Here is a 143,403-nt window from a genome sequence, read left to right as displayed (position 1 = left end):
CCAAAAAGATAAACACCCCCTTATATTTTTTGGCATCTGAATAGTCAGGTTAGTGGGTCAGTAGCAAGGTTCAAAATATTGATACATCCGATACGCCGGTAGGGGCGTATCGGGTGAATCGATACTGCTTTTTATTGTTTTTTTCGTAACCGGTTCAGGGGGGCTGGTTCAGGGCTCCTCCACCCCCTGAACCGGCCAGATCCCTGATACACCTACTGTAGAGGCATATAGGAGGGGGCCTGGAACGATACGTATTGGCCGATACGAGCTGATACATGTTGATACTTTGAACCTTGGTGAATAAAGAAAACTGGATGGGGATAGAGGAGGGTATCTAGAACCTCTGCTGTTGCAAACATTACCTCGTGCATTTTATTGTCTTGAGATGTACACTGAGCATTGTAATGAGCAATTTGAGAGGGAACAAGGTGCCACTCAGAACTCAGAAGAGCCCAGGATTTCAAAAGAACTCAAATTGCAATTGCTTGCTTGTTTAATTTCCTTGTGACGAAGAAGTTTCCTGCGAACGTAGTAGTTGCATGCGACCACGAATAAATCAAATGTTAACAGCCAATTTTTTAAACCAAACACCATTCAAATACTTGCATATTCGCATCTCCTGCGACCACTGTTACAGGAAATATGACTTGTAATATCTTATTGTATACCTGGATAGGAATGATCCAAATAATTTTTAGGTTTATTATTGGGTCAATTTGTCACTCCAACTTAGCTTCTGCGATGTTTGGATTTTTATTTCTGGGCCTTGGGCCTGAAAACTTGGATTAAGCTTCGATTGAGGGGTGGGCCTGGGCCGAAACGTTCCAATTTTTAATCTGTACTGGGCTTAGGCCTAGCTCCGAAACAAGCCCAACTCAATCTTATCCCAATTCGAGCCCAGTTCGACCCAATTATATACATGTATATACGTTTATAGAGATGTATATTTGTACGTATATATATATGCATAATTTTTTAATAAATTATATATACATATATACATATATATACGTATACATATATATCAATTTTTAGGGTGGACTGATCGATTAACCTGAGCCCAAACCCAACCCAGGTGCACCATGGACTGGGCTCTGATTAGATAGTTAAAGCTTGACCTCAGGCTAGGGCATTAGGCCCAAATCTTATGATTGGACATTTGGACCTCGGTTGAGCTAAAACCCAGCTCAGTCTGCTCAACTTGCACTTGAAGCCCTAAATACATTTTTCTAACAATAAAATATAATATCTACAATGATTTTTGAATCACTGTTGATCCGGATAGTTGGACTGTTTGGCCTAGGAATCATTCAGGCAATCGGTTCCGTTTTACCCCAAAACCAGTCCCTGGTCAAAAACTGTTGAATCAGTTAACGATCTATTGACTCGGATGGTTAAACCGTCGACTCATTCAACGGTTTTTGGCCGTTTTTTATTTTTAATTATTTTTAAAATTTTTTATCAGAATAGGCCACCCGTTTGAAACCATGATATCTACTGACCATTGATAAAAACGAGTATGGTAAACGAAACACCATAATTTTTGTTTCCAATATTACCCGTCATCTCAAACACCTGAGGTGAACATTACCCGAAATAGACCAAACCCATTACCCAAACAAGTAGTCGAAAGCTAATGCAATCCTAACCTGATCATTAAGAGCCTAACTTGTATACAACAATTTCATTTTGGCAACAAGCCTGTAGCATTTTTTTCTCTGTCAGTTAATGGTGTTATGCCTGTAGAATACTTTTTTTTTGTCAATCAACGGCGTCTAGCCTGTAATATCTTTGATTTAGCAACCAATTTGTAGTTCTTTGATTCAAGAATAGAGCTTGTAATTTGTCTTTGAGCAGAGCCAGTTAAATGTTTGCTTGTTGCACATCAACTGTTTGATGAAAGCTAATGGTTCATTCTAATTCGACACAGGGTTGCTGACTTCCAGAAAGTGGTGTAAGAACATCAAATCTGAGTTCTACATTGGCTGAAATCGGGGCAAGCAGTGAGTTAACCAAGAGTTAAAACATCTCACACAACTCATCCAGCCAGAAGATGAATAGTATCTACCTGCAGCATTTGCTACATGCATCATCCCACATAACACATGGCTGGTTTGCTCCACAAATTAGGCATGCAAAGCTTCTTATAACAGGTGGTATTTTCACATATATGCCATATTATCGGTTTTTCTTGACTCAGTATTCTTTGGTGCTTTGCTATTTACTATTTTATTCAAGGTTTTTAAAATTGAATAGGACAACAAACCGGTCATAGTCCGGTTCCCGGGTTGAACGGTTCGACCATTTGAATTGAACAAATGGCTCATTCTGATAAAAAATAAAAAATAAAAAAAAAAGAACCACTAAAACCGTTGGATGGTTTGACCGCCTGGATCAGCGATTTGCTGACCAAATCAACAGTTTTTGGCGAAATAACAGTTTTGGGATAAAACAAAACCGACCACCTAACCAGTTCCTGGTTTTTCAAGTCTGACTGTTTGATCCAATCCGGTTTTGAAAACCATGATTTTATTCTATATTATTATAAATGAAATTGCTAGCATGGAATACCAGAGGGTGTAACAACCCCAAAACTGTTCAGACAGCTCTCCTATAATGCAAAAACAGAAAAACCTGACATTCTTTTCCTCTCTGAAACTAAATTGACCTCTAGCAATAGTCTGGCTCTTGTAAGGAATCTAAAATTCGATCAGTATGTGTATTTTGAAGCTGAAGGTCATCAATCAGGAGGCCTCCTTTTCTGCTGGTACAACAACCTTCTAATCTCGGTTCTCCAAACCAATGCTAACCTAATCCATCTTGAGATCAACAATTCCCCTCCAGACCGTCCTTGACAATTACTCCTTTTCTATGGTCCTCAAATACATCAGAGGAAAGAAATATGGAGATATCTTTTGGACTCACAGGCCAATACTTTCCCTTCCTTGGATTTTGCTTGGTGTAATGAATGACATCTATTTATGATCATAGTTTAAAATGCCTCTAATTTTCATAATATTTTCATGTCATATTTCCGTTTTCTTGTGTAGCGATACAAAATTTTATCAGAATCAACAATTCCCCAATAAATACTACCGACACTATATGGAGTACAACAGATAGTTTCCATGACATATTTCTATTTCCACTTCCATGTGTAGTGACATGAAATTCTATTGGAATTGACATATTCCGCAGTAAATACTACCAATACTATGTGTAGTCTAAGAGATGGTATTATTAATATAAGTTGGTGACAATGTTATAGATATGTGAAGTACCAATTGAAGTTGAAATTTTGCTTTAACTCATTCTATCATGAAGCTATGAATCTTAGGGTTTATAGGGAAACTTTAAAACATATTCTTTTGTCTATAACCTTAGTTTCATAGCTTTGTTTAATGATTTGGAACAAGATAATAATTTAAAAAGGTGTGTCTATGCTTCTTTTATCATTTCATGAAATATCATTATATGTTTTGCATATTTTACAATTTTTCCATCATGTCTATAATTTTTACAATATTTCCATACGATATTTTTTGACATTTCCACATGTTTCTTATATTTAGATGACCGACATATCTACCGACGTCTACATTTTAAACCTTGCTTATAACATGACCAAAAGAATTATAGAAATAGTAATTCAAAGCTATCCAAATCCATGAGGAACTTTATACAATACTTTCATCTTATAGATTTAGATTTTGGCGATCCTCCTTTTACTTGGGCAAATGGACAAAAAGGAACTTCAAAAGTCCTAGAAATACTTGATCAATCCCTAGCAACCCAAAGTTGGCTTGTAATTTTTCTAGACTCTCTAATCCATCATGGGCCAATCAAACTGAAAACCACCATACATCAGTCCACTGCAAATCTCAATTTCACTTTTTTTCAATTTTGGACTAATAATCCAAAATGTCAAGAAATAATCACAGCCAACTATGATGATATGATCCTTGGAACTCCGGCTTTTCAATTCATATTGATGGTGCGCGATCTGATCGCTCCTAGCTGGATGGCAGCCCAGACGTCAGTTGCCTAACTGACGAGTTGAACTACAAGACAGGAAGGATCAGAGAACCTGAGGTGGCTAACCTTGCGTGGTCACTCCAATGCTTAAGTCAGTAACTGGCTATAGGCGAGCTAAAAGCTTGTAAGTATGAGAGCTAGCGAGCAAATAATCGCACGTACCTGGGTCTCAGGGGTTGATGCCCTTATATAGATGGGCTACCGTGGGTTTTACGGAACACCTTCGAGATCCTCGGCCCGTGCCATTAGGAGTCCATTCTGCCCCGGGAGGTGGATAATCGTTCTAGCCGATAAGGCCTATCGTTTTTGTTCGATCCGAGCAGGATGAGGATAAGACCTACGGTCGTGTGGCATATCCCAAAGAGCTTAGAGATGGCTGCCTCTTCTAGATGTCTGGTACGTGTCACCTCGATAGGTTGGGAAATCCCGAGTTACTCAGACCTCAATCATTGCCGAGGTGCCCGAGACACCCGAGGTTGCTGGTGGTGCTGAGATGGCAGCGAGAGTAGAATCGTAGTCTAGTTAAGAGGTCACGTCCACGTGTCATCTATTTACTAGGTCAGGCCAAATCACTCCTCATCACACATCAAAGCTCAAAGCTTGCAAAAGATCCTGAATGATTTGGAATAAACAGAATTTTGGTAACATACAGGATCATCTTATCAGGCTATCTATTCAGATTTCATCACTTACGATGCATTATTCTTCTATTGTAGTTGTTGATCAAATAGAACCTCTACAACAATAGTATCATTTTTGGTTGCTGAAGGAAGAGCAAATATAAAGATTTAAGTTTCGTGAGTTATATTACAAGATGGTGACAAGAACACCAAGTTCATTCATCATATAGCGCATCTTGGAAATAGGGGAGTAGTTGAATCTTTTGATCCTTTTACTCTCCCAACCTCCCCCAAATATTAGAGGCACAAATAGAGAATTTTCTTCCACCCCCACCTTTGATGAATTTACTCAAACAATACAATAGATGCATCCACACAAAGCACTAGGTCAAGATGGATATCTAACTTTCTTTTATCAACACTTCTGGAATCTGATTGGTTAAGATACCTTCAACATGGTGCTTCATTTTTTCAATTCTGAACATATGCCAAGAGAGATAAACAATACTAATATTGTATTCATCCCCAAAAATCAAACTCTAGTAGAACCTATCAACCATAGACCAATCAGCCTTTGCAATGTAGTTTACAATATCATTTCCAAGTGGATGATTTTGTAGCTGCAACCAATCCTTCATGAGGTCATTTCTCCTTTTCAATATGGTTTTCTAAAGAATAGACAAATAACGAACGATGTTCTATTAGTGAAAGAAATATTTCACTTGATGAGATCTCCAAGAAAAGGAAAGGGTTGGCTATCTCTTAAGTTGGGCATGTCCAAAGACTTTAGTAGAATGGGCTGAAATTTTCTCAAAAATGTCCTTCAAATGATGAGTTTTCTTAAAAAATAGTGTTAAATGATCTATCACCATATTTTCACTCCTACATTTTCAATTAAATTAAGGGGAGAAGCTCATGATCATTTTCATTTGCAAAGAGGCCTTAAACAAGGAGATCTAATATCACCATATTTGTTTACCATAGGGATGAAAGTTCTTACTCAAGTCTTAAAACAAGTAGTTAATGAGAATCAAATTGAAAGTGCTAAGATACATTGGCAAGATACACCTATATCTCATCTTTATTTGATGATGACTACACATTATTTTGTAGAGTTGATATTAATATGCATGCAAGATCTCTTTGCCAAATCCTAGAAACTATGGGAAGTCAAGAATCTAGGCTCTAAAGTTCTACAAAAAAGAAATGTACCAAGTATTTTGTAGAGTAGAAATGTACCAAGGCACTATCAAGAATTTTTCTCACAATAAGTTCTATAAAAAAGAAAGCCTTTGAAGGGCACAAAGTATCTAGGCTCTAAAGTGGGTCTTAAAACAAGTAGTTAATGAAAATCAAATTGAAGGTGTTAATATACCTATATCTCATCTGTATTTGATGATGACTGCACATTATTTTGTATAGCTGATATCAATATGCATGCAAGAGATCTTTGCCAAATTCTAGAAACTATGGGAAGTCAAGTATCATGTATAGTAGAAATGTACCAAGGCACTGTCAAGAATTTTTCTCACAAGTTCTACAAAAAAGAAGGCCTTTGGAGGGAACAAAGTATCTAGGCTCTAAAGTGGGTATGAAGATAAAAAATATGCTCTTGCACAAGGAACTAGGTTGAATCTTATCTAGAATCAATACATGGAGTTCTAAACTACTTTCCTAAGCGGGAAAGACCACTTGTCAAATCAGTCATACAATCTACCCCCATTTACTTTATGAGTACAGAAAAGTGATAAACATAATTCCAAGCATACAATTTCTTGGAACAACTTTTGTCTTCCAAAAGCTACCGGTGGCTTGGGATTTAGGAGGATTTTGTCAATGAATTAAGTCATGTTTGGTAAAGAATTATGAAGAATGCTTTCTCATACTAATTGCTTGTGAAGCAAAATTATAAAACGGAAATATTTCCCCAGCTATGGCCCTTTCTTGGCCAAGGTGTCTCGGATAAGTTCTCTATGGTGGAAGCAAGCTCACAAGCTAATATCATAACTAAAACCTAATCTCTTATGGTTGGTTAAAGATTGTACTTTTATTCATTCCTCCCATGACCCTTAGATTCCATCAATTAGTGGTATCCTTCGTCAACTAAACCATCATCTACCCAACAACTTCAAGCAATTAAAAATTGTAGATCTGTTTCACAATGGCTCATGGAAACTAGATCTTTTGCACCAGTATTTTCAAGCATAATCTCAATGAGTCATATTTAAGTAATTACTCCACATACAAAGTTGGCCTTAGATAAGTTGTTGTGGAAATGTAACAACATAGGGGTACACATAGTAAAGTCATCCAACAAAAAATTTCTTAATTCCTTTCCATCATCATTTCAACCACATTTCAATTGAAACCAATTTTGAAAGCTCAAGATACCTTACAAATTTCAGATCCTAACATGGAAGGCTTTAGGAGATGGACTTCTAACAAAAGATAAATGCATCAAGTCGCTGACCACACCAAATCATTATTGTTGACTATGTGAAAAGAAACAAAAGAATTTCTTTCATCTATTTTTTAAGTGTCATTTTTCTAGGGTAGTTTGGTGTAGGCCTTAACCCATACTTGTTGCAGCCCAAGACCCTACATCATCAAACAATATAGGACTAGCTCAATCACCTCAAAATATCATTCAACAAACAATAAATAAATAGTCTGTTTAATAGGTTTTGCATCCTTTTGTACCTTATTCGGGAGGAGAAATAAGAAAATCTTTGAGGGCATCCAAGAATCACCTTCAAATGTTATTCAAAAAGCTACAATATATTTCCCTGATGAACGCATGCAAGTATATTCAAATCATCCAACACACTTGAACCTTATGCAGATTTTGCCAGGTCATGTTTTAATTACATTGATGGTTTGGTTCATATGGTCCTTCTTCAGGTCTTGCAAAACGAGCTTTCATTTACAGACACCCCAACAATAGTCACACCTATAAGGAAATGCTTGTTGAGCATGTGGAAGTTATGATATTGAGATTAAGGCCTTGATTGGCGCCTTGGAAGCGGCTTCAGAAGCACAACTTACAAGCATAGTAATACTGTCGTACTCCATGAAATTAATTAACTTCTATTAAATGACTCTATTCATACCCATTGGACTGAGCAACTATACTGGAGTGACATTAGAAGACTAACTCCAACTCTTTCTTCTATACATTTTGTAGATGTAAATAGACACTTTAACCACTTTGCTAATCTTTTTGCTTTATTTGCTTGTAAGGCCAAGTGACAATTAGTTGTAACTCAGCCTCAGAACCTTATGTAAAGTTCTGCTATAAGTAATAAATTTTCTTTTTATCTTTGCCAAAAAAAAAACCCAAACATAAAAACATTGAATTCTTTGAGGATTAGGCTCTCTTCTCCAATAGTTTTGTTGAGATCAAGTTTCTTCTTCTTCTTATATAATATAGGTCCAAAAACAGGAGCACTAGTTATAGCTTATTTGAGGTAGTATATGGGGCCAATCCCCATAGCATCCTTGGTCTTTCTACTAGTACTGGGCTAGGCCAAATTCATGACAAGGTTGACGATATGGTGTAGAGGCTTAAGAACCTCCAGAAAGAAGTCACAAGGAGGTAGCAAATGCTAAGTACAAACATGATGATGGAAAGAGAATGAGAGTAGTATTTGATGCGGGAGACTATGTTTGGGCCATTTTAATAGAGGATTGTCTACCAGTTAGGCAACATGGAAAGTTAGCACCAAGGAAGGTTGGACCGTGTGAGATAATTGAAGTTATCAATAAGAATGCTTACAGACTAAAACTACCTATCCATATACACACCTATTATGTCTTCAACGTCAAACATTTGATACCATATGTTGGCGATCATTTAGAGGATGATTTGAATCCAAGGACATATTATCTCCAACCCAGAGAGGATGATACAGTATAGGAGAAGGCCAATAAGTTTTATGCAAGTTGGGACCACTCCAAGATACATAAGAAGTTGGGATGACATTACTAATCCAACCAAGTAATCAATTACCAAGCCAATGCCAACATGAAATTTCTATTTTAGTTAGAATTTACTAAGATAACGTCAACATAGAACTTTTATCTTAGTTTATAATTACCAAGTTATCATTAGATCGTGATTTTCAAATTTTTGCTGAATTAGGACTTTCTTTTTGAGTTTTAGTAGGATTCTATTATGGAGTATTTTTTTAGATTATGATTGCTCAATTAAGACTTTCTTTTTGAGGAGTTTTAGTAGAAGTCTATTATGGAGTGTTTTCATATATTATGAAACTCTCTTGTAGAAGCCATAAGGGTGTAAGTCTATATAAAGACTAGGTAGGACAAAGCTATGACGATTTTATATTGATTTTCTCTTAAGTATTTAGTGAAGAGTTCTTCTTCTTGTTTATTTTGGCTTTTGCTCTTTTCTTTAAAGCTTTTCTAAACGTGGATTGTTTCTGTGCTACGCCACAAAGCCACTTTTCACCCCACCCTTAGTCACGTGGGTGGGTCTAAAATCATGGTGCCAAGCAAAGCAACAACACTTTCTCCTCCAATAATCCCCATTGATGAATCACACTTTTCCAAATTAGGAGTATTACAAGCAACCCCTTTCCATAGCAGTAGTCAGGAGGAGGTGTACGAATATGTCCAGACATTGGTGAAGGCGACCCAAAGTAAGCCACAATTTGTCCCATTTTAGAAGCCTTATTTAGCAAGGATAGCTTGCAAACCTTACCCCACTGGTTATAATCCTTCACAATGGTGGCACCTTGTGGTTACTGACTAGTTTAGCTTATAGGAAGAACTGATCAAGAAGTTTGTGAGGAAATAGGGTGTAGACATGGTCACGTAACGAGCTAGAAGAGCTGATCACAAGGCACTAGAGCACCTTTTAAGAAATCCAAGGCCCATCTTAACAATGTCATTTACTATACAAGGACTACCAATAACATGTCAACATAGATTGCAAAGTTGGAAGGTTTGAGATTAGCGGTGGAGAGGAACAATTGTGTTACTACTATTGCTATCCTATTGAAGAAGAAGAGGCATCAATGATGCATTTAAATGACTAATCCATCGGGGATTTCATACTATACGTTGGTGGAAGGACAATGCAAACGAGAACCTTGTCCCCAAAAGGAATAAGCAGAATGGAGAGGTAAGTGGGACTAACTAAAGGCCGATTGCAATATGTTATTATTGTCTTTGGAAGAGTTTATGAATGTGTGATAGATGTAATGTCATTCTTGTATTTCTATAAGATGTGGGGAATGTAATTTTGTTTCTTTTATCTCGCCTTATGCTCTATTTGATTGAAAAATATTCACTATTTTGGATAACATTCATTTGGAATATAAAACTATTATCAGCTGAACACAAACTCAAGTAATGCAGTGTGTAGAAATGAACCCCAAGGAGCAACAAACAATGGCCACAATTGGCCCGTTACAAACACAAGAAAAGTAATATGAAGCATATTTAATTGTTAGGTGTTAAAACATAAGGAGTGAGACTAATAAATAATAATATAGGTGGATAAATTAGTCGAATATGTGGATGAGGCACAACCCCGACATTTGTAGGAAACTAGCTCTACCGTAGAAGAGTCATTGGATGAAATTGGCCTAAGAGAAGATGGAAAGCCCAAAATGCCCTTGTTCATATCTACCAAACTACAAGGGGAATCTAGGAGATAACCTTATTGCACTATTAAGGGGTAGGATAACAAAACCTAGTAGGACACCTAACAGTCTTATGTACCATCTGCTTATGAAAGCCCCACCATTTCTCATTCATAGAATTCCAAAATGTCTTTGCCTAGTTGTATCACTAGATTCTAGGCTGGATTAGAATCTTGTAAAGCATTCTTTGTGCATAGACTCAGTAATGAGGCATGTCAAGCAGCCACAATAGGTTTTCAAGCCCAATGTTGCTTTGAAAAATTAAAGAAGAGATAGAGAAATTATTGCAAATAGGTTGTGTTAAGCCAATTGCACATCCAAAGTGGTTGGCGAACATAGTCCCAATCAAGAAGAAAAATGGACAACTAAGGTTAAGACCTTAGATGCCCTTTAGTTTGCTTTTAGACACTACAGTTTGTTATGACTTATTCCCCATCTCCAATGCATAGGTGTTGCATGGATTTCAAAGACCTCAATAAAATATGCCTATGGATAAGTTTCCTTTACCAAACATAGAGATTCCGATTAATACTTCTATTAAAAATGAATTATTTTTTCTTTCTTGGATGCATATAGTGGATATAATTACATCCTAATGTACCCCTAGATGTGCAACACATGGCCTTTAAGACACCCATTAGGAACTTTTATTAAAGAGTCATGCCCTTTAGCTTTAAGAATGCAAGGGCAACTTATTAAAGTGTGATGACCTACATTTTCCATGACATGACGGATAAGGAAATAGAGTGCTATGTGGATGACATCATAGTGAAATTCAAGCAAAGAGTTTACCACATAAAGGCATGTAGAAGGTTTTTGGATGATGTATACGATATAACCCCAAGTTGAATGCCTTGAAATGTACCTTTAGGATAAGGCCGGGGAAGTATCTAGGCTATTAAGTTGATAAAAAGGGAATACACCAAGAAGATGTGAAGGTCAAGATAGTACTAGAGCTACCTCACCCAAGGAATGAATTACATTTGAAAACATTCTTTGGCAAAGTCTCTTACCTTAAGAGGTTCATCCTAAGCCTAGCCTCGATAGTCACCCCATTGTTCAAGTTAACTAAGAAAGCAATCATGTTCGAATGGACTATCAGCATGAGAAGTCTTTTGAATAGATTAAGTAGGCCTTAACAAAGGTAACCTACCATGTTCCCACTGGTAGAAGGAAATGAGTTCAGGTTGTACATCTCAACTAATGAGAAAGCCATATATCTCATAGCACAAGAAGGCCCAAATAGGCGTGAACATCTCATTTATTATGCTACCCGGACACCAAAGGAAATAGAAAAGAATTATTCACTCATGGAACAATAGCATTTAGCATTAGTGTTTTTCATTCAGAAAATCAAGCACTATATCTTTCAATAGAGGGTTATTCTTATCACGAAGAATGGTCGTGCCAAATACTTCATTAACAAGCCACCCCTCTTAGGGAGATTGGTGAAATGATTGATGCAACCTAGCGAGTAAACAATAGATATGCCAAACCTAAAGCTATTAAATGCTAGACAGTCAACTTATCATTCATCATAGAGGTAGAAAGCAAAGAATGGGAACTTTCCTTCGATTGTAGTTGTACTTATTATGCAGTAACAATTGGGGTCACCCTAACCTCCCCATCTGACAATACTACGACTTATTTCTTTAAACTACAATTCCCTTGCTCATATAATATAGTGGAGCATGAAGCTTTGGTGTTGGGACTTTCCAAAACAAGACAATTATGAGTCAAGAAAATCATAATAGTCTAGGATTCATAGTTTGTCATAGGATAATTAGATGGCAATGTTACGATAAAGGAAACATCCTTTCTACCCTACAAAACTCTCATCCAACAACTCACCAAGGACCTTGAGATTACATATAAACATCTCAATAATGACAAAAACATGTATGTATATATGCTGGCCACACTAGGTTCTAAGATTCAATACCAAGATGAGGACACAACCATAATTGTCAGAATGGTATGACAACCTTCCATTTAGAAGATTTCAAGCTAGGTAGAAACCAATGATAAAATAGTAGAGGGTGATTAGAGGTACCCTATGATTTAGAAGCTAAAGAACCCCACTGCATCACCTCAAGACAGTAAGGTCTGACTGTGATATCACATAGTGAACGGGGTCTTTTATTATAAAATGACGGATGGAGTCAATGGTAGGTGCCAAGGGTAGTGGAGGCAGTTTTAGTCCTACAAGAACTTTACAATGCCCATGTGGCAACACAATTTTAAGCCTATATAGGCAACTCCAAAGGTTGGGCTATCACTAGTTACATATGAAACATGATGCCACAAGGCTCTAGGGGACCTACAAGAGATGTTTGTCAAAAGTGGACAAGGGGGAGGTCCTGAATGTTGATATTGCATATTGGGGAGAGGCCTATGTTGTATATCTAAAGTTGAGGAGGTTACTGAAAGACAAACTTTATAGAAAATGAATTCAATATACAACGAAATGGTATTTTCATAAGGATGTTTACTTTATCACTAATTGTACAAAGGAAATCCCTTGTGATGCTTGGCAAGAGAATAAATAGAAACATTGTAGAAGCTATACATGACTAGGAGCTAGTGACCCATGAGGGGCATCTTATTACGTGACCATATACTCCACCTAGGATTTTACTTACCCCACAATGATAAAGGATACTACTAGTCATGTGAATAGATGTCATGCTTATTAGTTGCATGCTACAAAGATACATTATCCTGTACACAAATAACAACCTATTATCACACATTGGCCTTTACACACGTGGGGAATAGATCTCATTGGGAAAATTACTCCCCATCTAGGGGGTATTGTTTCATCTTGGTAGCAACCAATTACTTCACCTAGTGGGTAAAGGCCATACCATTAAAAAAGTTTATCGCTGCTAATATCTCTAGCTTCATCCAGTAGTACATCATTTATCACTTTGGGGCTCCTATGAGAAAATTAAAAAATAATGGCCTATTCGTGAATACCAATGAAGAACAAAGAGGTCAAATATCTCTTAGGACAAAGTCTCCAAAGGCAGATCAAATACAAACAACCATTGGCCTCCAACTTCAACAAGTTTGTTAAGCCTAGAATCTTTAAACAAGGTGATAAAGTCCTCAAGATGGCACTTCATGTTTGAAAATGAAGATCCACTAGTATCAGCACCCGATTTTTGCTTGGTTCCCTCTTTAACCCACTCCTATCACTCCAAATGCCCAACCAGACCCAACAAGTCTCCTCAAAACACGTTGAAACCCTAAAAGGCCAAATTTTGACCCAAGCACCTTTAAATCCACTGTTAAAACTACAATATTCCCTTATGACGACCACAATTATGTCCCATCACCACACCTATCACATGATTAGAGCCCACCATATGAAATAAAACCTATAAACATCCAATCACAACAAGTTTCCGCCATAAATTCCTTAATTTCACCATCCACCTATCAAATATTCCATTTTGACGAACCAAACGCTGTGACTAAAACCCCCAATCCAAAACTCAACCTCAAATTCCTTAATTTCACCATCCACCCATCGAAGATTCTATTTTTACGAACCGGACACTATGACTAAAACCCACAATCCAAGTCTCAACCTTAAATTCCTTGATTTCACCATCCACCCATCGAAGATTCCATTTTGACGAACCAAATACTACGACCAAAACCCACAATCCAAATACCCTAGACATGATCAAAACTTTCATCAACCTCTTGATCGACCATCTATCAAATTTGAAATCTCAAAATGACCATTTCGCCCTTCATTTAAAAAGATTCCAAATAAATTATTCTTATTGGTGACCACTCTCTAAATTCAAGATATCCATTGTAACATAAAATCCAACACCTCCAAACCTTTCAAAACCTCTATCAACCCCCCGATCACCTAGCTGTTGAATTTTGGGCATAAAATCCCCATTTTACCTCTTTCATAAAAAAGATTCCAATTCGAGCCCTCTCATTACTCGCTACTCACAAAATCAAAGATCTACATCATGACACTTCTTCCAAGGCCCCCAAACCTTACCAAAAGATTCCTTAACCTTCCAATCACCCATCCACCGAATTTCAGACCTAAAACTCCCATTCTGCCCCTCCTACAAAAAAAGATTATGGTTTGAGCCTTTTCATTAGTCGGACCACCCGTACTTCAAATTCCCTTGATCCGAACACATTTGAATCGATCAAATCTTATAAATTAATCCAAGACATTCATAAATCCAATCCTACAAAATTTTAACTCAAAATTCCTTGATTTGCCCATCTATCGAACAAAGATTATATTTTAGGCTTTCTTATACGTCGGATTGCTCATACCGTAAATTCCCTCAATTAGAACACATTTGAACCGATCAAATGCCAATTTGTCCAAGCCCATTAGAAACACCATCATGTCAAATTTCAGCTCAAAATTCATCAATCCAGTAAAGATTCCATTTCAAACGACCTTATTAGTAAGATCACCCGTACCTCTGATTCCCCTAATCTGAGCACTTCTGAGCCGAGCAAACTCCGCAAATTCATCCAGTCCCCTCAGGAATCTCATACTATTAAATTTCAACTTAAAATTCCTCAGTTTACCCTCCATCGAATAAAGATTCCATTTTGAGCTTTTTCGTCGATCAGAATGCTTGTACCTTAATTCCCTTAATCTAAGCACCACCAATTGGTCTGGAATGCCCAAACCACCTACCCCGTCAAATTTCATCCAAAAATATCCCCATTTACCCCCTTTCCTTATCGAATCGACCAAAATGTCCTTAAATTTCACAAAATTACGAAATTACCATTACGTCCTAATATAAAACCAAACTAGCTATTTTACCAAGGGGATCGGCCCGGGGGGCCGTTTTTTGGTGGATCTTCTTCAACCTCTCGACAGCGGCAGCTCCCTCTCTCTCTCTCTCTCTCTTTCCGCCAACACGGGGGTTTTCTGTTGATCTTCTTCAACCTCTCGACACTCGACACAGAGAACTTAGCGGCGGCAAGCCTCTACACCTCCGTCCAACTTGGTCCCCTACTCTCTCTCTCATCTTCTCTCTTCCTCGTTCTCTCCCTTTCCCTTTCTCTGTTCTATCACCGCTGCTTGTAGCAGCAGATTCAAACGTTCCCCTCTTCCCTAATTTTAGTATGAGATTTCACCGCCATCACCGCTACTGGAAGTAGCGATAGTGTCTCTCCCCCTTCTTTCTCCTTTTCCTTTTCCCCGTTCTTCCTTGTATTTCCGTTTCTCCCCCGTCACCGCCGCTGCAACTCTTGGCAACGGCGGTTTGGTCCGACCTCTCTCTCATTCTCTATTTCCTCCTCTCTCTTCCTGGTTTCTCTCCCCTAATGAGCTGATATCCGAGAATATACACTGTTCACCTCCTTTCACCTCTTGACACAGTGGCGTTACCCAGTTTTACTATTCATTGTCTTCCCCATCGTGACACCGAGCAAGGCGGCGGCAACCTTTACTCCCTCCAGTTTCTCCTCCCTTCTCCTCTGATCTCTCTCTATCTTCTTCTCTCCCTCTCCACGATCGGTCACCCTCTATCTTTCATTTCTCACTCCCTCTCTCTCTCTCCGCCAACACGAGCAGCTACTGTTCATCTCCTTCAACCTCTCGACAGCCACGGCATCTTTTTCTCCCCGACCTCTTCTCAACCGAGCAACCTCCTCTCACTCTCCTATTCTCTCATTTCTTTTTTCTTTTTCTCTCTCATTTGATCTATTCTTCTCCACCATCATCTTGTTCCTCTTCCTCTCTTCTCTGCAACCACCTCCCCTGTTCCTCTCCTCACGGCTGCGACAGACTTCCAGTTCACTGTCTTCGCCCGTCACCTCTATCGCTTCCGAAGCCAACCTTTTTCATCCCCCTATCTCTGTCTCTCCATCGTCCCTGACAGAGAATTTGTCGTAAGAGTCCCATCAGTGAGGTCGAATAAAGGGGGTTTGGGGACTGTTCATCTTCTTCTTGACATCACCAACCAGCTGTAGTCATCATTCTTAGTTCGAAACTCATTAAGAGGGGCTGGATAAATAGGCACCAGAAGTTTCTTCTTCGTTTCACTGAGCATCATTGAAACCCGTTGGGAACTCCTTCCATTCAGAGGGTGTTTTGATAGAATCCGGAGAGGACCAGCGTCACCAAAACAGAGCCTTCCCACAATGCTCCTATTCAATGCTGAGAGATCATTTTAACGTGGCTTCAAGTTTGTCTTCAATCCCTTACAAATCCAGTTCGGTTGTGGGGCATCACCTGCGCACCTGCAGGCTACATCAAGAGTTTTCACTTTTAGCATTAGAGTCCCCCGGCTTCTCCACCAAACACCGACAGGACCCCTGCTGAATTTGTCGTTACTGAGATCAAAACCACCATTATCTCTCGTGGGGATTAGACCTTTGTTCGAGCTGACGTTGAAACTTCTCCATTTGTAACCAGCGTGTCAAGATAAGTCCTCGGTTCTCCTGTCTGAATCATCCCAGTAATTTCAGGTTTAAGTTCCCTTTGCAGCATCAAGCACCAGTTATTAATTGGAGGTAACAAATGATTCGCCTATAGAATACCCCTGGTTTCTCTCTTTGGTCGTTCATCACCAAAGATTGTGAACTATGCCCCCCCAAGTCCAGCAAGCTTCTCGGATCCCCAGTAGGTATCGGTTGAATCGCAAGTCTGAAGGCACATTTCCTCAATTTTCATCCTTCACCATGCATCACGGCTAAACATGTGGCATTTCCATTTCTTCTTTCCTTTTTTTCTGCAGATTTCATTTTATTAGCCTTGCATAATTGTTCGATTACTGGTTCTTACTACGATTGAGTAGTTAAATTTCAATTTATGTTTGACACTCCTGGAATATGGTTAGTTAGAACCAATAAGGTCTTTAGTTTAGATTGTTGCATTTACTATTAATTGGTGTCCACTGTAGCTAATACAAATAGTTAATATCCATGCGATTTGAATAAGAATAGCTCAAATAAATGACACTTGGTTTGCATAAATCATCGCTGTCAACAAAATCACATCACCCAAGCAATCGAAAGCCTTAGTAACCAATCCCAATTACGTTTATGTCACCCAAGCAATCGAAAGCCCTGGTAATCAGTCGTAGGCAGGATCATGTCACCTAAGCAATCAAAAGCCTTAGATAACCAGTCTCAAGTAAGATCATATAATCCAAGTCATTGTAATGGACTGAAATATCAGGGTATCCAATCACAAACATTAAAGCCTTGGGTAATCGGTCTAAGGTGCACAAATATCAAACACTCATCCGATGAGATTGTTAAAATCGAGCACAAATAGGTAGACATTTAAGTAAAGTAAGAAGCAAACAAAAGATTAGCAACTGGCATAAAATCATTAATCTATTAAGACATGTGAAACATATACAAAATATTTCTTTGTTCCAATCCTTTAGTTTTACAAGGCAAAAAGAAGAGAGAGACAGAGAGAGAGAGAGGAGCATATTCAAAGAGAAAGATGAAGGGGGATAAGACAAGTTCCAAATGAAATTAAGCACATCAGTGCAACCTTCGCCATTAGTCACAAAACTTAGATACTCAAGCTAAGGATGGCTTCTTCCTTTGAATTTCCTCTAGTTGTGTCTCAAGTCCATTTCTCTTGCCTGTACTCAAGTTGTGATTGAACTTGACCTAGTTGAGCTTTTAGCTTATCTATCTTCGCTTGGCGTCGTGCTTTCCCTGTGTTCAATTCCTATAAACATCCCCAAACAACACCTTCATATATTTCCTTGGCATCGTGAGCTTCCATGCGTCATAGATAGTGTGTGATGAGTATTATACGCTTCAATGGGTAGAGTGTCAATCATATAAGTTAGCCCAACTAGTATGTTTAGGCCAATGCTCATCATTGCCTCAAGAAACTCAGCTATAGGAAGGTAGTCGAACCTCACCAAGGTTGAGATGTAGTCAACTAAACTTTGAGACATAGTATATCTCTCATGACGGAGAATCCCTTGACTTCCACAAGGTCCACCATCAATATAGATAGATAGGGATATCATCCTTCATTTCTAATATTTATCGTGTAGTTAGCAAGTGACAATGGCAAGTTTTGACTCCTAGTAGTACTCAGTCTTAAGCTTGGAGGATAAGATCACCTCCTCTTGCACTGTCATGTATGTCTTTTTAGTAGGATCATGCACCTCTAATTGAGATGCAACTACATTAGCGACAACATCGACAAGAGCATTCCTCAACTCAGCTTGTGCCATAGAGACCCTTACGACGTCCATGGTAACTATCTCACCCGGTGGCTATGACTCTAGTAGTATCATACTCATCGCTCAGTTGCTTAAATGAAGATTTACGTGATGTCATTACAATGTTGATTAATCACCCTAGCTCGGATAGGAGGGCAGATCGCACACTGGTAGGTATCACAATTGAAGGTAGAGTGTGTGACTCAGATTGTACTAGGACCTATAAACACCATGAACTGTAAGGAACATGTTACATATTGAAAGAAAAAGGAAAGAGAAATATGATGCACATTACCTGTATATGATGGACTATAGGTTCTACCCCAATAGCACTCTATGATCACCCATAGAGGGCTCCATGAATCTTGTAATGTCATCGTTCCACTAGAAAAACTTGACACCCAACAACGAATAATGAATCTTGATAATACAAAAATCAAGTATAACTCAAAAGTTTTCAATCACAACATGAGAGTGATTGGCGTGTTTTTTCAACTGATGCACAAGAATGACCATGCCAAAGTTACTACCCTTCCCTACTACGGAGGCAGCAACCTATGATATGTGGCTTGATGTGAAAGCCAACCCAAATTATATGTGTTGGGGGGATTCTCCACTGATGACCCCAACGTACTCATCACCTCCCTCCACATTTCCAACATTCTCACATAAAACATAAACTTTAATGATCCCAATCATGGACATTGTCAGTGTTGGGGCGGGCCATTATGCTTCTTGAAGGGCTTATGCCTACAATGTCTTGGACAATTGATGGGACACAAATAGTCATCCACCGTTCTTTATCATCCTCAACTCAATTTGGGCTGCCCTACGCGGCTACGCCTTAAAGACCTTCTCATTGTATTTGGATTAAGTTCCTTGTTGTTAATGATTTTAGATTAAACATCAATCTTCATAGTTCTACCATAGACTTCGTTGGTGCTAGGGCCACTCAATAAAGTCTAATCCTACTAAAGGGTGGTGATCATAGTTTGCCAAAGGGAATTTTACAACACCAGGGAAAACATACCCCTCATTGGGGAAGGGGGAAGGCATCATCAATATGAAATCTTGGTAGGGGTGCAAATGGATCGGATCATGATCTGACCCAATCTGATATATATTATATATTTATAAATATATATATATATATATATATGTTATATATTTATTTGTAAATATATTGTTATATATTTGTTATATTATTTATTTTTTTATAAAAACATGTATATATATGATGAAAATAATTAAAAGATACTTGTATTTTTTGTTTTTACTTTATTTAAATTAGTATACTCTATTTTTCTTTTAATAATTTATTAATTTTTAAAGAAAAGAAGTTGGATCAGATCAGATATGAAGATCCGACTTATTGATAAGATTCAAATTCAAATTGAGTCCTATTAGATCTGATCATATTCGAATATCCTTGATTCAAATCCGATCCGATTCGTTTGCATCCCTAAATCCTGATCCGATCTATTTGCATCCCTAAATCTTGGTATTGTAACATCATATTCAAACTACTGTTATACCCTTTCTGGTCTATACATGATCACCTACACATCTTTGTAGTCAAGAAATGAAATAGGGCCCAACTAGAAAATATATCACACAAATTACAAATTTGTATCTCCATGTGATATGATGTTTTCATTACTCTCTACTTCACACCCTACATAGGAGAACTTAACGTTTTTTTATGCCCTCGATGTATGGGTGCTTTACCAAATAGCCTACATTTTTTAAACATCCCTCCACTTCCTTAAAGGATGGAGCTATGCCAACATGTAGACTCAACTATCTCCATCTCCGACAATGATATATTGTTCTCAATATAACTTCATCTCCATTACTCGTGGCAATGTTCATTGTTAATGTTCCTTGAAGATGATCTTTAAGCCCTAATCGTAGACATTCACAATAAAACATATACATAAAAGGAATAAAAGCATATGAAATAATCTCACTACAAATCAAATCCACGAGTTACCAAACAATTCCATCCAATTGATAAAAAAAATGCCCAAAGAATATCAAAGCAAATGGTAGGTCATACCCCAAGGCCACCAACACAACACAACTCAGCTAACTCTTTTTTGACTATTAGAGTCCTAGAAAATGAATTCTTCATTTGAGTGAGAATATTTTAGTGAAATCAAATTTCAAATGAAGGAGATGAACAATATTAGAGGGATAAACATGGAATTATAAAAAAAATTAATGTAAAAATGAAATAGCTCTAAACGTTTCCTATACAGATGGCCTATTGTGTTATGTGGGGCCAACTTACAAGGTATATACAAGTAGGTTTTGGAAGTTTAGGATATATATATAAGTAGTTTCTTAAATATACATGGTATATATAAGTAATTAACCCTAAAAGAGTGAAGAAACAAAGAAACGTTACTTATAGACAATAACCCACACAATTAGGGATGTCAGCGGGTCAGGTTAAATGGTAAACACGGCTTAACCCAACCCTATAGGGTCGAGTTAGGGTCTGGCATATTCAGCTTTTAGGTTTAGGTGAGGGCTTTGATTCTTTGACCCGAATTGGATTCAGGTTTTGGTTAACCCACCCCGTTAGGTCATGATACCATGTATACATAGGATCCTTGTAATTTTTTAACTTCTTACTCCATAGCCTTAAAGTTTAGGATTTTTCTATATGTTTATTTTGGTTTTCCTTTTTTTAAATGGAAAAAGTGACACCACCTTAGAATCTATGAAACAAACTCCAAATTTAAATTAATGGATTTTAAATTTTCAAAACATGTTAAAAAATACAATTGAAATGCTATGGTTGGGTTGAGTTGGTATCGAGCTGAACCCTATAGTGTCAAATCAGGTTCATAAATTATGTATTTATAAGTTGAGTTTGGGTTCAAGTCGAGGCACTGGAGGGTTAGGCTAGGGTTGAGGAAAACCCATGTCAAACCTGACCCATTGAGATCCCTACCCACAATTCAGCCCTCTACTACAAACTCCAAGTGAATGTTAAAAGAAGATGAATAGAGAGAGGGATTTGAATATGAACTCATAAATCATTGGTCTCTTGTGGGAATTAGGAGTTGAAAACATATTGAAAAGCATTGTTTTTTAATTTTTATTTCTTGTTTTTGTTTAAGTTTTAAATTTTTAAATGCTTACTTCTACTCTCAGATCCCCTTCTCTAATTTTTTACTACCATAAAATTATTGGACTTGCCAAACTCAATAAAAGAACCACTACAAACTCGATGAATGAGAGTTGTGATGACAAAACCACTAGAACATCTGCGATAAACATTATACTGGTTGTCGAACTTGATAATTAAACACAATTGCAAACCTTTATGATGAATGAGAACCACTACAAAATGACATACATGATCACCTACTCTTGAGATGCCCTATGTGCAATGCTCACAGCCATTTGAAGCTTCAACAAATGGAGTTTGTCTCATGATCAACTGTGATAAGCAACGGCGACTTGCCTCATCATGGCAGCCATGTCACCAAGACACATCACTATGTTAAAAGGCCTTATTCCTAACACAAGACCGCGAGCAAACTTGAAAAGGATCGTAGCCAAGACGTACTACGTAAGAATTTTAAGGGAAAAGGGGAATCCTTATCCCAAAAGATCCTTACTAGACATGTAGTGAAACCCAGTAAAGCTTACCCTTTAAAGACCTACACACGAGACCAATCTCGAAAATCCTTGCCTTCTAGAATTCTAAGCTCCCATACTTACAACTATACTACAATTTCCCCTCATCTGAAATCCCCTTTTACGCCCTTCTTCCCAATAGATCTCTGGTCATCCTTTGTCTTTCAAGGAGACCATTCCTAATGTAAGTGCCATGGACTTCAATCAATGGTTGGTCAAGTCTCCAAAGGTCTAGAGAGAACGACGATGATAGAGAGAAAAGGGGGGGGGGGTGAGAGAAGGTTGTAGAGAAACCCTAGGGTTAGGGCTGTAGAGTGGTGTCTTATGTGGGAGGAGAGAAGGTTGCATTCAGTCATGGTGTGTGCAAGAGCCACTGTCGATTGAGCATGGGCCAAGCATTTATGGCCCATGTACGTAGTACATCATACATCCATACATCTCATGCAAGGATAAATTGATCCAATCAATTAATCATCTGTAAGGCTCATTTGAAGCCCATTTTAAATCCATAATATTAACTATTAATATTGTCTAGGTATATGGGCCGAATGGTTCAGCCCATATAGCTTTATGTGTTAAGTGGGTTTTTAGCAGTTTTAACTATTTAAAACTGGGCCTTTACAGGTTGGGCCGAATTAACCATTTAGGGCTGACTTTCAGCCTTGATTAAACCCTAGATTCGGTCCAAACAGTTTGAACCAATCTTGGTTCGAATGGGTCTAGGGTTTGATCTTTAATTCAAGAAAATAATTTGAAATTAAATACTGATAAAAGAAAATCAAGAATCAGTCAAACAGGGCTGTTCGCACAATCCATCCTGCAAAACAGAGGTTAGATCACAGTTTGCAGTTTCATAAACTGCAAATCGTAGATTGCAATTCTCCCATCTGCGAAATCTCCTTTTCTGCGCTGCCATCTTTGATCCAAAAATAAAATAAATAGAAATCCTAATTTCTATTAATAATTACATCAGATCGAATACCTATACATTCAGTCTAAAAAATAAAAAAAAAATATTTTACAGACCAAATGTAATAAAGCAATCCAAAAATTGCAAAAACGCAGGTTCCCTGCGCAAATCAAGATTTTGATCTCCACTTGTACGAACAGCCCATAAATCAAGAAAATCATAAAGAACAGTTCTAAATAATAAATAGATTTATATAAAATTAATTTCAGATTATTCGCCCATTAATTTTGGGAACAAATTTACCAAAAACCCATATTTGTGCAAATCGGGTAGAACGCCTTCTGCCCATTTGTGCAGGTTCAGATCTGAAACAAATTGGTTCAAGATTTGAACCTGGCTCTGATACCACTGAGGGGATAAGAGATCCATCGTATGGACACCCAAATCTTGTGGAATTAGGGGGCGAATTTCAAAATTTTTTTTCTCTCCCTTCAACTGGGAATCGCATTCCCTATTTAGAAAATCATATTTTCAATGATCAATGTTGAACCATAAACTGAACCAGATCTGAACCAAAAGGAGTAGGAGAGGATTATACCTGATATGGAGAAATAGTATCCCCCAATGAAGGTGTTCATGCCCAAGGAAGGATCCAAAGACTGCTCCCACTGAAGATGGTGCAGTGTAGGGTGGAGCAAAATCAGCAATATTCTTCTTCAAGAATTCTGTCATTCGCAAGAAATAGCAGGATGGCACGTGAGCACAGTTTCCTATCAATTCTTTCTCAAAGAACTGATATCAAGATCGAATCTTGACTTCTCCCACAACTGGAGATCGAATTAGCAAACAGGGCGGCAAGAAAGAATTTTGTAGGGTTGCTTAATTCTTTCTTCTGTGATTTCAGCTCTGAAGAGGATCTGATTATGTGTCTTCTAAAGGCTGCCACCCCCTCCTTTTGTTAACCTAAAAGATCAGCTCCTAATCCAATTAAGAGCTGCTTATCCAAATCATATTTGGATCAGCCCTCTCTTTTGGTGATAAGGATAAACCCTTATCTTATCTACAAATTATATTAGCTTTCTCCTAATCTCATTAGGAGGTTTCTAGATCTGAATGTGATTCAGATCTGGACTCTCTGAGTGGATAGGGTCAAGACCCTATCCTATCTGCTAATCCATCTCAGAATTCGTCCCATAATTAACTAATTAAATAGCCCAGTTCGAAATGGGCTTTAGGCCCATTAAGTTTATGTGCTCACTTAACCTTCTTAACTACTGCCAAGTTGGGCTTCCTTGTGTGGCGTGGGACCCAAGCATTGATCTACACATCAGCCACATGGGTTCGGCCCAGCCTTTGTTATAAGGCCTGGCCGAATACACTGTTATGGACAGTGCACCCCGTGAAACCCATCAAATGGGCTCTATGGGCCCAACACTTACCCTAAGTGGTCCCTGGGCCAAGCCACCTTGTAACACCCAGGGACTGTGGGCAGATGCAAGATTTGCCCATCAGGTATTACCCTCAATGGTCTTACACATAACCTCTCAGCCCATAATGATCATACACTGCCCGACAAGAGAGGACCTTTCCCTCGGCTGCAAGAAACAGTGTTGCACTCTCTACTTCTATGGATCCCGGGAATTAAAACCTTCTTGCAAACATTTTAGAAACCATAATATATATACTTTTATATCTCATATAAAATATACTTTGCAAAACAAATCTCAACGGTTGAAATCGACTACCGGCAGTCTTGGTTTCCATCAGTGAGAGTGCATCCCCGATCATTACCTTTGTCCGACAAAGGGGCTGATCCTGTCACTATGATCACCCACTCAGATGAGTTCTCAAACTGTCCCAACATACCCAGGTTTTGACCCCCGCTAAGGATCTCACTGATTGGTACATCAAAGACAGCCCAATCCGACACCTAGTGCAGTATCATAATCGAGTCTAGGGGTCGGGTGTAACTTTCCAGTTTTTCCCATCAATCTCCAAGGTCCAGGGCAATACTGGAAATCTGGTCCAGTTCAAAGATTCAATTAATCCTACACTGTATGTGCCTAGGGTCTCACCCTGGCAGCTGAGATAGGTCACCCCAACCGACTTGGTGGCACCACAGTGTCAATCTTATCAGGATAGGTCTCCCCAGACCGACTCACTGGCTGTGAACATTCTAAACTAACACGAGTCTTATTAAGTGTCCAGTTTAAGGGTATTACACAGAAACATACTAAGGGAACATGAATCAAATATGCACTTTTATTCATTTACAATAAATTCATAAAGTACATCATTCTGATTGAAGCTAAGGGCATACAAAACTGTCTAACAATTTACTCATAGTTTTCTTCATTTTTTTTTATTCCCCTATTTAGTTGCATAGTAAGTTTACAACATTCTGAAGTCAACGAGTTAGTTCTCTTTAGACTTGTGAATTTGCAAACTTGCTCAGCTTAGGTTAGCCTATGTTTTGATAATATAAGGGAAAAATTGAATCTTTGAAAATGTAATTACATCATTTGATATCACATGTAAGTAGAATGTGACAACCAATTAACTCAAGGATCATATATGTTATATTTCCAAAAGGTCTAGGGTACTTTTAAATAGGTTTTAAAATTTTAGGATACTTTTAATTAACATTGTATTTTTTTAAAATAAAAAGTCAAGAAATTAGGCCAAAACAAACCCAAACCAAGCATGATTGGATTGGATTAAGGTTAAAGTTAGGGGGTTAGGTATCACATGAAACATGAATTGGGATTAGGGTGGACCTCCACCTATTATATTTGAAAAATAAAAACCCACCAACCTACCCACACCCCAAAATCCCAACAGAGCCTTACAAACTTGAGCGCACGAGGTCCATGTCTTGAGTTAGCAAACTTGGGCTTGACATCCGGTTAGGCTTGGACCATATTTGAGGTCTAGGTCTTAGAGGTGTGGGCCTTGGTTAGGGTTGTCAACGGTTTGGGTCTAGTTTGAGACATGGTAGAACCATCCTGAACCGATTGTTAAAATCAAAACCAATACCGAATCGACGGGAACTAGGACAGTCGGGTATGCTCCGATAAGGACCGATTACATAAACAAGCCTATTAACACATGCAATTTTTATGACAGAACTACTACTATAACAAAGAAAAAAATTATGGAATCATAGGGCAAGTTACAGAACTTTTGATGTTTTTTGATAAAAAGAAAACAAAGAAAAAAACTATGGAATCATAGGACAAGTTACAAAACTTTTTATGTTTTTGGATAAAAAGAAAACAAAGAAAAAAGTCTGGAATCATAGGACAAGTTATAGAACATTTGAGATACCTTTGAGAGACATGTAATGTCATTGCTGCTTCCAACTTCCACTGGTGCCTCCACCATTGTTTGAACCTTTGAGATTGAATAGTTAGAGAGTGAAAAGAGTTGAGAGTGATAGTGAAGAGAGTAGAAGGGAGATAAGAGTTTGAGTTAAATGAAGGGGGGATCTGAAGAAGAGATGGAAAAGTTCATATCAAGTCTAGAAGAGGAAGAAAGGAAGGGTAGGGGGCTAGGGGCCTCGAGAGAAGGGGACATAAAAAATGAAATGACCCTTGACCATTCGAATGATAAAATTTCTTCCACCCTGACCAAAATGACCATTTTGGACAATATATATTTAGAAGTATTATATATAAAATATTATACATTTAATTTATATTTATATAATCGGTTCGAGTCTGAATCGGTTGGGACAGCCAAAATCAGTCCCCAGCCTATAATAATCCAGACAGAAAACTACAAACCAGAACCAACCCTTCGATAGAACTGGAACACCATACACTATACCTGGTTCGCACGGGTCGGGTCTATTGGGTAGAACCGACCCATTCACAGCCCTAGCTTTGGTTGATCGTAACTTGTAAACCCAGCCGGCCAGCCCAACCCGTCCAATTTGCAGCGCACCCAGTCCTAAGTCCCAAGATTCCCAAGTCCCAACCGTCTAACCCCTAACGTGCTTGTCGCCAGTCAAGACTTAAATCGTCCCCAAAAGTAATTTTTCACTTTTCATCAATGAATCGAATATTGCAAACGTGCCTCCTCTCTCCTTCCTGCTCCAGGGTATGAACCATGATATATGAACATCAATAAATAAATGATCTTACTTTGTGGTATTCTGAGATATTCCACGCTCAGTGTTTTGTTTTGGTGTCTTCAGCTGCCAGTGACATCCCTTTTCAGAAAATATATCTCCTCTGGAGCTCATGGACGGTACTTCTTTACATGACCCACCTTGATTTCCTACCTTTCCTATCAGTTTCCTTGTCGGTTTAGTATTATAACAGAAATGCCCAGTTCGTTTGTGATGTTAATGCGATTTTTCTTCCCATCAATCTGATCTTATAGATAAACGTTTTTGTCACTAGAAAATCTGGAACTGGTTGGTTTCGGCTACAAAGTTTATGGGGGTTTAATTTATGGATTTGTTTCTTCTGGTTAATATTTTGATCAGATATGGATGGGGATGGTTGGTTTGAAAAATTTGTTGTGACTATCTAAATATCTGTAAGATGTTCACAGGCTATATTTCAAGCTGGGTTTCTCTCTTATTCTTTTTCTTTTTGTTTCGTTTTTATAATTTTTAGCTGGGTTTGATGGCCCTCTGTATCGGTATCGGAATTTTAGTTGATGGTAGCTAAATATATGTTAGATGTTCAAAGATTAGATTTCAAACTGGGTTTCCTTGTTATTTGTTTTTTTCTCGTGTTTATAATTTTCTATCTGGGTTTGATGGTCCTCTGTTTCGGAATTTTAGTTGATGTGGACAGACGCATTACTGCCAATATTATAATTACTGATCCTGTTATGTTTTTCGAAAACATCTTATAGCTGAATCTACTAACTTAAAATATTTATGATTTGCACTCTTGTTTTTCTTAACTCACAGTGATGAGGTACTGTGGTCTCATTTTCTAACTATTTCTGTTATGTGCGTTAGGAGAACTCACCCCTAAAAGCTAGCTGTTAGAGGGAGGGAACCCAAGCACATATATACCCACAACAACATCCCATACTACCGATGTGGGATACCTCACATTCGCATCCCATACTACCAACATAGGGCAAATGGATCGTAACATTCCACCATGCTCTGCAGTCCCAGCGCCATGCAGGCTGGCTTTGCACTAGTCCACTTAGTCCCAGCCGAACATTGCAATACCAACATCACCACCTGCGCCACACGATTGCAACTGGAAGGCATATTGTAGGCTCTGATACCATTTGTTATGTGCATTAGGAGAACTTACCCATAAAAGCTAGCTGTTAGATGGAGGGAACCCAAGCACATATATACCCCACAACAGCATCCCATACTACCAATGTGGGATAACCTCACATTAGCATCCCATACTACCAACATGGAACAAATGGATTGTAACAATTCTTAAGCTACTAGGTTTGTTTGTTTTTCTTTTGCATCGTCTATTCCACCTTCTATCTAGTACTTTTTCTTTTCTTATTTTTTTTTTCCAAATCGTGGAGATGAAATTTTATATCTATATACAGCTCAATCTTTCGAGAAACTGAGATTCATCAGGGCCATGTGAAAGTGTCATCAAATAAAAACTCATTTTATGGGTTTAGAACTTTTTGTACAGCTGAAGGTGCGTGCTAACTTTTTACTATCTGAACTGTGATGTTTAAGCAATCGTTCATCCGGTTCCATTGTGATCTTTAGTTTTTTTCTATATTTTTAGTTGAATCTAGTGTCATGTGATGTTTTTCTTCTTTATATCCCACAACCTGAACTTCCCCAGTTGACCTTAATGTTCAATGATGCTTTCCAATTTTTTCTTTTTGTAATTTTTATGTTTCCATTTCCAAATATATGGTTAGGATTGGTACCTATTTGTTGCTACTACAGGTTCAAACTTAGATTGGGTTGAAAAATTGTTAAATGTTGAATTAGCTAGAGCTCGATGTGGTTGAAATCTGTTATATTTTCTAAAGGAGCAGAAAGATACCTTAAACAGAACCCCTTCCCAGAGTACAGCTTTAACATTTCAAGGCCTCACTGTGTGATTCAATAAAACATAACCATGCAGTAGAAAGAACAAAAATTGTATGAAGAGGTCAATAAAACCTACTACATCTGTTGTCATATTTCTTGATTTCTTCTGGAGAGTTCATCATTATTTTTCTGACCTTTCCAAAGATGCAAAGTTAGATGGGTTCCAATCATCCTGCCCCTAAGCACATGTAACAATGCACATATTCAGACAAGGAGAGGGATCAGTCTTGTGTTTTGGAAAGTATTTTAAGTAGGGTCATAAGCTGGGTAAAGTCTTTGGACCTGTTCTCAACCCTCTCTTTCGATGATATAAGAAAGAATTGGGAGAAAGTAGCCAAAAGTTTTGATGTTAGTAACAGGCCTTTGGTGGAGTGGAAGCCTCCTGAGGTAGGTGTGATTAAATTAAATTTCAATGGCAGCAGCTTGGGAAACCCGGGGCCATCTGGAATTGGTGAGTCTTCAGAAATGCTGAGGGCCAGATTGTTTCTCTATTTTCTGGTCCTATTGGGGAGGGAAATTCAGTTAACGCAGAAGTCCAAGCTGTCCTACAAGGAGCAGAAATTGCAAAAGAGCTGGCAGTGGAGCATTTAATGATTGAAGGTGACTCCAAATTGGTGATTGGATGGCTAAAAGAGCCAGAGATAGCAGCCTAGCCCTACAGGGAGGCTTTGAGAAGATTTAAGTGGCTAACATCAAATATCTTAGTCACAGTTCAATGGGAAAGAAGATCGGCAAATGGGCTGGCAGATTATTTAGCCAAACAAGGTGTACATAGGAATCATCTCTTTTGGGCTCAATTGTAAGCCTTATGATATAGTCTAGAGGCTGCACCTTGCGCCTCATTGTTGGGAGCTCTATGTTGTATATGTTTGTTACTCTTAATAAATAAAACAACCATTTTTATAAAAAAAAGCACATATTCAGTCAAAATGCAAAGACTTGTAACTGCATGGCTATTTCTCAAGGTGGCTTATCTTCTTAAAATGCAAATACTTGGTGGTAAAATCCTTAAACTAAGAATATTTTATACATATAACATATTCAGGCATCAGGGGTGTGATTAGAGACAACATGTGAAAATATTTTGCTAATTTATTTTGGACCAATTGGTTATGGGGAAGAACTGCTAGCTCTAATATGAGGTCTGATGTATGTGGGCATGGAAGGGTGGAGGAACATTACAAGTGGAAGGAGACTGTGAAGTTGTCATTAAATGGCTGGGTATGTTATTTAGCATTAAGTGAGGGCTCTAGCTTCCAACCTAAGCTGCATGTTCAGGTAGACCCCTAGAGAGGCCAATGGTTTGGTATGTTATTTAGCCAGGGCTGGGGTCACAAAACAGCATTGCATGTGGAACACTAGGCTTGGGGGTCAATTATAAAATGTTGAAAGTATGAACCAATAGTTTTTGGTCAACAGATTTCTGTTCTTCGTACTTGAATACCAGTACCCACCTTTTTGATGGTGAGGAGCTTTTCACATATATTACAATAAAACCTTTTACTGTTGTTCAACATATATTATGATAAGATGCATTGACACATATAATAGTAATATGTACCTATAGTTGTAATATTACAATAAAGTGCCTTCCTTGTGATTTTGGTCACCTAGGTGGGTGCCTATTTTATAGCCATGGTGTTCAGGCGAGGTGCTCAACCAAGGACACCTTGTTGCTTAGGTGACACCTAGGCTGCACCTTGACAACTATGGTTCCAAATGTTTGAAATATTTTACATGGGTGTTTTGAAATTGATTCTCTACCTGTATCAGACCTTTAATTTTCCTTGCAAATTCCTTATCAACTTTGTATTTATGTAGTGTAATTTTGTAGTTAGATTGATTTCGATGTTGCACAAATCTGTGCATCCATTTTTAAAAGGCATGGCATAAACATGCATAATTGGACATTTAGGAATATGTTTTCTTTAGCTTATTCACCATGAAATTTTGGTTATTTCACAGTAATATATTACAAGTTGATCTATATATTGATTAAAATGTACATTTATATTCAATCAGCCTATATTTTACTGAAAATCCCTTTGAACATGCTCAGTGTTTTAGGTTATCTCTAAAGAATTTCACCTTTTTGTCAACACTATTTTATAGTGCAATCCAGGAGTTTCTCTGATGAATTTGGCATTACTCACTAAAGTTATTTATAGATGAATTCCGACTGATCTTATCTAGTAACATTCATGATTGATTCTTAATTATTTCTTATTATTCTTACCTCTATATCTGTCCTCGTTCTTTCATTAAAATATTCCTTAATTGTTCTGTCCAAGGGGTGGGATTGCCTTGGATTTTGGGACACCTTTACCTGTTTACCGGGAAAATGCTGTAATTTAGATGACATTTAACACATGTCAGAAGAATGGATCAGCAATCAAGAAGATTATGCTGCAGGTCTTGAGGGACCTTGGGTCTTTCCAAATGGGATGGATACTCTAGAAGGTTTTCTATCAGGTCCTGCAGAGTGCAGACAAAGTTTCAATTCATTTGGAAGCTTAATTAGTTTCTTTTTTTGCTATGAAAATGGATAATACAATTGGGGTAGGCAGTAACCCTCCCCCAAACCCTGATGAAGGCAGTTTTTGGTCCCGGGTCTAGGCTACAACCAGCAGGAGATGTTACCAGCGAGCTGGTTGTCACCTTTGAGCTTTATTGGTTTCTTGATGTACCCTCCACTTAAAGAGATAATTTGTTATCTATCCCATATATGTCCCGAATTTTATTTTATATTTTTAAATTTATCATTGAGGTCTTTTATCTATGTTGTCTGTCTTGGTTAATTTTTCTAATTTAGATTGAGGTCTTATTAGTCATATGAAGTTATTAGGAAGGACTATAAAGACAAGTTTGACCAAGGTATGAATTCTTTGATAGAGAAGTTTTTATCTTCAATCCCTTCTACAATGTATGCCCACTTTATACAGTATACCTATAGATGTTTAAAATGCATGTGTTTGTTTACATTGATATCCCTACTTAGTGCCCAACCTATTCAAGAATGTATCACACTATCACTTTGTGCCTGCACTGTCTTTTGGTTTTTATTGTGCTTATAGTTTGATAATAATATGCATATATGAAAAAGTGGTGGTTCCTACCATCTGATACAGTTTTATGGTCAATTTAGATCTGTCTTCGAAGAAGTGTGTACCATGTGACTCAAAGGATATTCGGCCCATGACTGAACAAGCAGCTAATGAGCTAATAACAAAGGTTCATTTCAAATCTCTATCTTTCTTGTGTGCTTCCTTTTGTATTTGAAGTAACCATTCTCAACTCATATATTATTAGGTACCAGAGTGGAATCTGGTAAATGAAGGTGGTATCCTGAAGCTGAGTCGATCATGGAAAGTGAAGGCTTTTACCAAAGGGCTAGAGTTATTTCAGGCTGTAGCTGATGTTGCTGAAGCCGAAGGTATTTTGTTATTTCAGTTCTAGTCCTTAGAGAATGTTGAATGATCTTCTTTGATCAGAATTTTATTGCTGTTGATGGCTGTTATGGTTTCTTGAAGGAATAAGAGAGAAAGTAGGGAGAGAAAGAAGAGGAAGATACCTGGTATCACTCACAGGGTGCCTAGAATCACTCTAGGGCATGGGAATCACTCACCATATTTAGCATAAGCTGAAGAAAACTCGTAAACTTCATTTCTCTTTGTGTAAAACGTCCATACATATTTATAGACTCTAAACTCCTAATTATCCTAGGAGTCAAACTGTTAGACTCATAATAGTCCTAGGAGTCAAACTGTTAGACACAATAATCATAGTAGGACTCAAACTAAGCTGTCATATCCTATTTCAATTCAAAGAAGACTTAATAATGCTAATCCTACTTATGCAATGACTAAAATTTTAAACATAAATAAACTATAACCAGACAAATTAAACCCTATCATTGGACCCCATAGGAAATTGCAAAATGACAAAAATACCCCTACTGTCAAAAAAAATTCAGAAATACATAAAATTTCATAAAATTCCAATTTGACTCTTCATCTCCTGCATCACCAACTCACTAGCCAGCTGCTTAGTTTCCTTCATGGTGTGTTTGCACTTCCAAATTCCTGCATTGTTGTTCCTCAGACACCCCGCTACTATCGTCGACTTCCACCAATATATTCTCCAAGTTGAGTGCCCTGGATGGCTGGCCACTTAATCAGCTTGTAGTATTGTTCTCAATTTGTGAATTCTAAGTTTTTTAGAAGGTTCTATTATCATAGGCTCATAGCTGTTCCAAGGTTGAATCTTAAATTGTAAATTGTTGTGAATGTCCACCTATCCCTTTTCTTTATATAAGTTTTACACTAGCGGGGACCTGTGCGATGCGCGGGCTTTGTTAAAAGAATTTGAGACAAAAGGAGTTACAAGTGCAACTTGGATGGGCCTAACCTGAGCATGACCTAGCTCAATGAAAGCTTTTGCACATATTGGGCTTGAGTTTTCGAACTTCAAGCTAGGCTTGGGCTAAAAATCTCAGGCCTAACTTAAACTTAGGTTGGGCTTGGATTGAGCTATTGAGTAGCCCTAGCCTAAACTTAGCTCAATGAAAGCTTTTGCACATATTGGGCTTGAGTTTTCAAACTTCAAGCCAGGCTTGGGCTAAAAATCTCAGGCCTAACCTAAACTTAGGTTGGGCTTGGATTGAGCTATTGAGTAGCCCTAGCCCGGCCCGGCTCAATATGAACCTACCCAACATTTTATGATATACATATCGACACATTACCATCTATTCTACTTGAAAATTGGGCTACAAAGATAAACACGTCCAAGCCTAAGCCCAGCTCGTGATGTTGGGTTAAGTTTTTGTTGGGGCTGGGTTGGTAAACTCGGGCGTAACTTTGAGTTGGGCCAAGCCTGGATTTGAGGTTTGAGACTTAGGTTGGGCTTGGGTTGACCCTCAACCTGACCCAATCCGCACAATTTGCACCCCAAGAAGGAGCATTGTGACATTCCTAATGGATTAGGGGATTTTAGATTAATAATAATTAAGTTTAGAACTAATAATTTTATTATTTTTTTAATTTTGTCAACAAATTTGTAGTATTATCTTATTTTTTTTAAATGAAATTTAAATGGATATCAAATTATAAGATTTAATTTTGAAACTAAGATTTTCTTCTTTTTTGTCGTTTTTTTTTTATAAATGTTCTTTTTTGTTGTTTTATTAATAAACATGTTAGGTTTAAGTTGGGTAAAGTCACTAAAAAGTTGCTTTTGTATAGTTGGGCTAGATTTAGATTAGTATAAGGTCAAGTTGGATTTAAGACGAGCTAGAACTACCTAGAGGCTAGTGCCAAGCCCAACCTGAGGACTGAAAATAAAAGCTCAACCTATGCATAAAATGCAGGCTGGGTCAGTTGAAGATCGGGTTGGGCTTGCCCAAGTTGCACCCCTACTCCTTGCATTGTAACTACACAGTGTTGTACATGTTACACTTACATATATAGGTCTCATCTCATGCTATACGATAATTTGAAATTGGGTCACAACAACTGCAAGGAGCCTTAAGGCATTTCCATTTGAGTCGAGTTAGTCCAAGTCCAACCCACATTTTTTAAATGGAATCTAAATGGATTTTAAAATTTCATTATTTTTTATTTTTATATCATTGTTAACGGGTCCTTTGTTTTATATAAGTCTCTTATGTAGTATTTGCACTATGCACAATAAAAGGTCCCAACTCATAAAAAATATTAATTTAATAATATTATTAATTAATTTAAAATGCATTAATACTAAGTTATTTAATAAAATAAACAGAATAAACAGAACATGATACAACATTAGAACATGGGTTCTATGTGCAATATATCAAACCCATGTTTATTATGTCCAATAGATTTTAATCATAATATTATTAAAATTATCTGTTAATATTTTTTTGTATTTAAGTTTCTTGTTTTTATTAGTGTTTATTAAGTTTGATTTTTAAGTGGAATTGAAATATTTTTAATTAACATCTTAAGGAAACCAAAATTTCTTAAATTTTATTAACTATTATAAGATAAAAAGTGTTTTAATTTTTACTAAGTTTTATTAATAGTTATTATTTTTAAGTGGAAGTTTAGTGGATTTTAAATTAACATTTTTTTAGAATAATACTTTTATTTTTTAGCCTCAACCTATTTAAGTTAATATTTTAAATTAATATTTATTGTATTATGTTGTATTATTATTCCCTCCCTCCCTCTCTCTCTTTCTATAATTAATAATATAATATCTCTCTCTCTCTTAATTATGTGACTACTTTGTCTTGATAATAGTGTACAGTTTTATTGATGACATAATTCCTTTTTATATTTCTAAAGTAAAAAAATAAGAAAAATGTAAAAAAGAGAAAATAGATAAATAAATTTCCTCAAAGGAGAGGCATGCTGACAAATTAAAAGGACAATAAATGTATTGAAGACATATGGAGGTGATTATCCCTAATCATGGAAGAGAACAGAAGAGTATAACAGCAGCAAAAAGAGAGGCCATGCCTTGCCAACTTAGAACTTTATACAATAGCCAATAAGCATCCAACCTCCATACAAAACTTTCATCATTCAAACTGTGAATCATAGTGTATATTGTAGGTTTTTGGCAACGTTGTTTGTAACCTCTTTTTGCTTTTATTTTTCAATGACTGCAGAAATTGGGAACTGGCATGGTGCAATGTAGGGCATACTTTGAGAGAGATGACTTTCATGCTTATTCCATCTGCTGGCAGATGGAAATAATAATTCTAGCCTATTGAAATGAACATTCCAAGTATCAGACATGACAAATGTGTCTTAGATTAAAGATATCAGTCCATTTGAAATATGTTCTTCCAAACAGAGAATGTTTGATTACATATCAGTGTAGTAGTAGAGGAAATGTGATTTGAGAGGTTTACAAAATGAACATGGTATTTTGTCATGCTGTCTCAAATGTATATCTTTTGTGGTATGCATCACTGCATCCTAAGAAGTTGCATGGGATTTTCTGTTTTCAATTTATGGTAAGCAATGATCTTTTTGTTCTCAATGCAGGCCATCATCCTGACCTTCATCTTGTAGGATGGAACAATGTGAAAATTGAAATATGGACACATTCAGTTGGTAAGGATTAGTTATTAGTAAAGTTATTTTGTGATTGAGTAATGATTTCATTTTTTTTGTAAGAATTGAGTAATGATTTCATTCTACTGAAAATTTTGTGTTTTTCAAATTCTCTGACATATCTTGCCAAAGAAATAAAAAATTTAATTAAGCATTGTATGGAACATATAAAATTAAACACTACATAGAATGTATCAAGTCCATAATCCAGACTGGATTGGATGATACTGCCCAACATGGTTTGTAATATCAATATCAATGAACATTTCACCATGTAGAGTTGGGGAAATATCAGAGATATTTCGCTAAGGTATTTGGAAAATCTAAAAGCAGTAAAGTTTTCTGGAAACATTAAGGGCCTGTTTGGCATCAATTCTAATAATTTTCATTCTCAGGATCCATCCAGAAAAGAATGGATTCTAGCTCTTCATGGTTCTGATAATATATGTGTAAGCGTTTGGGACACCTTTTCCTTAGAATCAGAATTAAGTTTAGGAACGAGCCATTGAGAAGGGAACTCTAGATCTGGAGAACTTCAGGAGAAGGGAATGAGCATAAGAAGAGATAAGTCAATAAAGCATTTGGAAAAATAAGACCAAGAACTTGATGGAGTGTCAAAAACACAACATACCAAGAGCGGGTTTCTCCTTCAAGCTGCATGAAGCACCCACTAAAAAGCCTCAAATTCCAGATACATCTGAGAAAAAGATCCAAGAAAATGAACAATAAAAATGAGGTTTTGATCCCAAAAGAGGATTTGAAAATGTCAGGATTCTTGACGACACCAAAGAAACATATTTTTTCTTTGAAAATAGAGAACAAAGAAAATCCGCCAGGTATTTCCAATAAAATCATAATCTTTCACAAAGAGATTGCAAACCACCATCAGGTATTTCCAATAAAATCCAAACCACCATCAGGTATTTCCAATAAAACACAACATACCAAGAGCGGGTCTCTCCTTCAAGCTGCATGAAGCACCCACTAAAAAGTCTCAAATTCCAGATACATCTGAGAAAAAGATCCAAGAAAATGAACAATAAAAATGAGGTTTTGATCCCAAAAGAGGATTTGAAAATGTCAGGATTCTTGACGACACCAAAGAAAATCCGCCAGGTATTTCCAATAAAATCATAATCTTTCACAAAGAGATTGCAAACCACCATCAGGTATTTCCAATAAAATCCAAACCGCTCATAGAATCAGAATTAGGTTTGGAAATAATGGTTTGAAAATGTCACTTTTCTCCTGAAATTCTCATCCACTGTTCCTGTTTTCTTTTATTTTCAAAGAAGTATTCTAAATGTAGAGTTTAGGCATTTTTTCACCTCTGAGAGAGGACTTGTTTGTGTTTTCCAAAGAATATTTCTGAATTGAAACAACTTGCTGGCCTGATTACAGTCAATCCTCTGAGCTTGTAAAATTTCCAACTATCTCACAACTTCTTCCACTTCCCAATCAAAAAGGTTTCTTCTGAACTGTGGTACCCAGGTCACCTCATTACCCGAGAATGTGTAAGAGTCAGCAATCGAAGCATTCTAATTGGTGGCACACTGAAAAAGAAGAGGAAAATCTTCTGCCAAAGGGTGGTCCAAGCACCAAGGATCCTTCCAGAATGTGATTCTGTCTCCTTTGCCTACTTTGAAGCTTAAACCCTCTCTAAACAAGGGAAAATATCTGAATATGCCTTTCCATAAAGAGCAGCCCCAATTAGGAAGTGGGTCTCTCGATCTCCAGTTTCCCCACTCTACCCCAAACTTGGCAGCTATTAGGCTTCTCCACCAAGCTCCCCTTTCTGTTGCAAACCTCCAGAGCCATTTACTAAGAGCCAAATTTGTCACCTTGATTTTCCTTAAATCCAATCCCCCCTTCTTCCATAGGTAGACAAGTTTGATTCCAATTGACAAGACGAATCTTCTTTTCCTCCTCCCAACCCCTCCACAAGAAATTCCTTTGGAGAATCTCCAGTCTCTTTGCCACTTTTGCTGGAACAGGAAAAAGGGGAAGAAAGCAAGAAGGGAGATTTGAAAGGGTACTTTTTAAAAGGGTTACTCTTCCTCCAAAAAACAGATATTTTGCTTTCCAAGATGAGAGATTTTTTCCCAATCTTTCAATTACCGGGTTCCAAATGGCTGAAGAAAAACATTTAGCTCCCAAGGGCAGCCCCAAATATTTTATAGGAAGCTGTTCAACCCGACAAGCCAATACTTTGGCACATTTCTCCAAATTTGGAACCTGACCCACTGGGATAATTTGGCTTTTATTAAGGTTGACTTTCAGACCTGTTACTACTTCAAACCAGCTAGGAATCCCTAATAAGTTTTCCAATTGCTCCTAAGATGCATCTATGAAACATAAGGTGTCATCAGCAAATTGGAGGATGTTGACTTTTTCCTCCCCTGGGGTAATTGCAAACCCTTCCCACAAACCAGATTCAGCTGCCTTCTGACTGAAGAGAGAAAGGATTTCAGCAATATAAATAAAGAGCAAAAGAGAGAGGGGATCTCTTTGCCTAACCCCACGGGAGCTCTCAAAGAAACCTGCTGATTGTCCATTTATCAGGATGGAAAATTTTGGGGAAGGCACACAGACTTTCATCCAGTTCCTCAATTTTTGCCCAAAATTAATTTTTTCCAAGACACAATCTAAACATCTCCAATTTACATGGTTGTAAGCTTTTTCTATGTCCAGTTTGCACACCAAGGAAAGTACAATAACCTGTGGTGGATCTTCTGTCAGATATAGAGCCAGCCCATTCAGCATCAGTATATCCCTCTATTTCGAGATTTTCTCCACTCTTATATATCAAGCCACGACTAGGAGCTCCCTTCAAATACCTTACAATCCTTAGACTACATCCCAATGTGGAACCTGAGGTTTTTGCATGAACTAACTCACCACACTAACTGCAGATGAAATATCTGGTCAGGTAATGGTTAGGTAGTTTAGTTTACCCACCAACCTGTACTTTCCAGGGTCTTCAAACTCTTCACCCATATCACTGCTCAGGTTGGTATTTGATTCCCTAGGTGTTTCAGCTAGTTTGGCACCTAATAACCTTGTCTCTTCCAACAAATCAAGAACATATTTTCTTTGACACAAATTAATGCCATGTGTAGACCTTGCTACTTCTATCCCTAAGAAGTATTTTAGTTTACCAAGGTCCTTTGTTTGTAAGTGTTCTTGCATAAAGATCTTCAACCTATCAATTCCCAATCTATCACTCCCGGTAATGACAATATCATCTACATATACCACCAATAAGATCTTTCCATCCTGCAAATTGTGACTGAAGACTAAGTGGTCAACCTGACACTGTTTCATACCAAACTTCTTTACCACTTCACTGAACCTACCAAACCACGCACGAGGAGACTGTTTAAATCCATAAATGGCCTTCTTTAGTCTGCACACCTTACCATCTTCCCCTTGAGCAACAAACCCCGATGGTTGCTCCATATAGACTTCCTCAAGTAGATCACCATGTAAGAAAGCATTCTTGATGTCAAGTTGAAAGAGAGGCCAATCATACATAGTAGCTAGAGATATCACAACATGAACGAAACCAATTTTAGCAACAGGAGAGGTCTCCGTGTAGTTAATACCATATGTTTGGGAATACCCTTTGGCAACTAGTCTAGATTTTAACCGCTCTACACTACCATAAGGTAAATACTTAACAGTGTATACCCACTTACAACCGGCAACTTGCTTACCAGGAGGAAGTGTGGTAAGATCCCACGTACGATTATGAGTTAAGGCAGAGAGTTCTTCCATTGCATGGCGCCACCCTGGAGAGGCAAGGGCTTCTTGGACATTCGTAGGAACAGTAATAGAAGATAACGAGGAGATAAATTGGCGATGGGAAGCAGAAAGATGAGTGATAGAAACATTATTAGAAATAGGATGAAGAGTGCAACTGTGTTTACCTTTCCACAAAGCAATCAAAAGATCAAGATAAAAAACTGGGGTTGTAGCTGGTGTGGAAACAACTGCTGGAGCTGTCGATGGTGATGGAGCTAGAGGAGCCGATACATGTTGTCGATGTGTATACACTTGACAAATAGGTGGTCGTTCAACAGGAAGTTGCACCGAAGGCAAAGACTTGGTCATAGCCAGAACAAGTGGAATGGGGTCCTCAACTAGGACTGGAAAAGGAGGAGGTGGTGAGGAAGAAGAAACATCACCTGACCCCGAGAAAAACGGAGTGGACTAAAGGAAAGTAACATCAACACATATAAAGGAATGTCGGGATCTAGGGTTATAACACTTATACCCTTTCTAGGTCTGGGAATAGCCAAGGAAAATACACTTAATGGATTGTGCATCTAACTCGTCCCTTCTCGGTCCAAGATTATGAACAAAACAGACACACCCAAAAATCCAAGGAGTAAGGGGAAACGGAGACAAGGTGGGAAACAAACGGTGAAGGGAGAATGACCTTCAAGGATGGGCTTAGGCATCTGGTTAATCAGAAAGCAAGATGTAAGCACAACATCACTCCAAAAAGGTTTGGGTACATTCATATGGTGCACAAGGGATCGAGCAGTTTCCAAAAGGTGACGGTTCTTTCTCTTAGCTATCCCATTTTGTTGTGGGGTGTATGTACATGAAGTCTGATGGATAATGCCATGTTGTTCTAAATACTCTTGAAATGGTGTATAAAAGTATTCACGACCATTATCAAAACAGAGAATCTTAATGTATACACCAAATTGGTTGCAAATTTCAGCATAAATTTTTTGGAAAATGGAAAACATATCACTCATTTCTTTCATTAAGTAAAGCCACATCATCCTTGAATAATCATCAACAAAAATAACAAAGTATCTATAACCATTGTATGACATTATTTTATTTGGACCCCAAACATCTGAATGAACTAAAGAAAAATGACTCGACATACGATTATCAACCCTAGGATTAAAGGGAACACGATGATGTTTCCCCAACTGGCATGACTCACAATCCAAAACAGAAAGATGACTCAACGACGGAACAAGAGACTTCAAAACTTTAAGTGATGGATGACCAAATCTACAATGCCACTGAAGAGGAGAAAGAGATGTCTAAAGAGCTGTTGACGCACTGCCACCACCATCAAGATAATATAGTCCACCAATTTCATGCCCTCCACCAATCTTCATCCCCGTCTTGAGATCCTGAAAAACATAAGAAGAAGGGTAAAAAGTGATAGAGCAATTAAGGGACTTGGTCAACTTTCTAACTAACATAAGGTTAAAAGGAAACTTGGGAACATACAAAACTGAGGATAAAGATAAAGGGTCTATGTTAACATTACCAACACCACAAATGGAAGGTGTGGAACCATTAGCAAGGGTAACAGAGTGTGAGGTTGGGCTCTGAGAAAGGGAGGAAAACACACCTGGAGTTCCAGTCATGTGATCGGAGGCTCTAGAGTCAATAATCCAAGGGTTGGGTTTAGATGCCAGACAAGCCATACCTGAGTGTGCAAGAGTGGTTGTATTCTGTTGAGATGTGGCCTGAACAAACCTCTCATACTCATCATGTGGAACACTCATCATCTCCTTCCTGGGAACATCTGTGGATATAGAGGGCATCTGATCAGCTAGATGACCCTCCTGTCTAGAACTAGTATCATTGGTCACCGCATGATTTGCCCAAGTTGAAGGTGGGCCATGCAAATCATAACAATAATTGATGGTATGTCCTTCCATACCATAGTGCATACATCTTCTTGGACTAGAACTACATCCTCTACCACAAACTCCCCCTGAATCTCGACCTCCAATACGCCCACCAGCACGACTATACATAGGTCCACCACCACCACTACGACCATACACCGGTCCACTGCTACCACTATGGCCAGATTGAGCTCCCCGAGCTCCACCTCTAACACCACGGCCTCCCCCTCTTGACACTACAAAGGCCGACTTGTCAGAGATACTAGAATTCTCTGTAGGTCCAATAGAGATCCTCCGAAGACGAGCAAACACCTCTTCTAAAGATAGAAGAGCTGACCCTCCTAGTATTTGTGCCCTTACTGGTTCATATTCAGGTTTTAGTCCTGCAAAAAATCTGGTCACATCTAGTTCTCTCAGTTGTTGCTGAATTTTAACATTAGTGGTGAGGGGATGGTACACATTCAGCTCATTGCAAAGGTTTCTCATGCTAGCATAGTACTCCTCAAGACTCTGATTACCCTATTGTAGATTAAAGTATTTTTGATAAAGTTGATACACTCTAGTTGTGTTGTCTTGTCCCGAATACAGATTCTTCTTGGCATGGTCCCAAACCTCCTTGGCTGTATCAAGGAACATGAAATTCATACTGATCTTGGGTTCCATACTATTCCATAACCAGGTGAGGGGATGGTACACATTCAGCTCATTGCAAAGGTTTCTCATGCTAGCATAGTACTCCTCAAGACTCTGATTACTCTGTTGTAGATTAAAGTATTCCTGATAAAGTTGATACACTCTAGTTGTGTTGTCTTGTCCCGAATACAGATTCTTCTTGGCATGGTCCCAAACCTCCTTGGCTGTATCAAGGAACATGAAATTCATACTGATCTTGGGTTCCATACTATTCCATAACCAGGTTATGATCTGTGCATCCTCTTGTTCCCAATCACCATACTCATGAGACTCAGTAGAGGGTTTTTCTTCCCTTATATGCTTCACTTTCTTCTTAGCTTTAAGAAAGACCTCTACAGATTTCACCCAAGGCACGTATTTTTCCCCATTCAATTTGATAGAAGTCATCTGAACATTCAGGTAGTCGGTGGGAACCATCACACTAGTTTTGTTTTCACTGTTATCTCTCATATCTGAATTTTTTTTCCTTTCTAATTCACCTCTCACCACACTGCACTCAGCACCACTTGTTGCTGAACTCTTCACTCTCCACACCACAACCCTACTACACGACTACCTGAATCCTCACCACACTACTTGGAACTCACTAACCATTGGATCCACACTAAAATCTGCACAAAACCCTACTACACGGCAACCTGAATTCTCACCACACTACTTGGAACTCACTAACCATTAGATCCACACTGAAATCTGCACAAAACCCACCTATCTAATCACCAAACAATCGACCTGCACCTAACACTCCACTGCATCACTCGAACCAGCCCTCTTCTCACCATTGATTAAGGGGGGGGGGGGGGGTCCTACGAATCACTGCAAACACCCACAAACCTGCTGACCGGAGGCATAGAAACCTCCAAGGGAAGAGGGCGGCCACTCCTTTTCAGCCCCTTCCCCTATCTTCAACCGATGCTAAAGAAAAAATAAAAAAACCCTCGGCCAAATCCGAGAAAACCAGAATTCTAGGCAGATTCAATTTTTTCACTGTGGCTCTGATATCATATTATAAACCTAATCTGCACTAGAATTCTGTTAGAATTAGGGTTGAAGAAATATTAGAGAGACTAGAAGAAGTAGTAGAAGAGAGGAGAATAGAGAAGAAGAAAATTCTGGTTTGAACTAGAGAACTCAGATTTCTCTCTAGTCGGCCAGATTGAATTTATATGTTTCTATCCATAATAACAAAAGACTACTTTGTCCCCACTTAAGTATGGGACACATCATCTAACAGAAATATTACACATCAGCAACTTTAAACATAAATATAAAGACTAAATACCCCTACACAGTTGACATTAACAGGTGCAAATATTGATAGATGCACATGGTGGCTCCCATGGCTTTGTTGGCTTCCCCATGGTCAAGTACTTATGATTGGTTGATTTTCCATAATGACACCACTTATGGGAACGTGTTCCCCATAACTGTCTGCCCTATGGTCGTGAGCAAAAAGGGCTCTTGGTTGGTGCATGTCAGCCTTGGCAATATGATAATGGCTTTCATTTGAGGGGAAATATGGAACCCAATGTGGAAGAGACTCACATGTTAGGGGGATATTGTTGGGATGCACGTGCGAGTGTATAGAATGTAGAGTCCCATATTGGAAAGAAATGAGGTGTAAGGAACTTATTTTCATTGATAATTCTTTGGCTGAGGTGAGCAGCTTTGGGACAAACAAGGGTATATTTGTTGAAGAGGCATCTATAATGAGGTTCATTTACTTTCAGGAAGGGCTAATCAAAATGCTTTATGTTCAGAAAAGCTTAATAAGAATGCTGTAGTAGGTGATGCTATTCAGCAAAAGAGTTTCAGAACCGGACCATCTTTTGAAGATTTACTGAAGAACATTAGTGAATGGTGATTACTAGGCATGAAAGGGTGAGATAGAACTGCAGCAAGAAGATGAGTTCATCCTTTTAGATGGGAGTGGTTCATTCGGATAAAAATGATAAATATTGCTAGTGGTTAAAAGAGAACTAAGCAAGAGTTTGGATGTGAGGAACATGCAAGAAAAATTTTTAAGAAATTAGAAGAGGGTTAAAAATGCTGTATCTGCAAATGTATTAGGCAGGTTTATCAGAGCAAGGTTTCATTAGAAAGGGAAGGGAGATCTATTTTAGGAGGTGTTTTGAGATGAGGATGTACTGAAATATATTGATTTTACTAGGAGTTTATTGTGTGAAAATGCTTATAGAGCATCTTCTTTGAATGCGGAGAATGTTGTAGATGTGGTTTTAAGAGTCATTGGGATGTATCTGCTTTTGTTGTAATGTAAGAAGGGGGACTGTCTATTATGACTATATTTTAGGGTTGGTGTTTTGAGATAAGGAGGTGCTGAATTTTATTAATTTTACTAGGAGTTTACTGTGTGAAAATGCTTATAGAGCATCCTCTTTGAAGGCAGGGAATGTTGTAGATGTGTTTTTAGGGGGATTGTCTATATGACTATATTTTAGGGTTGGTTCTCTCCTATTGGGGACTTTGCAGGTTATATTTGTTGGATATTGGTTCTTAGCATGTTCTTATTAGGTCTGGTATGATGTTCTTTTTTTCTTTCTTCCATGATTTCTGATCACCACCTATTATGTTCTTTTTTTATTGTAATGAAAAATTTTCTTCACCATAAAAAAAAAAAAACAGTTAGCTTTATTGGCATCTTTTGAACTCCTCTTTTAGTTTAAGTGAACTGCTAATTTTTAGTCTGGCTGCTTATAAAATAAAATCACGTCTTAGATCTATTTACCTTTTTCTTTTATTTCTTTGTCATATTCCCATTTCCTTTTTTTTCTTCCCCTATTATGTTTTGTTTTCTTCAAAGGTCCCTCATGCAGTATTTCTTCTTTTTTGCTTTTATGGGCGGGTAGGAGTTGAAAAACTAGTCTGGCTTAGCCAGATCAGGGGTTACAAGGGACGATGAGGATTTTTTTCCCTAATTTGGGGTGAATAGAAAAATTCTTCTCTTTGTACCCTTCTGTTTACTTGTCTGGGTTGTATGGATTCTTCTTTTCATCTTTTAATAAAATTCACTTTATTGTTTCTGATAGAGAAAAAAAGAACTGATTTGACCTTTTCTCCTTTAATAAATTGAGAACAATGTTGATATAATCTAAGGTTATTTCTAGTAACAAAATTTGCTCTTGGTAACATAAACATAGTTATTACTTTTTAGAAAATTTAACTTCTAATGCTTCCAGAAGTAAAACTGTAACTCCAGTTTTGCCGAGTGAGCATAGCCTCTTATGGTGAATGATACAATCTTAATGAACTTTTGAAATAATTTTCAACCTTGTAGCTCCTTTAGTATTTAATGAAGTTCATTATGAATGAAATTTTGTTTCTTAACATGGTTTTGATGCTGTTCTAATGTTCTAAACCAGGTGGACTGACAGAAAATGACTTCATACTTGCTTCCAAGATCAGTGCTCTTAACCTGCAACATCTGCTAAGAAAGAAGGCTACTGCCTAGCCATCAATGTGGGCATTGCTGGTCCATGATTCTATTATGTAAAAAAGCACTTTCATATGGGAAAACGGATCTTTTCTTTGATAGTCTATCTTGTAATGGTCTTAGTTTACTTCCACTGGAACTTCTGATCCTATTCTACCCTGTGGGAAGTTGCATTTTTACTCGGGTGATTCATGAATCCTATGGAGTCAAGGATCCTAGGCATTGCCTTGCAAATTTCATGCTTATATGTTTGGGTAATTATAAGGCCTATAATCTAGCATCTCTAGGCAGTTTTTTATATTTTTTTTGAGGTGTTTAGCCTGATACATGCAAAAGTAGAAGATGGTTACTTAAAGCTCAACTTTGATGGTCAATGCTGATGAAGCCAAGAGTTGCAAATTATCTTCTTTCATTGCCTTTAGCTCCTAACAAGTACTTGGTCCTGATTTGGGGGAAGGGGGTTCCAAATGTATGCAGGTTCAAGAACTTTGAGTGTCGAGCACGGATCAAAATTTTGCAATGTATACGAGCTGATGCATATTGTATTGGCAGGTTACCCATAAATCGTTTTTAAGTTTTTTTTAAACCTTTGTTTTAAATATTAAATAACATTATTTCCAACTTCCTCAAATTTTGAAAAAAGAAAACTAGAAGAAATAAGGTTCAGAGTACCAATACACCCCTTCCAGCGTATCATTGTGTATCTATACTTTGAACCATGGTCTTGAAGCCATATCAAGAAACTTCATTGTTCTTTTGTTATATCATTTAGGGAATCATTGTCAACTACTAAGCCAAATAATTTACTTAAAATCATCTATCATTTGAAATTTAAAAGATGACTAAATCCAAAGAGATTTAAAATTGTGGAGGGTACATGAAAGTTTGGAATTGATTAAGGATTTTGTGAAAAGTAAAAGAGAAAGTCACTCAATTAACTACTTGGTTGCTGATGGCATGAAACCCTAGGCAGCGTCCTCATCCATGGCAGATCCCAAGGATGATCCTCCTCTTTCTATGAAACCTTCCTTTGCTTCTATTCTGTCTCGTGTTTCTCCTTTGTCTAAACTAGTGTTAGATGTTCCAGTTGTCGATGCAGGCTTGAAACAAGGTGAACCTGTTATTTTTTTCAAAAGATATCTTTGAGAAATCCTATGATATACTTCGTTGGGCTCTGATTGGCAAATGTATGCATGGTTGACCCCCTCTATCAGAGATTAAAGACTTCATCTGCAATACTTTTACTTAAAAAAATGAGGCATGGGTGATTGGTCTTTGATTCGAAAAGTATTTTGATTAGATTTGATGAGGATGACTTTCTTAAAGTTGGTTCAGAGAAGTTTTCAAGATTAAAACCTTTTTATTCAGATTATACAAAACTACTACTCCTAGGGTTTGTGTGGAGTTAGACTTGCTCAAACATCATCCGAGCAGAGTCTAGATTGGTTCAGGTCGTGATGGTTTCTGGCAAGAAATTGTTTATGAGAATCTCCCTGAATATTGTGAAAACTGCCACAAAGTTGGTAACTCGACAATAGTTTGTAGAACTTTCCACTTCCCCCTCTAATCAGGTTATGTTTCAAACCCCTGGGGTGGTGGAGGAACATCGAGATTCTGATCATGTCCTAGAAGTTTTGGACTTAGAAATTGAGGAAACTGTAGTCCTGCATAGGCCTGTCAATGATACCCAAAAATCCGAGGCCTGACCTGATTATCTCGGATTTAGATGTTACAATCTACATCTGATTAATAATCGGATCGGATTCGGATTTCACCCCATCAGGTCCAATTAAAATCTGAATTCAATTATATTATAATATTTAATAATTTAAATATATATATTTTATATAATTATGTTTAAAATTATAAAAATATATTCTATATATTATATTATATATAGATTTGAATATATAATAAATTAGTATTTTATATTTATATTAATTTATTATATATAAAAGTTGAAAAATAAATAATTTTCAAATTTTCTGGTATTTTAGAAAATTTATAATGGAATCGGATTAAACCCGAATCTGATATGAGTCTATTAGGATTCGAATTCAAATCTGAGTTTTTAAAATCTGATCGGATTTCAGATTAGATTTGAATTCTTAGTAATTGGACCGGATGCGAATTTTATTACACCCGATCCAAGTCCAATCCGATTACAACCCTAGTCTTGCACATTCTAGTCTCTAAGGATGACTTGATGGTTGTTTGTAACAAGGATAATGTTAGTTTTGATAGATGTAGATGCTAGAGGCACCTAATCCGAGAACAAGAAATGTAAAGTGGTTATTTCCATCAATGATTTGAAATCTTTCCAGTCTCTATTACGGCTAGATTATGCTCATTGAATAAAGTCCAGACTAGCAATTATCAAGCTTTGGATCCCGAGGGGGGTCTAGGTATGCCTTTTACCTCTCTTTAATTTATGAATATTTTATTCTAGAATGCAAGGAACTGAGAACAATCCCATGGTTTGTAGATTGAAAAAGTTGAAAAATTCTCATAATGTTGGTGTGGTAGACCTAACTGAGCCCAAAATTCCAGTGTCTCAAATGTACTCTTTTACTAAAGGACTTAACTTTGGAGGATTTGTGGCTAATAATTTTGATAAATTTCGTATTGCTATTCTTTGGCACTAATGATAGCTTATCCTTTTTTTCTATACATGTGAGATGTTCGGTACTGGATAGAAGACTTCTCTGGCACTTACTTTCAAAAGCTTTGAATAATTTTGATATTCCTTGTTTTCTTCGGGGAGATTTTAATGCTATTTTCAGTGAAGAGCAAAAGCTTGGGGGTATCCAACCCAATGCAGGGAGTTTCAGAACTTTGTATTTTCTGTTGGTCTTCATGATTTGAGAACTCCCAACTGAATACTGAAGATGGTCGCATGTTGAGCTAAGGGTGTCAATGGATCGGTTTTGGATTGGACCCCGTCCAGTCCAAAATCAGTTTGGATGGATTGGATGGACCAATAAGATATATTGGATTGAACTAATCCGGTCTAAAATATTTATTGGATTGGATTGTCCGTAACAAATTTATATTGGATTGGGTTGGATTAAGCCAATATCTGGTCCATTGATATAAGATAAGAATATATGTGTCAATAGACCAGGTTTGGGTTGAAATCAATCTAAATCAAGATGAATTTGAACAGATTGGATGGTCCAGACATTGAATTGGACTGGTCCAAAACATTCATTGGATTGGATTGGATTGGACCTAGTCCATTTATAATGGATTCACATTGGACTGGATCGGATTGGACCAAATCTAGTCCAATTGACACCCCTATGTTGAGCTTTGTAATGCCAAGTAGAATTTGCACATTGACTTCTACAGGAGGAAACATATTGGAGGCAAAAATCCAGGGTGCAGTGGCTTTTAGAGGAAAACAAGAACATGAACAGAAGTTTTTCCATGCTACAATTAAAGCAAATAGAAATGTTATTCCACACTGTCAAAATGAGGGTATCAAATTTTTTGATAGAATTCTCTTGGTTGAACTGTGCAGAGTGGACACTAGCTTGCTTGATATTAGGTAGTGATATCTTCTATTGATAATGAGAATGTGGTGACTATCCCCTCAGTTGAGGAAATTAGAAATGCAGTCTTTTCACTTTTTAAAGATAGTGCGTTGGGAACAAACGGGTTCACTGGATATTTCTACACCCACTGTTGAGACATTGCGAGGGAGGATATTGTCGATGCAATCTAGGATTTTTTTTTTCTAGGGGTGATCTTCCTCTTAGTTTCACTTTGGCTTACATCTCTCTTGTGCCAAAAGGTTAGAATCAAGGTTCAACAAATCATTACATATCGGCCCGTATCGGCTGATACATATCGTATCAGGGGGTGGAAGAGCCTTAAACCGCCCCTGAACCGGATTTAAAAAAAAGTTAAAAAAATAAAAAAAATAGTACCGATACTGCCCGATACGTTCCTACCAACGTATCAGGCGTATCAATATTTAGAACCTTGGTTAGAATCTTTGTCATTTTTGGATTACCGGCCTAGTAGTGTATGCAACTTCTCTTATAAAATTATATCAAGGGCTTCGGCCCGTATCGGCTGATACATATCGTATCAGGGGGTGGAAGAGCCTTAAACCGCCCCTGAACCGGATTTAAAAAAAAGTTAAAAAAATAAAAAAAATAGTACCGATACTGCCTGATACGTTCCTACCAACGTATCAGGCGTATCAATATTTAGAACCTTGGTTAGAATCTTTGTCATTTTTGGATTACCGGCCTAGTAGTGTATGCAACTTCTCTTATAAAATTATATCAAGGGCTCTTGTTGACAGATTAGCTTGTGTTATGCATAAAATTATTTCTCCACAATAGGCTTTTATCAAAGGCCGAAATATTATGGATAATATAAACCTGGTGCAAGAACTAGTATAGGAAATTGACAAGAAGGTGAGAGGCCATAATGTTGTAATTAAGCTTGACATGCTAAAAGCATATGACAAATTAGATTGGGGCTTTCTCTTTACTGTCCTTAAAACATTTGGTTTCTCTATTGTTTGGATGTCTCTTATTCACAAGGTTGTGTGTAATTGTTGGTTATCTTTGAAAGTGAAGGGATGCATTTATGGCTACTTCAAGTCCTCGAGGAGACTCCGACAAGGTGATCCTCTTTCCCCCTACCTATTTATAATTGTCGAGGAAGTTCTTAGTCATGGGTTATCTACATGTCGATGACACAATTATCTTTAGCAATGCATCTCGTGCTGCAATCCGAAGGTTGACGGAATTCCTAGAGGTGTATGAGGTTGTTTTGACAATGCATTAATAAAAGGAAAAGTTGCTTTTACACATCTATAAAGGTCTCCCCTAGCTACTAGATTGAAAATGCTCTAGGTTACGCTTGGTTTTGGAACACAATCCTTACCTTGCAAGTAGCTAGGTGATCTTATTCACAAAGGGAAATCCCAACAATATATGTCTGATGAATTCATGCGGAAAATCACTTCAAATATTATAAAGGCTCTTCAACTTGACGCAGAAATGTTGAACTCATGAATACCCTCATGGCTAATTCAACTTGGCATATTAGAGAAGGCCCTGTTCCCTATGGCTACGTTTGGTTTGAAGGAAAATGTAGGGAAAGGAAGGAAAAGGTAGGGAAACCTTTACAAACTTTGAATTGGTTTCCCTATCTTTCCCTTCCTTTCCTTACCTTTTCCTTTAAACCAAATGTAACTGTCCCCACGATTTAGGTGAAGGACATTTTGGACGATAGGGGTATCTGGAACTGGAAGAAAATAGGGAGACAACCTCTTGTCTGACATTAAAGAGTTGATAATCTTTCAACAAATATCTTTGAGGGAAGGTCTTGACCTTCAAATGTGGCGACACACCTCTAATGGAGACTTCACTTGCAATTAGATTTAATTAGCATAAGCTAGTCTGGAATAGTCAAATACCTCCAAAATTTGCTTTTCTTATATGGAAAATTTTAAGAGAGGAGACGTCCCAAAACGGATGGAAGCATTCACTAGCTAGGCATTCCAATTGTTTCTACTTGTAATTGTTGTGCTAGGTCATCAGTTGAAACTATAATAGATCATCTTCATCTATGGAACACTAGCCTCGAAGGTGTGGAATGAATCACGTCTTAGTTGATATCACTTGTGATACTTTTATAGATAGTTGTTTTGATCGTAGAGACTCTTCCACGTTTCTATTCAATTATGTCTTTTGATGATCTTCTTTTTCTTCCGAGGCTTAGAATTGGTTGATTTTTATATTTTAATTTGTATTTATGGGGGTGTTCTTTTTTTGGCTTTTGAGAGGGGGAAAGTTGATCAATGGGATTTTGGTTCCCATTGACCAAGAATCTCGTGTTTTTTTTTCAGATTTATGTGGAAACCCAAAAAAGTTTATTTTCCAGGTAAGTGATACCCATCTCCTAGGTGGGTAAATAACTTTCCCACCTAGGGGGAAGTTGTCAACACTTGAATGGGACAAAAATGCCCCTTTTAATAATGGATTTTTATGGCTAAAATGGTCATTACCTTATTTACATGAAAAATTAAAGAACATGGGTAAATGCACTTACCCGGGTATGTGTTTCCCAAGAAAACCTTACCCAGGTAATATAGCTTACCGAAAAGCGAACGGGGCCTATGGGGTCTATAGATTATTTTGAGAGATTGATGTTTTCGAGTTTGTGGCAAGGTGGGCTACGTCCTCCCTTATATAATTTTATTTATAGTGATATTATTTTAATAAAATTTTAAGGTGGCCGCACCTCCACTTAGAGTAAAAACTACTTGGTGCTTTTCCGATCTTCACAAAGGATCTCAAACTTCCTACGCTAAACATACTTGAAGTTGTTATGTTTGTGCCTTAAATTCTTTGTGGTGACCCTCTTCATGAATCCATTCCAAATTAATTTGAGAAAAACCCAAAGGCAAATTTTCAAAGTGGTTTGTGGTAGATGCATAGGGCCCGTAGCCCACCACAAATCACCATTGCGGGTGTGGGGTCTGGACCCCTGCGGCGGTATGGACCCAACCCATATCCATCTTATAGGTCCAAATCGAAACAAAGAGTTATGTATTTCGAGGGTTTTTTCTCTTATACACTGAGTTTGAGTCTTGTGAGGGACAAGTGACACATTGGGTGTATTTTGGGGCTTAGGATTTTTCCGTGAGGGTACAACTCTGCATTTCTTCTCCATTACAAACTTCATAGTGAATTTTTATTCCTCCTTCACCCGTGGACGCAAGCTATAACTTGAACCATGTAAATTTATGTATATTCTTTGTGCTTGTTTCTCTTTATCTCTATTTTAATTTCAGTTTGGGTACCATTCGAATCTGTTTTCTTGATGTTTTCCTCAACAGAAATAAAAGAATCTAACTCATACAACCAATGGCTCCAATGATTCTCCACCAGGTTTGACCCATTGGAGAGAAGGGAACCACTGAATCAGTATTTATGGCCCTACATAAGAGCAGTTTTAGCCCAGAATTTGTATCAATGAACAACTAGGATCGAGCCCTTGAGACCAAGAAAAAGAAGGGCTAAGTTGCTAACCAGTTCACGTGGCAACTACAAAGGAAAAAACAATCGTAAATAACAAATCTTAAAAAAAGGATGTGGATATTATAAGTTGAAACATTCGAACAGTCTAACAGAGCAGGATGGCTAATAGGGCTATAATTGGTTTTATGGTCAGTTGGTAGAGTTGAGTTGAGTCAATAAGGGAAAAATAAATTGGGGAAAAATCGTGATTGATTATGAACATGAAATGAACAAGTCATAAGAAATAGTACATGAAATCCCCGAAACTTCCATGTAACGATGGATCAAATGTAGGAGAATGTCAAATGGATCTATTTCTATCACCCATTTTATATCCAGACGATGCTTTGAATTTCAGAGGCTTCAAAGTTATCATTGAGGGTGATTCGAAGATCGTCATTGATTGCATTAACAAGACTGGATCCGCCATGATAATTATTGAAGAGTGTTTGCAGGTGAATGCTCTTCTGGATCGTAGTTGCTGCTATTAACTATTGCGAAGCAAAACAAGCAGCAGATTGGATGACTCATGCGGCTTCTTTCAACCTGGTTCTTGATGCTTCCAACCTTTCTTGGGCTTTAAGTTACATTTATTTTTGTGATATATGGGGGCGTGTCTGTATTATCAAAAAAAAAAAAATGAATGTGCTTTTTATATGGTAGAAAATGCAAGAAATCTATCTGAACGATGAGAAAGAATGAAAGAATCAGCATAAAAAAAAACCTCTCTGTTAGTTGGTTCATTGTGTTTGCCTTTTCTTCTAGGAGTGTTATTACTAGTATAAAATGGGATGATCCGCTATAAAAATAACAAATGCAGGAGAGATCTGAAATGAGTGCCACTATGCTTTCCATTGCATTTGGAAATTGGGATGCTCAATTTGAAATGTGTACAAATGCAAATATGTAAAGTGCAAAATCTTATATTTTGTATTATTTCTTATGTATTTGTACTGTACATATTTGTATTTATACTTTTTCCAAATTGAGCCTTTGGCTCCATTTGAAAGGAGTACAAATACAAATAAGTAGAGCGTAAAACCTTGTATTTTGTATTATTTTGTATGTATTTGTACTCTATACATTTGTATTTGCACTCCTTCCAAACTGAGCCTTAAGAGCAATTTTGGTCACTCAACATTCTCCATCTTGGTGCTTAAACTACAGGACCGATTCAGGGCAGACATGTTATCAAAATGAATTTTGATGCTTCAAGTAAATCTGATGGGTCATAAGCCATTGGGTGTATTGTTAGAGATGAATGGGGTCACATTCTCAAAGTGTGTAATAGATCTGTTGGCTATTGTTCTGTGGGAAGCTTTTGAAGAATTCTGATTAGCCGAATGCTTTAGCTGTTCAGTGAGTTGTGGAACCAATGATGAGGCTCCACACCAGTAATAAATTCATGGGCCCCACTGTTAAAGATGTAGGCCCAATGGACATGAAACCTTATCATTGGTTCCACACCCTGCTGAACAGCTAAAGCAGAGTTGAAGAAGCTTGTTATTTACTGTCTAAAGGGTCAGGATGTTCTTCTTTGGAGTATAAAATGTATTATTGATGAATGCTATTCAATCTGCAGCAGGTGGAAGTTAGTGTGTTCAATATATCCACATGCACAACAAAGCAAATTTTGGGATGATTTAGAGTTTAACGAGTCTTTGTTGTCTAATAAGGGCTTGTTCTGTTTTCTGGTGGGAAAAGGTGTGATTCATCTTAGAATGCACTATATTACAGAACTCACCAGGCATTTTGTAGGCTAAAGTGTGATGTATTCTGGGATGAGACACAACAAATGATATGTTGTACTGTGTTCTTAATAGAATATGTTAATTTATGACACATATATAACATAAATTGATACCAATCCCATTGATCATGTATCAACACATATTTTCAATGTATATGAGTTACATTTTGCAATTAATCAAAAGAAGTTTTAAATTAATGTATACAAATAAAGCATCATAAAATAATTAAAAATAATAAAAGTAAATGTAAAAAAAATATTAAAAATTTATTAAAAGCAATAAAAATAATTTAAATTAATCCAATATGTATAAAATAATATGAATAAATCTAATACATAAAAGACTGTTTAATTATTAATATATATAAAAATTATAATCTCAATACATTTAATAAAAAATAAATCAAATAACAAAAGCTTACAAAGGTCAATAATAAGTGGCACAATTAATAGGGAGTGAGAGGTAGGGTATTAAAAATGACATAAAGGAGTGGCACATTTTAGAACATGAGACATTGGTGTGGCTGGGCTGGCACAATATTTTGTGTTCTAGAACCAGCTAGCTCGTTCTGGAATGAGACATATCCCCATGGTTTTCAAAACTGGACCAGACTCAACGGTCGGACCAGAAAAACCAGGAATCGGTCAGATGACCTTTTTCTTTTTTGTCACAACGGGCCAACCCACCACATCTTCTGCTGCAGTGGATGCACCATAGAATTTGCTGAATTTTTTACTTGCGTTTATTCTTGTTCCACTAAATAGGATCATGCTTCAATTTCAAGGAACATGAAAACAAGCAGCAATTAGAGCTGTCAACAAAAGTAATCCAAAAACTGATCCAACTAGCCAGATTTGGATCTCAAAATATATCCCGTGTCTTGGTTGATATCAACAATGGATCCTCTTTGAGACTGTTTACATATAATTAGCATATGTTTACTAGTAGAGTTGAGCTTGATATCAACAATTTTTAAGGTTCAAGGGTTTTGAAAGTCAATTTTGTTGATATTGACAACAGCTTAAAATATTCCAATTTGAACCGAGTTTCCAATCTGAATCCAGTTGGTCCAACCGTTGACATCACTACATCAACATAATTGCAATTTCAGATCTAGGGATGGTCCCCCGTTGCCAAAATGTCCTCTCTGTTACCAGTTACATTAATCGTCATAAAAATATGTAAGATATACATATTTGTAGTTAAGATCAAATATCTTTAATTGAACATAATTGAACATGGTAGGCAACAGTTCTCAATATAAACTTATAATGAAGACATAACCTTGGTTTAAATAAACTATCAACAAGAAAAGAAGGCAGACTTACAACAGTGATACAATACATTGAAGAATACAGGGATCTTATCATTCACTTGAAGGGTGTTCTCCCACAGAACTCGACATCGGTAACTCAAATTAGTGTTATTCCATCAGAAGAAGACTAATAAAGAATGGTGGCTTGGTAATGCCTGACTTGTGTGGAAAAGTTTCTTGCGCAACCCAAGTATAGGAATGTGCTCGAAGTTTGATGGAGCATATTCAACTGGCTCAACATGTACCTTTTCATTTGAAATATCAGAAACAGATGTCCTATTGATGAATGTGGCCTGTAAAAAAGCCCAGAGGATATTCGCCCCTCCACTTTTGTTACACATCACCTGCAATATTGGAGAACTCAATTAGCACAAGTTGTTCCAAGACACTGTGGAGCCATGCAAATTGAGAATTGGAATCAAAGATGTCAAAGCCAATTTAAGATCTGATAATGAGTAAGAAGCTTCAAACTATTAAAAGAGGTCACCTAAGTATTAAAAGAAATATCCTTCATACAAATCCCAGCATCAAAGGTCAATACATTCATGGTTGTGGATGCAACAGTGAATCCATAACTTGGCCAAAGCATTTCCATTATTATTTTTTTTTTATTGGAAATGGTAACTTTCATTAAGGATATCAAATAAACATCTTACACTGTCAACCATTCAGACAAAGAGTGTTGACCCCAAACAACATCAAGAATTACAGTACAGCCCAAATAAAAAGTTTTCCCTGAATGTCCCCTGCTTTGCCAAACTATCTGCCACAAAGTTTTCCCAGAAGCATTTCCATTATCATTTTCAGATTAAGTGCTTTTCAAGAGATTGAGGGTGAGCGGTGGGCCTTGGCACAACAGTTGGGTTGCTCCATTGTGACCTGGGTGACCAGGGTTTGAATCTTGGAAATAGCCTCTGTGTATGTGCTAGGAATAAGGCTGTGTACATCTGTCCCTCCCCAGACCCCGCATTGGCAGGGGAAACTTGTGTACTGGTCTGCTTTTCAAGAGATCGAACAATGCATTTAAGAAGCAAACAAAAACATGTCTCCTAAAGCTGCCTGTCTTTTGTTTCATCAGAAGCAAAGACAATAACTAATCTTCTCTTCAATCCAAATTGTATATATGGAACTCAATTATGAAATTAAATGATGAAACATGATTTTCATGCAGAAAATTTCTTTCCACCCTTATTGAACTGGAATACAAACAACATGGATAATTAATACCAAAGAAAGGATACATACCTGTATCTTAGTTTCACCTTGATAAAGGCTTCTGCAGAAGAGCAGTCAAATAGACCTCTCCATTCTTCAGTCCACTGGCATCTGTTTTATTCCCTATTGCCCACTTCACTTTTTTGTAACCCAACTTCCCAATCAATGGAGCATAAACCTTCTCAAGATCAATTCCTTTGCTGAAGAAATGATCCAACCAAATGTACCCTCCACCTCTCAGAACCCTGTCCACATCATAGAATAAGAATTCCATTGATGTGATTGGGATCCAACGATTAACAGCATGCCCACATCGGACAAGATCAACAACCCCATCAAATATTGGAAATCTCTGTTGCAATGGAACATGCAATGGAATGAGCCCTCTCAATGCAGTCACTTCACTATATGGGGCACCCAGGTTCATGGTTGTGGACAGAACAGTGATATTATGGAGCTTCATTCTTGCCGCAAAAGTCCCAGTTCCAGCTCCAACATCAAGTGCGAGGCGGAGGACCGATGAAGAACTCTTGGCAATCTGGACTAATTGGGGAATGGTAAGATCAAGATCGGATTTGGTTGTCAAGAATTTGGTGGATTCAAGTTTCATATCAAAACCGAGATCGTCGTTGAAGCGGTTGAGACAAGCAAAGCTCTTGCAAGAGTAGTGGGACCAGAGCAAAGCATAGTCAGGGAGGGCAGGAGGGAAGGGGTTGGAGGTAAGAGAGGAAGGGATTTTTGCAGAGGTGCGAGAGAAGCAGCGGCGACGAGGAAGGGGATGACAACCTCGGAGGATTAGAGCCTCAGAGAGATCAGTGTCATCTGGGCAGAGGGAGAACGGGGTGTAGTTCATGTAACGATGGAGAAGATCAGGGTTGTCACGGCAGGCAGAGGCAATGGGAGAGATGTGTGCATAGAGGAGGAGATCCGAGGGGACTGGGGCTTTTGTAGTGCTGGCGGCAGTGGAAGTGGCGCTAGTGGAGCGCAGGCGGGTGAGGTGGTTAATGGTGGCTCTGATTGTGTTGAGTTGGTGAAGTAGGTGATCTGGGACTGGGGGAGGAGCTGCAGGTTTGCTCTGGAGGGATGAAGAGAGGTGGTATAGAGAGAGGATATTCGTCGCCACCATGGCCAGAAGGAGAAGCATGTTCAGTCCCATCCCTAAGCCCATTTCTGTTTCCTCCCTTTTCTTTATGTTGCTCTCTTTCTTTCCTATGCCTGGGAACCTAATGAATGTAGAAAACTGAATTCTATCAGAAAGAGGAACTACAGTTCTAAAGCAATTTTCCTTCAACAAATTCAGCAATCAGCATGCAAGTAGAGATCTAAACCTATCGGTCAATATTAAAGAAAAGAGAAAGGAAGGATGAGAATCACCGACTCGAATGTGTTAATACTATGCCACAAAGATCTCACATTATATCATTTCAATAGGAAACAAAGCCCAGAGAAAGATTTTAGCTCGCAGATCTCAAGCTCCAATGAAAATTGAAGATCATGTAGGATAGCAAAAGACCCATTTCCGGAAAGGGAAAAAGCGAAAGAATAAAAGAGAGAAAACCATGAAGCTAAAAGTTTAAAGAAGCAGACTTGGAGCGTTCACATTCAAGAAACCAAAAGAACACTTACCGTGACTTTTCCTCACGAACAGGGATCGATTAATGCAGAGAAAGAAAGCCTTTAAGGCTGCCCATGAGCTTATCTCCCCTGAGAGAGATGTAATGTGAAGAAGCCTCGACACTGGACCGTGAGAGAGAGAGAGAGGGTTTACGCTTTACAGACAGGGAAGCGAGTGGAAAGAGAGAGAAGTTCGGTCTGGGGAGATTTGGGAGTTGGGAGGTGATACGTAATAGTGAGAGTCTAATGAATAGATTCTATATATTGAAAGTAACACGTTGGATTGGAATCTTTTTAATTAGAATCGTGGCTCTGGGGCTTTGATCTGTCGTATCAATATCTCTGATAAAATATTCCAAACCGTTGGATTGGATCAAATTATTGGTTGACAAGTGGCAAAACCAGGTTTCAGAGACGAGGAATTCGTAATCAAACCATTTTCTTTGCGGAATTCTAGTAAGCAACGAGAGTATGCAACTCCCCACTAACCCCCACGGGCCCCACTCTAAGATTGTGAATCAAGATTTGCACAGCTTCTTTTATAGCTGATTAGGGTAAAATAACTTTTAGAACAGGATAATTTCTTTTAAAAAATATAAAAAGGTAAAAATACTATTCATCTTCTTCTTTCTCTTTTCTCCTCTTTCACCTTTCGATGCCATGAAAAAATTTCATCATCGAGCAAAAGAATTTCATCATCTAGCCCCGATGGGACAAGAGATTTTCTCCCCTCCCTTTTTTGTAGTCTATTCTTCTTGTCTGCTATGTCCGTCCCTTTGGTTCTCTTTATTTTTGATTGGTAGCTATAGCTCTCTATCGCTTGTATAAAGAAGAGAGATATTAGAAAGAGAGAATGGCAGATTGGGGTCCGATGGTTGTAGCAGTGGTGTTGTTCATGCTGTTGACGTCAAGGCTGTGAAGGAACAGAATAGTAGAGTTCGGGAACATGCAAACAAGTGGTGTGTCCATTCCTGTGCATGCCATCATCTATTTTGGTCTCATCACCATTTTCCTTATCGCCATCGGTGTTCACATCTACATCGATTAACCACCATTCTTTTCATGAACTATTTCTCATGGAGCGCAATCTGGTCGGTCCTATCTATCAATGATTTTGTCTCTGACTGGAGCAAAAGGTACCTGAAACGGGAAAGAAAACGTGTAGTCTCCGGGGAGGAACCCGGTGAGAGTGCTCCGAAACTCAAGTTAGTATTTTCTCAAAGGCAAGATAAAAAACCAGATGACGCAAAGTTATCACATACCTCCATTCTTGGGGAGAAGAGGGCTTTTTATAACCACTTCGCGCACTCACTCCCAATCTCCTGTCAATTCGGGTATCATTACCTCTGCACTTCTGCCAGTTCGGGTATCATTACCTCTGCACTTCTGCCAGTTCGGGTGTCATCACCTCTGTTGGGGCAAACAACCGCCACTGCTCTCTGTCGGAGCCGTCTCTGTAACTGGAGGTGGCGGTGGCAGGTAGCCGTTGAAGTGCGATTGTCAAGCGTCAGATCCTAAGTCAGTCAGGTGCGCCGCCTCAGGATACAGACTCCTTTGGTGTCAAGTACGGTTGTTCAGTTTGGCGGGCTGGAGACGAAGTGCCAGAGTGGTGTGCGAGGTGAAGTCTTGAGTTCGGATAGAAGTGTGGCCCAAACTGCCGTGGGGTGGGCCAGTTCGGGTTGTTGCCCTTTGCTCCTCGTAAGGCTCGGGATCGAAGGGAGAGTTTGGACTCCTTTTGGGGAGCTCGGACCGCGGGTTCCTCTTCTCGAAGCTCGTGCCTTGAGCGCATTGCCGTGCTGAGCTGTCGCTGTTGCCAGGTCACCCTCAGTTGCTTCCACGTGTTGGGTGGCCAAGAGGTCGGGCCAAATCTTCCTCCATCAATTGCCCCCCACTCCTCACGCTAAGGGTCTTGCCCTAGCGCGGGGAGTTCGCGAGGTGACGGGCGGATTTGACCCGTACTTCAAACCGGCTGACTGATGGCGTGAAGTGTGCATACGTCAGGAGATTTCCGAATTCCTCGAGCGCCAAAAAGTCAGAAAACGTGCCAATCCATCTTTAAATGCTGGGAGACGTGACGGGGGGCGTTATTTCAAATTCAAAAAATGCGCCACTGTTAACTTCAATGCTGGGAGACGTGTGCCAACGCCGCTTCAGTTTCCAAAGACGTGCGGCCAGTCACGTCTCGGTCTTAGGAGGCGTGCGGTCAGCTTGACCGTGAGCCGTTGGATTTGCCTCGATCAGAATCGTCGGTTTTAGGTCACTGTGGGTATAAATAGTGGGGGACCCCCAGTCGCTTTCCATCGCCATTCTCCTACGTTCGCTTCTTGGGCTCGCGTCAACCTTTCATAGTCCGTTAGCTTTTTCCGGGTGAGTCAGTACTTTCTTCCTAGTTTTTCTTTCCTCTCGATGTCTAGCTCGGACAGCTTAGACAACTTCTTGAGGGGGTCAAATGCAGGTTCCACGAACCGAGCTGCATCCCCCGATAGCCTTAGTGAGCCCGAGGTAGAGCTCGAGGAAGAGTTCGAACCTATAGGCCGAGTCGCCTCGGGTAGTTTGGCATCGTCCTCCCATCGAGGTCGGACGTTAGACAAGTTTGGGTCCTCAACCATGACGCCTGAGGGGCTTTACTCCCTTATCACCCAGTTCAACCTGCCCGGGGAGTATACTTACTTTATACCCTCGGGCGACTTCCCTTGGGAACATGGTCCTGACGAGATTGTGATATTCCGGGAGCAACTCATCGTCGGGCTGCGCCTACCTTTCCACCCTCTTATCGTCGAGGTTATGAACCACTTCGGCGTCACCGTCGGTCAGCTCCACCCGAATTCTATCCGCAATTTGGTTGGGACTATCTCCCTCTTTTGCGAACACATTCTGCCTTTGGACCTAGAGATCTTCTCTTCTATTCTCATGCTTAAGAAGCAAGCGGGTCCCCTTCTCGGGCATAGGCGGGCGTACTACTTGTCTCCTCACCCGGGGTTCAAGCTTTTACACGATCTTCCCAACAAGGTCCCGGTGTGGAAACGGGACTACTTCGGGGTACGAAGTGCAACGGGGTGGCCGTTCCAAACCGGGTGGGGGTTGGTTGCCCTTGACCCCAGTGTCACGCTAGATAGGGAGACGGTGAAGGGCCTCCGGGACTGGGCCCGGCTCGGGCTAAAATGCCACCATTATCTGATAGAGGCCAAGCTCATCCAGGCCGGCCTGAGTTCGGGTAGGTTCCTTGCTCAGAGGCTTGCCTTTGTTTTGTTTTCCACTCTTTCCTTTTCCTGATGCCGAGCTCTTTTTGCGGGTGTGATGGACGCAGAAAAGACTCACGGTGGGAACCTGTTCCATGCCATGAAGAGGAGGAAGCGAGTTGCCAAACGGACTCATGCCGAACTGCCCTGAGATGCAGACCCCGAGGTACCGGGCTCTCCACCAATGGATCCGCCCAGGGAGCCCGAGATGGCCCCTCCAATACAAGAAGCGGCAGGGGATCCTTACGCCAAGGCTGCTTATACGCAGGCTGGGCCTTCAGGCTCGGGAGGCCAAGGCGAGTTCAGGAGCGTACTGTCGCCGAGCCATGCTCTTCGAAAAAGCAAGGAGGCCGTTTACCCTGAGGAGGTCGCGGCGTGGGCCGAGCTTCCTTTGAACCACATAGCTGGGCGTGCTGCCTCTTATGCCATGGTGGTAAGCTAGCGACTTCTTGCCGAGCTCCTTGTCATTACCTTTCTCGCTATTACTCTTTTAACTTTGTCGTTATTTTTCTTTTTGGCAGGTGAACTCCTCCATCCATGCCTTAGCGGCCCAAGCGGAAAGGAGCTTGAGGCGGGCAAGAGCTGCCGAAGAGGCTTCCCGCGTTGCCGAAGCGGCTTCTCACGCTGCATAGGCCAGACTGGCGAGGTCTCAGAGAGACACCGAGGCTATGGGAGTGGTGGTGAAGCACATGGCGGACCTGAGGCTGGACTTGCAGCATCAAGTCGAATACCTTCAGAAGGATATTAGGGAGAGGACTGAGATCTTTTCTCAGGGCATCGAGGATGCCAAGAAGAAGGCCGTCGATGACTATATCGCCTCGCCACGCTTTGACGACCTGATGGTGGGCTCGTACAGAAGGGGTTTTAAACTAAGCCGGTGGATGATCAGGAACACGTACCCCGAGCTCGACATCAGCACCATAACCACTTCACGTATTACTCAGGATATGGCCAACACAGCTGATGGTGAACCGGATTCTGAGGACGAGGCAGGACACTCGGGTATCGTTGAAGTGCCTTCCGAGGGTGAGGAAGATGTACCTCCGGGCCTGTGAGCTCGCTTCTGTTGTTTTTCTTTTTTGAATGTACACAGAGTATTCTACAATGAAATGTCCTCCTTTTGGTTAAGTGTTGTTCTATCACCCTCTTTTTTCCGAACTGACTATATGCCTCTAATGATGAAATGCCGAGGTCCTTATCAGCTCGCTGTTAGCACTTTGTCTGAGCTTGGTGTTAGCATTTTGCCTTTGCTTGCCCACGCCGAGGTCCTAGGTAGCGACTTAGTCCACCTCGCTCGGTGATTTATAGGTAGAATCATCTCAAGTTAACGACGTTCCACGCTCGGGGTACTTGTTTGCCTTCTAGTGTTTCGAGCTTGTATGCTCCCCCGAGTGTTCTCTTTACTCGGTAGGGTCCTTCCCAATTAGGTTCAAGTTTGCCCATGCTGGGCTCGGGTGCCATGATCTTACGGAGAACCAGGTCGCCGACGCGGAAGTTCCGCTTTTTTACTCTGGCATTGTAGTACCGAGCTACTCTTTGCTGGTAAGCTACGGTCCGGATGTACGCGAGGTCTCTTACCTCGTCGAGTAGATCGAGGTTGGTACGTAGCTCATCTCCGTTTGTCTGATCGTCGTATGCTTCTAGTCACAGTGTAGGTACTTCGATCTCCGCCGGGATTACCGCTTCAGTGTCGTAGGTGAGGTTAAAGGGGGTCTCTCCCGTGGCAGTTTTTTCTATAGTTCGGTGAGCCCATAGAACACTTGGTAGCTCGTCTGCCTACAACCCTTTAGCTCGGTCTAGTCGCGCTTTCAGCCTGCGGAGGATAGCTCTGTTCATAACTTCTACTTGACCGTTTACCTATGCGCGACCGATGTGAAGTTCTGTTGAATCCCCATATCTTGGCACCATTCCTAAAATTTAATGTCCTCGAACTGCTTGCCATTGTCGGAGATCAGTACCCGAGGTAACCCGAAGCGGCATACTATGTTCTTCCAAAAGAAGTTCTGGACGTTTTGAGCTGTGATTGGCGCGAGAGGTTCGGCTTTTACCCACTTTGTGAAGTAATCCACCGCCACTACTAGGAACTTCCTCCCACCTGTTGCTGGCGGGAATGGTCCTAGTAGGTCGATGCCCCATTGTGCAAAGGGTCACGGACTAGTAAGGTACTTGAGGTCGGCGGCAGGCTAATGGTGGATATTGGCGTGCCTCTAGCACTTGTCGCATTTTCTAACGAGCTCGATGGCCTCTGTCTTCATCGTTTGGCCAGTAGTACCCTTGTCAAAGTGCCTTCTGGGCGAGAGCCTTGCCCCCAAGTGTCCGCCGCACAGACCCTCATGGGTGTCGCGTAGTACGAGCTCGGCCTCGGTAGGTCGCAAGCAACGCAGATAGGGAAGCGTGTAGGATCGTCGGTACAGCCGTCCATCTATTATGACATACTTGGCTCCCTGGCACTACACCCTTCTAGCTGCGTTGCGATTTGCAGGGAGGGTTCCGTGTAGCAGGAAGCTCGCGAGTGGGTCAACCCAGCTCGGCTCTGCTCCAAGGATGGGAGTGATCTCCTCTGGCCCCCTTGAGAATACTAGGCCGAGGTAAGTCCTCTATGTACACGGTTCTCATGGTGTTGTCACTGGTGCTGGCTAGCTGGCCTAGTGTTCTCTGACCTCGGGATCTGCCTAATGAAGTGTGACTAAAAGTTGAGCAGAGCCTCCTTTACCTTTGTTGAGTAGGCGATCATGGTTGGCTCGCGAGCTTCATACTCGTCGGTGACCTGGTTGACAACGAGCTGGGAATCACTGCAGACGACTATGTGCTTCGCTCTTACTTCTTGCGCTAGGGCTAGCCCGGCTATCAATGCCTCGTACTCCGCCTCATTGTTGGATGCCGCGAACTCAAAGCGTAGTGCATATTCCAATTTCGTGCCACCCGGGCCGCATAGGACTATTCTTGCTCCGCTGCCCTATTGGTTCAAGGAGCCATCTACGTGAAGGATCCAAGGCTCCTCATCCCAGTTCGCGTTTGGCCTAACTAGGAGAGATGCCACCCTGGTTGCTACCTCACGGGGTTCGGACTCTATTGGCCAGGGAGCTTCGGGCTCACCCGAACTAGGGATCTCGGGCTAAACCGACCTGGGGACTAAGGAGATGAACGTGCACTCGGCGATGAAATCTGCCAAGGCTTGGGCCTTAATAGCAATTCGTGGCTTATATTGGAGGTCGTACTCGTTGAGCTCGATGGCCCACTTCGTCAGCCGACTGGAAACCTCGGGCTTGAGTAAGACTTGCCTCAGAGGTTTGTCAGTCAAGACGATGACAGTGTGCGCATGGAAATATGGGTGGAGTTTCCGAGTTGCAATTATCAGTGCGTATGCCAACTTTTCTATCTACGGGTATCTCGTCTCAGCTCCCTGCAAAATTTTACTAACATAATAGATGGGTCGCTGGACCCGATCTACTTCTTTTATTAGTACTGAACTGACCACCTCATTGCTTGCCGAGAGGTATGGTTCTAAGACATCGCCCTCCTCGGGCCTGGTTAAGACCGACACACTAGCGAGGTATTTCTTGAGCTCGTCGAATGCGAGCTGGCAGTCAGGGGTCCATTCGAACCCTTTGCCTTTAATTGCCTTAAAGAAAGGCAGACAGCGATCTGCTGACTTGGACATAAAGCGGCCGAGGGCGGCTATGCGGCCATTTAACCTTTGGTCCTCCTTCAATTTTCGGGGCGGTCTCATGTCTATGATTGCCTTAATCTTGTCCGGGTTGTCCTCAATGCCGCGCCGGTTAACGATGTGCCCTAGGAACTTGCCCGAGGTGACACCGAAGATACATTTGTTCGGATTTAGTCTCATGTTGAATTGTCATAGGATTTGAAATACAGAACAGAAATTGTGTATTAATTTGTGCGAGAACTGTGTCTTGATGACCATGTCGTCTACATAGCACTCTATCTTTGTGCCAATTAAGGGGTGAAATAGCTTATTCACAAGCCTTTGGAAGGTTGCCCCAACATTTTTTAATTCGAAGGGCATAACCTTGTAATAGTATAGGCCGAACTCTGTGATGAACGAGGTCTTTTCCTCGTCGGCTGAATCCATTCTGATTTGGTTGTAGCCCGAATAGGCATCTAAGAAGCTCAGCAACTCGTGCCCCAAGGTCGCGTCTACCAAGCAGTCGATTATGGGTAGTGGGAAGCAGTTTTTTGGGCAGGCCCGGTTCAGGTCGGTGTAGTCGACGCACATGCGCCACTTGCCGTTGGCCTTTTTTACCAGAACGGGGTTGGCTACCCAGCTCGGGTAATGGACTTCTCTTATGAAGTCGGCTGCAAGAAGCTTCGCGACCTCCTCGTCGACTACTTTCCATCGCTCCGGGGCTAGGTTGCATTTATTTTGTCTAACGGGCCTAACTTCAGAATCGGTATTAAGTTTGTGAGTTATAAGGTTGGGGTCAATACCGGGCATATCGGCCGTGAACCATGCAAAAATATCTAAATTTTAAAGTAAGAAACTTACCAGTTCGGATCGTAGAGGTTTCTAGAAGGAAGCACTGATGTGTAGCATCCAAGCTGGGTCCGCAGCTGAAGTTGGGATCACGACCATTTCTTCTGTGGGCGCAGCTCGTTCTTCGCCTTGCTCTGTAGGCCGCTCTAGTTCGAGGTCGTCGGCCACCTTGGTTTTTCCCTTCAAGGCGGCAACATAGCATTTGCGGGACTCGAGTTGGTCGCCCCGCGCTACTCCCACACCGAAGTCTGTAGGAAACTTCATTGCCAAGTAGTAGGTGGAGACCACTACTCGTAGGACATGAGTGATTGGCCGCCCTATTATGTCATTGTATGGGGAGGGGGTCGCGACCACCAGGAAATCGTGGTTGAGTCTGACCGCACAAGGCCATGTGTCAACTTCCACAAGTACTGTCACTTTCCCGAGGGGCTTGACTTCCTCTTCGCTGAAGCCCACCAGAGGAGTGTTTGCGGGCTTCAACTTGCTTTTCCGCAACTGAAGCTGGTCAAATGCCGAGTGAAGAGAATGTCCGCCGAGCTGCCTGAATCAACAAGCACGCGCTTGACTTCGAAGTCGTTGATCCTTAGCTTTATCACAAGTGCATCGTCGTGAGGGTAGTGGACCCCTCGCTTATCGTCTTCTGTGAAGAAAATCGGTTCCTCCGTCTTTGGCTTCTTCGGAGGGTTCTACTCTTCTCAAGCAGCTTCGCGAACTGACGCCCGGGCTGCTACCGAAGTACAACCCGCTACTACCGAACCTCCCACTATCACGTGGATGGTTCCCCGAACTAGCCTCTCTTCCGGAGGCTATCTTTGCGACTGCTCGGCCGGCCTGCTGCTGGACTCGGGAGCATCCTTACCGTGCTCCCCTTGCCGACCTGTCTTATTATTATTATTATTATTATGTACAAAATTTCTTAAGTACCTGCGACGGATGAGTTCCTCTATCTCGTCACGGAGATTATTACAATGTTCGGTACTATGACCGTGGTCTCTATGGAAACTGCAGTACAAGTTTTTGTTCCTCTCGTTTGGGTTCCCTTTTAGGCGAGGTGGCCACTTACATACGGGGTGTCTTTGATCGTCATCAAGATCTCAGCCTGCTTCGTGTTCAAGGGTGTGTAGTCTGTCCGACCTGCCATGGGAGCTCAGAACGACTGGCTTGGTTTCGGCGCTCGAGCTGGATCCTTCCGGCTGTCTCCTTGATTGGGGAGTTCTTCTCTCTTTCTTTTTTCAAACCCGCCCCCAGTCCTTTGGTTGATCTCCTCCTCCGTTCGCATGAACTTGTCTGCAAGCTTAAGGAACTCAGCAATGGTGGCGGGCTGGTTGGCCACTATGTGCCACTTGAACTCCTTGTGTGTCACCCCCATCTTGGCCACCGCGAGGTGAATTGCGGGGTCCAGGCGTGGGATCTGTAGGCATGCGTCGTTAAACCGCTTGATGTAGTTACGGATGGGCTCCCCTTCCTTTTGGACCATGCCGAGGAGGCTCTCCTCGGTTCGGGGGCATCGCTTGCTGGTGACGAAGTGTGCGGTGAAGACCTGCACGAACTGGGCTCAGCTCCTTATTGACCCGGGGGCTAGGTTCCTGTACCAGGTGTGAGCCACTCCTCTAAAGGTGGTAGTGAAGGCTACACACATGCAGGACTCGCTGGCCCTAGCCAGGTGCATCTGGGATTGGAAGGCATCGACATGGTCGCTGGGGTCAAAGGACCCATCATACTTGTCGAGTGGGAGGAGTTTGAAGTCTCTGGGCATAGGAACTGCAAGGAGTTCTGATGACAGGGGGGAAGGGACTGAGAGGATAGGGGCAACCTTTACCTCTTCCGAGCTCACTTCTTCTTCACCTCGGAGCTCGGGGAGGATGCGGATTGCGGTTTGGCGGTTTCTCCGGCGGTGCCTCTACTGCTTGGAAGGCCCGACGTTGGCATTGCTCACCTCGGTGTTCTCGAGCTCGATGGGCCTGGACTGCTGGAGGTAGTCCGCGGCTAAGGCGCTGAACCAGTTTTCAGTGTGCAGGGGCCCTCTTGAGAGTGCCGAGGTGATGCTGACTTGATGGATCGGGTTCTTGGTCTGTCGGTGGGTGGCGAGGTGGGGGCAGCCGCTCTCTCTTTCCTGCCGGGGGACGAAGCATGGCTTCTAGAGGGGCTCCGAGCCTAGGAGGCCCGAGCTTGGGAAGCCTCCTGGTGGGGGCGCCCGCCTTGAGGGGAGGGCTTGGCTCGCCTAACGGTGGGGTGCCGAGGTGGGGGTTGCGGCTGACTTTGAGGCAGTTGGGGGAACTGCTGTTGGTAGTGGTATTGGGATACATGGTGCAGCATCTGTTGCTGGTAGATTTGATGTTGTTGAAGCTGCTGCATTTGGTCTTGAATGGCCCGCATGCCATGCACCAAGTCATCGAGCTGGTTCTGGCTAGTTGCCGGGGGAATAATGGTTGGTTCAGCAAAGGTGGTTCCAACAGAGGGAGGAAGGGGGACGTTTATGGCGGGAAGATTCACGGGCGCCACTGTTCGTGGTGCATTTAGGCTAGGGATCCCATCCACCGAAAGGGGGATTATGAATTGTCCGATGCACACCACGAGGACTGGAAGTTGTTCCCCGGTGGCGTTCATCTCCGTGCTACATCCGACATTGCTGGAAGAAGCCATGGGTGTTGGGGTTTATTGGAAAAAAAAAGGTGTTATGAAAGTTTTAGAGGGAGGCTTTTAGAAGCGTTTCCCATAGACGACGCCAATTGATGGAGCGCAATCTGGTCGGTCCTAGTTGTCAATGATCTTGCCTCTGACTAGAGCAAAAGGTGCTTGAAACGGGGAAGAAAGCGAGTAGTCTCCGGGGAGGAACCCGATGAGAGTGCTCCAAAGCTCAAGTTAGTATTTTCTCAAAGGCAAGATAAAAAACCAGATGGCGCAAAGTTATTACATACCTCCATTCTTGGGGGGAAGAGGGCTTTTTATAACCACTTCGCGCACTCACTCCCAATCTCCTGTCAGTTCGGGTATCATTACCTCTGCACTTTTGCCAGTTCGGGTGTCATCACCTCTGCTGGGGCAGACAACCGCCACTGCTCTCTGTCGGAGCCATCTCTGTAACTGGAGGTGGTGGTGGCAGGTGGCCATTGAAGTGCGGCTGTCAAGCGTCAGATCCTAAGTTAGTTAGGTGCGTCGCCTCAGGATACGGACTCCTTCGGTGTCAGGTACGGTTGTTCAGTTCGGCGGCCTGGAGATGAAGTGTCGGAGTGGTGTGCGAGGTGAAGTCTTGAGTTCGGATAGAAGTGTGGCCCAAACTTCCCTGGGGTGGGCCAGTTCGGGTTGTTGCCCTTTGCGCTCCTCGTAAGGCTCGGGGTCAAAGGGAGAGTTCGGGCTCCTTTTGGGGAGCTCGGACCGCGGGTTCCTCTTCTCGGAGCTTGTGCCTTGAGCGCACTGCCGTGCTGAGCTGTCGCTCCTGCCAGGTCACCCTCGGTTGCTTCCACGTGTTGGGTGGCCAATAGGTCAGGCCAAATCTTCCTCCATCACTTTCGATTAGCTTCGTTCGGTTAACCACTGTTCGGTTAGCTTCGTTTTGTTTTTTGTTGATTCCAACTTCCAAGGAAATCTTTTACCATCTCCAGAGTCCCAGATTCCGATTCTAGGAGAGTCTTGTCAGCTCACTGCTTCTATTTTTACCCCTCAACCCCACCCTCCTGAGCCCCGACTTTGAGAGATGAGTATGCTCGACGTCCAGAGCTAAGCACTACCTGGAGGAGTTTCAATGGCCATCGCCAAGATCTCCATGTAAGAGCTTTGTCCGCCTTCCACCTTCAGACCACTTTGATGGAATGCATGGTCTCTATTTTTCCTCATCGAGCACTACCTGGAGGAGGAGGAGGATGAAGGCGGACGAAGCTCTTTCGAAGAAGAAGAAAAGAGAAGGCGGAGGGGATGACCAGAGGTGCAGAAAATAAGGCAGAGGGGATGACAAAGGCAGACAAAGCTCTTTTGTTCTCCTCTTCATCACAACTCTTCTCCAAACTAAGATACAAAAGAAGCAGAAGAGGAAAGAAGAGGAGGAAGAAGGAGGAGGAGGAAGAGGAAAGAGGAGGCCAGTGGGTAGACTTATTCGGTGGTCTCAAAGGGGAAGAAGATGAACTGTCCGATGTTCGTTTTCTATTGCCCAGTCGAGTACAATCGGAACTCTTCCTCTCTTTCTCCTATGGAAATCAAAGACAGAGAGATCGGCTAGGGAGAAGTTGTATTAGTCCTTCTCAACAATCAAAGAGAAAACCTCTTCTTCATTTTTGTAAAATAAAAAAAACAGGTGATAGACGCCTAGACTCCAATAAAGAAGTTGCTTGAGAGTGAGGACGATGGAAGGATTCTCGATCTGAATCCAATTGAACTGCATTGACGCCAAGACTTGATCAAGAAGTTGTTCACCGCACAATTGCCGTGTGACCCCCCAGCTCTATTTCTCAATTTGTTTAATTGGTGCGACAATGTTGTTGATTTGAGGCAAGCTGAAATACCAAACCATCCATTGTTCGCTAGAATTCCCGAATGACTTTGTTTATTAATTGAAAACCCTAGGAGGAAAAAAGAGAAAGAAAAACTCAAAATATGAAATGCGCCTTGATGACTTTGTTTATTTTGAGGTTTCGGAGGAACTTCGGATAGCTTCAATAAGATGAAGAGCACGGTGGAACCCCTCCTCCTTTCAACATGAGCTGATTCTCATGTCCTATTACTCTTTGCTTGGACCCAACAAGAAAAAGAAGGAGAGAGAGAGAGAGGGGAGGGTAAAATTGGGTTTAAAAAAAAATATCACATGTGAATGAGTTTTGACTGAATATTAACAGACCTTAATGGTAAGGGTAGAATTAGTCAATTGTTAGAAAAAGTAAGGATAACATTAGTCAAATTTCAAACAATAAGGGTACACTTAGTTTAATTAGCTAAACCAGGGTAGTTTAAGAAATTTACCTGAAATATAAAAGGGAGAATGACGGTTCAGCCCAGGGTTAGAATTCATAGGCACAAAGTACAGTTGGGGTAGGTGCTATATTGGAATTGATGCCAATTCACAAGCGGGTATGGGTAGGGGTGTAAACGGCATTCGAAAATCCGATTTTGAATTCGATATTCGACATAATCAAGTTAAATTCGGATAATTCAAATATTTGATCGATCGAATTCGAATGTCCTATTCATACCAAATAGTTAATTGGATTCAAATTCGGATATGACCTAATTCAATTCAATAAATATACAAATTTGACCGATTATTTTATTCTTATATATAATATACAAAATATTCTATATAATTTATATATAATAATTAAGTTATATAAATAATTTATATATTTATATACTCTATATTAATAAAATATTTATTTTATATATTTTTTAATTATCAATAATTAATTAATTAAAATCGAATCAAATCGGATATTTAAATATTTAATCGGATTCGAATTCGGATATTAATTTTCAATCAAATATCGAATCAAATTCGGATATCAAGTTTTGTAATCGGATTCGAATTCGGATGTTGTCTGTATTATTCGAATTCGATCCTTTTTTTTTACGTTTTAAATGTTTATAGATATAGATTTGTGGTGTAAATCGGAAAATGCATTAGGCCTGTTCGTATTTTTTCGAATATAAAATTCATTATTCTAGTAAATTTACTAAAATTTCCTTCTTGTCATATTGTGTAAGTACCGCCGACGCGACGTGGCTACATCACGCGCTCGGTGCAATTCCATATTCAGTGAATTATGGCCGCATATAAAACCATTGAGCCAGTTTGGAGGCCGCGTAGCTTAAACGCTGTGACGCTGTGTGACAGTGAGCGATTTCTCTCTGGTTGTTTCAGCTTTCTAAGAGGAGATCCAGGGTTGGAGAAGGAAAAGCAATGGTATTTCCATCTCTTCTTTCTTTGATGCTTCTATTGTTTCTTCTTCATTTTTCCTCAAAAAATTTATTCAATTGGTTTCGATTCATTGAATACTGCTTTCTTTGGTTTAAATAAGACCAAACTTTCTTATTTTTATTCATTGTCTGCTTTAGTTTGAAGTTCTCTCTCCCCACCCGGCGGTATTTTCTTAGTCGGATATTTTAGGGTTTTAATCAATGTTCTTTGTGGCTTCTGTATGATGGCTTGTGTTCAAGCCTGTGGGTTGATTGCTTATCTTTTAAATCGAGCATTAGAATCTCACTAGCCGATTTGAGAGTCTTTTTTCAGGAGTCAGAGCCTGCTTTTGGGCAAGTCTAATTATGCTACTCACTAAATTAACTTAATTACTGTTAAGTGTCAATTGCCTCAGGGCTTATAAACCCATTTGTTCATACTATTATAGGCTCTTCAGGATTCTATTTCTTTTTTTTTTTTTTTTTAATTTGTGTGTGAGGTTGGATCTTGGCATCAAATCTAAAGAACTTTGACGTGGATACCAATGAGTCTTGAAACTTACTGCGGGTATTGATACATCACTTGGTGTTGCTTACCTAAGGCTGATCCCGAATTGGAAGCTATCAGACAAAGAAGAATGCAGGAGTTAATGGCACAACATGGCATTGTAAGTGATAAGTGTCTTTATCTTGTGATTGAATTATTTTACGCCAACTTTATTTTCTTTTCTTCTATGTGAATGAATATAAATTATCTTTATTAAATGACCTTTATTGACAAACAGGGAAATCAGCAGAACTCGGAGCAGCAGAAAGCACAGGAAGAAGCCAAAAGGTTGTTTTCTTATGCACTAAATTGATAGCATGATGCCATGCTTTGTTCTTTCTGCTGTGTTTGGTTGCAGTGCAATTTTATTTGCACTAGTACAAATGTATGGGACTGCAAATGAAAAAAATGCAAATTTTGGTTTAATTTTGTTTTGAAATTTACTTTATTTTGCTTTAGGTCTTATTTTACTTCATTTTTAATGCAACCAAACAAAGTAAGGTAAAATTTGAAACAAAAATAAATCAAATTTTGCAGCCAAATCATGCACTACCATAGTTTTACATCAGTGCAAATGAATTTGCACTGCAACCAAACACAGCCTTCAGGTTTTTGTCATATCTATCAAGGCGACAATTAAGGGGATGGGATTCCCTGCAAGCAAAAATTCTGTAAACACTTTGCAAGCAAGCATGGGAATGCAGCCGCACATTGGGAGCATCTTGCCATGAATTTAACATACATGTATGGGAGATATTCCAAATGTGCGATTGGATGATATGTGCGCAGAGCTTTTGCTTGCTGGAGATCTGGACTCACATTTAAGTGGGCACTTATGTAACACCAAGTGTACAAGGCATTTCCTTTGGGGTGGAGCATTTACATCATGCCGTATTTGCATAATATTTCATGCCTTTTTAGGCAAGGAAAAGGGAAAGGTTGACAAATTATTGTATGTTGTATACTATGTTGTATTTTGTTTGTGCTTTGTGATACATAAAAATCATATAGAAAATATATTAGTATGTTTATTACCTATTTGCTTGAATTCTTGCTGGAGTACTTCCTTTCTCAGCTTCAAGCCTTCAATGTACTATTGCTTTGCCTATTTGTTCAGATTCTTATGAAAATTCATGATTTTAAGTATGCCTTGCTATTTTTCTGAATGGAATTAATTAGATTGTACATGGAATATTCATATATATGATTAGAAATTAGAAGTGATGTTACCTTATGAAATTAATGAAGTAATGTGTCTTTATATGCAAAATTTTTTCCTTATTGGCTTTCTTTTAGTAATTTTCAATACAAAATATTAAGAAATGGAAAATATGACAAACATCAACATTGATTATACCCAATAAATTATCTTAAGAAAAAATCATACGCAATAAATTAAAGGTCTTATTTCTCAAAAGGACTACTGCATAACCTGTGTCTAGGTGGTGCCTAAGGTCTTATTTGTGAAAAGAACTACTGCTTGCCTGGTCTTGTCTTGTCATCTTGATAACAATGGTTGTAGGAGTTTACCTAATGAAAACGTTTTTTTTGGGAAGTTCTAACTAGATTTTTTAACTCTTGTAACTCCAGAGAAGCAGCAGATGAAAGGAGGCAAATGATGCTTAGTCAAATCTTGTCATCTGAAGCACGAGAAAGGCGTGAGTTGAAATTTGTATATAATTAGCAATAGTTCTTGTAAATGGCAACATTTATTTTATTTATTTTTATTACCAGAATTCTAGTCAACTACAAACTGGGACTTCGGTTTAAGTGTGAGTTTGGAATTAATTAAACCGTACATAAAGTCTCTTCAAGCAACTTATGGTGGAAAATAAACCCAAAATGATTTCAATAGGCGTACACTACAGCTCACCTTGTGCTGTGTGCCTCAAGCTTATGGAACCCCTTGTGCTTAGTTACATTTCTTTACAGAGGACTATGGTGGAATTTAAAGGAGTCTCAATAGAGTCCATTTTGAGAGGCTAACAGACACTAAGGCGGTTGCTAGTCTTGAGTCTTTAAATACAGAATGAGGCAGGATAAAAGAAATTTAATGGGTTTTGTTTTGGTAATCCTAGTTCTTCTGGAGTTTGGGAGATCTTTAGGGATCATGCTGGAATTGTTCTGCTTGGATACTTGGTCCAGTCGATAAAGGAATATCCTTAAAGGCTGAACTGTTAACACTCCTCCAAGGCTTAAACCAAGCCTTCTATGGATTAGTTCTATTATTGGCTACTTGAATTATTTTCCATTTTATCCATTGTTTTGATTAGTTTCTAGCATTGGTTTCAAACTTATCTCCCAGCTGTTGTGTTCTTATCTCAAATAGTTGCTCGGATTGCTTTGGTGAAGCCTGAGAAGGCACGTGGAGTTGAGGATGTTCTACTGAGAGCTGCTCAAATGGGTCAGATAGTTGAGAAGGTAAGGAAGGACATACATTTATGTTCTTTGATATATGCCTATTAGCTGCATTTAATCTACCAATAAATTGTTGGAAAACAGTCTAAAGCTTTTCAAATTTCAATTTCTTTTTCTTTCCTTTTTTGCGCATCTATGTTGGGTGGGGATCATTTGACATTTCATTTGTTTGTTTTTGTCTTTATCTTTTAAAATAATATTATTTAAGTCTTTAGGTGTACTTTGTTTTTTATCTGCAAGTGGTTATGGAGATTAGATGAAGAGAACAACCACTTAGGGAGGCAAGTGATTGACAACAAATATGGGAGTTCACTAGTGGGTTGGGGGACAACTTAGCTGTCACATCCATATGTTTACAGCCTGTGGAAAGGGATTATGAAGCTTAAGAGTGAGTTTGCAGGTAATACAGGACGAGGCATGGCCCTGGAGACAAAACCTATTTCTGGATGATTGAATGCTGGAGGAGGCATCAGTTAGTGACCGATGCCTTCATATGATGATTATCCAGCCCTTTTTCATATAGCAGCAAACAAGGAGTCATCGGTTAATGATTGTTATGACTTGGTTGGCTCTCAGATGGTGTGGGGTCCTTTGTTCAGACAGAACATGAATGACTGAGAGCTGGCGGCCTTGGGCTCTTTGTTGGAAAGGTTTAGTGGTTGCCACATTCAACCTGATGTGAAGGATTCTAGAGTATGGTTGGAGGACAAATCTGGGCTTTTCTCTATTAAATCATGTTAACAGGTGTTATCAGGGGTTGATGCTTTGCCAATCCTTTTTGGAGTTGGATTTGGAAAATACAAGTTTCATTCAAAATTACTTTCCTTCTTTGGACTGCATTTTGGGGCTGAGTTCTTACTATTGACCATCTGTTGAATAAAGGGATAGTTATGGTCAATGTTTGCAGCCTCTGCAGATAGGAGCAGGAGCCTGGTAATCACCTCTTCATTCACTGTTTATCACTCATCAGCTTTGGTCCCATTTTCTGCTTTTGTTTGGGAGACAGTGGATTACTCCACCAGACCTTCCTTGTCAAAGTATTTTCAGCTAAAGAGAAGATTCTATGGGGAGAACACTTCCTTCTGCTTTTTGTTGGGCTGTCTGGTAAGAAAGGAAGAAAGGAATAATAGCATATTTTAAGCCAAAGTCTCCTCCCCAGAAATGGTGATCAACAAAATTGAATGGATGATGATGCATTAGGTGGGGTGCTAATGTAGTAATGTGTTACAACATTTTTTCTGGTGTTTTTGAGGAAAGTTTCATGAACTAGTAGAGTAGTATAATTTTTTGAGTCTTAAGGCAGCTGATGTATGCATTAGTGCCTTCTGGAATGTACGACTTTTTGTGGGCTGACACTTTTGAAATCTCTGTATGTCTTTTTATACACGATCTTGAGGGTCCTTCACCCTTTTTACATTAATACAACATACACTTATTACCTGTCAAAAAATGTCATATTATTTGTCTTTACAACTCTGCCAGTGTGAGCTTGTCTTACACTGTCAATCCCAAGCCCGATTAAATGAGGGTTCAGGTTGGCAGCTGTTACTAATACTTTTGTCAAACTCTCATATCCAACCCCATATAGTTGGGATAAGACATGGATGATGATGATGATATTATTTGTTTTTATATTTGTTATGCACTCCAATTGCTATAAGCATCTGTGGTTGCACATGGTAATGTTGAGAGTATGTGAAGTAGAAAAGTTTAATCCATGTACATCTACAAATGTCCATGCATATACTTGATATATATCTAGTTACTGATGTGTCATTAAACATTTTTCTGCTCCTTTTTCCATATGTAGGTAACATATGGATATGGGGTGTTGTATATGCCAAGCTCCAGAAATACTGTTGAGAGATCTGTGCAGACGAAACGTCTGTGCTATCTTTTGCATCAATTAATATTCTTTGCTTTCTTTGCACTAAACAGCTTTTTGAAACTTTTTTAGCTCTCCTAAGTATTTTCTTCATATTCTTATTGAGCAGAGCACTTGACCTGTGAAGTCCAATGTGGAATGGATCTCATAAAAACTGTCCAAAAGTCTATATACAACACATACACCTGCATATTAATGCACATTGTGGATATGAATAAAGATACTCGTGTTGTTGAAACCATATATGGCCTTTATTCTGCAGGTGTCTGAAGAAAGGCTTATATCATTACTGGAACAGATTAACAATCAAACAACAAAGCAAACCAAAGTGACGGTATGCATATATTTTCGGTGGTATTCAATTTGCTTCTCTGTTACAGGACTATTAATTCTTGTCTCTCAACATCGATTCTTCAGATCCAGAGGCGTCGGAGTGTTCTGGAGGACGACGATTAAGACCCATTTGGTGTTTGATGATAGAAAACTCTTTAAATGGTTGTATATTTTTGGTCATTTGGCCAGCATTATTGAGCGTGACTCATTTCAATATACCTTCTGCTACTGGCTTTGCTAGAAATTGAGTGTCTTTTGTTCTGTCGTTTGTGTGCATGAAACCGTATCTGCTGTGTCTTTGATCTGTATTGCACCGGCGATGACATTCTGGCGTACTAGTATGCGTTTGCAGTCATCCCGGGTAAACGGTTTACGTTGTATCTTCAAGCATATCAAAAGGAAAATTGTCCAAAACTCACCATGAGATTTCAGCATCTCTTAAATTCACAACTTTTTAAAATGTCTAAAACTTACCATGTCACTTGCTTAACGTTAACAGACTAACAGGTGTTAATATATTACCATTTTAACTTTCATAGAAAAATATAAAATAAATTAATAGGTGTTCATATATTACTATTTTAATATTTAGATATAAAAAAAGGAAAAAATTCAAAAAAATATTTTCAAATATAAAATACAAAAAAAATAAAAATTTCAATCAAAATAAAAAACTATTTTCAAATTATAGAAATTATAGAAATTGAAAAACAAAATCAAAAAATAAAAATTATAGAAAAATCACCAAAAATTATAGAAAAACACAGTGATTATAAATAAATAACAAAAAATATAGGAAATTTTATAGATTGTAAAAAATAAAAAATATAAAAAAACAGAATTGATAAAAAAAATTATAACAAAGTACTAAAAATGCAAAAAAAACAAGAAAATTGAAAACTAAAAAAGACCATTTTTCCTCTAACCCGCTATTCAAGGGTAATTTGGTCATAAAAATTTTTATTTATGTTGACATAGACACTTTTGGTATGAGATTGGCTTCCATAGGGCAAACCTGTGGCCACACCATTCTAACAGCCTTTCCCAACCTTGCATTGTGAATATCTCCCCATGAAATAAAATACACAAGTACGAAGATATTCTCAATGCAAGACAGTAAAGGCTGCTTGAATGGGCTTTGCCCTGATTGAATCGGAACTCCTGTTAAGAAGCATTAGCGGTCCACTAACGGAAGGTGAGTTTTGGAAAATAAAAACTTACTGACATGGTGAGTTTTAGACATTTTAAAAAGTTGTGGTGAGTTTAAGGGAAATGTTGAAAACTCATGGTGAGTTTTAGACAATTTCCCATACCAAAATAATAGCAAAAGCTGCAACTGGATGTAAATAACTTATTGATCAATCCAAACCGTGGTACCAAAAACAAAACAACCCAAATATGGAATTGCCTTGAATCCAGGAACGGTGAGAGAAGAGAAAGTTGCCATATGGGCCCTCATTTATGGTAGATATTTGGAAAATCAGGCCCCATTTTTCGGAATGAGATCTCCTCCTCACACTTGGGCGCCTCACATGCACATCCACCGTGCATTGGTAACATCTCCCGTGAAAAATAATTTACAAGTACAGGAGATGTTCCCAATACATGGTAGGATGTACGTGTGAGGTGCCCTATGTGCGGAGCAGATCTGGTCTCCCATTATTCGTGGGTTCCACATTTAGTGTAAGGAGTTAATCATGATATAAATTCTTTGAGCTCAGATGTCCTGCCCACAAAAATTCTACCCACATGACTTATTCTTTTTTTTTTTGGTAAAAAAAAAAATTCTACCCACATGACTTATTCTTTTTTTTTTTGGTAAAAAAAAAAATTCTACCCACATGACACAACATTGGGAACATTATCATTCATGGGGAGATGGAGTCATGGAGATGTTCCCAATGCAGTGTCATGTGGGTAGAATTCTTGTGGGCAGGTGATCCGATTGATAAGAGACTTCGAATTCCTGCCCACGTCTACTCTTAGCACACTACTCCCGTAAATTGGGAACATCTCCCCCTACATAATACTATGTAGGAGGATGTTGATGCTTGGATTGGCCGAGGACAATAATGTAAATTCACCCCTAGGCTTTGGAAGTGGGCCGAAGGCTTTGAGGGCTCGGAGATAAGGTGTTGAGGCCGAGGCTGATGATGTACCGAGTTCCGTAGAAGTCGAGGGCTGGTAGTTGAGGTGTTGCAAGGCAGAGGATGTCAGAGGCCTCGGGTGAGAACCCGAGGCAGAGACTCCGGCGGTCAAGTCAGTATGAGGATATGAAGAGGGGAATTAAGTACAGACGAGGGTTATGAGGAGGCTACTCATAGATGCTGAATTCCCAAGATGAGGACACTTAAGTTCTGTAGTAGGATCAGATTTCAGGATCAGGATCCCTCACCTGGAGGGGGGTATGCCCTATTTATACTTGAGGAGCCAGGAGGTTGGTGGAGATGAACGCCTAAGATGGGAGCCATACGAGGGCAGTCAGCAAGCTCTACGGGGATGTGTGGGTTCTCTGTGATTGGCTTCGTACGAGGGGTGCAGGGTAGCCCCTGCTGTGGCTAGTCGCGTCCCTGGTTCTGGCATTCGTGGACTGGGTGGCTTGGGCTGGGCCACCCTACATCATTTGCCCCCCACTCCCGAGGCTGAGGTGTACCCTATAGTGAGCGCTAGTGGGTCCGGCAGCCGAGGTGTACCCTATAGTGGCATTCTCTTTTGCATCTCCGCCTGGTTCGTCTTCATAAGTTGGGCCAAAGTTGCGTGCGATTTGTGGCACTACTGCTTTGGATAGGTGACCGGGGGCCGTATTCTACACGGGTCTATGCGTTGGGAGAACACCCCGTACGCGGAATGGATTTCTGATCAAACTGGTGTGCATGTTCGCACGATCGAGTCACATAAACTAGTGGGTCATAGTGGGCGGGCGCGCTAGTTCGCCCTAAGCATCGTTTCGCCTTCCGAGGACAAGTGCTCAGGGGTGCGGAGGTGTTTCGTGTCCGTTAGATCTGGGACAATCTGAGCCGTCACTAGTGCGTCCGTTTCGCCTTCCGAGGCTAAGCGTTACGCGGCACGCTGCGGTTGGGTTGAAGAGGCGGTGGCTTCTCAGCCGTTGGATCTTGAGATATCTGGGCCGTTTGTTCTCCTTTAAATAGGGGCCTTGACGGTAGCGTTCTTGTAATTTTGCCTCTAAGTGCTTTTTCTTTCCAGTGAACTCAACTCCCAGATTCTCCAATCTTTGACACTTCGTTTTCACTTCTTCTTCCTCCACATCCCTTTAGGTAATCTCAAAAGATGTCTTTCTCAGATTCTGGTGCTGACTGCTATGATCTTCTGGATGAGTCGGAGGGGAGCCCCACCCGAACCCCTTTTCCCCTTTCTCCTTTAAGTCCTTCTGTCCTTGCTCCCCTTTGGCAAGAGGTTGAGGTGCTTCGGTAGAGGGTAGCCTCCAAGGGTGCCGAAGGCAGCCATCGAAGCGATGACCCTCCCTGCGAGAGCGCCACATCCATGATGCTGAGGGAGGCCGTGGGATCCTCCCAAGTCGAGGGGGAGGAGACCCCAGACCTTGTCTCCGGGACAAGGGCTGCCCAGGTAGTAGCTGAGACCGATCTCCTACGCCTAGGATTTGAAAATTCTCTGGATGGGGATCAGGTCAAGGCTCTGGCGAGGTAGTACTTCATCCCCTTGTCCTATGGTATGAGGTTGCCTGAGGTGGGCGACCGGCCGTGGACTCCTAAGGAGGGGGAGATCTACATTTACTAACACTTTCTTCAGTTCAGTCTTGGGTTCCCCCTTCATTCGTTGATCCTTGAATTATTGAGGGCGTATGGGGTCACCCTTGGCCACCTGGTGCCCAACGCCGTTAGGACCATTGTGGCAATGCTGGTGGTGGCTCGGTTCCAGGGGGTGGAACTAATGCCGAAGCTTTCCCAAGGGATTTTTATGCCAAGGAAGCACTCTTTCGAAGACGGCACGCACTATCTTCAACCCCGTAGGACCAAGCCAGTAGATAACCACTCTTTTGTGCATAATTGGAAGGGTAAATTTTTCTTTTTGTCTTGTCCTGAGGGTTGGTTCTTCAAGTCGGGGTGGGGAGAGGTTAGCCAAACTATGGAGAAGAGTGTCCCCTTTCTCATGAGTGAGGAGAACGATGATCTCGCGCGGTTTCTCGACTTGGGGAGAGTCCGAGCCTAGCCTTTGGTGGAGGAGGCCCCACTAGTCTTTGCGGAGCTCAGCCCTGCTCCCCTTGGTAGGAGAGGCCCTGTAGTCCCTTAACACGTTCCCTCGTCCTCTTCTTTGCATTGCGTTACTAACGACTTTAATTTGTTTAAAGAGGTGCCGATGGACGCTCGAAAGACCATGATAGAACGTGCCCACACAATGCAGAAGGAGCGAGCGAAGACGCCTCAAAGGCCTTCCGATGGGGCACCAATTCCAAAGGAGAAGGTCCCTGCCCCAACGAAGGGGGAGTCCTCTTGCCAGGTCTCCGCTAAGGGGACAGTTTCATAGGTCCTTGTCAAAGGGACTACTCCAACAACTCCTACGAAGGGAGAAACTCCATAGGTTCCCACTAAGGGGAAGAGGCCCGTCGAGGAGGGCCAGATGAGACATGAACAACACGTGCCACCGAAGCCAACTGATGGGTCGAGGAGGCCTGCCTAGGAGACTGAGGTGGGGCAAAAGAGGCCGGCTGAGGAGGCCGCGGGGGATTAGCTGCTGTAGAAGGTGGCCGACGCCGGGAGCTCAGCGGGGGACACCGCGAGGGGGCCCCATAAGGAGCGAATGGGGCTGTTTTCTGCCCCCACACCCTTAAAGGAGCTCGCTAAGTGTTCCAACCAAATTTTCTGTCCCTAGTGGAACGTCCACGAAGGGGACTCCATTCGTGAGGAGGGGGTCAGTCAGGCCCTAGTGAGTGGGGCCCTTCTCTCATGGGATTGCTTTCAGATGATGGGGAGCGCTTTGGAGAAGGTCTACAACTAGGGTCTGCAAAGCTTAGCCGAGGTAACACTTGTTCCTTTCTCCTCACAGTTACTTGCTTTTTCATAGGATACTGACCATTCCTTCATTGTAGGTCTGCCTCCACTTCGTTGGCCTTGGGGATCAGCTGAAGCTGACCTTGGCCCAGATGGACACCCTGGAGGAGAAGGGGAAGCTCTAGCAAGCTGCTGCCACTACCGAGGAGAAGTACCATAAGTTCCAACAGAGCCTTATTAATGAGCAAAAGTTCTAGATGGAGGCTCAAGCACAACTAAAGAAGGCGCAAGAGAGCCTCTCCAAAGAGCAGATGGAGAGGGTCCGCGTCGGAAGCCTCCTCTCTGAGGCTGAACAATGCTTCAAACAACCCAAGGGAGATGTTGTCGAGGCAAAGAAATGAGTTGCTGAGGCAGAGAGGAGGGTCAAGGAGGCAGTGAAGCGGGCTGCGGAGGCCGAACGGAGAGCTGATGTCATTGAGAAGAGGGTCTAGTAAGCGGAGAAGCAGACCGAGGAGCTGGCTGATCTCGTGTCCAAGGCTTATTTTGACGAGATTGAGGATACCAAGAAGGTGCTCGTGGTAGTGCTTCCCGACTTCAACACCAGATCTTTGAAGGTGATCCTTGACTCTCCTGAGGAGGCTGCCGACTCTTTTCTTCCCCTTTCGACAAGTGGCGAGGCCTAGGCTAGGCTTTTCTTTTTCTCTTATTCCTCTCCTTTTTTTTTGACATTGTACATGCGTTTGGCCTTGGGGGCCATGAAAGAATTCTTGTATAGCCAATTTTTTTAATGTAATGAGAACCAGTGGCAGTTTTTTAACCTCATTTCGAGCACTTGTCTTTTGCTATGTTATTTTTCCTTTGCTTGTTCTGTTGCCTTATTTTTCCGCCGGGGGGTCCTTGCCCCCCTCCTAGTAGAAAGATCACAGAGTGACACTCTAAGTATTTACTAAGGCGAGGCCGAGGCGAAGCGAGAGCTCGTCTGGATTTCTTCCTTTACTTCGGCTTATTATACGCATGCCTTAGATGTGTAGCGGAGGGCAACTGAGGCAGAGCCGTACAGTCGAAGTGTGGTCCGCCTAGCCTAATTTCCCTCTAAGTGTTCACTTAGGTGAGACTGAGGTAAGATGACCTTCCTGATACTTCGGCAAGATGACCTGTCGAGCTGAGGCTGGGGCCAAGGCAAAGTTGAGGCTCGCTTGGCTCCTTCTTTCCTAAGTGTTTGCCTCGGCGAGGCCAATGGGGTCTGTCGTACGGAGGGAGTGGCTAAGAAGGAGCTAAGGCTCACTTGGCCCCATCTCCCCATGTCTGTTTCGATGAGGTCTTATGCAATGTTCTGAGGAAGCTGCTGTCCTTTGCAAATAGAGCTAAGCATGAAAGTCTAAGAGGCTAGTCGCTGCCGAGGTGGGGCGTTGGGGTGCGTAAGGCCTCAGCCATCCTGGTATATTCTGACGTGTCATTTGGCTAGGGTGTTTGCTACTTAGTCGTTTAAGCCTTGGCGTTGGTTTGGCGAGAGGGCTCTACCTTTGGAGAGGTCATGCGCTTTTGCTAGTCGCGAAGCTGAAGAGTTGTAAGAACTTAGTAGGTACACGCATTGAGCATTGAGCTGAAAAGGATTTTTGCTTCATTCATCTAATCATTCCAAAAAGACATTACAATTACTTGTAGTACATCTGGAGATTCTCCGAGTTCCGTGTCTAAGGGACAGGTCTTCCATCTAGGTGTTCTAGGCGAAAGGTGCTAGCGCTGACGTCTTGTTTGATCTTGTAGGGGCCTTCCCATTTGGGACTCAGCTTTCCCACTCCAGGTTCGGGGATCATGACCTTCCTGAAGACGAGATCTCCTTCTTGATAGTGCCTTTCTTTTACCCTGGAGTTGTAGTAGTGGGTCACTCATTGCTAGTAAGCGACTATCCTCACTTGTGCTTGCTCTCGGGCTTCTTCTAGCAGATCCAAGTTTGCTCTGAGGGCTTCACTGTTTTCGGCTTCATTGTATGCCTCAACTTGGAGTGTCGGCTGGCCAATTTTTGCTGGGATCACTTTTGTGCCATAGGTCAAGCCGAAGGGGATTTCACCCGTGGCTGTCTGAGGTGTGGTTCGGTAAGCCCAGAGTACGCTATTTAGTTCATTAGCCCATAGGCCCTTTGTTCGATCTAAACTGGTCTTCAGCCCATCTAGTATCGTCCTATTGGTGACCTTGGCTAGGTTGTTGGTTTGGGGGTAACCTACTGAGGTGTATTGTTGTCTTATGCCTAGGGAGGCGCACCACTCCCGGAACTTAGCGTCATCAAACTATTTCTCATTGTCGGTGACCAGCATGCAGGGTAGGCCGAAGCAGCAGATAATGCTTTTCCAAAAGAATTTTTGGATTGCTTGGGCCATAATGGTGGCCAAGGGCTTGACTTCTACCCACTTGGTGAAGTAGTCTATGGCGACAAGGTACTTCTTGCCCCCCGTGGCTTGAGGGAAAGGGCCAAGGAGATCCATGCCCCACTTGGCGAAGGGCTAGGGGCTGTCGAGGGTCGAGAGTGGTGGTGGCCGGTTGATGGCATAGGTTGGCGTGCCTCTAGCATGAGTCACATTTTTACACCAGTTTGACTGCGTCCTTATGGAGGGTCGGCCAGAAGTACCATTGCCTTAAAGTTTTTTGGGCAAGGGCCCTCCCACCGAGGTGATTGCCGTAGATGCCTTCGTGAATTTCCCGTAGCACATACTCGCTCTCCTCTAGATAGAGGCATCGAAGGTAAGGCTAGGTGAAGGATCTCTGGTATAGTTTTCCCTCCAACAAGGCACATAGTGGGTTGCCTGATGTCTGTGTTGTTTTGCCTCGTTCCTATCTTCGGGCAATTGTCCTGTTGATAGGAAGTTGATGATGGGATCCATCCATGACGGCTCAACCTCTATTAGGAGTACTTGGACTTCTTCAATGGAGGACCGAAGTAACTTCTCGACATGCACAATTCAGCCGAGGACTCCGTTCGAGGTGTTTGCCAACTTGGAGAGGGCATCGGCCCTTACGTTCTCGGCTCGTGGAACCTGTTGCAAGGAGAAGAGCTGGAAGTGGTAAGCTAAATCTTGGACTTTGGCGAGGTTCTTGGACATGCTTTGTTCTCTGGTCTCGTACTTGCCGTTTACCTAATTCACCACCAGTTGAGAGTCGTTAAAGGCATCGACATGTAAGGAGCCGAGGTCCCTAGCAAGCTGTAGGATAATGAGGAGGGCCTCGTACTCGGCTTCGTTGTTTGATGTTGGGAAGTCAAACCTTAGTGCATACTCTAGGGAAACATCATATGAGGTGAGAAGAATGAGGCCCGCTCCGCTTTCTTTAGAGTTGGAGGAGCCGTTAACAAAGATATTTCATCGGGAGTGAGCCTCATTGTTCATGTGATCCCTTTCAGCGTTCTCCATAGTCTGGCGAAGGGCTCAACTGAAGGTGCATTCCACTATGAAGCCTGCTAAGGCTTGTGCCTTGATTGTGGGCCTCGGCTGGTACTAGATATCAAACTTAGAGAGCTCGATAGCCCACTTCGTCAGGCGTCCTGAGGTCTTGGGCTTGGCCAGGACAGCCTTGAGGGGCTAGTTTGTCAGGACCACTATTGAGTGAGCTTGAAAGTATGGCCTAGGCTTCCTAGTCGAAACCACAAGGGCGAAAGCCAACTTCTCTATTTCGGGATACCTGGTTTTGGCGTCGCAGAGGACCTTGCTGGCATAATAAACAGGTTTCAGCATGCCATCTTGCTTGATTAGGACTGAGTTGACTGGTTCATCCCTGGCCGAGATGTACAGGTATAGGGTCTCCCCCTCAGTCAGACGGGTGAGGAGGGAAGGTGAGGTGAGATATGCCTTGAGCTCATCGAAGGCGTGCTGGCATTCTCCGTCCATTGAAAAGTTTTTAGCTTCTTGATGGCGCGGAAGAAGGGTAGGCAGCGATCAACTGACTTTGACATGAAGTGATTGAGGGTTGCTATCTGACCGGTGAGCCTTTGGGTTTCCTTCACCGTCCAGGGAGGCACCATGTTTAGTATGACTTGTATCTTCTCGGGGTTATCCTCAATGCCTCTTTGAGTGACGACGAAACCCAAAAATTTGCCTGATGTGACGCCGAAGGCTTACTTGCTAGGGTTAAGCTTCATCTTGTACCTTCGCAAGGTGTCAAAGGTCTCGGCTAGGTCTGTAACATGGGTCTCAGCTTTCAGGCTTTTTACTACCATGTCATCCACATAGGCTTCTACGTTCCTCCCCATCTGATCTTTGAACACCTTGTTAACAAGGTGTTGCTAGGTGGCCCCGGAATTTTTGAGATCGAAGGGCATCACTTGGTAGCTATATGTGTCATGCTCAGTGATGAACGAGGTCTTCTCCTCATCGTCTGGGTGCATCTTTATTTGGTTATATCCGGAGATGGCATCCATGAAGCTGAGTAATTCGTACCCTACAGTGGCATCAACGAGGTGGTCTATCCTCGGAAAAGGAAAACTATCCTTGGGGCAAGCTCGGTTGAGGTCTATGATATCAATACAGATCCGTCATTTCCCGTTAACTTTCTTTACCATAACCACATTTGACAACCAGTTAGGGTAGTGTACCTCTCGGATGAAGTTGACGTCGAGTAGCTTCCCAACTTCCTCTTCTATGGCCTTCCATTGTTCCAGTGCAAAGTTCCTCTTCTACTGCTGGAATGGCCTAGAGCTCGGGTCTATGCTCAGCCTGTAAGTAATGACGGAAAGGTCAATTCCGAGCATGTCAGCGGCAGACCAAGCAAAAATGTCAGCGTTATGTATGAGGAAGCTTACCAGTTGGAATAGGCTCTCGAGGGGAAGGTTGGACCCGACGTGGACAATTTTTTGGGCTCGTCCTCGTCTAGGGGGATCAAGGCGAGGTCCTCGGCCGGTTGCCCTCAACTTGCTGGTTCCTCCCTGAGGTCAAGGCCCTCTAGTGGTAGAGCTTCTTTATTCTTGCCATTTAGTGCGACCACATAACACTAGCGGGTGGCATGTTGACCCCCACGAATAACTCTGATGTCGTGTTCGGTGGGGAACTTGAGAGCGAGGTGGTAGGAGGAGATGCTGCCCGGAGTGCGTGAAGGGTTGGTCTTCCCATGATTGTGTTGTAGGGTGAGCCAACCCTTACGAGCAAGAACTCTGTCATCCTCGTCCCCTGTTGGAGCTCTGTCCCTACTGTGACTGGTAAGGTGATCTTACCCTCTGGTTTGACAACATTGTTGGAGAAGCCAACTAGTGGGACGTCCGTTGGTTGAAGGCGCTCCGGTGCTATCTTCATCTTCTCAAAAGCTTCGTAGAAGAGGATATCGACAGAGGAGCCATTGTCAACGAGGATCCTCTTAACTACGAAGTATGTAATGATGGTCGAAACCACTAGAGTGTTGTCGTGGGGGACTGCCACCCCCTTCAAATCCTCATCCGTGAAGGAGAGGGTCTCTTTCTGCTTCTTCCTCTTGAGAATCGGCCCCTGGATGCTTAGCTGCCTGAAGTAGGCCTTGCGAGCCAAAGCCGAGGCTGTGCCTCCGGCTATGATGTTGATGACGCTGACTATTTGTTGATGTTGTTGTTGAGTGGACGAGGCGCCAGCCTCGCCTCCAACGTACTGCTTGAGGTGGCCTTGGCATATGAGGGACTCTATTTCATTCTTGAGATCATAACAGTCTTCTGTATCGTGGCTAGTGCCTTGATGGAATTTGTAGTACTTTTTTGGGTTCCCCCTTCAGGGATTCTTCTTCAACTTCTCAGGCCACTTCATGAATTTCTCCTCCTCGATCTGCATCAGAATCTGTGTGTGGGTGGAGTTGAGTGGCGTGTACTGGTAATAAGCCAGGGCCGAGGCCGGTGGCTTCTTGTTGTTCTTGCTGTTGCCATTGTTGCGGTCGTGATCTCCATTCTTTCTCTTCTTCTCTGGGTCTTTGTCCCGGTGCTCGGTGCCCCTTTCTTGAATATCACCAACCAAAGCCTCTTTGACTACAGTGTACTTTTGGGCCCTCTCAAGGAACTCCAGTTTTGTCTTCGGCTGGCTTTTGGCGATTGAGTACTTGAGGGCCAAGCTAGGGAGGAGTTCGCTGATGGCGGTGTGCATGGAAACCATGGGGTTGAGGTCATGGACCTCGAGCTCTTCCTTCTTGAAGCGATCGATGTACGACCGTAAACTTTCTCCTCGCTTCTGCTTAACTGTCATTAGCGAGACAACACTCTTTTGGGCTCGTCGACTGCTGATGAAGCGAGCAAGGAACAGGCTAGAGAATTGCTCCCATGAGTTAATGGACTGAGGTGGGAGGCTTGAGAACCACCGTCGAGCGGCTCCCTTGAAGGTTGCTTGGAAAGTTCGGCATGTCAAGGCATCGGAGTATCCATATAGGATCATGAGTGCCCTAAAGCTCTCTAGGTGATCATTCGGGTCTGTGTTCTTGTCGTACCTCTCCAAGGTGGGAGCTTTGAAGTTTGGGGGTAATGGCTCGGTGATGATGTCGGGGGAGAAGACATTCATTCTCCCCATAGAGTTACTCTATCCAGTCGAGGTGTCAGTTTGGCCTTCCTTGACTTGTAGGAGCTCGACTTTGACAGTGTCGAGCTCTGCTTGCAGTTCGGCGAATTGAGGGTTGGGCATGGCCTACGCGCCATCTCGGTCTTCGTAGATGCGGTGGGGGTCAGTGCGGACTCCAAAGTGTTTCGAGGCAAGACCACGCACCTCGCGCTTGATGCGACAGTCGTTCAGGATGTCCCAAAGATCCGAGACGTGAGGGGAAGAGGCTCAGCGTCGACCCTCAGCCCTAGAATGGGCATTGGGGCGACCACAACGCCCACCTTCATCCCTCGAGTTTGGCCTTCAGCACCGGTGATGTTGCTCGAAGGGCTGAGCTATTCTCAGATTGTGCTGGTTCCTCCTCCCTTCGGCTGGGAGGTTGGGAGTTCCTGGGATGCAGGCTGGTTGGGCGACTACTGCTAGACTCGGAGGGGTCGATCTGTGGCATGTGGTTGGGGCCGACGGCTAGCTGGCTTGCGGATCGAGCACGACCTGGAATTGTTCACTAGTGACAAGGTTCTAGGTGTTCCTATCTCTTTGCACCATGGTGATTGGAGCTTAAGGACTTCTTAGTTTGTCATAATTCTTTAGGGGATCGTCTTAGCAACGTTTCCCATAGACGACACCAATTGTTGATGCTCGGATTGGCTGAGGACAACAATGTAAATTCACCCCTAGTCTCTGGAAGTGGGCCGAAGGCTTCGAGGGCTTGGAGATGATGTGTTGAGGCCGAGGGCTGTAGGCTGAGGCTGATGGTGTACCGAGTTCCGTAGAAGCCGAGGGTTGGTAGCTGAGGTGCTACAAGGCAAAGGATGTCAGAGGCCTCAGGTGAGAACTCGAGGCGGAGACTCTGACGGTCAAGTCAATATGAGGGTACGAAGAGGGGAATTAAGTACATACGAGGGATTCGAGGTGGCTGCTCGTAGATGCTGAATTCCCAAGGTGAGGACACTTAAGTTCTGTAGTAGGATTAGATTTCAGGATCAGGATCCCTCACCTGGAGGGGGGTACCCCCTATTTATACTTGAGGCGTCTGGAGGTTGGTGGAGATGAACGCCTTAAGTGGGAGCTGTACGAGGGCAGTTAGTGAGCTCTGCGGGGACACATGGGTGCTCCGCAATTGGTTCCATATAAGGGATGCAGGGTAGCCCCTGATGTGGCTAGTCGCGTCCTTGGTTCTGGTGTTCGTGGGCTGGGCTGGGCCACCCTACATCAGAGGATGAGATGTTCTCCATGTGTGACTGCAATGTTATGTGAGTAGACGTGGGCAAAGTTTGTGTGGGCAGGAGATCTAGACTCACTAATGTCAATGTTGCACTGCATTGATGTTGCCAATTACTGGTGCGGATGCAATTTCTCTGATAGATCAATGCCTCTCCCTTAGGTGGGCTCAATGCTATGGTCACCGTGAAAACTGGAAACCGGTGATCTTTTTGAATCCTGGTTAAATGACAGCTTTGGTGGTTTTCGAATTTTGGTTTGATTAAAATTCAGAATTTAGTCAAAATCTGTTGACTTTGTCAAAACCATCTGAATGTATGTTCAAACTTTTGGAGGCCATAATTTTGTGTTCAGATATCTGATTGAGGTGATATTCTTATGTTGGATAACTTTTTTAGATCTATGTATCCCACGGTGCTGAATTCCGTTATTTTTTTGTCAAAAAAATTGTCCTCGCAAATTTTAACATTTTTTATAAATAAATAAAATTAAAAATATAAATAATGCATATATTAGATATAGAATGTAATTATACATACGTGCATAAATACATAGATACATATTAATATCTTTTTTAAAACCTTGCTGTTGGGCATTCCAGTTTTTAGTCTACTCCAAGTCTCAAAAACATTGGTACTATATACCAATATATTTTCCTTGTCCACCCATCATCAAAGACACAAGCATCTCTATTCTAGATTTTTGGAAGGATTTATCAATCAACATATTGATCATTTATTGATCATCAACATCTTTTCCCTGCGCACATAATTCGCCTTTTATTTCCTACTTCTCTTGATCGTTTATTGCTGACTTTGACCAGTATAGTTGCTATCCAGAGAATAAGAAAAAAATAAAAAAAAGAGTATTGTTCTTTTGTGATATTTGAATGAAACGCTCAAACCAACCGGTCTACCAGAATGAATGACGGTTAGGCGGTTACTAAACGTCTATTGATTGACTTGTAGCTGGACCTACTTACTCATGCGTCATACCTTTATCAAACCAAGAAGAGAAAAAGGAGAAACAAGAAAAAGGGAAAAGAAGCCTCTCCATCTCCACAAACAAAAGCTCTGGTTGAGGTTTGATCTTTAATTCATGCCATGTAATAATAAAGGTTCACCATGGATGAGCTTCTGCTCTCCAAAAAAGTATTGCCTGAGGAGTCTAGCACAGTACCACTGAACAGGGATTTCATCTCCTCTGCTGGGCTTGATCATGGTTCATCCTTGTGTCAACCTCCGGCCTATATTCTCAATACAGAAGCCATAGTTCCTATTTTCCCACCACAGACCACTCGATCAGCGGCGAACAGTTCTTCTTCCTTTGTCAATTTCATAGCCAATTTCGGTAGAAGGAAGGAGCTTAAGCGTAAGTCCCATTCGGCCCCCTCCTTATTAGCTGATCAAATTGATGTTCCCTCCAGTTCTGTGGAGCAGTGCCCCGCCCCCCGATCGACCCCTTCTATTGTTCGTCAAGCCTTGATCGGTGTGGTCTTGTATATCATGGTTGGTGTTTCCATTTATATGGTGAGAAGTGGAAGTTTCACTGGTCATTCTACAGTCAGATTAGTAGATGCATTGTATTTCTCTGTAGTGACTCTCTGCACCACAGGATATGGAGACATTGTGCCTGATACTACCTTCACCAAGCTATTTACATGTGCATTTATCCTAGTTGGTCTCGGCTTCATCGATATCTTGCTCCATGGGCTGGTGACATACATGCTTGATCGGCAAGAGACTGTGTTATTGAGTGCAGTCGACGAAAATCGATTTCATACAATGTTCAGGACATACATAATAGACACTGAAAAGGGTAGGATGAGGATAAGGATGAAGGTGGCATTGGCATTGTTTGTTTTGTTTGGCTGTATTGCTATAGGGACGATCATGGTGCATGTCCTAGAGGGATTGAATTGGACAGATAGCATCTATTTATCTGTAACTTCTGTGACAACAGTAGGGTATGGGGACTATGCCTTCAAGACAGTAAAGGGTAGGTGCTTTGCAATAGTTTGGCTATTAGTCAGCACACTAGCTGTTGCCAGGGCCTTCCTGTATCTAACAGAGCTTAGGATTTACAAGAGAAACCGAAAGATTGCTAAATGGGTTCTTCAGAAAAGGATGACTCTTGGTGACCTGATGGCTGCAGACCTTGACAATGATGGATCTATTAGGTATGTTCAAGATTTCTGTTAGCTCTCCTCTTAAGCTTACATTTATGTTAATGAAATTCCTGATTACATTGGCTTTTGCAATTTTATCTTCCTATGCATCTATAAACTGATCCTAGTTGATTGTCTGGGAACAGATTAACTTGATTCAAGTAATAAGAAATGATTTAAGGTCCATAATTTAGTGGTGGATATGACACTAAACAGAATGGAATGACCAAACAGGATACAGTTGGGACAATGCTTAGATGCATGATAATGATGAGATTCGCTTGATTGAACCATAATCTATGGAACTACTTCCCTGATTAATCCTGGTAATCAAACACCTTTCATGGGAAGTGATGGTTCTTTAACATACCTGATTTCCAGATTCGTTCATTAATTAGTCTCATTTATTAATCAAGTTTGATTTGCATTTGTTCATTTAATCATGCCTGGTTGTCACTAAACTAGTAGTCATTGTTATTATATTCTATCAATAGGATAGCAACTTTCAGCAATCCAACTGTTGCCTTGTTACAGAATTGAATTGTTTATTGCTTACCCAAGAACAGATTTTTTTTTTTTTTTTTAATTTAGTTTCTGGGGTTCAAGTTCTCAAGGTTCAAATACAATCACTGTTGACTATATCAGGTGATGACTGATAAAATAACATTAAACAAGGAAGACATCAAGATATTCATCTAATTTGGTATATCCTTTCACTTAGTTTTAGCTAATCAGTTCTAAATAATTTTCCTAGTTGATCTTATTGGGATCTTCTATTCATTCATTCTGTCTTCAGTCTTGGGCACCAGATGCTGTACTCATGATCTGAGAAAAATGGTGTGGACCCAAATTGTCCCTTATTCCATTGAATCTAGATCGAATGGGAGGGGTCTAGCTCATAAATTCAGAGCTACCTATCTACAACTTCTCTATGGGGAAAGGGGATGACACCCTTATGTGAAGACTCTTGTCCGGTGGCAATTGATTGTGAGGAGAGTGGATTACATTTAATTGTCCCTAGCTTTTGGGGTTATCTCAATCAGCTATTTGGGGCCATGCTGCATGAACCTTTCTCCATTATTAAAAGGCCCTAAATGGCTCCATGTGAGGTGGATCCAATTTTTTATTCAAGTATAAATGGATTGAATTCAGATCATCCTTGACGGATTGTTTCGAATTCGGATGGGTATATATGCCCCCTAGGACTGTCAATAGGTCGGATCAGACCCGATAGACCCGGACCAATGGGACCTGTTCTGATTTTAGAACTTTTTCCGATGGATCAGTTCCGGGTCTTAAAAAAAATTCCGATTACTATGGAGTCCGAACTGGCTTCATCTTGTCCTGAGCTGATTTAGACCCTACCCAACCCTATTTATACTATTAAATATATGTATTCATCATACTATGTCATATTCAAATAAGGTGGGGCTAATTGGCTAAAAGTGTCATTTCGGGTGGGATTTTTTTAAAACCCTAAACCCTGCTGAAATGCTGCCCCCAACCCCCTAACCCCTTTTCAAGTTTTTGTTTCTGAAGAGTAAAAGACTCAGAAGGTTAAAGGCTGGAGGCTGGTGGCACATCGGCCATCTGTTTGTTCGTCATTCATCCGTCCAACGACCGTCCCATCAACACTACCTTTGTTGAGTGCCTTGAATCGCATAACACTACCACAGTAACACAGTTCGTCCATTGTCCGTCCATTCAATGACCGTCCGTCAAGGCGTCAACAGTAACTTCCCTTTCTTAGGTAGGGTTTAACATCTTTAGGTTTTTACCCAAACTTTGTTGCTTGTAATCGAGTGAGATATATACACATACGTTAGACTGAGTTTTTCAATTCCATGAAATTCTTTTCCCGTTGATGAAGACGGAAATGGTTTCATTAGAAAGCTATCACAATTCCCACATTCAGAAATCAAAGAAGAATTAAAAGTTCTGAAAAATCTAAATCGAATCCAGAAACGTCACAAGCGGGAAACAGGGCATCGACGTCACTGGTAGACAAACGGGAGAGTTGAGTCCCTAGTTTATTAGTTTATTGGGGGTGAGAAAAAAATCGAAGAACCGAATCAATCAAACCGAACTGAAAAATCGGTTAATTAAATTGGTCGGTTTGGTATTTTAACTAATACAAAATTGGTCGGGAGAGTTGAGTCCCTAGTTCAGTTTTGGTTAACTAATACAAAAAACCGGCATTTAACCGAATCGACCGGTATACAATATATTTTATATATATTTATGTATATTATATATATTTTTTATATTTTTATATATTATAAATTAATAAATATGCATTATATATATAAATATATATATTTATAATATATGATATGCTATTTATCATTTAAAATATATTATTTTATATATATTTATAATTTTTTATTATATATTTTTTATAATATATATTGTTAAAAAATAAAAAACTGAAAAACCAATGGTTAACCGAACCAGTCAATCAGTTAACTGATAGGTTTCGGTTATCGATTTTCCAAAAACTGATACTACTGGTTTGGTTACAGATTATGCCCCACAGTTCGGTTAACCAAACCGTGAGCACCCCTATAGTTTATGATAGAAGGGTTAATTTTAGAATTGGTATGGACCCGATTGTCCCAAGAACCGATCAATTCGGTTTTGGGTTCAAAATTACATACCCTATAGGGTCTAGGTCGAATCTGGGTCCATGGGTTCTCTTATCGGTTCCAAGACGGGTTCTACTAGATTTTGACCTAGAACCGACTCATTGACAGCCCTACCCCCCCCCCCTATGTCGAGAAAATGGAATCTAATGGGCTGCTAAAGAAATGGCATCTAAGCATGTGAAGCTCATGTAGCCCAAACCCTAAATTTGGTTCATGTGGTACTTGTGAGCAATGTTTAGAAAACCAGACCGCATTGGCCGGTCAAGCCGTTTGAATCGTGACCCTAGGGTCCTAACCGGTTCGGTTACACCCAATAACTAGACTTGTTCAAAACCCATTGAAAACCAACTGATTGGTCAGTTTAATCGAAAAACCGGTGAAACGGTCCCAATTTCATGAAATCGCTTGGGTCCATACATTAGTGAAATTTTAAAATGTTGTTAATAGGATTTGAACTCAAGACCTCTCATTTTCACAGATTACTTAATTACCATTAAATGACTATTTATTGTACATATTACATTATTATGAATGTATTTTAAAGAAAATATAAGTTAAAAGGCTTGGACCGTAGTCATTTGTTTTAAAAACTAAGAAGCTTACCATTCCTCCACTATATTTATGTACATTAAAAGTAGTAAAATATATTTATATAGTACTTATATGACCTGTAGTATATATGTATATGCCACACCATCACAATTCGACATCGATTGAACCTCTAACCCATGAACCTCTCCCTTCTCCAGTTTTATGCCAGTCCGGTCTTTTGAACATTGCTTGTGAGTGTAATGATGACAATGCTCTCTCTCTTTCTAGACATCATATGAACTCTCTTTCTCTCTTATGATTATAATGACTTTTTAGTTCAATTAATTAATTTAAATTTACCTATCAAAAAAAGTAATTAATTTAAATTAAAAATAATAATTTCAATAACCCCATACAAATTTCGTTAAAATATTTTTAATTTCATTTTTTATATTTTTTACTATTTTTTGAATAAAAATGGAGAGGGAGAGAGACAAAGGGGTTATCTAGGCCTTGGTGCTAGGAGAGAGAGAAAGGGGTTTGTGTAGGACTTGTTGTCATAATGGAGACCGGGTTTGCTCCTAACATAGAGCGCCTTACTCAGTCCTCACACACACATTGTACCATGCATTAAGAACATCTCTTGTACTTATAAATTATTATTCACGGGAGATGTTCCAATGAACAATGGATGTGCATCTGAGGCGCCCCCATGTGAGGAGTAGATCCCTTCCGTTATAATGGGAGAGGGGGAGGGAGGGAGAGGAGAGGAGAGAGGGGGATTGTGTGGGACGTAATAGACCCGATGTTATGGGAGAAAGAGAAAGTTGTGTGGGACCCAAATGGGGCCTAATGTTAGGAAGAGAGAGAGGGATTATGTGGAATCCTACATCATAATTGGGGGGAGGGGGTTGTCTGGGGTTGTCTGGGTGGTGAGCTGGATCGGTCTACAAAACAATGAATTATAGAACCCGGGGTAGCTAACCCGGCAAGGGTCACTCTGATGCTTAAGTCAGTACTTATGTTGTGAATGCGAGCTGAATGCTTGAGAGCTTAAGTGCTAGTGAGTAAAATAATCACGCGTACCTTTGTCTTGAGGTTTCATGTCTTTATATACTAGAGTAGTTGTGGGCCTTACGAAAGAGCTCTGGGATCTCCAGTCTGTGAAGATAAGGTTTGTTCCGTTTTTGAAGGAGAGTAATATGTTGATAAGGTTTATCGTTTACCTTCGATTCAGGCGGAGCCGGGACGAGTTCTCACCGTGATCTCAGGAAATTCGGGATCTGTTGGTCCATCGTGATCTTGAGAAATTTGGGATCTGTTGGGGTGGCCTTTGGAGTTGGTTATGTGGCGTTTCGGCTCATTAGCTCCGAGCTGGAACTTCGATTTTTTAGTCCCGAACTGGATTGGGTGTTGAGGTGCCTCTACACCGAGGTGGCTGAATACCCGAGCTCCGAATGTTGCGAACTGGGTTCGCCTGGCTGAGTTGTCACCCCTCGATCAGATCGCGCCCACGTGTCCCCTTCTTGCTAGGTCGTGCCAAATCATCCTTCATCAATTGCCCCCCACTCCTTGTGCCAGGGGTCCCAACCCGGTTCGGGGAGTTCATGACGAGTCCAAGTGGATTTGGCACGAAGTCTAGACGACTTGAAGGGAAAACCATTGGATGGGCCTGTTTCAACCATGAAATGACCCAAGTTGCGTCTCAGCCACGCGCGAACGTCACACTGTTTATAGACTTCGTGGACGTCAAAACACGCGCTAAATCGATTTCAACATCGGGGGGCGTGCAACCGGTTTCCTTAGGAGCCGTCGGATTGTGTTGATCTTGACCATTGATTCCCGGATACACTGGCTGTAAATAGAGGCCAAAGGGCTCATTTTCCTTGCCACAAATCCGCAAATCCATGAGTTTTTTAGGTCGAGCTTAAGTCTTCCAGTTCACCATCAACCTTTTCTGGGTCCGAGGTCACATTCTTTTCTTCGGTCTTCCTTTTGGTGAGTCCACCTTCCTTTGCTTTTTCCTTTTGATTTCGTTGTCTTTTCCTTTAATATGTCTAGCCTTAGCTTAAATAGTCTTTTAGACGGGAGCGGTGAGTCCGCTGGGGCTGATGTGGGTACCTCGACTCAGATTGTGGATCCTCGTCCTACCGAGGTGGTCACTTCGGGACAAGACACGGTCCTCAGTCCACTCGGGGAGAACTCACCTCGGCGAGAGCAAGAGGCCTCTAGTAACTCGGCTTCCACCTCACACCGAGGTTGGCTGCTAGACAACTTCGGCCCGTCGGTAATGACGGCAGACAGGCTCCTGGCCTTAGTAGCCTGGTACAAACTCCCTAACGATCTTGTATATAGCATCCCCTTAGGCAACTTTCCTTGGGATCATGATCACAACGAGATCGTGATCTTCGAGGAACAGCTCGTAGTTGGTCTACGTCTTTCACTTCACCCCCTTATAATCGAGATCGTTATATTTTTTAACATTACCATAGATCAGCTACACCCGAGCTCTATTAGTAACATCATAGGGACCATTTCTTTTCCATGATTACAACCGTCCCCTTGACCTTGACGTCTTTTCTTCAATTCTTTCCATTAAGAAAAATTCGTTCTGTGTTCTACCCGAGCATAGGCGAACTTACTACTTGTCACCTCATCCTGAATATAAACTGTTGCACGAGCTCCCTAATAAGGTCCCAGCTTGGAAGAGGTGTTTCTTCGTGGTCCGCAACACCGAGGGGTGGCCCTTCCCGACCCATTGGAGGGCAGCCATTCAAGACACCGACGTTAGACTGGACCTGAAGAAAAGGGAGGAGGTCCGATCTTGGGTGGAACTCGGCCTGAAGTTCGAAGACTTCGTGACCGAGGAGAAGCTCGTGCAAGCCGACCTGATTCCTCCTGGTAGGTCGTTGTTTGTTGTACTTTTTCTATTCATTTTATTTTGGTATTGTATCTAACTTAGCTCGTTTTCATCGCAACTGCCATGGACGACATCCATACCGATGAGCTCTTCGGGAGCATGAAGAAGGGGAAGAAGAAGAAGAGAGCCTCCAAAAAGGCTTGCGTCGAGAGTGAAGTAGCCAGAACTGAGGTTGCCATTCCTGAGCCCGAACAGCCTCCCATGATCTATCTGGTCGGGGACTCGGGCAAACCCATCCCACCCCGCATGCATGAGGAGGCTACGTCTTTAGAGCCCATCCTAGTGGCTGCCACTTCTTCGGGCAGTGATTCTCCAATTCGGAGCATTCTGACTCCAAAGTTCAGCCTTCTCAAGAGCAAGGATGCGGTGTTCGCTGAGGAGGTCGCTCGTTGGGCCAACTTTCCAGTTGCTCAGCTCGGGGCTCGTGCGGCTACGCATTGTATGGTGGTACGTTCTTGAACTTGTCTTTCAAATTGTCTCGTACTTAGATTTTTTGTATACTAATACTCGTTTTCTTCTCTTGTCAGGTGAAGTCCTCCATCCATGACTTGGCTTATCAGTCCGAGGTGAACTTGAAGCAGGTTCTCAAAGCCGAGGAGTCTTCCCGAAATGCCCACGCCGAACTAAACTTAGCTCGCAACGAAATCAACCAACTGAAAATCGACACACAAGCTACGAAGGAGCTGCTAACTCTGCTAATGTCAGAGAAGAAGGAGCTCGAGGAGCGTGAAACGGCATTGAAGAGGGAGCTCGAGGACCTCGAGCCCGTGTGAAGGAACGAACCGAGCTACTGCTTCATGTGATGGAGGAGGCCAAGGTTAAGGCTGGTCGAGGCAGAGACAACGGGTTACCGCAAGGGATTCAAACTTAGCAGGTGGTTGATCGGACATAAATTTCCCCACCTCGACCTCAGTGCCATAACCATATCGAAGATCACCAAGGAGATGGCCATCGAAGCTACCAAAGATCCGGACTTCGAAACGAAGAGTGATGATGACCTGCTTGACGAGGAAGAGGAGACCGGTGCTGGTGAGGACCGTATAGAGACAAATCCTCCTGTCGAAGTCTCCAATAAGGATGAAGAGCCCCGAAGTGATTGAAGCCTCTTTTCTTGGACCCCCCCTCTTTTGTAATGCTCAATGTTCCAAGCCCCTGAGCTTGGTCAATTGTAATTTTTTTTTTGTACTTGAAGTTCTATATCAATGAAATACAAGTGTTTTGCAATCTTTGTGTACAAATTTTTTCTAAGTGTAGATTACTCTCGAGCTGGCGAACTAAACCAAATAGGAGTGAACTTTTTTCTAAGTATAGGTTACTCTCGAGCTGGTGAGCTCGACACTAGTAGGAATAATCTAATTGTCATTGTATGTCAGGGTGAACAGACACTGTAAGGTACATAACCGATTTGTCTATGCCTCGGTCACTTATTTGCCTAAGTGTCGGTTATACCTAAGTGTCAAGCCAACGAGCTTGACTCCAGGTGGGATTAACCTTACGTTGTCGTACGCCGAGGTGAATTAGACACCGTATGGTTTCCACCCGAGTTGTCAATGCCTCATAGGTGCTTAAGACTTGTCTGTCTATGCCGAAGAGGTGATAGGACTTGTCTGCCTATGCCGAAGAGGCAACTACAACTTGTCTACCTATGCCGAAGAGGCGACTAGGACTTGTCTGCCCATGCCGAAGAGGCGAATAGGACTTACCGTAATGCCAAGGTCTTTTGTTAGTTTGGCGCCATAGCCCTTAGGCTCCTAGGAGTGACTCATAGTCCTCTCTCCAGTTGGTCGTCTTTTTCGACTAGTTCGGTATTCACATAGACTTAGAGAAATTTTGCCCTAAAATCATGGGTTCATAAGTAATACCTTCTTAGGTTATCGACATTCCATACTCGAGGTACCTGCTTCCCTTCCAAAGTCTCAAGCTCATATGTGCCTTCCCCGAATACCCGCTTTACTCGGTATGAACCTTTCCAATTCGGTTCGACCTTACCAACGCCGGACTCAGGTACCATAACCTTTCGAAGAACCAGGTCACCAATGCGAAAGTGTCGTTTTGACCCGGGCGTTGTAGTACCGAGCTACTCTTTGTTGGTAAGCTATGATCCGAATGTAAGCAGGGTCTCGTACCTCTTCTACCAGGTCTAGGTTGGTACGAAGCTCGTCATTGTTCATTTCCTCATCATAAGCCTCCAATCGTAATGTGGGCACCTCTATTTCCGCCGGAATCACCGCTTCTGTATCATATGTGAGGTTGAAAGGGGTCTCTCCCATCGCGGTCTTAATAGTAGTTCAGTAGGCCCAAAGGACACTAAGTAGTTCGTCCACCCACAATCCCTTGGCTACTTGCCCGTTCGCCTGGGGGTGTGCCACTAAGGTAAAATTTTGTTGAATCCCCATTTCGGCACACCAGTTTTGAAACTTAACATCTTCGAACTGCTTCCCATTATCGGATATCAACACTCGAGGTAGTCCGAAGCGACATACTATGCTTTTCCAGAAGAAATTCTATATGTTGTGGGTTGTGATCGTTACCAAGGGTTCGACTTCCACCCATTTCGTAAAATAATCTACTGCTACGACCAAGAACCTCCTCTGCCCTGTTGCTGTTGGGAAAGGACAAAGGATGTCGATTACCCACTACGCAAAGGGTCACGGGCTGGTGAGGTATTTCAAATCAGCAGCAGGTTGATGGTGAATGTTGGCATGGCTCTAACACTTATCACATTTTTTGACGAGCTCGAGTGCATTTACCTTCATCGTGGGCCAATAATAGCCTTGCCTTAACACTTTCAGTGCAAGAGCTCTGCCCCCAAGTGTCCGGCGCACAAGCCTTCATGGGTGTCACGAAGTACATGCTCAGCTTTTGAGGGTTGCAAGCAGCGCAAATAAGGGAGCAAGAAAGATCTTTTGTACAGTTGTTTGTCTATGAGGACGTACTTAGCTAACTGGCGCTCTACTCTTCGGGCTGCATTGCGTTCTGCAGGTAGGGCCCTATGGAGTAGATAAATCACGAGTGGGTTGATCTAGCTCGGTTATGCTTGTGATACGGGAACGACCTTTTCTGCCCCCCCCTCCCGAGAATGTTGGGCCGTGGTAAGTCTTCTATGTACACAGTTCGCATGGTGTTGCTGCTCCTGCTAGCTAGTCACGACAAGGCATTGGCCTCAGCGTTCTCGGACCTCGGAATTTGTCTGATGAAGCAGGAGATGAAGTTGCACAGGATCTCTCTGAATTTGACCAAGTAAGCTGCCATAGTGGGTCATGGGCTTCATACTCACCAGTGACTTGGTTAACCACTAGTTGTGAGTTGCTGCATACGATGAGGTGCTTTGCTTTCATTTCCCTTGCTAAGGTTAACCTAACGACCAACGCTTCATATTCTGTCTCGTTGTTCGATGCCTCGAATCCGAACCGGAGAGCATATTCCAGCTTCACTTTGCTTGGGCCGTACAGTATCAGTCCTGCACTGCTTCCCTGTTGGTTGGACGAGTCATCGACGTGGAGGATCCAGGGCTCCTCGTCGCAGGTCGGTTCCACTCTGACTGGGACTGGCGCCACACTAGTTAAAGCTCCCATCGTGTGAGCGAGCTCGGCCAGCTCGAGGGTCACTGTGCTAAATGTGCATTCTGCTACAAAATCGATAAGACTTAAGCTTTGATTGCTAACTAAGACTCATACCGGATATCGTATTCACTCAGCTCGATGGACCACTTCGTTAATCTCCCAGACACCTCGGGCTTAAGCAAAATCTGCCAAGGGATTTGTTGGTGAGAACGACGATAGTGTGGGCTTGGAAGTACGGGCGAAGTTTTGGGCTGCTACGATTAGTGCACATGCTAATTTCTCGATATCTGGATATCTAGTTTCTGCATCCTACAAAATTTTGCTAACATAGTAGATGGGTCGTTGAACCGATCTACTTCTTTGATCAGTACCGAACTAACCACTTCATCACTTGCAGAGAGGTATAGCTTTAACACATCCCTTCTCCGGGTTGACTTAAAATTGGGGCAGTACCTAAGTATCTTTTCAGCTCGTCAAAAGCGAGTTGGCATTCTTCAATCCATTCGAAGTCCTTACTCTTTCTTATTTCTTTAAAAATGGGTAGGCACCGGTCTGTCGATTTGGACATGAAGCGGCTCATGGCGGCTATCCGGCCAGTCAGCTTCTGAACCTCTTTTATTTTCCGAGGTGGTCTCATATCTAGAATGGCTTATTTTGTCTGGGTTGGCCTCAATGCCACGTCGGTTGACAATATAGCCTAGAAATTTACCCTAAGTGACTCCGAAGACGCACTTATTTGGATTTAACTTCATGTTATATCTTCGTAAAATTTGAAAAACATCTTCTAAATCATTCAATAGAAAATTTGAAAATTGGGTCTTCACAACCATGTCATCAACATAGCATTCTACTTTTCTGCCGATTAACGGCTCAAAAATCTTATTTACAAGGCGCTGAATTGTTGCCCCAGCATTTTTCAATCTGAAGGGCGTGACCTTGTAACAATATAACCCAAGCTCAGTTATGAAAGCGGTCTTCTCTTTGTCAGCAGGATCCATCCTAATCTGGTTGTAACCTGAATAGGCATCCAGGAAGCTCAACAACTCATGCCCTGAGGTCGCGTCCACTAGGCGGTTGATCTTGGGTAACGGGAAGCAATTTTTCGGGTAAGCTCTATTCAGGTCAGTGTAGTCGACACACATGCGCCACTTGCCATTGGCTTTTTTCACCAGAACTGGGTTAGCCACCCAGCTCGGGTAATTGACTTTCCTGATGAAGTCTGCCGCGAGGAGCTTCCCAACCTTTTCATCGACTACCCTCCAACGTTCCGGGGCGATGTTGCGCTCCTTCTGCCTTACTGGCCTGACTAAAGGGTCGGTATTAAGTTTGTGAATTATAATGTTTGGGTCAATCCCGGGCATCTCTTCTGTGGACTAAGCAAAAATATTTAAATTATCAAGCAAGAAACTTACTAGCCGGGTTCAGAGTGGTTCGTTGGTCGAGGCACCGATCTAGAGAGTCTTGGCTGGTTCGGCGGCAAAGACTGGTATGTGGACCGTCTCCTCTTTCGGGGCAGCTCGTTCATCGGTATACTCCACTAGTCACTCAAGCTCGACATCCTCTACTAGCTTTGCTTTTCCTTTTAGGCAGCCACGTAGCACTTGCGTGACTCGAGCTGGTCACCTCGCACTCCCACTCCGTAATCAGTTGGGAATTTCATTGCTAAATAGTAAGTGGATACTATCGCGCGTAAAACATGCGTGATAGGCCGACCTACTATGGCGTTGTAGGGGGAGGGAGTAGCGACTACCAGGAACGTGTGCTCGAATCGCACGATGTTTAGCCACGTGCCGGCTTCCATAGGTACTGTAATTCGACCAAGAGGTCTGATCTCCTCACCGCTGAACCCTATCAGAGGCATATCCGCCTGCTTCAGGTCGCTCTTCTGTAACTGTAGTTTGTCGAAGGTCTCCTTGAAGAGTATATCTGCTGAGTTGCCTGAGTCCACCAAGATGCGCTTTACCTCGAAATCATTAATTCTTAACTTCACAACTAGGGCATCATCGTGAGGGTACTAGATCCCATGTACATCGTCCTCAGTGAAGTATATCGGTTCTTCGAGCCGAAGTCGCTTTGGCGGGTTTTCCTCTTCGCTCTCCAGTTCGCGGACCGAGGTCCTTCCAGCTATCGATCTGCATCCGGCAATGATGGATCCGTCGGTGATCATGTTAATTACCCCGCGAATTGGTCTTTCCTCCGGCAACTGTCGCGGTGGTTGTTCATTCTGCCTGCTGACCTCTGGGCCATTCCTCCTCTAGTCCCCCTGTCGATCTGCTTGTCGGTCTGCTTGTCCCCTCTCTTCTCGCAATATGAAGTTCTTCAGGTATCCACGGCGAATAAGTTTCTCGATCTCGTCAAGGAGATTCCTACAATTATCCATGTTATGTCCATGATCTTGGTGGAAATGGCAGTAGACATTCGGATTTCTTGTTGTTGGGTCTCCCCTTAGCCTGGGAGGCCATTTGACGAAGGAGGAGTCCTTTATAGCCATTAAGATCTCTCCTCGCTTGGTGTTCATAGGTGTGTAGCTCGTTCTCTCCATAGGTGGGGTCCTAGAACGCCGACCTGACTTGCGGGTTCGCAAGGGGGACCGACTTCTTGACTTGCTTCTCCCCCTGCTCGGGGACTTGGTTTTCTTCCTTTTCTGCCCACCATTGCTTGTTCCTTCATTCTCTCTCTTCCTCTTTTTTGGCGGTGGATTGTTGATCTTTTGGTTGATCTCCTCTTCGGTACCGATGAACTGATCTGCTAATTTGATAAACTCAGTGATGTCCTTTGGTTTGTTATCTACCACATGCCACTTAAACTCTTTATGGGTGATTCCTTTCTTTGCTGCAGTGATTCGTACCCCCGGGTCAAGGTCCGGTATCTACAAGCAAGTATCGTTGAAGCGCTTTATATATCTTCGAATCGATTCTCCCTCCCTCTGAACCACATTCAGAAGGCTTTCTTGTGACTTCGGGCACTTCTTACTGGTAATGAAGTGTGTAGTAAACAGGTCGGCAAACTGGGACCAGCTTTTAATGGAGCCCGGCGTGAGGTTCCGATACCAAGTTTGGACTACCCCCTTAAACGTAGAGGAGAAGGCCACACACATGCAGGACTCATCAGCCCCAACTAGGTGCATCTGAGGCTGGAAAGAGTCCATATGGTCATTGGGGTCAAACGACCCGTCATACTTGTCTAATGGGGGCATCTTAAAATCTTTTGGCATTGGAGTTGCAAAGAGCTTGGGAGATAGAGGAGATGACCAGCAAAGTAGTGGAGGCACAGTCTTCATAGCCACCGAACTCACTTCTTCCTTTCCTTTGGCTCACTCTTCTTGTTGGCCAAGAGCTCGGGAGATAGAGGGCTGCCTCTGGCCGAGGGGCGGCATGTCTTACGACGCCGTCGCTGCTACTTCTTCACTGGCTCGACGTTGGTGCTGCTAACTTCAGTTTGGTTTGGTACTTTGGCATTATCGCAGGGTAGGTCCTGGTTCCTTCTCGTTGGATTCTCTTGGTTGTGGGGCTCGAACTGGTTATCGTGAGGGACGGAGAGGTCTTGTGTCGAGTTTGCACCTCGAACTCCGAACTGGTTATTATCTATTCGCAAGCCGTCATTTTCTTGCTGGGAGTACCGAGGCGGATTGGTCCTGTTGGACCGAATATCCCCAAACCTGTTTCTGAGATTTTCTTGTGAGGCTGGACGAGTGTGCTGACCATCTCTCCTCCCATAGGGCGAAGCCTGACTCTTGAGAGGGATTGGTACTTGCGAGGTCTCTTCACCCCAATGGGGAGATTGGTTGATGTTCTAGTTGGTTCCAAGCCGATTCGGGTTCTGGCCCTAACGGGGCCCTGGGTGCCGGGGCGGAACCGGCTGCTGGTTCGGCTGCAGTGGAGGGAACTGATGCTGATACTGTTGGTACAGATAGTACTGCTGGAACTGTTGGACCTGTTGCATCTGGATCTGAATTGCCCGGATGCACTAAACGAGGTTGTGGAACTAAGAATGCCCGATTTCGGGAGGGAACCATTGATAGCTCAGAGAAAGTCACGCCTACCACTAGGGGAAGTGGGACACTCACTTGCGTGGTACGCTGTGGTGCAGACAGTGACGGGACTCCAGACACTATGAGCGGAATAGTAAACTGGCCGATGCATACCGTTGGACCTTGGGGGAAGGTTGATTGCTGGGCTTTCCCCCCGGTGACATTCATCTCGATGCTTTTTCTCGTGTGGCTGGAAGATGCCATTGCGGTTGCGATTGAGTTTGAAATTGTAAAGAAATAGGGATGACCTTTCGATCGAATTCCCACAGACGGCGCCAATTGATGGTGCGCGATCTGGCTTCTCCTAGCTGGAAGGCGATCTGAACTCCAACTAGGCGGTGAGTTGGACCAGTCTGCAAAACAGTGAATCAGAGAACCCGGGGTAGCTAACCCGACAAGGGTCGCTCCGATGCTTGAGTGCTAGTGATTAGAATAATCACACGTGCCTTTGCCTTGAGGTTTGTTGTCTTTATATATTGGAGTAGTTGTGGGCCTTACGAAAGAGCTTCGGGATCTCCGGGCTATGGAGATAAGGTTTGTTCCATTTTTGAAGGAGAGTAATATGTTGATAAGGTTTATCGTTTACCTCCGATTTAGGTGGAGCCGGGACGAGTTCTCATCGTGATCTCGAGAAATTCGGGATCTGTTGGGGAGGCCTTTGGAGTCGGTTATGTGGCGTTTCGACTCATTAGCTCCGAGCTAGAACTTCGATTCTTTAGTCCCAAATTAGATTGGGTGTCGAGGTGCCTCTACACCGAGGTGGGTTTTGGGCCGAGGTGGCTGAATACCCGAACTTTGAATGTTGCAAACTGGGTTCGCCTGACTGAGTTGTTACCCCTTGATCACATCGCACCCACGTGTCCCCTTCTTGCTAGGTCGTGCCAAATCACCCTTCATCACGAGTAATTTTCAATTCATACCCACCTATATCCAATTCAATTTGTTTGATCCATTTGTAGTCCCACTAGAGAGAGAACAAAGCAAGTTTGTAGCCTTGCACAATTTGTTTGTTTAGTTTGCTTTTGATACCTCGAAAATAAACACAAAAATACTTTGTCAAAGCTATTAAACCAAACAACCCAATGCAAATTGCAAATCGATTTTGGATTAACTAAACTCAAGCAGTGTGATCTGTGACGTGAGCTGAGTCAAACAGGACCTAACCAATCGTTTCATACTTTATTTGTCCCATGCTCCGGCCTTCCTGGAGATAGTGTCAAACCGTCAAACTGTGATCAGCTGGCGCCCAACGAGGATTCCTAGCTCCCCAACTGACCCAAAGCCACTCTTTCCCGCATTTTTTTCAGTTATATTTCCCGGCTTCTTCTTCGTCCATTCCAACTACCAAGCACCTCTTCTTCTTCTTCTTCTTCTTCTTCTTCTTCTTCTCTTCTCTTATTTTCTTTTTCTATTTAAATTTAATCTTTCTCTTTCTGTGACTCTGTTTCCTGGTTTCTGGTTTTTCCGGCTAACGAGAAGCAGTTTCCCGGCAACCCCAAATGGAGAGAGAACCCCTCCTTCCATGCGTAAGCCCCGGCAATAAACTATCCCCACTCTCTATAACGCCTCCCTCGCTCTGCCCTCTCCTGGAAGACGGTGAGATAACTCTCCCCCTTACCACTACCCAACTCAAAGACCGTCTCATCTTCGGCCCGTCCCCTTCTGCAATCGATTCCTCCTCTGAGTTCATCGACGCCCTAGCCCTAGCCACCAACTCTCCCTGCTCCTTCCCTCTCTCAGACCCTCCTCCAGACCAACCTTCATGTTTCACCGACCTCACTCGCCCATTGATCAAAACCAATCTCCACCGCTCCAAGACCGCCCCCGCCATGGCTGCTATAAATGAAGTCGATCATAAGCCGATTCCCAAACCCCAATTTGCCTCTACTTCGATTGTCCGCCAGTCTTTTGTGCTTCTCGTCATTTATCTCACTCTGGGTGTGCTTATATACTCGTTTAATCGAGAGAATTTTTCGGTCACTGAGACCCATCCCGTCGTCGATGCGCTTTACTTCTGTATTGTCACCATGTGCACGATTGGGTACGGTGATATCACGCCTACTACGACGCCGACGAAGGTGTTCTCGATTATGTTTGTGTTGGTTGGGTTTGGATTCGTTGATATCTTGCTTACTGGGATGGTCAGTTATGTGCTGGATTTGCAAGAGAGTATGCTCCTGAGAGCTGTCAAAGGTGGGGGAGGGCATGATGCGAGGTCTTATTTTGTTGATGTGAAGAAGGGAAGGATGAGGATTCGAATGAAGGTGGCATTGGCTTTGGGGGTTGTCATTCTCTGCATTGGTGTCGGGACTGCTGTAATGCATTTTGTTGAGAGACTTGGGTGGTTAGATTCGTTCTATCTCTCTGTGATGTCGGTGACGACAGTTGGGTATGGTGACCATGCATTCAAGTCATTGCAGGGACGTCTGTTTGCCTCAATTTGGCTTCTTGTCTCAACGCTCGCTGTTGCTCGAGCTTTTCTTTACCTTGCTGAGGCACGGCTTGATAAGCGGCACAGGATGATGGCGAAGTGGGTACTCCATCACGATATGACCATCGCCGAGTTTCTTGCAGCTGACATTGACAACAATGGTTGTGTGAGGTGTGTGTTTCTGCCGTCTCTGGAATTTTCCATCCCTATAACAATTTGTTTTGTTTCTAAAGAAAAAAAAAAGGAATCTGATACTGGCTTCGAATTGATATGAGCACTGAATTCATGATATAATGCGTATGCTCTGGGTTGCTTGGTTTTAGTGCTGTGAGTTGAAGACATTCTTACTTCAGATCTTGTTCAGATTTTGTTGAGATTTTCCTATCCCAATAGGCTAGGAAGTGGAATGATGTTTGATTTAGAATTTTTCTTTAAAATGATTCATCTTTCCATATGGGAGTTACCATGTTCTATATAATAGGTTTTGTTAGAAGAAGATGACTGATATTAGCTATTGTTTCCAAACTCCCAAGTATTTAATGTCCAAGATGGAGTATAGCAGTGGAAGGGCTTTGGTTCCTCTGGTTGTAGAAGGCTTCTAGTGGATGGAGACTGTCAAATGGTTATTAGGTGGATGGAAATGAGAGAGGGAGGGCATTGGTCCCCAAAAAATTACTTTTGAGAAGCTAGGACTTTCTCATCCATTATGGACGACCACTTCTATAAGCTGTTGATCGATTGCTCCTGATCAATGATTCACCTTGGACTTAGTGACCATGAAATCTCAAGGAGCTTTTGATGAGGCTTAAATCATGTTAGCCAATGCATCAATATGATGGTTTGATTATTTTACATCTCTTTGGGAATGGATGCAAATTTCAATGGGGGGTGAGCTTTAGTTTATCTCTTTAGTGACATTCTCATCTACATAAAAAGGAAGACTAGGAAAAGTCTTCTTTTGAATAATATTACCATTACCATCAATAAAAAAATGACTTTACCCACTAAAGAGAGAACAATGGGATTGCCCACAGATTGCACCTCGTAATTGGCTTATTGTGATGTTTTTGGGCGTTGCTCCAATTACTACATGTACGCACCTGTCATCCAACATTACCATTGCAAAATGTTGTAATCAATTGTTTAGTGTTTCCAAATCTTATGGTTTAGATATTGTGTTAAAAGTGATTATTAAGTTGGTAGAAAAACCTGCAGGAAGGTGGTGGATAATGCAGTAACTTGCAAAAGTAACAAATACAGAAATATACTCGTGGGTTTGGTAGAGTATACCTGTAAGATGGTGATACTATGTGGCATTTGACAAAATACAAGAGTTATGCTTTCCATATTGGATGGCCAACCTAAATATGGATTCCTGAACACCATGGATCTGATACATTATCTGGGATTCATTGTTTAAAACAAAATCTGACAACATATTGGGCCCACATGATACATTAGCCAAACCTACATGGCTGGCATTCATTTACAGGTATTACTTGCTTGCTGTGTTTGTAGTCTATTTGTTCAATAGTTAATGGCTTTTTGTGCAGCAAGTCATTTGCTTTATATATTTGTGGTTTGACGACTCTGCAAGCGCCTCATGTCATCCAAACCCTACAAAAGCCTGAACTCATTATCTAGTCTGTAGCTGATCAGAGCATAAAATAAAAGAAAGGAAAACATCTTGATTCAGAAATTCTTATGACTTTCTTTTCTGTCCCTGTGCTCCCTTAATAAGGGAAAAGAACTATGGTTTCACTTTCTTGTGCATGCATATTGCTTTTTGTTCAAGGACCATTTCTTTCTTACATATTGGTTTCTTATTCCTTCTAACCTCATACCTTTTTCTCCTTGTTTACTGCCAGTAAATCTGAGTTTGTCATATACAAGCTTAAGGAGATGGGAAAGATAGCAGAAAAAGATATCCTGCAGATATGTAACCAGTTTGACAGGCTAGACACGGGCAATTGTGGGAAGATTACACTTGCTGATCTCATGGAAAACCATCGATGAGTGGTGTTGGTGGATTTTCCTTAGTAGAACAAAGTGTGGTGGCACTATTATGGATATCTTTATGAGAAGTATCCCTGGTTTGAAAATCTTTCCATCAATTAGACGAGAAGGTCCTACTTTTATGAAGTTATTAGTAGTTCAAAGGTGCCACTTCCTGATTGACATATATTGCAAGCTTCCTTGCTGTTCTGTTGCACATGCCTATGGGTCTGCATCACCCATTTGATGAGTTATCTCTTGGATACGGTATGGTTTCTGGGATATCATTCCACATCCATTTGGCCTTGGTTTTATTGTCTACTAAAAGATGGACCTTGTTTCCTAAGGTCCCATGGTCCGCCTGTGGCTATGGCCCATGCAAACTAAGCTTTAGAGACTCGACACTCTGGTGGGCCGATGGGCAATGTGCTGATTGTAATTAAAGTGTTTGTAGTTTATACACCACCATGTTGGATAAGGTACATATAGCAGTTATTCTTTTTCAAATATACAAGGTACAAAAGGAGCCTCGGTGGTTCTCTGTTCATGTTATTTTTCTATTTTTGCTTGTTTTCTGAAGGGGTTAGTTTCACCCCTCTGCAAGTATACATGATGTAACTGTATGTAAAATTGCTCAAATTGAGAAGAATTTCAATAAAGCATTTCTTTCATAGATGTCTTATTCCTATTTGAAAGTGTATGGACTGGGACAAAATGTTCAAAAAGTTGATGAACAAAGTTAATTAAGAAGCTGGCTACCCAAAATGAAGTTGGTAAGGTGGGTGATTCTTTTTTTTAGTGGTAAATGAAAGAAAATTTTATTATAATTAAAACAATACAATATCAAAAGGGCGAATGAACTGGTACCTGATTACAAAGTAACAGACAACCCATAAATTTCCCTATTAATCAAGTATCAACCCATTCAAACTTCTTCATCATCATCCAAGCCTTATCCCAATAACAAGGTCGGCTGCATGATCCTGTTTTTCCATTTTGTTCTGTTTAAGGCTATATCTGTTGTTAAATTATTAGTCCTTAAATCATTTCTTGCATCCTTCTTGGTCTATTCCCACCCAGTTTAGCCCCTTCAACTTGCAATAGATTAGGGGTGCAACTTGGGTTGGCCCGATTTAGCATTTTCAACTGCTCCAAGCTCAAGCCTTTCAGTTGGGCCCATTCAATTTTGACAAAAGTCCAACCTTAACCCACCCAACTTGCACCTCTACAATAGTTCACTTCTTATTGCTGCTGTCAAAGGTCTTCTATACATGTGAGGAAGCCATCTTAGTTACTTTCTCATTTCATCATCTATTGGAGTTGTTCTCAAGTTCCTTTAAATGACTTCATTTCTAAACCCTATTTTATTTTAGGGTCTGTTTGGTTTGCAGGAATAGGAGTCCGGAATCGGAATCGGAATGGATCATTCCGATTCCAGATGTTTGGTTGGGCGGAATCGGAATCCGATTCCCATTCCAAGCGGAATGGCAATCCCCCATTTGAGGGAATGGCCATTCCCGACCCACCCCCTAGGAATCGGATTCCCATTCCAGCCGGTTAAATCAATAAAAAAGAAAATGACAGAAAAACCCCTCAAACCCCCGATTCAAGTTTCCAACCGTCTTTCTCCTCACTCTTGTCACTCCCTCCTTCAAACCCTTTGCTGTTCGGCGGTTGAACTCTGAAGATCCGACTTGTATTACTCCGGCCAGGTCCTGATGGAACTCTCTCCTTTCCTCTTCTTCTTCGAAATCCACCCCCCATGCTCTGCTTCCTCGCCTCCTCTTCCTCCTTCCTACTTTTTTTTTCACTAACTGAAATATGGTTTTATGTTTTGCAGATCTGCTCCTACTCTATTGGGATCGATCTACTTCTTCACATATTTTGATTGTTCTAACAAGCGTCTTAAGTAAGTTCATGTTGTGACACTTTTGCTGAAACAGGTTTATTTATTCCTATCACTGCTACCTTCCTTGCTCCATAATCACACAATGTCTGTTTGATAAACAGCAGAAAGAATGTGTTAGTCCCGGGTTTATTTGTTCCTAAATTTCAATTAGGTTAAATTAAACACCATTACTGACGCTTAATTGCCCAGAGTACTCTTGAATTAGCATACTGGATTCTGAATTAGATCACCGGCTACGCCTAGATAGGGGGAGCCAGCTGCAACTGAATTCTGAATTAGATCAATCCTATGCCAAGCATCTTTCTATCTTTGGCACCTATGGAGCACAGGAACATGTTCATCTTGAATTAATTTCAACATGTTTCACCAGACCCAACACATTTTGCATGTAGCAGAGTTTCAAATGTCTCAACTGATGAATACTAATTAACTTTGTAAGTCATGACAATAGACCTGCTAAGACATTTAACTAATCTGGTCAAGCATTATTGAATACCACCTCCACCGAATATCCTTACTAAGGTAAATGTAGAGGATGCAACAAAGCTGCTGAACAAATTGAAGCAGCTTCATTTCATTCCTGCTACTGTTTCCATCCATATTGTCCAATAAGCAAAACAAGTGATCTATCAGTAGGGCTGTTTTATTATCCATGAAACTTCTCATTTTCCTTGATCAGTTGATCTTTCTCACCAAATAAACTGCTAGTATTGCAATATTGAGTTCCTCTTGGTTAGAAAGCATTGAAAAAACATGTCTCTGGATCTCTAGGATCTGGGTTAAAAGAACCATCTGTTTGATTTTAATCTCATAAGAGATTAAACCCAATGGGTTTGATTGGTTAATTACATGAGAAATTGCACCTGCACATTTGATTGAAAAATTAGCTTTTCTCTTACAAAACCTAGTTTTGAACTTGTCCCACATTGGAAAATTATAAGCTTTATTTTTAGTATTTTAATAGGAGCTGATTTACACTCCTTAGAAATAGTAGAGGAGAGTATGGGGGTTTGATACTGCGCAACGCGCGTGCACGCGTGTCCGCGCGTGTGTGCGGCGCAATGAGGCGCACTTTGCTCGCACTTCGCGTGGCTCGCGAAGGGCGGCTTTGGTTTTGGTGCGATGCTGACCGTTGATCACCGTTGATGAGATCAACGGTCATGATTTGATCGGGTGTGATCAAGAGGCACAATTCAAAGTTAACAGTCATTAACTGTTAACTACTTTTTAAACAATCACAATGTTTGAAATTGTGACTGTTCAAGGTGCCTTCTCTAAACCAGCACCTACCTTTTCTTCATACCTCTTCATAAACTATTTAAGGAGCATGAATCAGATTTCAAAAACACACATTTTTCGAAATCCACTTTCTCTCTCTCTCTCTCAGTCCGGTTTGCTACAATCTCACAGAAGGTTTCTCGGAGATTCTTCAACTTTGCTGGTTGCAGATTCTCGCCCAAGGCTCTGTTGTATCCTGGGAACGGATTTGCCTGTAACCCAACAGCAAACTCAATGAAACTGAGTGGGGGCAAATAATGTTCTAAAGGCAGTGTCTTCAGACGTGCCTCAGAGCTTCTCCTCCAAAGTTACAGTGACCCCATTTTTTCCAACACTATCAACATAGAATTTTAGGTTAAATATGCTTTGGAAGCCTTAACGGGCATATTTGTTCTCAGAGTCAGAGGTGAACGCTTACGGATGACATCTCTAGCTAATTCTTTACCTATGTTACATGATTCAACAACTAGTTCAATTCAACTACATTCATTTTGGATATTTTTTTTCTTGGGTCGCCAACCACCCAAAAAAAGAAATGCAACCAGTGAAGCCCACAAGCCCAACAGTCCCCCCTAGAAAAATCAGCCATGTTATGCATCAGTTCATAGCAATGTTTTGATAGGCCCCCAATTAACTTTACATAGGAAGAGGAAAGGTCAACAATCAGCTAAGAGGGGGGGGGGGGGATAATTGAACAATTAATCACATGAGGGCAATTATAGCTGGAGGGAATAAGGAGAGTCTTAGGGCATTTATAGCTATGTCAGTTATGAAAAAAGAAGAGTTTCTGGGCATTTATAACTAGGCCAGCTGGGCATTTATAGAGGAAGGCAGTTATGCTATCAGAAGAGTATAAGAAGGGGCTTTGGGGGATAGGGGTTATGTTTTTTATTTGAGTAAAGAATATTGTGAGTGTTTGGGAGAGCCGGCGGTCTCTCGAAGAACCGACCAATTGTTTATATTTTCTGTTGAATGAATACTAGTCTCTTTTGTTGATGTTTGAGTGTGTGAACGCTGCTGTAAGTCTGTGACCTGCGTGTCAAATTTTCGGGTCATATCAGTGGTATAGAAAAGAAGAACATTAACAGTTGGCCGGTTCTTCGAGAGACCGCCGGCTCTCCCAATCACTCACAATATTCTTCACTCAACAAAAGCCTATCTTCCCCATCCCCCAAAGCCCCTTCTTATACTCTTCTCACAGCATAACTGACTCCCTCAATAAATGCCCAGCTGGCTAAGTTATAAATGCCCATACTCTTCTTATTCCTAACTGACATAGCTATAAATGCCTCAAGACTCTCCTTATTCCCTCCAGCTATAATTGCCCCCATGTTCAATTATTTCCCCCCTTAGCCGAAAGCTGACCTTTCCCCTTCCTGGCATACGCAAAGTTAATTGGGGGCCTATCATTACCCGCCGCCCAAAGTCTAACCTTGTCCTCAAGGTTAAAATGAGGAAATTGGTCTTGAAGCAAGTCAAAAGGCTCCCAAGAATCATCAAAATCAGGTAGGCCCTGCCAATGAATAAGCACTTCCAAACCAGACTCTAGGTATAGTGGATGGATGCACACCGCGCACTAATATGTCCCTGCACAGGCCAAGCAGTAGCATCGCCCAATGCACAGATGGTGTGTCTGCTTTGTCACCTCTTGAAGCATGTCTATTTCCTCCAGCTTCGCGTTTCCAACCTTCAGCCTCTCCATGATCATCCACAGCCATCCTGTCCCCTCCCTGCATGTTGTGCACTACCCACAACTTTCATGCTTATAGAAGTAAGAGAGCCTAGCAATTGCATCCACAATATCAATTGACTTGTCCATCACAATTACAGCAGCTGTCCCTAAACCCCTTTGGACAGCCTTGAGTGCATCATAATCCATCAACACATCATCACATATGTGCTGTGGAATCAGTGGAACAGAAGAACCCCCTGGTATCACTGTAAGTAAATTATCCCATCCACCTCTAGCTCCTCCATAGTGCCTCTCTATCAGCTCCTTCAATGGATTACTCATCTCCCCTTCAACTGTACAAGGCTTGTTCACGTGGCCTGAGGCACAGAATAGCTTTGTCCTAGAATTGTTCTTCCTGTCAAAACTAGCAAACCATTCAGGACCACGCCTTAAAATGGTGGGGGAAACAGCCACAGTTTCAACATTTGTAACAGTTGTTGGACATCCATATAGCCCTGCATTAGCTGGAAAAGGAGGCTTCAACCTTGGTTTTCCTTGTTTTCCTTCAAGGCTTTCCAACAACGCCGTCTCTTCTCCACAAATGTAAGCATCAGCTCCATAGTGGATATGAACATCAAAATCATATCCAGATCCACAAGCATTTTTTCCCGAAACTCCAACTTGATAAGCTTCCCTCCTTGCCTTCTCAAGGTTTTTCCGCTCATTTACATACTCTCCCCTTATGTAGATATAAGCAGTAGTGGCCTGCATATCAACCCCTACAATCAGGCAACCCTCTAGTAGTTTATGTGGGTCATGGCGCATAATTTCTCTGTCCTTACATGTTCCTGGCTCACTCTCATCAGCATTGGCAACAAGATAAGAAGGACGGCCATCAGATACTTTTGGCATGAAAACCACTTCAGGCCAGATGGAAAACCAGCTCCACCACGGCCTCGAAGACCAGATTTCTTCATTTCATTGACAATCCAATCAGAGCCCTTAGGTACCAAGTCTTTGGTTCTACACCAGTCACCCCGCTTCATGGCACCGTTCAGGAAAGGGTCGTGCAACCCATTAACAAATGCTGCTTCAAGGACTGATTTTGGCAGGTCACACAAGGGAGCGGAGATCATCCCGAGTTGGCGTCGATATCCCTTAATAGTAGAAGACTGATGTAACGAAAAGAATTGCTCCTGTAAATTACCCTCCTGAGTCGATCAAAAACGTTCAAGGAGAAGCTCTTTGAATTCTGTCCAACCACGAAAAGGTCGCCGACCAACTTCCCGGTAATACCACGCCAATGTATCGCCCTCTAGATAGACAACTGCAGCTCGTAGACGCTCTGCCGGAAGCAATCCATTAATCTTTGTTGGAATAATGTTAAAATAACTTAGTTGTAGATGTTAGGGCCTGTTTGGCTAATTAAAGTGTTTTTTTATTTCGTTTTTTATTTCTGTTATGTCTGTTATTGTACTCAGGGGCACAAGGGTCTTTTCCCTTGTTATTTCTGTCGCCCTATATATAGTAAAATAAACACTGGCGCCGCTAGTATTGTTACATTGCAAACCTTCTCTCTTCTCTTCTCTCCTCTTCCACTTATCTCTGGCCGGCTACACTGTCAAGATGGTATCAGAGCGGGAATGCTGATTAAAAGAGAGTAGATCGATCAACCCTACTGTCAAGAGAAGATCGATCAACCCAAAGAACAGATCGAACAGACTAGCAAAAAAGAAATCTGATTCTGGACTACAGAATAGCTACGACTGGTACAGTTCTCCCTATTTTTTCTCTTCTTTACTCTCCTTGGTCATGTGCCGAGTGAAAACCCTATGAATCTGGGGCGGCTGAATGCTGTCGAACCTGTGTAACCCTAGTTTTCTTGGATCGTGTGATCCTGTTCATGTGTTAAGACAACTGTAGGTCAATGCTAACCTGTCTTCTCAATGGTTTGAGTTGACTATAAGTAAGAAGGATCTCTCCTGCTGATTAGTGGCTGTTAGACATTCTAGAATTCTAGTAGGTGGGGACTGATAAAACTATACGGGTCTGAAATCTGCCGAATATTACCTCAGTTTTTGTTTGGAATTTGGTACTGTTTGTGCTCAATTTGGTTGGTAAACCTGAGTGTGTGGGTGTGAACTGAGTGGAGCATTGTTTTGTGGAGTAAGGAGGGGTCCTAAGTCCGGTGTGTGGGACTGATTAACTGCTTGACCATGTCGACTGAGAATTCTGCTACTTCAGAGATCTCAGGGAGCCACAATGGAGTGAGTGGGGGAATGGATATGAGCTTTCCCATGGCTGTCATTCCCTTTGATGGTCTGAATTACCTTGAGTGGTCTAGGGGGATAAAACTCTACATCACTGCTAGGGGGCGAATAGGATACATCAATGGGAGAGTAAAGGAACCGAAGTATGGAAGTGCTGAGCATGATAGGTGGAACCAAGAGAATAGTTTGGTGATGTCTTGGCTCTTGGTTTCAATGCTGCCACAAGTAAGGAAGACTTTTATGTGGGCTGAAACTGCTTGTGAGATATGGGAACAAGCGAAGTCCACTTATTCAGAACAGAGACACTATGCCAAGATATATCAACTACAAGCTGAATCTTCTACTTGCAAGCAGGGGGAGAGGAGTCTCTCGATGTACTATTCTGATTTGACATTAATATGGAAAGAACTTGATCACTATCAAAATGTAAATTGGAAGTGTGATGAAGATGCAAAGGCCTATAAGTCACTTGTATCACAGCAACACGTGTTTGCCTTCCTCCTAGGGCTGAATTCGTCATATGAGTCCATCAGGGTACAGATCTTGGGTAGTAAAGACTTGCCATCAGTCCAGGAGGTGTATGCCTTGGTGCAGTCAGAAGAAAGCAGAAGAAGTGTGATGAATGGTGTAGAAGGGGAGTCAGTTGCCCTAGCGGTCCGGGGAAATTCAGATACAAATGTCGGAGGTGGCTTTAAAAGGGGTGACACTCAGAAAAAATCAGAAGATAAAAGCAAGCTTTGGTGCACTCACTGCCAGAAGACACGACACACTAAAAATACATGCTGGGATCTCCATGGAAAACTTAAATGGGCACAAGATTTGGGTAAGAAGTCAGCACCGGATCAGGGCAAGAAACCAAGCCAGCAGAATCAAAAAAGGTATAACTCAGCTAATATGGCATCGACAGAGACTAGTCCTTCCGTAACTCAGGAGAGACATCCCGGTTCTGACCCTAAGGAAGATATTATCAACTCCTTCCGTGAACATTTGGAATTGTATGGTAAGACTCTCCGCCAGGTGGATTCTGGGCATACTCCTTCTACCTCATTTGCATCTACATCAGGTAATGCCACAACCTTCCATGTGTCATCTCATACTACTGATTCACCTTGGATTATTGACTCCGGAGCCTCAAATCACATGACCGGTAAGTCAAATTTGTTCCAGACGTATAACCTTCTCTCTGGGAGAGATAAGGTAAGACTGGCTGATGGTTCTTTTTCTACCAAAGCTGGCCGAGGCACCATTATCTCTCCCACTTAGCCTTACTCTTCCTAATGTCCTGCATGTTCCAAAATTACCTATTAATTTGCTGTCCATTAGTAGTATTACTCACTCTTTGAACTGCTCAGTCACCTTTTTTCCGTCTTCATGTGTGTTTCAGGATTTGACTTCGGGGAAGACGATTGGTAGAGGAAGCATGGTGGATGGTCTCTACGTGTTGGAGAATAATGCTGGTCTAGTGGCGACTGAGTCCACAAGTTCGTCGAGTGAGAGTCAGGCCTATTTATGGCATAGTTGTTTAGGTCATCTTTCTTTTGAGTCGTTAAAAGTTATGTTTCCAAAGTTGTTTGAGTCATTGTCAGTGAGTCAGTTACAGTGTCAAACTTGTTAGTTGAGTAAGCATTGTAGAAGTTCTTTACCTTTAAGAAATAAAAGATATGAATTTCCATTTCATATTGTTTATTCTGATGTTTGGGGCCCTGTTACTCTACCTACTGCGGCTGGCTATAAGTATTTTGTTACTTTGATTGATGATTATTCTCGATACACTTGGGTTTACCCTATGCGATCTCGAGATGAAGTGCCACAAATTGTGAAAGATTTTCAACGCATGGTGTTCACTCAGTTCCAAACGGAAATTCATATTTTTCAGTTGGACAATGCAAAGGAATATTTCCATAGTGATCTCACGAAGTTCTTTGCTTCGAGTGGGTCACTTCAGCGAAGCTCTTGTGCCAGGACACCCCAACAAAATGGTGTGGCTGAACGAAAAAACCGTCACCTCCTCGAAGTTGCTCGTGGCTTGCTGATTCATATGAATGTGCCAAAACAGTTCTGGATGGATGCAGTATTGTGTGCGACATATATCATCAATCGCATACCCTCTCGGCTACTAGAGTATAAGGCCCAACATCAGCTCTTGTTCCCTACAGCCCTGCTGTCCACCATTCCGATGCGTGTTTTTGGGTGTCGTTGTTTTGTCCACAACCTGTCACCTACTCGTGGTAAACTTGACCCTCGGGCTATTCCTTGTGTTTTTCTTGGTTACCCTTCATCTCAAAAGGGGTATCGTTGCTATGATCCCATTGCCCGCAAGTACTATGTTTCCATTGATGTCTCATTCTTTGAGAATCAACCGTTCTTCTCGGTTTCTCCTTAGGGGGAGAGTAGGGTTGAGGAGAAACAGGCGATGACTCAGATTCAACTACCTCCTTTACCCGATCCTCCTCTGTTCCGGGTTTTTCATTGTCGCCATAAGAGCCAACAGAGTTCAAGAGCCGTGGAGCCGGACACTATGCAACCAACATCATCGGATTCACCCGAGGCAGATCCGTCTCATCAGCCAGGTACACTTGCTCCCATTGCTCATTTAAATGTTGATTCACCTGTCCCCAATGATCTTAATATTCCTATTGCTAAGAGAAAGGGTGTTAGATCTTGTACCACTAATCATCCTATCTCTAACTTTGTGTCCTATGAGCATGTTTCACCTTCGTACCGTGCCTTTCTCTCTTCTGTGGATAGTGTCCCCATCCCTAAGACCGTGGCAGAAGCTTTGTCAAGACCTGAATGGATAGATGCAATGCAGGAAGAAATTGATGCCTTACACAAAAATGGTACGTGAGAGTTGGTAGATCTTCCTGAGGGGAAGGAACTAGTGGGGTGCAAGTGGGTGTTCACAGTGAAACACAAAGCTGATGGAACTGTTGAAAGGTACAAGGCTAGACTGATAGCAAGAGGCTTCACACAGGTATATGGAGTGGACTATGCAGAGACTTTTGCTCCAGTAGCGAAGATGAACTCCATCCGGATTCTCCTTTCCTTGGCAGTAAATCTTGACTGGGATCTTTACCAATTGGACATCAAGAATGCCTTCTTGAATGGTGACTTGGAAGAGGAGGTGTACATGACCCAACCCCCAGGGTTCTGTGCCAAAGGCAGTGAACAAAAGGTGTGCAGGTTAAAAAAGTCCCTATATGGGTTGAAACAATCACCTCGGGCTTGGTTTAGTAAGTTCCATTTAGCAGTCCAACAGATGGGATTCAAACAATGTCAGTCAGATCATACCCTGTTTGTAAAAAGAGGTGAAGGTAAAATTGCAGCTCTTATTGTGTATGTGGATGACATAGTGATCACAGGAGATTGGGAGGCTGAAATCCAGAGACTAAAAAAATTCTTAGCTACTAAATTTGAGGTGAAGGATGTAGGCCCCTTACGATACTTTCTTGGAATTGAAGTTGCCTGCTCTCACAAGGGCATCTTTATTTCCCAACGGAAGTATGTACTAGATCTACTAGAAGATACAGGCAAGTTGGGGGTAAAACCATCTGATTCACCTATTGAACCTAATCACCATCTGGGAGACAGTTAGGGAGAGTTTTTGAAAGATGTAAAGATGTTCCAGAGACTCGTGGGGAGACTTCTGTATTTGTCTATGACCAGGCCTGATATTGCCTATGCAGTGGGTGTCCTTAGTCAATTCATGCACAGCCCGAGGACAACTCACTTTGAGGCTGTAGAGAGGATCTTGAGATATCTCAAGAAGTTTCCAGGAGCTAGTTTGTTGTTCTAGAAACACAGTCACTTAAAAGTGGAAGTATATACTGATGCAGATTGGGCAGGAGCAGTCAATGACCGAAAGTCTACCAGTGGTTATTGTGCCTTTGTAGGAGGAAACCTTGTCACATGGAGAAGCAAAAAACAAAGTGTGGTGGCTAGATCCAGTGCTGAAGCAGAGTATAGAGCGATGGCTCATGGGGTTGCGGAAATCATGTGGATAAGAAATCTGTTAGGTGAACTGGGTTTCACAGTAAGCAATCCTACGTCACTCTACTGTGACAATAAAGCTGCCATCAATATGTCAGCTCGGAAGAGCAACTTGCAGATATCTTCACCAAAGGTCTTCATCATGTGTGGCACAAAGATTTGTGTGACAAGTTGGGCATGATTGACATCTATGCTCCAACTTGAGGGGGAGTGTTGGAATAATGTTAAAATAACTTAGTGGCAGATGTTAGGGCCTGTTTGGCTAATTAAAGTGTTTTTTTATTTCATTTTTTATTTCTGTTATGTCTGTTATTGTACTCGGGGGCACAAGGGTCTTTTCCCTTGTTATTTCTGTCGCCCTATATATAGTAAAATAAACACTGGCGCCGCTAGTACTGTTACATTGCAAATCTTCTCTCTTCTCTCCTCTCTTCTCTTCTCTTCTTCTTCTCTTCTCTTCTCTCCTCTCTTCTCTTCTCTTCTTCTTCTCTTCTCTTCTCTCCTCTTCCACTTATCTCTGGCCGGCTACACTGTCAAGAATCTCAAAATAGCGCTCCACACGAAAAAGCCAGCCGTCTGGATTTTCCCCATCAAAAATAAGTAACTCCAACTTTTGAGGAAGTGAATCAGGAGTATGTTCTGGCACTGGCATCGAGGAAGACGTCGGAAATGCCTCACTCTTCCCTTTGTCAGCCGCACGACTCGATGCGACTAAAGGAGGAGCAATGTCAGTCGTAGACAAAGGAGCTGAATAGGCCTGTTGCTGAAGCAACAGATCAAAACATATCACCAGATCTTGAACGCCTCCTTCCAGAGATTGTACCGAGCTCTCCAGAGACGAGATCTTCGAAAGTCCAGCTGCTACCTTATCTGGATCGAGTTGCTGAATCTCATTGCGTAAGCCATCCATCTCCACATGAATTCCAGGCTGTAGAGAAGTCAAGCATTCTTCGAAACCCTCCACCTGCGATGCCACTTCCTTAGCTGTCACCATGGCCGAGGAAAGACAGGCTCTGATACCACTGTTAGGTCCCAGAAACTTGACACACAATTCTCAGACTCACAGCAGAATTCACACAACTAGAACATCAACAAAGGAACTAGTATTCATTCAGAAGAAAAGAAGAACATTAACAGTTGGTCGGTTCTTCAAGAGACCGCCGGCTCTCCCAATCACTCACAGTATTCTTCACTCAACAAAAGCCTATCTCCCCCATCCCCCAAAGCCCCTTCTTATACTCTTCTCACAGCATAACTGACTCCCTCATTAAATGCCCAGCTGGCCAAGTTATAAATGCCCATACTCTTCTTATTCCTAACTGACATAGCTATAAATGCCTCAAGACTCTCCTTATTCCCTCCAGCTATAATTGTCCCCATGTTCAATTATTTCCCCGCTTAGCCAAAAGCTGACCTTTCCCCTTCCTGGCATACGTAAAGTTAATTGGGGGCCTATCATGTTTTTGATTATCATAGATTACTTGAAGGGTATGGGGAAACACCTACATCCATTGTGGATGGAAGAGGATATAGAAAGATATTTGACCTGTGTCATTCAAATGCAGTGGGTGGTTCATGTTTCAAGAATTAGGCATTATGAATAAGGCACTCCTAGGGAAATGGTTATGGAGATTCTAGGGAGGAGTTAGCCATGTGGAAGAAAATCGGTGTGGCTAATGTGGACAAGCTCTTTTTGGATTGACATTTAAAGTGCTCAACTGATCTTACCTTTGAAAAAGGAATCATGGCGGATTTGAATCTTGTAGTCGTAAGCTTTAAGTTAGGTTCCTTTCAAGGGTTTGAATTTGGAAAAATAATAGCATATAGGAGCACTCACATTTTAAAGTCCCTGTGAACCTGCTGTGATTATCACTTGTTTTTAGAAGACTATTAGTATTCTCGTTAGAAGACTAATTAAAAGGGCTGACAGATCTTTTTCTGTCTGAGATCTCCTGAGTGATTATCATTTCTGCTGTACTGTAATCAGCAAAATGCTGTTTTACTTTGTAGCTTTTGGCTATCCTAATTTGGATAGTTTATTGCATTTTATTTCTTGATGTTGCTTTAGAGAGAGAGAGAGAAATGTATATATATCGTTAATCAGACTTATCTGGTACCTGGTACCACAGGATCTAGTCAATTATGTCCTTAAATGCCACTCAAATGATATTAGGCCCACTTATTGGCTGTTATAGACCAGTATGTTTTCTGTCTATTTGTTTTCTCATGGTCAATAACAATGGACATTGTTAGTGATGCATGTCATCATGACCATCATCATTGTCAAATCCTTAACCAAGCTATTTGGGTTGGAAACACTAATTGTATTCTGCAATTCCACATTGCCCAAGGTCAAGAATTCTCAAGGTAATAATGCCTTTTCTCAAAAAAAAAAAAAAAAAAAAAAAAAAAGCCTTAGCATGCATTCAAAACAGAACCAGGACTGATAAAGAAGGGTTTGGATAATTAGGCTTTTGGGACCTCAAAATGTAGAACTAAAGTGTGATGGTGAATGAGGTATTGTTGGTAAGCATGATAACCAAATGTCTCCACATGCTTACTTCACCTGCTTGATCGGATGACACATGCTATAGAAACTAATGTTTCCTATAGATAGACCAGTGTCATCGTTCTATTTATGCATGTATATATGCATCTTTTATTTCATTGATATTCTTGTCAATCAATTTTATCATTGACTAGTTTGAGGTCATGAATGTTTTTTTTTCTAATTTGATATTATGGATACCTATTGTTTAAGAATTTAACATAATAATAAACTAATAATATAAGTAGAGTTTTTTTCCCCCAAATTTCAGGCACAATACTTATACGTGAACAAAGAGAGAATTAAATAAATAACAGATAATTTCTATGCTTTTTGGTAAAAGGGGAATTTATTAGAACATATAATTTAGAAAGAAGAATAAAATTGTGCATTTAGTCCATTTATGCTTTTTGTGAAACAGAGTCTATTGTGATTATGCCTGCATTTGGAGTGCAACTTGAAACACACTATGGGAGGTATTTCTTCTATATCCTAGAAGTTATTTTGTATGCGGAGTAATTTGAAGTATTTCTTCTTAATATACTCGAGAAATCTGGGTGTAGCACTTGTCTGCATCACCATATTTGTCAAATATTGGTAGTTTGGTATCAACATTCCCTTTGAAGCTTTCCTACTAAGCTAAAGTTATGTTCACTAAGCCTTTTCCTTTTAAAATAAGAGGTTGACCATTAATAGTTATTGTATGACTGTATCCATTAAAAAATTTCTGCGCTTTATGTTCATTAGGTTCTTATTGTCATTTTGCTTTCCTCATTTAGTGGAAGGGTTGTCTGCCATTTCGTTCCAATGGGGAATATCTTGAGACCTGTGCTGAATGAATGTGTTACTCCTGTTACTTGTTACTGGAGCCTGGCCTTGATTGTATGTGGAGAAGCAGAATTGATGCTAGTTTTTAAGGTAGAGTTGCCTTGACTCTGGCCCTCACAGCCGATTGTATTCAATGTCATCAATGTTTTGATAACAAATCTGGTTCCTAAAACTGAAGTTTGATATATCTGTTGAGGATACTGAACACTCTAGATTAGGCCATATGGATTTATTTTGGCTAGTTAATCACATGGAAAGTGAGAGACCTTTCACTACTTTTAGAATGGTGGACAAAGTGAGGTAGGTTTGAATTGGATATGTTAATCAGCTTATGGAGGTAGAACTCATAGTGCTGGAACTGTGGCCGCCTGTGAAAATGTTGGTTCCCATATGGAAGGCTTTGTGTGCTGCTATTGATATCAAAGAAAGCACAGATAAAGTTGCAGAAGATGATCACTAGCATTCATTTGCAGATGTAGATTAGATGTTACAGTTTGAAACCTACTGGGGGTTCAACTGTATACAAATGGCTAACATTAGATGACAATAGAAGTTTTAGAGATGATGACACTTGGACCATAGAGATGGAATCTATTAGCAGTTGAGCATCTTTGCTGTAGTGAGACTAAAATACATAGCTGATGTCTTAAAGCAATTGAACCAGTCCTTGTAAATCATTGAAAACAGTCCCAGCACTAAAATATAAACGAGAATTCAGAGACTTGAGCTCTGAATTTTCAATAGCTTAATTTGTATCATATTTGAAAAAACTCCTCAATGCATGCTTTTGCCCATGCAAGAGTAAAAGCTTCCACGATTTGAGATTCGAGATGTTGGTATTTCAAAGTTTATATATCAATAGATACGGATGATTAGGGGAGAAAAAGGGTTTCCTTATAACATAGGGCCAACACCCAACAGACACTAATCGGTATTGATATGCTTAATTGCTGCTACCAAACTTCTTGGTTTAACTTGTGTCTAAGGTGTCTGATCAGTTCATATATGCAACATTGCCGTGATCAGAGAATTACAGTAAGTACTCTTGAATTCTTTTGCAGATTGATCCATTTCTGGGCAAGTGAGAAGAGATAATAAGATTGCAGCTTGATGATGTCTCTGTTCCAGTTTGATGATTATCGTCCATATGCAGATGCTGGTTCTGGCTTATGTCTCGAAGCTTTTTAGCATAGTAAAGATTATGGGTAAGAGTACCCTGGTTAAGTATAATTCGTGTCCTGTCCGCGAATTGAATGGTAGAGAATCTAGAGATGCACCGAATTCCATTATATATACTGTAACAATGGCATTTGTTACATAAGCAATGAATACACCTTAGTGAGACTATACATAGCTGGCTTTTATTTAGATTAGTTGGAATCTATTAGCAGGGGTAGAATTGGAAACTTTGGCTGATTCCGATTCCAGCTTCTAGTTGAATCATATAGCAGGAATCGGATTCTGATTCTGATTCCTGATTGAACCAAACAGATGCCATGAATAGATGATTCCGATTCCGATTCCGATTCCGATTCCGATTCCGGTCCTGTCTGCGAATTCAACGCACCCTTAGTTTTTATACTCATCCCTCACGGCATGCACATTTATACCATAATCTTTATGGACTGCCCAACACTTTTGCTATTCTGCTCTAATTCTATAGGTGGCATCCTCCTCAATCTCTTTTCTGGTATGAGTTATTAATCCGAGGCATTGGAAAAGATCATATTGAATTATTTCTTTATCTTTAATCTTAGATGTACCCTAACTTGTACTCTTATTATTAACATCGGTTTGGTTCGTAGTCAGAATCGGAATCAAAATTCTTTAGAATCAGAATCGGAATGGTCCATTCCCATAGTTTGTTTGGTTTAGACAGGAATGAGAATAAGAATTAAAATCAGCAGGAATGGAATTTCATTTCCAAAGAAAGGACAGGGAATGACCATTCTCTCAAATTGGGGAATGCCATTCCAGCAGGAATGGATGGGAATGGGGATTTCGATTCTGCCCAACCAAACAGTTGGAATCAGAATAGCTCATTCCGATTCCAATTCCAGACACCTATTCCCGCAAACCAAACAGGGCCTTAGGGTCCGTTTGATTCGTGATTGGAATCGGAATCGGAATAGGAATAGGAATCCCTTGGAGTCGGAATTGGAATGGTTTATTCCCCCTACCTATTTGGTTCAAACAGGAATCGAAATCGGATTTTGATTGATGCTGTTTGGTTCATCAAGAGGCTGGAAACGAAATCATCAATGTTTTCCAATTTTGCCCCTAATAAAAATAAAAAAATAGAAAATGCATGAAAATACCCAAAAATGCAGAAATTGTAAATTTAACCCAAAAATTTTGTTGAAATGTAGAAACTGATCAGATCAAGGCAAAACCTATGGCGCATGCACTCCACTACGAAACAAAAAAATGTGAATGGATGATAAAATGACGTGTCATTTTTGATATCTTTAACATTCTTATTAAGACTTAATGGTAATTAGACCTTGTGAAATGTGAAAGTATATTTTATAAAACATGAAACCAATAAATGTATTAAATAATCAATGTGATGTCTTTAATCAATATGATTGGGCAAAGACAATTAATCAAATAGATTAAAATAACGGTTATTTTCCCGCCAAACAATCCATTGGTAACTTTGAGTATAAAATTAATTCCATATACTTACAATGGCCTCCTTTTCTTAAATAACCCAAAAATACAGTGCCCAACTTTTAATAATATAAATAAGAATTATAATTATATTCATAAACAAGGTTTAAAGTATGGATACATCTAAAATGCATTAACATGCTTATCGAGTGTTTAAGGTGAGTAAGAAACTATTTTTTTTTTAATTTTTTTAGTTTCATATTTTTATAATGCACTCATACAGTACTATCTAACATTTAAAAACATTTTTTTTGAAAAGCCTTTAAACTGGTATGTTAGTCACCTGCCATAACAATATGATAAATATATATTTTAAAAACTAGACATATTTTTCATTTACATGTAAAAATAGCTTTTTATTATTTAGGGCTGCAAAGGGTATCTGATGGTCCACATTCGAATTCAATCCCATTAAGAGTGACTTGAATTTTGATAGGTAGAGTGACACTTTAAGCATTGTTATGTGTAAAAGGATATAATTATCATGATTTAGGAGAATGTTACCACATTCGAATTCAATCCCACTACTATATATATATATATATATACATAATATTTGCAGTAAAAATAATACACATATTATGGGCCCGTTTGATTTACAGTAATAGGGGTCTGGAATCAGAATTATATTGGAATGGGTCATTCTGGTTCCAATTGTTTGGTTGGTTAGAATCAAAATTGTTAGATAGTGTATACATTTAGCTTCAATCAGATTGATGTATATGTACATTTATTGTAAATGAATAAAAATACATAATTGTTTCATATTATCAATGATGTGTTTTTGTGTAATTATCCCTTAAATTAGATACTTATGAGACTCGTGTTAATTTAAAATGTTCTCAATCATTGGATAGACTTGGGGAGTATATCCTGCCAAAAATGACACTAATGTACTGCCAAAGAGGTTGGGGCAGCTTGTCTCAGTTGTTAGAGTTAGACCCGAAGCACATGTAGTGCATTTGTTTGAAACATTGAACTTGAACCAATTTTCAGTTATGCCTTGGACCTTAGAGTTTGATGGGCAAAACTGGAAAGTTTACACCTAACCTCTAGACTTAATTATGGTACTGCACTGAGTGTTGGATTGGACTGTCTTTGATGTGTCAATCAGTGAAATCATTTGGGGGTCAAAACTTGGGTATGTTGGGACAGTCTGAGAATTCACTTTAGTGGGTGATCATAGTGATAGGATCAGCCATTTTGTCGGACAAAGTGAATGATCAGGACTGTACTCTCTTTGATGGAAACGAAAACTACTGGCAGTCGATTTCAATCGTGTTTGAGATTTGTTTTGCAAAATATATTTATATTGATATTTTTATATTATGTTTCAAGAAAAATGTTTGCAAAAGGTTTTTAATTCCCGGAATCATCTGAGTAGAGAGTGCAACACTGCACCTTACAGTCAGGGGAGAGGTCATTTTCTATCAGGCAGTGTTTGATCATTGTGGGATGAGAGGTTGAGTGTAAGAGACCATTAAGAGTTGTTTACCTGATGGGCTATATCTTGCTTAAGTCCATTATCCTTGGGCCTTCATAGGATAATTGGACTCAATGATCATTTAAGTGTAAATGTTGGGCCCATATTGTACCCATATTGATGGATTCAAGGGTTCATTGCGTTTAGTAGTGAATTTGGCTAGGCCTTTTTACATAGGCTGGGCTAAACCCATGTGGGCTTATGTAAGGTCATTGTGGGGTCCTATGCCAAACAAATTGAACCTAAATGCACTAGCAACTTTCTTGAGATGTGAGCCACTTGTTTAATGGGCCTAAAGCCCATGATTAATTAGATTAATCAAGATGTCACATGATAGTTTAAGCAATCATGTGATATGAGCGAATATGGGTTTGGATATGGGTATAGAGCACTCATTCTTATAACAGGATAATGACTTATTTGCTGATAGAGTCCAAATCCAAATAAAGATTTGGATTACAAAACCTCATAATCAAATTATGAGTGGTGCTCCTTAAGGCTTATAAAAAGGGAGGAGGCAAATTGCTCCAGATCATCTTTTGCTTTTAGTTCTCCCTCTCTACTCTTGCTGCCAGAAACCCTAGTTCGACCTCCTCTTCTTGGATTAATTTTTTATTAGTCCCTTTTCTAAATTTTGCAAGAAAGTTGTAGAGAAAATTTGTGCTCACCTCCCTTGTACGATCCAAAGAGTTGGATTGCAGTTTTGTTGAAAACTGCATTGCTGAACCGACTTCGTTTCAAGCCGTGCCACCTTTAGTGGAGGTTGGTTTTGGGATTTAGTTTGGGCGTGAACTACCACTTTTGGAGCTACATTTGTGGATTCCGTATCAGGTATACTTCTCCGTTCCTTTTGGTTTCAAATCTAATCCAATTTTGGTGCAAGAACGACTATTGAAAAAATGTAGTTTTTCTAAAACTGGGAATTCAATTCCCGGAATGTGAAAGAAAAATTTTGAAATTTCGCCCAACCCTTGTACGATCCAAAGAGTTGGATTGCAGTTTTGCTGAAAACTGCATTGCTGAACCGACTTCGTTTCAAGTCGTGCCACCTTTAGTGGATGCTGGTTTTGGGGTTCAGTTTGAGCGTGAACTACCACTTTGGGAGATACATTTGTGGATTCTGTATCAGGTATACTTCTCCCTTCCTTTTGGTTTCAAATCTAATTCGATTTTGGTGCAAGAACGACCATTGAAAAATGTAATTTTTCTAAAACTAGGAATTCAATTCTTGGAATGTGAAATAAAAATTTTGAAATTTCACCCAACCATCCAGCATGGTTCGTCCATCCATATGATGGATTACACATTCTTTCAAAAATTCCATTGCCATTCCTGTTAGCATGGCATTCCCCCATTTGAGGGAATAGCCATTCCCTCCCCCTCCCTTGGGAATGAAATCCCATTCATATTCTGATTCCTATATAAACCAAATAAACTATGGGAATAAACCATTCCAATTCCAAGGAATTTTGATTCTGATTCCCAGTATGAACCAAACAGACCCCATATTTATACATACTAGTGTGAAGTGAACATGTTTGTAAGTTATAAAGCTCAGTTTGAGAAGAATATAAATACAAATATATAGAATACAAATACATCATTAGAAATACAAAAATACAAGGCTTTGCATTGTTCAGATCGCATTGTCACTCCTTCCAAACTAAGTATATTGTATTTACAATCTTTATATTTGGGAAGAGTAGAAATATGAATATGTATAGTGCAAATACCTTCATATTTGTATTTTTAAACCTTCTATTTTATAAATTGATATTATAAAATCAAAATTACCTTTTATGACAATGCACCAAATTCAAAGACAAATATCTGATTTATAATAATATAGGTAGATAAATATGAAGTTAAAATCGGGTCAGATTGATCAATGCTTCAACCCTAACCCAATCCATCCCAAAATTAGATCGGCTTCATGCTTTCCAACCTTAACCCGAACTTCAACCCAACCCGATTTTTTCGGGCTGGTCCGGAATAACCCAAGTTGCAGCCCCATTAAAAGGGAATCAATTTTGAATCTTCCTATATCCGGTTCGATTCATTCCGTTTCTGCGTATCGGACTGCATGTGGAATGTGGCGTCGTGTCATCTTTGACGCCCATTTTCCTAATCTTATCCGTAGATCTTCTTTAAATGGACGGTTGAGGAACAACAACTCATTTAAGCCACCGCTTTAAACTTTTTTTTTTTTTGGTTCTCTCAAGCAATCTGAAAGTCTCTCTCTCTCTCCAAAATTCCAAAATTGCTCGAAATCTCTGAGGTACGCCTTAGATAGTTCGTCTTTTTTTCCTTCTTTCTGATCTCTTCGACGATCCTTTCTTCATATACAGTGGTTTTTTTTCTGCGTATTTCTTTTTTTTTTCTTCCGTTTCTGGGTCATCGAAAGATCAGATTTTCTTTCAATTTCCAGCATTTTACTCCTAGTTTTGTTTCGTTTCTCTCTGATTCTGATACTGTAAAAGGTGGGTTTCTTCCTTTCTTTCGATTAGCTTTTATTTCTGACCGGGTGATACGTCCTTCGATGAAATTAGGGTCTTGAAAATTTAGGTTTTATTGACTCCAGGAAAATTTTCTAGATTGATCTTATAGAGGCAGAACGGTTGGGGTTCGTTGATTTCTGGGGGTTTCTGTTTGATTGGGTTTTGGAATTGTAGGTTTCCAGTTTAGTTTTGCAATTCTGCAAGAGAGGGGCTCTTGTTCTTTTTTCTTTTCGAGAAATAGTTGATTCAGGTGGTTTGGGTGGTCTTTTTGTATTCATTTTATGGCATTTGAATGTCACGAAACAGGGGGTTTGTTGTTGAAGAATTCTGTAGATTGCATAGATAATCCTTCGGACGAAGAAGTTGCATCACCCCAGTTCAGATCTTACATTCCTTCAGCTGATTCGAAGTTTGATTCCACAAAGGAGAGCCGGAAATCAGTAACACCGAGACCCAGTTTTGAATTCCAGCCCAAGAAGGGCACCGCGACATCTAAAACCGAGAAACTATCTAATTCGGATGATTCGGATTTTAATAATGGCCGGAGATCAATCACCGACCTTCCTCCAGCCCTATTATCTGAAATCCTCCATTGCCTGGACGCCAAAGAGCTGGGAATTGTCTCCTGCGTATCTACATTCCTTCACAGGCTTGCATCCGATCATCATGGATGGAAGGAATTCTATTGCGAAAGATGGGGCCTGCCGGTGGAGGCGGTTCCCCCTGGTTCCGGATTTCCAGACAACAGATCATGGAAGGAGCTCTTTGTAGAGAGGGAATATAGGAGCAAGACTTTCATGGGGCGGTACAGCATTGATGCTCTATATGGCCATACTGAAGCAGTTCGCTCAGTTTTCATTCTGACCTCGGCGAAGCTTATCTTTACTGGGGGTTACGACTTGATTGTCAGGATGTGGGACATGGAAGAAGGGTTGCTAATTGCGTCGTCTCGGCCACTGGGGTGCACAATCCGAGCAGTTGCTGCTGATACAAAGCTTCTGGTAGCTGGAGGGACTGATGGCTTCTTACAGTGCTGGAGGGCTGTTGAAGGAAACCCACATTTGTTCGACATTACAGGTTCCCAGAACCAGAACTTTGAGTTCCGCCTGTGGGAACATGAAGGGCCTGTTACTTGCCTTGCATTGGATCCTACCAGAATTTACAGTGGCTCATGGGACATGACTGTTCGTGTCTGGGACCGATCCCTGTTGAAGTGTGTGAAGGTCTTGAGGCATGCTGATTGGGTTTGGGGTCTTGTCCCCCGTGACTCTACTGTCGCAAGCACAGCAGGCAGGGATGTGTACATTTGGGATGTTAATGGCGGGGATCAAGTTTCTATTGTTCAAAATGCTCATGTGGGTAATACATGTTCTCTGGCAAGGAGTCATACAGGAGACCTTCTCTTCACTGGAGGAGAAGATGGAGCAATTCACATGTTTGAAATCATGAGACATGATACAGAAGCTAATGTTTGTAAGGTTGCAACCTGGATTCCACACACGGGTCCAGTCCACTCCCTTGCATTTGAGTTTCCCTGGCTTGTGTCTGCTTCTAGTGATGGGAAGTTATCACTGATTGACGTGAGAAAGCTATTGAGACCGCAAAGGCGCTCTTTATCAAGAAAGTCTTCAGTAAGTGTGGAAGCCCCTCAGAGGATGTTACATGGGTTTGGGTGCAATTTGTTTACAGTTGACATAGGTGCCGATCGTATTGTATGTGCTGGGGAAGAAGGTGTTGTTAGAATCTGGAATTTCTCACAGGCTTTGGAGATTGAGTGCAGGGTTAGGGCCTTGCGTGGCATTCGATTAGAAAACCGAATGAGGCGACGGAAAATTCAAATAGAAATGAGCAACAAGGGTAGCCGGGCTGATCAGTGTTCAGTGGCAGCCAAGAAGAACCAGATGAAGGGTGATAGGAGTGGCACCTGGCATGGTAGGCGTGGAACAAATGGGAAGCTGAAGGCTTAATGGACTGCATTGTCTCTGGTACTCAACCATGTATACTCTTAGCAAACATGTAGCATGGCTCCATTCCTGTGTTTTCAAATTAGGGCATAGTTCTGTCATTTACGTCAGTAGTTGGATTTGACTCGATGCTTTCTTTTCTGGTGTCATTTGATCGATTCTTTTCTTTGTGTAGATATTAGATGGTAATCTATTCCATCATCATTTGGGGCATGAATTTTCATTAGTGTGACTTCAAAGGAGTTAGATTGCAATGTTAAGACCGTGCCCAGAAGTACACATCTGACTTAGATATCTTTGGCTTCTAAATGACACAAGTATCTTTAGTTTATTTCTTAGATGCATGTGATCCTTTGTTTACCATTTTCATAGTGTTCAGAGCAAATCTTGCAATGAAAGTCACATTAGAAAATCAGGTTTAATTCCAGAGTCCAAACTAATAATTCATTTTCATTTTGTATATCATTCGTTCTTATAAATAATAAAATACTCAATAATTACTGATAAAAAAGACAAGAGAACATACTACTTTATCAAGTTGTTAGTGGTTTGAAAGTGCTGGTTCTTGTTTTTTCACATTGTGAGCTTCCCTGCTATTTCCTCGTTGCATGCTTCTATGTATCTCAACTACCCATGCATTGCCCCGTCCCCTGGGTCTTATTGTCTACCAAAAGGCATTGACTTCTTATTGGGTCTACGGCCTATTCAAGGAAGCCTTGTAGATTTGACAAACTGGGCCGATCGGCATTATTGCTTATTGTCAGTAGAAAATATTGTTTATACAAACCAGGTTGATATATGGTACATAGAGAAGTTATAATTTGACAAATACACTAGAAAGATAAAAAAGAAGCAGCTTCAGTAGAATAGGCTCCCCCGTCTGTGTATAGGAAGCTTCATGCCTCTAATTAACCTGTGATTCTTTATAATGCTAATCATTTTGTTTTTGTTTTTTATTTTATTTAAAAAAATAAAAGTAAAATAATTAATATTTACAATGGTATTAAAAAATATTCAAACATATTTAACCCTATTTTTAAAATATTAATACATAGATGTATGTTTACATATTTACATATATAACGTATGTATACATATATATTAGTGGGGATCCCATGAAGCGGGGATCGGGGTCTCCATGGGGTAGAGAGTGCTCCCCATCCCCGCCCCATTCCCGCTAACAGGGATGAAAATTTCTCCATCCCTGTCCCCGCGGGGGAAAAGTCATCCCCATCCTTGCCCCATTCGGGGTGGATCCCCACAGGAATTGGGGAAGTGGGAAAAATTACCATCCCTAATGTTGATAAATCAAGTTTGATAGATATATAACCATAAAAGGTATTTTCTTTTTGACGTGTCCGGGCCATTGCAAATGCAAGTTATTATCCATTTCTCGCAGTCACATCATTCGGATGAAATAATGCAGGCTGCTTCAAGATCTTCTGACTTCTGAGAGCTTCCATTCTTGTGTTTGTTTGACTGTCTTGTTAAATCTCGTGTTCTTGATATTCTTATTAACAAGATGGTAACAATTTAAAAGAAATTCTTGGAGATGCTCTCAAGGGATCGCTTGGGAGCACCAAATGATTCTAGACAATAGACTTTCCCTTTTGCCATAACCCATTACTGTGACTCCTTTGCTAGTGATGGCTTCTGAAATGATGGGGATTCTGTTGGGATTGGAAACCTATTAGGTCGTGATTCAGTGAGTTTTTGCCAACCGTTGACTGATTCCTGGGGTGGTGCATCTACGGTGTAGAGATAGAGTGTGCTTTGGATTTTAGGGATTTCTTGGAATGGAGAAAGATGAAAAGTCAGCTGGTATCAACCTCTTCCCTGAGCCAGGAAGATAGCTTTTTACATCCCCTGCGAGATAATGGTGTTGGGCACCGCTCAGCGTGAGAATAAATCCCATGTAGAGAGTTGAAATGGAATTTTTTTTTAACCATTTCATTCAGTCGTTAGTGATTGAAATATCGGTATCGTGTATCGTATTGTATTGGACAATGTGGATATGAATATGGATATAGATATACTTAGGAAATATATGGATATGGACAAAAAATATGGAAACGTTTGGATACGTAAGGAAATTGCATATAAATTCTATAAATATATTAATAATTGTATATTTAAATGATATATATGAAGAAATATATTATAATTAATATAGTAAGATAAATGGATATTATACAATTTTATTAATAATGCATCAATCAAGAGTTCAAGGTACACTTTATATAAATTTTTATAAATTAATGTATGTAAAAAATTGATATTATTTTATTATCTATTAAAGTGTAAGGCATAAAGCATATGCAATTATTATGTTTAAATTATTATATTAATTTTTTTCTAATTTTACTTTCTAACATTAACAAAAAATTCAACTAAAAATTAATTCTCAAATGTTTCGGAAACAATATTTTTATTTTTGTAAACAATAAATATGTTATTATAAAATGTAAATTAAAATATCAATTAATAGTTTATAAAAATATATAATCTTAACTTAAAATATATCAAATTTATTAAAAATATGAAGATGGATATCATATGAAAATTCATACATTTTAATTACTAAAATAATTATTCTATTATTAATATTTTATTTTTATAAAATTTTAAATTTAAAAATTATTTTTTATACAAAGTGTAGATTAATGGATTTGATAGATTGAATTTATATTATATTTTCAAATATTTTGTAAACAATATTTTTATTTTTGTAAATAATAAATATATTGTTATTTAATGCAAATTAAATATTAATTAATAATTTATAAAAATTTTAAGATATATATCATATGCAAATTTATCAATTTTAAGTATTAAAATAATTATTCTACTATTACTCTCAAAAAATAATTATTCTATTATTAATATTTTATTTGTATAAATTTTTAAAATTAAAATTCATTTTTTGATATATATGTGGACTTTATAAATTATTTATTCTATTGATTTATAAAATATTAATTTTGAATATTGTTCTTTTTAATTTTTAATTGGAGTCGTTGAAAATAAATGTATGTTGTTTTTTTGGTTTGCATGTAGACATTAATTTTACTAAAAGTTAATTTATTACACTTATTGACAAGGTTCAAAGTATTGACACGTATTGACCATATCGGTCGATATGTATTGTGCCGGTGGCTTCCTGATATGCCCCTACAGGGGTTGTAACGGGGCAGCAACTAGTTTAGAGGGTAGTCGGGCCTTAAACTGGCCCCTCTGAACTGATTTTGAAAAAAATAAGTAAAACATAAAAAAAGCACCAACACTACTGATGTATCAGCTTGTGTCGATATTTAGAACCTTGCTTATTGACATGAAATAATAAAAAGTGGCTCTGTTTGTGGTTAAAGGTACTTGTGTGCCTGGGCATTGACCAACCTAGTGTGGCTCCCATTTGTTGAAACCAGAGTTGATACTCTTTCGTATTGGTGCGTATTGATTGATACTATACGATATGCATCGATATGGTGGCACAATCCAGGAGGCAGGGGAGGAGATATGCGACCCTCAATTTCTTTTTCAACCATGATACATGAAGGATAGGGTGTAGGCGACGCCAATTCGAAGGGCTTTAAAGGGCAAAAGGAAAAAAAAAAAAAGAAGTTGACAGATTCTGAGATCGTTGAGCAGCTATGCTGCTTTGCCAAATTGTCTGTCGGACCTGTGTTTGTCAATCTTGAATGGTGTTGTCTTGATAGCCATGTGGTAGGTAGTATTGTACCACCATTCGGCTAATGTGAGCCATTTGGACCATCAGTGGGTATGGGTGCTTGTGAAGCACCTGAAAGATATGTCTTAAAGTGTGGTTGCCTTGCCTTGAAGCCTGAATAACTCTTTCTATAATTGATTGGTAAAGATGACATCAGGAATTGCCTTTGTATGGCCACTTCCCCAACAGCAGCTGAGATGTGGGCGATTGCAAGAGAACTATTAGGCCTCTCCACTACATTCAGATGCGAAAGCAGCTCTTCTGACTCTAAAAGGAACCGAGAGAAACATTAGTTGGGATATTCAAGCCTTCCACGAGCATATCAAATATCTCTTCTCTCATATTTTGATAATAATATAAGACTGATATATGTAGGACGGGCTGGAGTCACTAAAGCCCATAACATGGCAAAACTAGCAAGACTGCGTAGGTCTTTTGTTTCAGCATCTTACCCCCTATACCTCTTAATTCTCTTTCTGATTCATGTAAAAGGGGGTTAATCATGTATCCTTGAAAAGAGTACAAATATAAATATATACAGTATAAATACATACAAAATATAAGGTTTTACACTCTACATATTTATATTTGTACTCCTTCCAAACTCAGCTTTAGTGTTTTTTGTGGTACCTTTTATCAAAAAAAAAAAAAAATTGTGCCTTCGTCTAGGATGGAAAGGGACAGTAGAATAAATTTCCTCACGTCATCATTAAATACTTCATTCATTAAGGCCTGAAAAGTCGATGGGGGCGTTGCTGAAAGTGCCCGCCGTGATTGCGAAAATGAGGAACCGGTCTGGAATAGTGGCCTTGTTGAGTGCACGGTAGTCCATACATAATTGCCACATGGCATCCTTCTTTCTCACCAATAAGACGGGCAGAAAAAAGACTCGTGCTTGGTCTGATAACCCCTTCATGCAGCATCTTTCCCACAATTTTTTTTTTTTTTTTTTTTTTTTCAATTTCCCTCTTCTGTTAATAGGGGGGGGGGGGGGGGGGTACCTATAAGGCTGAATATTAATGGGCCTAGTCCCTGGGCTCCGTGTGATGGCATGGTCGTGGGACTGGGTAGGAGGTAGCACTTCGGGCTTAGAGAAGACATTGGAGTATTCTTCCAAAAGTCTGCTAACCTCCTTCTGGCGTTATATTCTTCTATTCCTAGCAAGGCCAAACGGATAGCTCTCGCTAGAGTGACTAGTTCAAAATTTTCAACGCCAAACCGGAGGTCGGAACGGAGACCAACGATGAAAGGGTTAACTTTGGCTGTTGGGGCCCAAACAGCATAGGCTGTTGAGTAGGGGTGGGCAAAACAAATCGAAAAATCGAACCGATTAAAACCGAACTAAAAAATCAGTTAACTGAACTGGTTGGTTCGGTTTCGATTTGATGTTTTAAAAAAATCGGCAGTTTCAGTTAACTATTTAAAAAAACCTACGGTTAACCAAATCAACTGATATAAACATTAATATATATATATATTATATTATACATTATCTTTTTCATTTTTTTTTGAAAATCTAATTCAGGCTTTCAGAAGTGGCGACCGGCGGACAGGCTAACTCAAGCTTTTTCGGCCTTTCTCTTTAAAAGGCTGGCAGGCTGGCGACCGGCGAACAGGCGAACTCATGCTTTTTCAGCCTTTCTCTTCAAAAGGCTGGCAGACTGGCGAACAGGTGAACTTACTGCCAGACTGGTAGTCTCTCCCTTCGTCCCTAATAAGCCTCTTACCTCTACTGCGCCTTTCCAGTTTCTAGTTTCCCCTTTCTTTCCTCTCTGAGACTCCAAGTTTTCTTTGTCACTCTCAGTTTTAGTTCTCTTCTTCCCCAACGGACTGACGGCCTCCGGCGCTCCACCCTCCGATCCGATCATCGACAGCCTCCGACGATCAAGTCACCATCATTGACGTCCGACCAGGCGACCATCTGTCTCACTCTCTGTTCTCTCTCTCAGATTCTTCTTCGTCTTCTTCCCCAATGTCCTCTTCTCTCTTAGTCTCAGCCACTCATCTCTCTCAATCTCTCATCTAATCTCAGTCTCTCACTCTCAATCTGCAAAAGGAAGGTTTTTTCCTCTTTTTTTTTTTTTTTTTTTTTTTTTTTTTTTTTTTTTAATTTTCAGTGCACAAAAAAATCAAAAAACCGAATTGCAGTTAACCGGTTTGCATCGGTTCAGTTAGATTTAAAAACCGAATATGTCAGTAGAAAATTACCCCACAATTCGGTCACCCCTACTGTTGAGACAGTTTCTAGGTTGGGCAGGTGGACATGTTCTGGGCAGTTCACCAATTCAAGTCCTGCTTTGGTTTTTAGTCAAAATAAATTATGATGTAACTGTTCTCATAATAACGTGGCATTTCCAGAAATTCTCTCAACAACATAGGCTGTTGGCCCCCAACAGCTAAAATTTTTCCACAATGAAACACCCTATCAAGAAATCCTCATACAACCTCTTCCCATCCCATACAGCTGGACGACTGTCCACTGTCCCTTCCCATCTCCGCCCCACAATGTCCCACAGAACTTTCCCGCCATGTATTAAGAACATCTCTCGATAATAATACCAGAACCGATGATATCATCATTGAGAAATGTTCCCAATACATGACGAAAATGTGCTGTGGAACGTTGTGGGGCGAAAATGTGAACTAATCCCAGACAGCCCCATTGAATAAGCTATCCACTATCCACTATCCAAAGCGGTGACAAACTGCCTCCAATGGCTGCAGATCCCTATATATACCAATACCACCATTCAATTTCCTTCCCCTCAAAGCCCATACTGGCCATCGTAACCAATTGCTCTTCTGGGATCTCCTGTAATGAGAAATATTGTTTCACCAACAACAACCACCCATCAAGGTTGTTGCCATCAAATTTGATCCCACGCAACTATCCATTCTACGACCCTCCCGTTGGCGTAGAGTCGTAAGCTTGAATTTGCGACGCCTCTGGAATTGTTCTTCGTGAAGGTCCCTCACCAAAGCAGAGCATGTTGAGCTTGCTCATCATCTCCTCTAGTCGCAAGCCAAATTTTTACTGGGTTCTAGAAAGCTCCTGCTCGTTCCATGCCACTGAGATGTTGCTCCACATCTACGAATGACAATAGGGTAGCGATCATATTTCTCGTTCTCCTTCCGATTTTGAAATTAACCCTCATCCCCATCCCCGATCCCCATCGGGATAAAATTTGTCCTCTATCACCGATCCCCAAGGGGGATGGGTTCCCCGTGAGAACCCGAATCCCCAAAATTTTTTTAGATAATAGTATTTTAAAAAAATAAATTTACTTAAAATAAATAAATTTTTTAAATTATAAATAATATTTTAAATATGTATTGATATATATATATATATAATATAAATAATATACATTTAATATAAATAACATTTATATATATATATAATCGGGGTCGGGGCGGGGTAGGGACCTCAATCCCCATCCCCATCCCCAACCCCATCGGGTTGGGGTAGTTGGGTCTCCGTCAGGGATGGGGAAAATTGCCATCCCAATCCACATCGTCCATGTCACCGAGATTAGAACTGGCCATGAGCCGAGCTTCTCACAAGCTATTCGAGCTCGGCTCGGTTTAAATCGAACTTCTAGCCGAGCTTGAGCCTAATGAAACTCAACTCGTAAGGCTTGTCAAGCTTAGTATAATAAATAAATAATTTATATATATACATATATATTATAATAATTTATATATACATACATACATACATACATACATACATACATACATACATACATACATACATACATACATACATACATACATACATACATACATACATACATACATACATACATACATACATACATACATACATACATACATACATATTATAATAATATTTTTATTTTTTATGTATAATAATAAATAAATTTATGTCTTATTTTTTTTATGTAAAATAAAAAAAAGTATTTTTATATGTACAATTTTTATTTTTCAGAAAAAGCTTAGCTTGTAATCTTATTCGAGCCTAACACTATTTTTGCAAACTGAGCTCAAATAGCTAAGTATTCAGCTTGGCTTAACTCAAATCTACCCCTAGTTGGGATCAACCAGCTTTGATACGAAAATGATATCAACCTCTTCCTTGAGACGACTTCCTTGAGCCAGGAAAATAGCTTTTTATGTCCCCTGTGAACTATGGCGCTAGGCACCAATCAACAAGAGAATAAATCACACATAGAGAGTTGAAATGGAATTCTTTCATAACTTTTCATCCAGCCATTAGTCTATATATAAAGAGGGGCTTGATGGCCATTATAAGTAATGATTACAGAATCATAATCATGGCCAATGATCGGTTGACAATTAATGGTAAAAAAAGATAAAAAGGGAAAAAGAAAACCAGTAAGGGAAAGGCGGTGATATCGACCCACCCATGCACATTCATATGATCAAGGATTCAACCCGTATCCTAATTCGGGTGGGACACAAGTTGGTCTATTTCAGCTTTTGGTATTTGTATCATCAACAATATATTCTTTGATTGGGTATCAAGAGTGTGTTAAGTAAATTAGAGACTGGAATTGGTTTCTCAATTTCTATTCATGTCAATACCCAACAGGTTGTTTCCGAAATCAAAGTTGTTGCTTCGTTTGATCATATTTGCATTCCTTAACAACTCATTTGGGTTTTGATATGAGAGTAATAAAAGAGAGAGAGAGAATTGAGAGTAATGGTCGAATGTGTTTTATTCTCCTTTCCTTGATGGTTTATATAGAGTACAAAAGTAGTGAAGTTCTATCTGAATTAGGATAGGTTAGATGTAATCCTAATTAGGATAATCCTTATCTTACTAGGATAGGTTTATCCTTTACAAAGATAATCTACAACTTTATAGGATAGGGGTTATCTACAAGAATGAGAAGTATAGTAGGTATTTATAGGATAAGAGGGAATAGAAGTTTACAGGAAGTAAGTGTCTTGGGTGCATGTGCCATGCACCGGATACGTGCATGTGCCATGCACCGGTTATCGCTTACATTTGAGTTGAAATTATATTTTTTTCATTTTACATATTCATCTTCTTTTATCCATGTCAACATTTTACTTCCAAATGTATTTGAATCGATGGGCGTATGACTCATTTTACATATTCATCTCCTTTCATCCATGCCAACATTTTACTTCCAAAAGTAGAATTCGTTAATCCTATTCTAATTGAAGGCGTACTATGATCCTCTTGAACTCAATGTTACAATAAATGATTTGCATTCTTAACAAAGTTAAATCTCAGGTTCTGTTTAGAGATGTTAGCATAAAAAAAACAAAATTATTTAGGACAACCTTTGGTCCGTTCAACAACTGAATTGTTTTTCTAATGCTTATTTCAAAAACAAATCAAAATCTCCATCTTGTTTGAAAATAGATCGTTTCTCAACACAACATAACATGTTCTTATTTGTGTATATGTTTTTCCTTTCCAAAACTGAAACTAGAAAACATGTTCTTGAATTTCTAGTTTCAAAAATATGTTTTCTTTTGATTATTTAATATATTCTTCCATAAATCAAATTATTTCACACTATAATTTTCCTTTTTTTTTTAAATCATTATTTTGATGGTTCCAAAAGCATGTATTGGCAAATTGTCCTCTGGCTGGCTGGTAAGGTCTCCTGCAGGTTGCAGTGGAGACTTGGGTTGAATTCCACCTACACCAGGGCTTGGAGGATGGGTGCAAAAACAAAAGTATTATTTTTCGAAACAAAACCAATTTGTTTTTTGCATTTGAAAATAAAATTTTAAAAACATAT

At 41.0% G+C, this 143,403-nt stretch overlaps 6 protein-coding genes and 2 pseudogenes across 15 annotated transcripts; 5 read left to right on the top strand and 3 right to left on the bottom strand.

The window, feature by feature from the left end:
- The first annotated feature begins 27,092 nt into the window (after nt 1-27,092).
- On the top strand, nt 27,093-46,458 carry LOC104587686 (Transcriptional coactivator/pterin dehydratase). Of its 3 annotated transcripts, XM_010245390.3 has the most exons (7): nt 27,093-27,196; nt 27,294-27,346; nt 28,643-28,740; nt 32,293-32,378; nt 32,457-32,580; nt 36,182-36,250; nt 45,993-46,458. In XM_010245390.3, the coding sequence occupies exons 1-7, from the start codon at nt 27,149-27,151 to the stop codon at nt 46,079-46,081; spliced, it is 567 nt and encodes a 188-aa protein (XP_010243692.1). In that variant the 5' UTR covers nt 27,093-27,148; the 3' UTR covers nt 46,082-46,458. The 3 variants fall into 3 exon arrangements, with proteins under 3 accessions (XP_010243692.1, XP_010243695.1, XP_010243691.1); XM_010245393.2 differs by lacking the exon at nt 28,643-28,740 and having other exon boundaries at nt 27,110-27,196; XM_010245389.2 differs by lacking the exon at nt 27,093-27,196 and having other exon boundaries at nt 27,203-27,346.
- A 9,597-nt stretch (nt 46,459-56,055) lies between these two features.
- LOC104587687 (putative methyltransferase At1g29790) lies at nt 56,056-59,239 on the bottom strand. The gene is made up of 3 exons (XM_010245394.3): nt 59,017-59,239; nt 57,421-58,613; nt 56,056-56,519 (listed from the first exon to the last, which is right to left on the bottom strand). Exon 2 carries the CDS (start codon nt 58,556-58,558, stop codon nt 57,434-57,436), a length of 1,125 nt encoding a protein of 374 aa, XP_010243696.1. The 5' UTR covers nt 58,559-58,613; nt 59,017-59,239; the 3' UTR covers nt 56,056-56,519; nt 57,421-57,433.
- A 618-nt stretch (nt 59,240-59,857) lies between these two features.
- On the top strand, nt 59,858-60,052 carry LOC104587706 (uncharacterized; annotated as a pseudogene).
- Nucleotides 60,053-72,488: 12,436 nt separating this feature from the next.
- On the top strand, nt 72,489-78,062 carry LOC104587688 (uncharacterized protein C23C4.09c). The gene is made up of 7 exons (XM_010245395.3): nt 72,489-72,625; nt 73,221-73,286; nt 73,404-73,453; nt 74,756-74,823; nt 75,495-75,586; nt 77,731-77,802; nt 77,886-78,062. The coding sequence occupies exons 1-7, from the start codon at nt 72,623-72,625 to the stop codon at nt 77,922-77,924; spliced, it is 390 nt and encodes a 129-aa protein (XP_010243697.1). The 5' UTR covers nt 72,489-72,622; the 3' UTR covers nt 77,925-78,062.
- Nucleotides 78,063-85,725: 7,663 nt separating this feature from the next.
- On the bottom strand, nt 85,726-89,268 carry LOC104587707 (uncharacterized). Its single transcript, XM_010245417.1, has 3 exons — nt 88,583-89,268; nt 87,895-88,483; nt 85,726-85,899 (listed from the first exon to the last, which is right to left on the bottom strand). Exons 1-3 carry the CDS (start codon nt 89,266-89,268, stop codon nt 85,726-85,728), a joined length of 1,449 nt encoding a protein of 482 aa, XP_010243719.1.
- Nucleotides 89,269-91,530: 2,262 nt separating this feature from the next.
- On the top strand, nt 91,531-128,626 carry LOC104587689 (two-pore potassium channel 3-like). Of its 8 annotated transcripts, XM_088901105.1 has the most exons (5): nt 92,536-92,695; nt 112,639-112,707; nt 124,887-124,941; nt 125,245-125,383; nt 126,355-128,626. In XM_088901105.1, the coding sequence occupies exons 1-5, from the start codon at nt 92,680-92,682 to the stop codon at nt 126,376-126,378; spliced, it is 303 nt and encodes a 100-aa protein (XP_088757231.1). In that variant the 5' UTR covers nt 92,536-92,679; the 3' UTR covers nt 126,379-128,626. The 8 variants fall into 8 exon arrangements, 7 of the variants coding, with proteins under 7 accessions (XP_010243699.1, XP_088757228.1, XP_088757230.1 ...); XR_016084027.1 differs by lacking the exons at nt 112,639-112,707; nt 124,887-124,941; nt 125,245-125,383; nt 126,355-128,626 and adding exons at nt 110,019-110,295; nt 110,672-110,807 and having other exon boundaries at nt 91,531-92,695; XM_010245397.3 differs by lacking the exons at nt 112,639-112,707; nt 124,887-124,941 and having other exon boundaries at nt 91,531-92,695; nt 126,355-126,655.
- LOC104587700 (NADH dehydrogenase [ubiquinone] flavoprotein 1, mitochondrial pseudogene) lies at nt 115,200-116,976 on the bottom strand (annotated as a pseudogene).
- Nucleotides 128,627-131,656: 3,030 nt separating the features above from the next.
- Nucleotides 131,657-134,249, top strand: FBX2 (F-box protein 2). Its single transcript, XM_010245402.3, has one exon. The coding sequence runs from the start codon at nt 132,229-132,231 to the stop codon at nt 133,912-133,914; it is 1,686 nt and encodes a 561-aa protein (XP_010243704.1). The 5' UTR covers nt 131,657-132,228; the 3' UTR covers nt 133,915-134,249.
- The last annotated feature ends 9,154 nt before the right edge of the window (nt 134,250-143,403 follow it).

This window comes from Nelumbo nucifera, chromosome 3 (assembly GCF_055504915.1).
Source record: "Nelumbo nucifera cultivar China Antique chromosome 3, China Antique-T2T, whole genome shotgun sequence".
Taxonomy (NCBI): domain Eukaryota; kingdom Viridiplantae; phylum Streptophyta; class Magnoliopsida; order Proteales; family Nelumbonaceae; genus Nelumbo; species Nelumbo nucifera.
Note: the sequence above shows the minus strand (reverse complement) of the source record. Positions and strands in the feature narration are given on the sequence as shown.

Coding starts and splice junctions, on each gene's coding strand:
- LOC104587686 (XM_010245389.2), top strand. CDS start 27,231: ATGATCTTACTTTGTGGTATTCTGAGATATTCCACGCTCAGTGTTTTG. Junction 28,741..32,292: donor AACTTTTTGTACAGCTGAAG/GTGCGTGCTAAC, acceptor TGGTCAATTTAG/ATCTGTCTTCGAAGAAGTGT. Junction 32,581..36,181: donor TGATGTTGCTGAAGCCGAAG/GTATTTTGTTAT, acceptor TTCTCAATGCAG/GCCATCATCCTGACCTTCAT.
- LOC104587687 (XM_010245394.3), bottom strand. CDS start 58,558: ATGGGCTTAGGGATGGGACTGAACATGCTTCTCCTTCTGGCCATGGTG.
- LOC104587688 (XM_010245395.3), top strand. Junction 73,454..74,755: donor GCACAGGAAGAAGCCAAAAG/GTTGTTTTCTTA, acceptor TTGTAACTCCAG/AGAAGCAGCAGATGAAAGGA. Junction 74,824..75,494: donor ATCTGAAGCACGAGAAAGGC/GTGAGTTGAAAT, acceptor TATCTCAAATAG/TTGCTCGGATTGCTTTGGTG.
- LOC104587707 (XM_010245417.1), bottom strand. CDS start 89,268: ATGGGGAGAATGAATGTCTTCTCCCCCGACATCATCACCGAGCCATTA. Junction 88,484..88,582: donor TCGGCCCTGGCTTATTACCA/GTACACGCCACT, acceptor GAATCCCTGAAG/GGGGAACCCAAAAAAGTACT. Junction 85,900..87,894: donor GGATGACAGAGTTCTTGCTC/GTAAGGGTTGGC, acceptor GTGGTGAATTAG/GTAAACGGCAAGTACGAGAC.
- LOC104587689 (XM_010245396.3), top strand. CDS start 107,872: ATGGAGAGAGAACCCCTCCTTCCATGCGTAAGCCCCGGCAATAAACTA. Junction 108,975..110,671: donor GACAACAATGGTTGTGTGAG/GTGTGTGTTTCT, acceptor GTTTACTGCCAG/TAAATCTGAGTTTGTCATAT.
- FBX2 (XM_010245402.3), top strand. CDS start 132,229: ATGGCATTTGAATGTCACGAAACAGGGGGTTTGTTGTTGAAGAATTCT.